This window comes from Cryptomeria japonica, chromosome 11 (assembly GCF_030272615.1).
Source record: "Cryptomeria japonica chromosome 11, Sugi_1.0, whole genome shotgun sequence".
NCBI classification, from domain to species: Eukaryota; Viridiplantae; Streptophyta; class Pinopsida; order Cupressales; family Cupressaceae; genus Cryptomeria; species Cryptomeria japonica.
This window is the reverse complement of record NC_081415.1, coordinates 197,764,254-197,901,699: the sequence shown is the minus strand read 5'-3', so window position 1 is coordinate 197,901,699 and position 137,446 is coordinate 197,764,254. Positions and strand designations below refer to the sequence as shown.

The 137,446-nt window shown below is 38.1% G+C and overlaps 2 protein-coding genes across 4 annotated transcripts; both read right to left on the bottom strand.

The window, feature by feature from the left end:
* Positions 1-20,584: 20,584 nt before the first annotated feature.
* On the bottom strand, positions 20,585-110,411 carry LOC131051792 (probable aldo-keto reductase 1). 3 transcript variants are annotated; one of them, XM_059214712.1, is made up of 7 exons: positions 110,173-110,404; positions 96,447-96,614; positions 96,079-96,354; positions 95,576-95,748; positions 30,717-30,813; positions 21,325-21,478; positions 20,585-21,246 (listed from the first exon to the last, which is right to left on the bottom strand). In XM_059214712.1, the coding sequence occupies exons 1-7, from the start codon at positions 110,227-110,229 to the stop codon at positions 21,071-21,073; spliced, it is 1,101 nt and encodes a 366-aa protein (XP_059070695.1). In that variant the 5' UTR covers positions 110,230-110,404; the 3' UTR covers positions 20,585-21,070. The 3 variants fall into 3 exon arrangements, with proteins under 3 accessions (XP_059070695.1, XP_057842379.2, XP_059070696.1); XM_057986396.2 differs by having other exon boundaries at positions 96,151-96,354; positions 110,173-110,402; XM_059214713.1 differs by lacking the exons at positions 20,585-21,246; positions 21,325-21,478 and adding an exon at positions 27,462-30,594 and having other exon boundaries at positions 30,721-30,813; positions 110,173-110,411.
* Positions 24,605-25,538, bottom strand: LOC131860315 (uncharacterized). Its single transcript, XM_059214715.1, has 2 exons — positions 25,133-25,538; positions 24,605-25,023 (listed from the first exon to the last, which is right to left on the bottom strand). Exons 1-2 carry the CDS (start codon positions 25,428-25,430, stop codon positions 25,004-25,006), a joined length of 318 nt encoding a protein of 105 aa, XP_059070698.1. The 5' UTR covers positions 25,431-25,538; the 3' UTR covers positions 24,605-25,003.
* Positions 110,412-137,446: the final 27,035 nt, after the last annotated feature.

Sequence of the window (137,446 nt, the reverse complement as noted above, 5' to 3'; positions counted from 1 at the left end):
GCAGGTGCTCTAACTCATCATGTTGCTTTGTTGAGACTATTTTCCACATCTACTCTGCTCATTAAAAACACATTCGAGAAGAATATTGCTGCAGGTTTCCATTTTTGTCATGGTAATACACCCGTGGTTCAATTTCAAACCCTATTCCTCCTATTCAATATACACACACAAATCCATCAGTCATCGACACTCCAAGCAAACAAACAACGAGGCTTCGCTAAGAAGAAAGTGTAAGAGCTTGACCTAACCCTAAGAGTACTGCCTAATTTCTAAAACATATGATGCTATTAAATTTGCAAGGTTATAAGACTGATCTTGATTGTGACTATAGGAATTACACACTTGATTTCTTTCATGGGTATGTACTGTTCCAAGCTGTTTGACAAGTGATGATCATCAATACTACCACTGCCATGCATATAACAAACTTTAATTTCTTTAGGTGACAGGCATTGTGTAACAACATGGGAACTCTCACATACCCACCACTATCATTCTACATGACATCATCTGTGTTACTCTCCCTCTTTCTCTTCCTACCTGTTGTTTCCTTCTGAAAAACATATTGCAGGTACTCTAACTCATCATGTTGCTTTGTTGACACTATTTTCCACATCTACTCTGCTCATTAAAAACACATTCGAGAAGAATATTGATGCAGATTTCCTTGTTTGTCACGGTAATACACTCGTGGTTCAATTTCAAACCCTATTCCTCCTATTCAATATACACACACAAATCCATCAGTCAATTTTCTTAGGAGAGCATACATGATAAAAATCAAAGAGGAAGTTGCAGACAAGAAATAAATTCACTTACTTCTATAGAAGTGCAGACACAGTTGCAGTGGGGTATGGAGGGAGGGAGGGAGAGAAGAAGAGAAAGTGGGATGGGGTATGGAGGAAGGGATAAGGCGAGAGAGAGAGAGGGATGGGGTATGGAGGAAGGGATAAGGGGAGAGAGGGAGGGATGGGGTATGGAGGAAGGGAGAAGGGGAGAGAGGGAGGGATGGGGTATGGAGGAAGGGAGAAGGGGAGAGAGGGAGGGAGAGAGAGAGGGATGGGGTATGGAAGAAGGGAGAGAGAGAGAGAGAGGCACCTTGTATGCATTTGAGAGGGGGAGACAATACACTTACATGTGTATATATATGTTTAATATATTATATATATACACATATATATATATATATATAAATATTATATATTATATATATACATATATATATATATATATAAATATTATATATTATATATATACATATATATATATATTATATATTATATGTATATACATATTATATATTAAATATCATATTATACACATATTTTATATATATATATATATTACTTATTTCATATATTATATGTATATACACATATTATATATAGAATACCATATTATACAATAGCACGTATGCACTGTTTATAGTAAAAAGAGCACGTACGCATTGTTTATAGGAAAACGAGCGCGTATGCGCTACTTACACCATAAGTACCCCCGTACGCGCTTTTTAAACTTGTAGTACCCCATACGCGCTTTTGACTTTTTAAGCTTGGAAATAGGCCTGGATGACAAAGCTACGGTTCAAAAGTTTGATTTTCCTCCATTTCTCTCATTTTTGACGTGTTTTATTTTATCAACCTGGTTTATCGACTTTGTCATCATCAGGTTTACACTTCATCAAGTGGGTATTTCTAAAATTGCCACCATATTTTCACCCATCTTCTGAGCTTTCTACCCATATAATTTTTTTTCAATTTGAACAACAATAACATATTATTATTGAATTTCTTTTACTAGTGTCTCCATAGTTCTCACAGACATAGGTGCACCATTTTTTGAATAACTTTTGATATACTTATCCAAATTTTAAGAACTTTATATATTATTGTAGTGCACTTGATTCTTTACAATTTTTAAAAAAAATGTATTTTCAATTTGTTTAGTGCAACTTATGCTTCGCACACGAACAGGTACCTAATTTTCAAGATGTGCTCGATTGAAAAAATCATAAAAAAAAAATACTCAACAAAAAATTACAAAAAAATACACATCTTATAGTGTTCACTCTTAACTATCTTTATGCCAAAGGATTTGTTGCAATACTAAATCTAACTATAACTTTTTTGATGCGCACGTTAGACACTATGTTATGTTTTTCAAAAAACATCAGGGTCAGTTTTTCGTGTGCAAAGGATTTGACCCCCCTTAATCTTATCCAATTTTGAAAAAGTTTAGTAGTTTGGAAACTAGATTCAGAGTACTACAATATTTGTTCTTTGATTATCTTCATATCTTGAGTGGATGACTTTCAAATTTTGCCTCCAAGTTCAGGTTCACCTGATTTCAGAAAAAAAAAAAGTGTCCACTTATACCCCCCTTTTTGACCACCATCTTTGTGCACTTACCCGTATGGGTGTGGGAGCATATTGTGTGAATCAATAGGTGATTGAAGGGACTAGAGGAGTAGGCCTATCTTATGTCCAGATGTATATTGGTGTGTTGAATCATTGGTAACTTGGAGATTTTTCCTACTAGAGGCAAGCATTTGATGATTTTGATGCAGTGGTGATAGTGTGATGTTTGGACTAATGATGCTAAGTATTTCGTTTATTGCTAGTAGCCACAATATTTTATTGGATGTGCAATTCACATGATTGAGAGATATATGCCAAAGTGGGTGCAATGATAGTTTGGTTAGGTGTAGGGAAAACCTATAGGGGATGCCATATTTTATCAAACACAATGAGAGATTGTAGATTCACGTCCAAAAGTGTCATTTGATATGACCATTATAGATTTTAAGGCCCTAGGATCAATAAAATGGGATATTAAGGTTTATATAGTAGTTTCTAGTACCACACCAAAGTATGATGCATGGTAGGTGACACATATACCTATGAGGTTGATTGGCCTAGGAGGCATTAGGGTTAGATGACAAAGAGGAAGACTTGGAGGTGGAGGAGACTAAATAGTGAGATAAAGGGTGGGGGTGATGATGGGGATGGTGATGGAGATGGAGGTGATGGAAAGGGAGGTGGTGATGAGGAGGCAATAGACCAGAAGGGGGAAACCTTGAACCAACCAATCTCTAAGGCATACAAACTCAACTGGTACTCCCTAATTCCAAAGATCCTTACACAATACCAAGTCAGGCAATGGTTCAATAACACCAAACCACACCTTGGAAAACCCAAAGGCTCCACTATGTCCACTTACAAACAACTAACACTTCTCAAGTTCTTGTGTGACTACCCACACCCTTGCATACATGAGTGGGCTACTACTAGGCTTTAGGGTTTGAATGACCCACTTGACCAATTCATTACAACGACCCTTGGAGGGGTGTCATCACATCATCTTAACATAAATGAAACATGATTTCATGGTTTAGACCCACTGGAACATCAATTTTGACTCACTCGCCCACAAACTGAACCAATTGCTATTAGGCCTCCATTTGAAAGAATCGAGTGATAACTTTTGACACTTCAAGGATCTAAGCAAAAAAATATATTTTCAGATACCCTTTTTGGGATTTCTCAACAATATCTCAGTTTCCGGTATTGGTCCAACTTGTAGATATTCCAACCAATGCTGCACTAACAGACCTAATAGGGCTTTTAGACCTATTTGACTGAACACATTTCACAAACTGGTTTGGTTGTCCTAATGAGTGACCATCATTGACCATGAAATGTTATGTAAACCTCCAAAGTACTCTTCTACCACATTCAAACCCTTTTCCAGTGCTCTACCACTTAATTCTCACGCACTGCACTCATCAAACCGGTCTGTCACATAGAGATGCCAGACCTAGGGTTAGTTCTCCATCCTCTTCGCCATGTTGTATCCTCTTAATGGATTTTGGAACTAACATATGATACAATGGCCTATCATCCCCTATAATGAAAGAGTGTACAGTTAAGGATTGATAGGCCAACACCCATTATTGCAGTCACACCCTAGGGGTTTAAGGGTTTTAGGCTACCGGTAGAGATTTGCTTGTAGAATGGGGCAACGATCGCTTCAAGACTTCACACTGAAAGCAAAACAAAGGTAAAACGATGTAATTATAGAAACTATTCCATGAACATTCTTGCCAATCCACCTTCAGTATGCAATTAACATAAATTAGACGGTTTTCTAAGTTTCCAACAGTTCTTGATGCTTTGATTTCCTTTCCAGATCAATCAACATACATCCTTCAGTGTTTGGGGCCTTTAAAGATATCTCCCAAATGACCACAACTTCCTCAAACTGTTTTTCAAACTGACCGACCGTTGGATAATCACAACTTACAAAAAGTGCAAAATTGTCATGAGAACAAATTGACAATATGACAACTTTTGCATAATTCACCCAACTTAGACTCTAGACTATCATAGTCCCCCAAAATGATTACATTTGATTCTAAAACATCAAAAATGACTCAAATAGACTTGTGGTCACTTGATCCCTCAATTTAGACCATGGTGACCCTTATTGACTCAATTTGCACTACCAGACCCTAGATGACAATTTGACCCAAACATGGACAAACTTGTCACACTCCTAGGACATTGAATTATAGAAAAGGACCCATAGGGTCTCATTGTGTGTGTGAAAAGTGGATAGGTATCTGCAAGTTGTAAGACACAACACTTCAATTAAGTCATTGCATGCATGGTTAGATAGATATAATCATGAATATAAAAACCATAACAAATCGACCTATTGCCTTCTAAAAGATGCGAGTATAGAATTGCTCTCAGAATTGTATAAGCAATACCAGTGACTAGACTACACCAAGACGAAGGATTTAATCTATATGAGCACAAGAATAAGCTAATTGTATGCAAGATTAAGCTAGATGGATGAATATTAAGCTACATGAATGAATATTAAGCTATATGAATTCAAGCAATCATAATTAAACTAAATATGCAAAAAGCTAAACTGAGATGCAATAATCTCAAAGCACAATATCTTCAATGACTCTAGAGAAAAAACCGCATAATAACAATAAATCTCCAGGGTGTTTTGATTGAGAGATGAAGGCTAAATTTATAGACTCAAAAGAGAGACCAGTGGTCAAGATCAATTAGCAATGAGCGGTTGAGATTATTCAAAAAAAAGCATATTTCAGGATAATTGAAATAATTGAGAGATCAGATTCAGTTAATCTTGAGATAGATTCCAATTAATATTTTGATTGAATGCATTCAGATTATAAGTCTAAGTTTGTATTGGAGATTAAATTTAGTTGATTCCATGCACTTGAGATAAAAATAGTCGATTACATGCACGTTTCTTTAATTTGCTCAAGATTTTTATTTAGAAAAAGGCTTTTCAATGCAACTGAACTTCTTTCCTCAAAAGCTTTGAGTTTTAATTTTAGAGAAAATGATTAATTCAATTTAATTGTTTTTCTAATTTTTCAAGTCATATCAATTTTAGAAAAAAGAAATATCTTAAGTTTGATTTCTTTTCTCAATTTAATTGTTTTGTTTTGTTTTCAATTCCTCTTTTTTGTGATAAATCTCTCTCTGTAAATTAATTCATTTTTTTATGATTAAATGGCAAATTTATTTATTAATTCAATATGCTAGGATATTTAATTAAATAAATAGGATAATTGATCAAAATGATTTACTTGGAATGATTTAATTAATTAAATAGATATTTAATTAATATTGAGTGATTAACTTGCCATCTAACATTAATGATCGAAGAATTAATTAATTAGGTGTTCAAGGTTGATTTAATTGCCTTTGGTTAGGACCTTGGTGATGTTATCGAGATTAGGGGCCCATGGTTTAGGTGACCATTTTTAGGGTATTACATTTGCCCCTCTTTGAATTAATGTGCGAGTAGCGCGTTGGTTCAAAGAATAGTTGATGTCAAATAGATATTAGTTCTGAACTTGATGGATCACAAACCGATGAAGAGCGAGATGTTCAACTTGATTTGAAGCGATGAAACTGAACAGAGTTGATTAAAGCGATATCGATCCTGAACTTGATTGAACAAGAATCGACAAAAATGAGATATCGTTCTTGAACTTGATTGATCAAGAAACGAGAATTGATCTAGAACTTGATCAAACTAGATTGAGTGAGAGACGCAACCGATTCCGAACTTGATTGAACAAGAACCGATTAGCAAGAGAAAATGTCCATCTTAATTTGATGTGATGAAACTAAACATCGATTTGAGGATTGATTCAAATAAGGACAGAGATTGATATGCCCTTAGAAATTGCTTTATTTGACATCGAAGAATCTCAACTTGATACGACGTGATTTAGTTAAGATGCCCCTAGCAACAAGGTTTAATTGGTTTTCTTTGTTTGAAAAGAATTTTGCTCGACTTTAGATGAAGATGATTTGAAAATTTTCTCTACTTTTGATGATGATAATCATTGAAAAGATGTTATGAGTATGCCCCCTCGAGAGCGAAATCCAAATATATCGAGGGTACAATGATTTTAGGCAATTTTTAGCGATGATAATTATTTGAGCACAAAGATTGATGTTGAAGATTAAAATCAGAGTTGAATTGAGCACAAAATGATTCGAAAAGTGACTTGAGGATGAAAGTGCTAAGTGGTCAACGTCATGAAATTTTGACTAGAGAATTGATGTCAGATTTTGATTTCAATCTCGAAAATGTACTCAGGACAGTTGATTTAGCTTAGGGTACAAGTTTTATGTTGACCGGAGCAAGTTGAAAATTAGGGTCTGGGCTATATAAGGGTATCAATGTGTCACACTCAATTCATTGTTACCCCTCAAAGTTTGAAATTTGAAAAACCCTCCTGCGAAGAAAAATGGCCATTCTGATTTAGGAGCATCGATTCGAGCGCCAGAGATGACATAATCGACCGCGAAACTATGACCCAACGATAAGTGATCAATCTTTAGCCTGTGCATTTCTAATTTTTTGATTTTTTGTTAAATTTTTGCAATTTATTTTTCGTTCAAAGTTGTTTTCATCATTTTGTCGTGCGGTTGAACACTGTTTCTTGTACGACAATCTATCCTTCTGTTTTGTCATTTGGGCAAGTAAGATTTGTCGTCCGGTATCCTCCCATGAATCGTACGAGAGTGTTCTTGATAGTCCATTTTATCGTGCGAGGAGATATCTTTTGTCGTATGGGAATATTTAATCGTGCGGGATGTAATGTTTGCTCATACGAGTCTCTACTTGTCTGTGGAAACTCGTATAAAAAACAACAAGCATTTTTGAGAATTTAAACAACAAGTTTTAATTTTTAATTTTGTATATTTGGATTTGTGAGCATGTTTAACATATTTTTAGCGCAAATTGGATCACGTGCTGACAATTTATATGTTCGATTTTGCAGATTCGGTTGCCGGATATTCAGTTTCGGTGTACATTTCCGCTGATGATGAGGCTAGTTTGCGAGTTATCAGATGCAAAGAGAGCTCATATTGGTTTGTGTGGATTCAGATACCTTTTACAGATGCCTGATATCCGTGTGAATCACGGTATGTTGACTTCTTTAGTCAAGTGTTTTCATTTGGAGCATAATACCTTTCATCTACCAGTTGGAGAGATGACTATCACGCCAGAGGATATATAGGATTTTGATAATTCCTTTCGTTGGAGATAAGGTTGATTATTATTCTACGCAACAACTAGGTGTTTTGGCATTGAGACGTATATTCCATGACGAGACTATTCTTGAACGCACTATCACGTGGGATGATTTGATGAGAAGATATGGCGAGCAGTACCCTCTAGCATGCGTTTTAGCAGGTATGATTGGTTGTTTTGTGATGCCGAATAGAAGACATCAGGGATTTTTATGTGGTTGGGACAGAATGTTGGAGAGGCTGCTGACTCATCTCGTGAGATTAGGGTGGGGATCATGCTTACTTGCTCACATATATCATGAGATGCACGAGATTGTGTATCGGGAGGGGAAGAGCATGGTAACAGGTGTTTTGGTTTTACAGATATGGGCATGGGAGCACATCCCGATATGCTAACCTATTTTAGATGATTCGCGGGAGGCACACTAGCCTATTGTATGTCATTATTCAGGTTATGTTACTCAGCCCCACCTGGGCAACATTGACTATTGGAGGAGGTTGTTGGATGATCTGATTGTTGTAGTATGGAGATCGTATAGGGGTCTAGAGCTATGGGATGATTGGAGAGCTCAGAGGAAGGATATGTTCATGACTCGACCTCTCATTGGAAGATTAGTGTCTATCATTGAGTGATTTGTATTATCTAGGTTGATGAGGCAGTCTGGGAGACCGCAGAGTATATCCCAGGAGTTCATAGCCTATGCCCGATATGGAGAGGAGGAGAGATGAGGACGGGCACCAAGACTATCATAAATGCTAAGCATGCAGGAGTTAGTGGGTTTATAGCCATAGAGATGGGATTATCTAGAGGATGTTGTAGATGCGAGAGCATTGCCCCAGTACAGAGATTGGTTTCAAAGATATCCATTTCCTCGGTTTACAGATCTCGGAGAGCATGCACCTCTTATAGAGGAGGTTGAGGATGATGCACTAGAACCATTATCGTTGTTTTCATTGGATACCCGAAAGGAATAAATGACGTAACCTTTTCGTTCCCATTTGCAGTGTCTGGGGATTGTCAAATCAGATTCACCCCAACTTGTACATGGCGCTGGCTATGCAGGGGAAAATTTGCACCGCACGGCCAGTGCCTTCCTCTATGCATTGCACGGCCTGTCAGCAGTTTGCGGCGCCTTTAAATGAAAACGCCCACTTGCACCCACCGAAACTTCCAACTGCTCTTTGCCGCTGAATTTTAACTTAGCCAATTGCAACCTAAAACAATAAACAACAGCCTATTACAATTATTTGAGTAAAATCCAAAAATTTTAAGTTTTTTTTCGGTTTTCTCTTTTGCGAAGTAAACCTAAATTGTAGTCATCAATGGAGGTTTTGTTAGGAAGACAAATGCTCTAGAAGCGAACAAACATTCACCAACTTATTCAATTGCAACCTAAAACGATAAACAACAACCTATTACAATTATTTGAGTAAAATCCACAAATTTTAAGTTTTTTTTCGATTTTCTCTTTTGCGAAATAAACCTAAATTGTAGTCATCAATGGAGGTTTTGCCGGGAAGACAAATGCTCTAGAAAGCCCAAAATGGCAGTTCCAAAGGAAAACAACATTTACTCGTTTAAAGCCCGAATAGCCGGAATAGCGGACTGCTTGTAGCGTTTCTAGTGACATAGCTACCGAGCGCAGTATTTTTTGTATAGTTATTTGTATGTCCTGTTTCCACCTATAGGCTTTTGAATCTCAAAGGCTTATTAGCATGACTATATTTACTTCATTATTCATACTGATTTGCATGCTCCAACAATCGGAGCAAATATATTGCAGTCATGAATTTATCCTAAACCCTGATAAAGCAAACACCGAATCATTTTAAACATTTTAAGTCAGAGAATAGACATTTTACAAAGATTTTTGACAATTCATACTCAGAAAGGTATTTTTTGTGTTAGTATTTACAATAAATATTACACTACAGTCATATAGTAGAAACAACGGCTTTAGCCATTTCTGCTCCTCTTATGCAATCTTTCAACAAAACATTGCATTATAAACGAATAGAAAAATGATGATTATGCATCTTTATAAGCACAAACAGCGAAGAGCAAAGTGATGATTAAGCATCTTACAAGTTTAGAGGAAGTTTCAATCACTTACCCAGAAAAACTGTGATGATTATGCATCTTACAGGTTTAGAGGAAGTTTCAATCACTTACCCAAACAAGCTTTTCACTGGAGCTATAGATTTCATCAATCCACTGGCTGAATAAGGAATTCCTTTAACAGCAGAAAAACAATAAAACGACAACAGTGGAAATAAGGTAAATGAAGCTAACTAGCAATTGCACCTTGGTGTGCAATGGGTATGCCGAAGAGTTGTGGAAACTCAAGTAGGAAAATTTTTGGTCTATTTTTTGTATACAATTATGGTGTACATGAGGTCGCTTGGTAGACAAAGACATCGGGGTAGAGAGGGCTAGAGATAGAGGGTAGAGAGAGATGGAGAGATAATGGGATTGAGATAAAGGGAGAGATGGAGAAAGAAATATCGAGATATAGAGATTGAGAAGCAAAGATATATAGATATAGAGGTCTAGGAAGAAGGGGAGAGAGGGAGATATGTCTAGAAGAAAGGGAGAGAGGAAGACATAGGTAGAGATAAAGACAAAGCAAGATAGGATAAGGGAGACAAATATATAGAGAGATGCAAAGAGAGATAAAGAGATAGAGATAGGGAGATCAAGAGGGAGACATAGAAAGGAATAGATATAGAGGAAGAGGTAGAGGGATTGATAGAGAGGGATATATGGTCAGATAGAGTAATAGAGAGATAGAGATATATGAAATATAAAGAGAGGGGGAAAGGGAGAGAGAGACAAAGATAGAGAAATGTAGAGAGAGACAACAACAAAAATGAGATATATGCAAATAAAGAGAAGTAGAGATGAAAGATATAGGGGGAGATAGAGAGGAAGAGAGAGATATAAGGGAAGAAAACATGAGTGTGTTAGATATGAGGGCAAGGAGTGAGCATTCGAGAGAGAGATGGGGAGATATAGCTCAACAGTGGGGAGATTATTTCTAATCCTCTAGTGTTGATAGAATGATTTTTTTCAATCCACAAACACTTGAGATTCAACAACTTTCCATTTTGAATCAATACAACAACTTTTTTATCCTTTAAATCAAGAATCCTTGTATCGATTGGTCTTTCATCTTTCAATAAATATTTGACAACAAAATGTAGATATTAATTCAAGGAGGAGAAACATATATGTCAAAAGAAGAAATGCTTCTCATAGGTTGCCAGCCAATGACAATGCCTTCAAATGGAGATTGATATCAACTTGGATGCATTACAAGAGTGAAAAATAAGCTCAGTCACATCTCAAAATATCAATTGTGTATGTAAGTTATAATAGTACATACAATAGGATCCTCTTGAACCTAAGTCAATACAACATAACACATTTACAGACCTAGCAATGCATGTGTTTTGAATATATTTTACCATATTTTGTTACTAATTGTGTTGTTGCTTTCATTTATGTTTGATTTGATAATACTAAGAGAGTCTTCCATGGAGGTAATGGGGTTGCATATAATTTTGATAGTTCTGTAACCTATGGGAAAGTTGATCCAAGTTCTCTTAATGGTCAAGCAGAAACATCATGTGTAGATCCAAACAGGTACATAAATTGAAATGGTATTCATTTAAGAGGCCTTGAATGTTGTGATTGTCAATATGTTAATGCAATGATAATTCACCAAGCGTCCTTTTATTGCATTGTTATCTAAGAAAAAATGTTAATTGTAAGAGACATATTTGAGAATTTATAGTAAGATTAATAGTGAACTAGCGAAGTGAAGCATTTTCATTAAAAAGAGAGTTGTTTGTTTATAAAGTATTAGATTTTTTAATTTGATTATTTTATTCAAATATTATGAAATTATAAATGAGCTAAAATCAGTTAGGTTTTAACCCTTTAAGCAATTTTAAAGGGCTGATATTTTTTTATAGTTAATCCTAAGATGATTTCTAATTTTGAAATACTATACAATGTGTTTTTTTAAACAATTATATAATATATTCACATTCATAAAATAATGTAATCATGATGAGATAATTGGTTACAATTATTAAAGATGTATTATTTAAATGGATTAGTGAGAAAATTAAATAGAAGGCTTGATCATGATGATTTATATACATTTATTAAAGATATATATGCAAATTAATATCCAACAATTAAACATTAAGATAAATAAAATGCAAACACATTAAAAAAGTAATATAAATATAAGTGTTTATAATATAATAATTTTTAAAATATATATTTAATAATTTATATTATGTAAAATTAAATACAATGTATAATAATACATTGAAATTTTATTTTAATAACAGATTTAAGACTATTTAACAAACATAGTTAACAAATTTAAAACATAAAATTATTTTTAAAAAAATAAAAAATTAAATGATAAAAAAATATAATAAATTTATTAATAGAATAATATAGATGTAATTTATTTATTTAATATTAATAGATTTAAATATAATTAATAGGAAAGCAAATAAATAATCTTATTTAAATATGTAAAAATATTTAAACTATACAACTTGACACAAATTTTTAAAAATCTTCACAGCTGATTGGTCAGCTCAAAAAAATAAAGCATAAATATCATGCTTATGGGCAGCAACTAATAATAAAATAAATCTATTTGTATGTAGGGGAAAGGACCCATTAGTTGTATGATAAGTACCAATAATTGAATGAAATATACCATTTGTTGTGAAAAGTAACCAATCATGTGATGTCACATCAGCTGCACAAGTATTGGGGTCCTTTTGAAGCTATTCTGGCTCCAAAACAGACCGTTAGTACAGCGTGATAGCGACGTGTTAGTCAATCGCAGTCGTTTATTGCAAATTCGACGATGTAAAACGTGCGACTAACACGCGTGTTAGTCAATCCGTACTGTCGTTTTGGAACCAGAATAGATGCGTCCCTTTTGCACACCTATTGGTATCACTTTTTTTTTGGTCTGTTTTGGACACCTTGACAAAAAACATACTGATGTGGCATCATATTTGATGATGTGGCCCTGAAACCTTAGTTATAAGCAGGGGACTTGCAAAGTAAGCTGCTGTAAAAATTAAGATTTTGAGAAGGGCGAAGTTAGGGTGCACAACTATTGGGTCCTCTCCCCTAAGATTTGGCAGACTTCCTTGGTAAAATAAATACTTAGAATTAAGATAAATTTATTTATGTGCAAAAGTTGGCCACTCTCCTTGGTGAAATTAAATTGAAGTTATTTTTTTCATTTGAGACCAACTTCTTGTGTAAAAAGTCGTGATTGAGACATAAATAAAAGATGAAGTTGAGATAAAGACATCATGCAATTAACAAAATATCTTTCTAATATTCTCCATAGTAGATTTGTAGCAAACCTTTCAAGGAGATTATAACAGTCTTTGGAGGTAATTTATAGCAAATTTTGTGCAGATTTAAGGCAGAACATCAAGGTGATTTGAGGCAGATTTATAGTAGACTCTCAACGTGACTTAAAATAGATTCATAGCAGACTATTCGAAGAATTTTTCTAGTAGATTTATGAAGATAAATTACGGCAGATTTGAGCAGACTTACATAACAGATTTGAGCAAGATAATGAAAGACTTATGAGTATATTCATGAGAGGCTTCAAGACAGAATTGTGAAGAATATTTTAGTAGATTAGAGACAAGTCTTTGAGCAGATTAGAGAAGTGTTTTGAGCAGATTTGTGAAGAGCTCTTGATCAAAATTGAGAAGAGATTTTAGCAGATTTGTGAAGAGCTCTTGATCAAAATTGAGAAGAGATTTTAGCAGATTTGTGAAGAGGTTTAGAACAAAAGAAGTGATTGTCATCTCTTGTGCAATTATTGTTTAGTTGTGGGGATTGGTGTTCCTAGTGGGTTGGTGCTTACAAATCAGATAAGAGGGGATTGGGGTCTACTATGTACCTACAAAGTTTGTAAGGCAGTTTATATAAGCAAAATATTTTGCCACATTTTTTTCCTAGTAATGGTTTCCATGTAAATCACGTGTTCTTGTTGTGTTGCATAATTGTTAGATCTTATGTGTGAAGAGCACACAGTTATACTGAGAGGGGGCAGGGTGAATCAATATAACAACCAATTTAAACTTTTTCAACTCCAATCACAAGTATAAACTTATCACAATAACATATCCATTGCAATAGCAACATTCATATGTGATCTATCTAATATGAACACAAGTAGAACACAAGATATATACGTGGAAACCCTTACGGGAGAAAACCACGACAAATCAATGCTTTTATATATTTCTTCTTTTACAATATTTGTAGGCACCAACCCCTAAGTTTGTTTGTGAGCACCAACTCCCAAATCTAATTTTGTGAGCACCTACCCACTGGAAGCACCAACTCTCAAATCTGAATTTGTGAGCACCAACCCACTAAAAGCACCAACTCCCAAATCTGAATTTTGTGAGCACCAACCCACTGGAAACACCAACTCCCACTTTAGAATACGTGAGCACCAACCCACTTCACTTAAATATGAAATTCCACCTTGACAATGTTGCTACAACAACAGATGATGGACTCTATTCTTCTCAAATTTCTTTCTTCAAACTGCTACAATCTCCTCCTAATAATTCTGATAAACTGATCACACTTACCCAAAAATCCTTACAGCCCTTCATAAATCTGCCATAAATATTTTTACACGACTTTCTTTGATATGCTTCATAAAACCCCTCCAATCACTTTTTTATCTTTACATGAAATCTGTTGATTTTAGGCAATCAGATGTTAATCTAGTTACTTAAATTATAATCAGAATGAGAATAAGCAAAAATAATATTAAAAGCACACAACACAAGACACAAGTACCTTGGCAAAACCTCCCTATTGGAGGAAAAAACCAGCATCAAAGATTCAAATCGGTTCCTTATTTATAAGCATATTACATGAATCAGATTACTTATTTGATTGAGTGCCAATCTAGGGTAGACTGAACCTAGGATATGCAGATGTAGTATGTCTTCAGAGAGAGTGGAATATCGACACCACTTGAAGAGGGAGATCACTGAAGTATAGCGCACCACCTTGCCCAGCAAGTTGTCCAATGGATTCGCTCTCTAACATGTCAGATTCGCTGACTGTTCTTGCATAACGCTGATCGCACTTGATAAGGATGTGGTTGTGTAGACTGAGCCTTGTTTATATACAAGATTCATGCTCAAGTTTTCCCAAGTTGGCTTTTGCCAAATTCCCTTTATTTTAAATATTTAATTTGCACTTTTGGCACCCAAATTTGGGGCCTACATAACTTGCAAGTTGAGGCATGTTTCCTTTTAGGGCCCAACCCTATTAGACATAAATCACTTTAACCTTATTATAATAAGATAATATTTTAATTGCCACAAGACATCATTAAAATATGATCCGAACTAGCTAATCATTTCAACACTCCCTCTTAGCTAGAGAGGATTCTATCAAGTCTCAAAGTGACTACCACCATGGCTACTCCCATGGATAAAACAAATAATATGTTCACCATAGCTACTCCCAAAGGGTGGGTGAACTCATTATGGAATTTCTTCTATGATACCCACCATACCTACTCGCAGAGGGTGGGACCACCATGCCTACTCGTAGAGGGTGGACTTTCTTCCATGATACCCACCATACCTACTCGCAGAGGGTGGGCCCACCATGCCTACTCATAGAGGGTGGAATTTATTCAATGATGCCCATCATACCTACTCGCAAAGGGTGGGTCCACCATGCCTACTCGCAGAGGGTGGAACGAGGGTTTTCACCTCAAACTTCCCCCAGAGAAGAATGCATCACCACCATGCCTACTCGCAGAGGGTGGAACGAGGGTTTTCACCTCAAACTTCTCCCAGAGAAGAATGCATCGCCACCATGCATACTCGCAGAAGGTGGATCCACCATACCTACTCGCAGAGGGTGGAATGAAAACTATTACACAAAAGATGAGGCTTCCTCTGAAGCTGAAAGAAACTGGCTCCCTCTGAGCTTGACAAACTCCCTTTGAAGCTAACGATGTCAAGATCCCTCTAACATTTCCTCCTTTTAGAAAAGGAAGTCTTCATTTGACCTTTGCTCCTCCTGAGATGTCCCTATGCCAACTTCTGCAGAGGAAGCAAGAGGAGTGGACCTGAATTTGCAATCTCGAGCAAAATGACCATACTTGTCACACTTAAAGCACTGGATGTGAGATAAGTCCTTCTTCCTTTTCTTAGAGGCAACATCTGAATCTCTGTCTCTATCCCAGTTCCTTCCTTTGCCTTTAACCATATGCGAAGCAAGGACTTGATTGTCTACATCAAAGTGATCATGCTCAATTCCTCTTGCTATCAAGCGTGACTCTTCTTGAATGCAATTTGCTCTCAAACTATTGAACTTGGGAAGATCTGGTCTTGCACTAATTTCTTGAATGTAAGACTCCCAAGATGTCAGAAAACCATTGAGGGCAAGCATGGTCAAGTCACTGTCATCAACAACCTTCCCAATGGATGAGAGTTGATCTCTCAAATCACAAATCCTCATGAAGTATGCTATGATAGATTCATCTTTCATCATCTTGATGTGATAAAGTTGTTGCTTCAAGGCTAGGGCACAACTGGTGTTGTTGATTTCGTACATCTCTTCCAATGTCTTAAACATTTCGTTGGCAGTCTTCAGCTTGGAGATGATAGGTACAATATGATCCTTCACGGAGTCAACCAGCATTCTCTGAGCTTGAAAAATTTTCTTCCTCCATGAAATCTTTTCCTCTTCTACCTCAGGTTCAATGGAAGATCTCTCCACAAAGTCTGCAAGATCACTTCCATTTAATGCAAGCATGATTTGAAATCTCCATGACGTGAAGTTGAATGCACCATCCAATCTATCTTCAACCCTGAGACAGTTCAACATTTCGAATGAAGTAATAAGAGCAAAAATGGAAGGAGGAGAAACAACTACAATCAATTTGATTACCCCTAATTCGAACTTGGCTCTAATACCATGTTGATTTTAGGCAATCAATTGTTAATCTAGTTACTTAAATTATAATCAAACTGAGAATAAGCAGAAATAATAATAAAAGCACACAACACAAGACACAAGTACCCTGGGAAAACCTCCCTCTTGGAGGAAAAACCCAGCATCAAAGATTCAGATCAGTTCCTTATTTATAAGTAGATTACATGAATCAGATTACTTATCTGATTGAGTGCCAATCTAGGGCAAACTAAACCTAGAATATGCAGATGTAGTATGTCTTCAGAGAGAGTAGAATATTGACACCACTTGAAGAGGGAGATCACTGAAGTATAGTGCACCACCTTGCCCAGCAAGTTGTCCAATGGATTCACTCTCTAACATGTCAGATTCGCTGACTGTTCTTGCATAAGGCTGATCGCACTTGATAAGGATGTGGTTGTGTAGAATGAATCTTGTTTATATACAAGATTCATGCTCAAGTTTTCCCAAGTCGGCTTTTGCCAAATTCCCTTTATTTTACATATTTAATTTGCACTTTTGGCGCCCAAATTTGGGGCCTACATAACTTGCAAGTTGAGGCACGTTTCCTTTTAGGGCCCACCACTATTAGACATGAACCACATGTTACATTTGGGCCTAGCCCTATTAGACATAAATCAATTTAACCTTATTACAATAAGATAATATTTTAATTGCCACACAAAATCATTAAAATATGATCCAAACTAGCTAATCATTTCAACAAAATCTGCTCATAAGTCTGAAACTGGATCTTTCACAATCTTCTCATAACTTTGTACCTGATCTTTCTTTACACCTTCAACATTAAGCATTTATCATCTTTTTATGAATTCCCAATTTATTTCCATAGCATATACACAGATTTACTCTTTTTACAAATTATGTATCATCTTCTACGTCCCTGATTTTATCTTTTTAATAATTAAACCCGGAACACACCACACTCACTTTTATTATTCTTTATTTATACCACCGAATTCCAAGAGTCATCTCTGTTGGAAACAATCTTCTATTTGAATAGTCATGCCATTTCTTTATTAATTATTTTCTTTGATTTGTTTAGAATAGTATCCTTTCTACAAATTATTATTTGCAACCTTTGACAATTAAAAGGTCATCCCACTTCTTTGACAAGTATTTCTTTTGCAATTAATAAAACATTACCTTTAAATAAATCTCACCAAGCAAGTCGCATCTTGTCTTTGCTTGTTGACTTGTCTTATGAATAAGACAAACCAATCAAATTGCTCCTCCTTTATGTCCACTACTCAAAAACAAAATTTAAAGTCCATATGGTCAAATATGATGCCACATCAGCATGCATTTTTGTGAAGGTGTCCAAAATGGTCCCAAATTGTCATAAGATCCATAGGTGTGCACTAAAGTCATGTTTACTTGTGTGTAGATGTGGCATCACATCATTGGTTATTTTTTTAATTTTAGAGATACTTTTTTGGGGAAAAATATTGACATGACATTTTTAGAACACCATTATTGGTCTCATTTTATCTATGTACTATAACATGTATTGATACCCGCACACATATTGGCTCCTCTCCCCTATCACGTCTTCTTACATGATCAAGTGACATATATTCACACTACTTCATTACGTAGATATTTGTATTGCTTCACTCATCATTAATTATAGTTAACATTAATCAGCTTCCTTCATATTATTTTATTCAAATGAAATCACCGACAAAGTGTAATTGTTGTAAGTATTAACGGTTCCTCAAGGTTATTTTTTCTCATTTTAATAGCTGCACATAATCACTGTGACCGCATTCTTTGCATCTGAAGTTGTGTATCGACAATATATACTTTGTGTGAATGAATTCATGCCGGAAGTTTTATGTCGACCAAAACAAAATATGGCTAATGTCATATCATTTTCGACTTAAGGCATCATGTTATGATTGTTGTCTAACTTTCAAATGTAGAAAACACATAAATTTCTGCACCTTTTTTATTTCTGTCATACTCGGAATGTTAATCACTTGATCGGAATGAACAATTCCTTTGAAGAAATGAGAATACAAATTGACATAATCACAAAATGGAGTGTTGAGATTCGATTCCACTTAACAGTTGATCAACGTCCTCTGCAAGTTCTGTATGTAGATTAATCAATACACTGCAGATTGGGAATGTTATTTAACCTTCAGGAATTCGTTTCTTGTCCTCGTCGCTATTTTTCTGAGCATTATTAAATCTGCCAGCATAATAATAATAAGTCGCTGCAGTATTATATATGGAAGTTATCACTACGAATTTGGAATCTCACTGCCTTCGTTTGCCAAGATAATTTCTCCAAGTGAGAATACAATCAACCAGCATAATATGAAATGCACATACCTTTAATGTAATCTTTAGTAAACAGCGCTGCCTTCAAATTGATTTGATATAATCTCATCTCCTTCCATACTGTAATTGTTGTTCAAAACATCATTCATGTCTAATTGCTTGTAGTTGGTGTAGTCATGGTCGCTACTTGACCACCGTTGTTCTGTTCATGCAGTCAACTGTTCTCTGAGTTCTATTTGCCAATACTAATGGACTGTAATATGCCTTGTCAACAGTCTCCATCGTCTTTAATCATTTGCTTTCTTCATCCATGCTTCATTCAAACTCCTGTTCAAAATGGTAATCGCTTTCTCCATTATTAATTACTTCAGTCTTTAATCCGAAGTTGCACCTTTCTTGTCTCACATATACTCATATACATTGTGAATGACTTCATCTTCATAAAGTATTCTTTGATCAACCACAAGACCAATGATTGTCTAAATCTTTGATTTAGACAAAACAATAAACCTTTTCAATTATGATGATTGCTGAACATTATAGGACCATTTATCTTGATAGTGATAGAGGCATCAATGACAATTTTGTTTTTACTTCTTTGATATTAATGACAACATTTCCAACAATGTGAAAGTTATTGTGAAATTCATATGTTTATGATATGGATTTGACAAAGTAAAGAATTGTATCATATTGATTCATTCTCCTACCCCACCCCCTCTCAATATAATTGTGTGCTCATCAATTTTGGTTTAGGTTTAAACTTCAAGAGTATTTTTTGGAATGTTGCAATGATAAAAAGTTTCATTTATCAAAACTCGGCTTTCATTTCAAAAATCAAAGGCAATTAGTTTGTTTAATGTGATTATATTGCACAATTTCAAGGTTTTAGGGAAGAAGTCCACTGGCCCGGTAGAGAAAACTTGTAAAGGAAAATTAATTAAAATTTAATTATTTTCTCAATTTTGATGCCTAGATAAGTTTGAATGAGGAAAGTGACTTTTGGAATTATATTTTTTGTTATTCTTTCAATTCGAGTGCCTAAATGGCTCGAGAAAAGTTAGTATTTTTGTGAAAATAATTAAAGACTTCAGTTTTCAAATGAGAACGACTAAGTTTATGTTTTTATTTATTTTTCAAAGGCATCTATAGCAAAAAGGAATTGGATATGTTGCAACAATCTTGGGTGCCATGTTTAGAAGCATTTGATGATGAATTTCAAGGATATAGAGAGGAATTTCAAGACAATTGGAGGGAAATGAAAGAGAAAATTTGGGTGCCTCTTTTTGGTACCTCACAAGGGTTCTAGTATCTACAAACTACAACATTTAGTTAATTTAAAAGGGAATCAATCAATAGCAACAAGGTTGGAGAAAAAACTTGCAAGTTGCTCTAAGGGATTGCACAAGGAAGAGTGCAGAAAATCAGCTTCCAAGAGGAGAAGAATAGAAGAAGAGAAAAAGGCATTTGTTGGTACATTCAAGACACCCATGAGAGCTGTACAATGAAGAGAAAAATCAGATTCAAAAGATAAGTGAGGCTAAGTAGGTGTGAAGGCATCAGGATTTGAAGACTTGCAAGCATGAGATGTCTAGAAAACCTTATAAAAATTTTGAATTTTTTGTCTTAACAGTAAACAATTTTTGCACTATGATCTCATGTCAAATTTCTTAAAACATGTGTCAGAACAAAAATTCACTTCATCTTATTACATACAGGAATCCAAAGTTCCAGAGTCTAACAAAACCAATTTTATGTCAAGGTTTTGTTGTGACATAAATTCCAAATCTCTTGAACTTGAGCCATATCAATCAATCTTCAACATTCATTCATATATGTTCATTCATCCTGTCCAAAAACATATATTCTGATAAATGAGTGTCTATTTCAAAAACTCGAACCATCACCATCTGTCTCTCGTTCTCTTCTTTAAATCTAACCATGTGAAATGTATTAGAGTCACAAAAACAACTAGTAGATATGTCCAGATACACTTTAACAATATTTGAAACCATGAGTCAGATGATCGACGACTGTTGATGCCTCGAACATGTCAAGACCTATATGTTGGTCATGGAATAAATGTATTTTAACAGATGTACTTGTAATGGGCAATAAACTTCAAGCATGGTCATGCACATGGGGGTGTAAAGGCAAATTTCCATGAGTTTTTATCCTCCTCAGTACTTTTTAAACCTGCAATTTCATTTTCTGGGACTGCATTTGAAATTTCATCTTGATCCCTCTTTGAAAGCTTTATACTTAATGATGCAATATTGTCATCCAAATTCTTCATTTTAGTTGTTCCTGTACAAATACAACGCTTGTGAGTTTCCCATAGGGTACCCTAATTGTAATGACCTATTTCTTGTGAGTTTCATTTACCTGGAATGGGTACAACATCGTCTCCTTTATGGAGAACCCATGCTAAAGCTAGCTGAGCTGGTGTGCAATTATGCTTCTTTGCAGAATTAGAGACACGTTCAAATAAAATCTCATTCTTCTTCAGATTTTCTGGCTTAAACCTTGAGATTGAACTCTATAAACATAAAACAACATCTAATTAATGAAATTGTAAATTTTTATGTCACCAGAACAAGAAACAAATTAACCCTGCTAGCAAAATGTATTTTCCTTCATGTCTTAAATTGTAGTCCACTATTATTAATCCAAAAGGTTACGAAGAAATGTGAAGATTTCGCTCAACCTGAAGAATAGAAAAGAAAAAATATTGTATGGGTAAAAGGCAGAGCTCTTGAATCTTGAACTATATAGATCTGTGAAGTTGATATGCGGAATTTGGTTATACTATATATAAACATTAGGTTTAGAAACATGGTTTTTACCGTTGAGGACTTTTATTGCTGAGAGAACAAGAAACCTATTTGAATATTTTACATTTGTATGAACATCAATTTTTAACTTCAAGTTTGACCCTGTTGTTAAGCATAAGTTTTAGATGCATGTTTTTAACAATACAAGAAACATCATAGATGGCACAGTTTCCATAAAAGGAAAATGAAATTAAATTCAACGGTTATGTATTTTAAAATGTTTGATAAAATTGCCAAGTTATTGTCGAGTTTTTCCCTTAGTTTTTGTCAAGTCCCAAGTTGTTAAAATTTTTGGGCCTGTCGAGTTATTGCCGAGACCAAGTTTTTCACCTATGGTTAAAACAATCACTAACTATTGCAAAATACAATTAACAACAATGACCATAGCCATTATAACTCCAACAAGCAGGTTCAATATGCTTCATAAATCATGATTCAATTATAGAGTTCAGGCAAACCAATATAACTTGTACAACTTGAAATTCAGACAAAGACAGACAAGGGCATATATTGTACTATCTGAAGTTAAAATATTAAATTTATCAGATCCTGATGAAACGAATATGATGTTTTATCATCTACTAGATTTGAAACTCATGAGAAAATGACCTCAAACATATTTTAATACTGTTTGAAATTGGTCCTTGTTTTGGAGTTGCTGACTGTTTGGCCAAGTGGGCTTCTGATCATGTGCAGGGTTGGAATATTGTGTGGATAGGGAGCAATTATCTCCAGATTTGTCTCATTTGTTGGATAACTTAGTGGAAACTGACAGGGTCGTGTAATGCTCTTTTCTCTACTGGGCGCCCTTCTGACTTTGTATTTCTTTCTCTAATTGAATAAATTTTTACCCCTCTTTTAGTAAAAACAAATATTGATCTCTATTGTAGGATCAAAGTATAATGTTAAAATTCACATACAATCACAGCTTAAAATCTTGAGTCTGTGGCTGTGATAGTTGAAAAATCTAAGGCACAGAAAGGAAAACAAATTACATGATATAGCACTCGGGCATAAATAGTAGATAATGGAATTCCACTTAGCACCACATACTTAACTGTTATAGTGCATTATATTAATGAATTTGGTATGGGACAGGGGCTTCTAAAAAATTTAGACACCACAAAACTTTTATTTATTCTGAAAATTGACAAATCTTGAGTCTAAATATAATATGATTTTTGTCTCTCAAAATTTCTTGCTTACAAATTGAAAAAAAAAAACACATCTGATATAGAGCTGCACACTTCTAAAAATAATAGATGAACAAACAATTAAAACACTCCTAAATTAAATCACCTACATGCAGTCTTACAACTAGGTGATCGATTCTAAAACTAAGACTCAAAAACTGAGCAGATAAATTTGCAAATCTTGCCCATTAAATATAGCTCCTAAAAGCTCCACAAAATCCCACTCCAAAAGAGTAACTAAATTATAAATAACAAACTAAATTTAGCCTTCTAAAACTAACTTGAAACTGTTGGAAAAGTCACACCTAAAACAAAACCGCCTATCATTAATTACTCCCAAAATTCCAGCAAACTAAATGTCTTCAGCAGCAACTGTCTTTATCTTCATCAACTACTATCATCTTCAACAATAACTAACTGTCAGCTTCAACATAATCCATCTATCATCTTCATCAACAACTGCAATATCTTCAACAGAAACAGTTCAACTTCAGCAACATCAATAATTCAACTTCATCAGCTTCTCCTAACTACATCAACATTAGTTGACTTTGTCAGCTTTACTTCATCAACATTCTCCTATTTGACATCAGAATTTTCTACAATCTCTCCCTTGATTTCAAATCCCTGTATCTACAACTTTGTCTTCGAAATTGAATGTATTAACTTTACTAGCACTTTAGTCATTATATCTACCATCTATTCCCATGACTTGCAAAACTAACTTCATCTACAACTTTGTCTTCGAAATTGAATGTATTAACTTTACTAGCCCTTTAGTCATTATATCTACCATCCATTCCCGTGACTTGCAAAACTAACTTTCAACTTTCTTCTCTTATAATCTCTCACGTAATGGTGCTTCAATTTTGTTTTTTGCCCTCTATTGAAATACTCAGCTGTATTGCTCCACTATTCTCACAAAATAGCACTGTCAGATTTCTTTGTTCTTTTCCCAGATTTTCCAAAACTCTTCTCAACCAAACTGTTTGTGACATGTTGTTAGACTTGGAACAACATATTTTTCTTGTGTACTTGATAATGCAACTGTATTTTTCTTCCTTGAACTCCATGTTATTGATCCACTTCCTAGTGTCAAACAGTGTCCTGATGTGTTCCCGGTACAGGTTTGGGCACGGATATGGGTATCAGAACCTAGTACATGGGTACGGGCAAAAAAATCTTGCCCTTGGGTACATGGGTTTGGGTAAGTTCGTATATATATATATATATAGCACTGTCAAATTTCTTTGTTCTTTTCCCAGATTTTCCAAAACTCTTCTCAACCAAACTGTTTGTGACATGTCAGACTTAGAACAACATATTTTTCTTGTGGACTTGATAATGCAACTGTATTTTTTCTTCCTTGAACTCCATGTTATCGATCCGCTTCCTAGTGTCAAACAATGTCCTGATGTGTTCCCAGTACAGGTTTGGGCACGGATACGGGTATGAGAACCCGGTACATGGGTACAGGCAATATTTTTTGCCCTTGGGTACATGGGTTTGGGTAAGTCCGTATACACACACACACACAAGATTTAAGAAATATACAGAACTGTAAAACTAAATAAATTTGATAATATGATACTTCATCATTGATCAATGCCAAATGGCAATTGATAGTTTAGAATTTCAATATTATCATATTGTGTCATATGCCATATAATATATATCAATGTATCATATATGTCTAGGTTCACGATTCAAATGAAAATCATTATGATTACAAAATTGACAATAAAAAATAATAATCGTCTTCTATCTTCATCAATCATCAAAAGGATCTAGATCAATATAATCATCATTTGCTTTCAAGTTCAAAATCATTTGAACCCAAAGTAGTGCCACTCCCACTAGGTGCATCATGTGTAGGTATCTCATCATCATCACCCATAGTGACTCAAGCAAGATCATCAATAGTTGCATCCAAGTTGGTACGCTCAAGGGTTATATCCCAATGCTTCGTTGACCCATCCTTGAAGTGGTGTTCCTTATGTGATAGAAGATGCAAATTGGAATGTACTCCAATTTCGTTCAGCAAAAGAACTTGCAACCTGTTGAAATTGTTGAGAAAACCAAGAAAACTTACAGCATGAAAAATGCAAAATAAATTAAAGAATGTTGAGTACTAAAGTATACAATACAAATGTAAAAGAAACTTACTCGTGATAGAATCCTGATTGCAAGAGGCTGGAGGAACAAATAATCTTGACCTTAGACACCGCATTCGCCGAATTTCCGGTTTCAGGTTCGGAATTCGGCAAATGTATAAAAACTTAACAAAGTTAGGAAAAATTCGGCAGAAATTTGTGGCAAGCCCAGCCACCGCTGCTATTTCTGTGCCCTTGCCTAGCCGCAACTTCCCCTGGCCGCTTTTCCTGTGCCCTTGCCCAGCCACGATTTTCCTCTCTCGCAATGCACAGCCATCGGGTTTTTGCTTTTTTGTTTTTAGTAAAGACATTCTATAGTTACCAAATACTACTTTATTTTTATTAAAAGATGAACTGAAAAGCTTTTATTTTCGACCAAGATTAATGTTATTTTAATATAGATTTAGTTATCAATATTAAAGAGATGTAGATTTATTTATTGTTTGTAAATTTAATTTATATTAAATTTTTTAATTTATTATTATTTTAATTTGTTTATAATGCTTTTAAATCTATTTTGCAATCTTAAATATTTTGATAATTTATTAGACATATTAATTATATTTAAAAAATAATAATTATATAAGGCGAATTTAATGACGAATGTTTTTCCGAATTGTTTTGCCTTGACCGAATTTCATCCAAATTTTATGGTTGCCAAATTTGAATTCGAATTCGAACGCGGTGACTTAGATCTTGACCATGGAGGTACCACCTATTGATGTGTTTTTAATGACCTCATGCAACATAGAATAAATACCAAGTATTCTATCCTCTCTTGAACAAAGACCTCTCAAATGCTAAACTATGTGATCAAATGAGACGACTCCAAGGTTCCGATAGTTAGGTCTTGACTTTTATACGTAGATAGACTCAATGATTGTGATGTGATTTTCTTGGAATCACAAAGGGGACTTACGTTGAACATGAATGTTGCTAGAACATGAAGACTTACTTAACTTGAAAAACAAATAGCAAAAGGAATTGAGGGCTGATAAACTAATCTAATTCGAGATTAATGATAACAATGGATGATGTTTGAACATTCCTTAAACTAAGCTTTGCTTTGCAATGCTAGGAACAACTTCACAAACTAGTGCAATCTTTTAAGGATGATAAAGGTTTTCATATCATGAACATCCATTCAAATACCCAAATATGGCGCAGCTTGAACATATATCCACAATTGAACTTAGCACGATAACAAGGTTCAAGCTAACTTTGCACTACAGCTAACAATCAGCAAACTACAAAAAGTATGAACCAAGGAATTATCAACATCCACCCACGTCTCCATCATAATCAATGAACTTCAACTAAAAATTGAAAAGTAACAAGAAACCATGCAACATGTAGAAAGAACAACACATTCCACCATATCTTCAATGGAAAGGATGTTTATTCACAAGTCTTGGTGACAATTTCAAGTTTCTCCTCCTACTCTAACTGCTAATGATCTACTAACTATTCTCTACTACTCCTTATTGTCTGGCAACTATTAACCTTTACAAATGAGAGAAGTGAGCCTTATATAGAGGTCTCATTACATTTAATGGCCCAAATTGATTCACAATCAACGGCCAAGATTTTACAATAAAACCCTAATTAGGGTTTGCTACAACAAACTTCCTTCTAGCCAATGAAATAATTATAATAATTTGGACACATGTCCATCTTGAATTTCTCAACAATGAGAGATGAGGTTAGGTACATTGAACTTTGTGTCTCCATTAGGTGAGTTAGGTACATTGTATCTGGACATCCTTGACTTGGTACCCTTGGATTGGGTGAGTGATGATTGGGATGCCACCTTAACCTCGATCCACTAAATCTTTCGTCTTGAAGCTTTTCACCTTTGCGTACAAGCAATGATTCTAGGATTTCTGAAAGGAATGTAAAACATCCTTATATCTTCATGGAAGGGACTTGATTTTGTCTTTGTGTATGGTACAATGATGTTGAGTCAGTGTTCCACAGAGACGCACCCCCCACAAAAAAAACTCGCATCTCCTGTAGGGAGATGTTTCTGAGACTTGGGGACTTGGGGGAAACATCCCCCCACAGCACCACCACTTCTACCACCTTTGGCAGGGACGTCACTAGGTCACTTGCTATATGTCACATGTTGTTACATACTAATTGCAAGCTTTAACTTCATGAGAACTAGTTGGACTTTCATGGGACACTCACAAAGATGTTATATTGCAAAGTTTGCCTTGAAGATTTCAATTCATCTCTATTTTTTATATCAGCACCACCCCCCAGCCACTACTTTGTCGCCATCCCCCCACCGTCCCCACCGTCCCCTCGCCGTCCCCAAATTTAGGCCCTTGGTCCCCCTGTCCCTAAAACTCATCCGCCCGTCCCCAATCAAGAAACTCCGTTGAACATTGTGTTGAGTCCTTCCATGCTGCGAAGTGCCATCATCTTGCCTATTGTCCAACTCCACCTCATGCCTTTCAGGTTAGATTGCATAAGGCATATTAATTCCAAATGGCTCAAGACTCCCAGGACTTGTTTCTCAAGGTGGCCCAAGTTGTATCGATTTGATTTCATTAAAGAAGTCAGTAATACGATCACGCTTCTCAGTAGAATAATGGGATTGAAACACTCCAATGTATTTGAGATCTGGATGTACAAGTACATTGTAATCCTGAGGAAAGGGAAATCTCACATCTTCTAGGGTGAAGTCATCAGTGATAACCTCTGTGAGCAGCTGCCACAATTCCCAACCACCCTCACCTTCTACATGAATTTGTAGTTGGTGTACATAGCATTCACTACAGGAGGAAGTATGGAAGTATTATGAACAACTCACTTTGAGACCCAATAGGATTCACTACTAGAGGGTGCAAGATGCTTTCTTTGGCTATTTCATGTGCTTATTTGATAAAACACTCAAAAACAAAAGAGTGTTTGCGGCAGCCTAGAAGAAGGTGAAAGAGTATGGATGTTTGTTCCTACAATTCCCAACTTTCACCTATATGAGAGTTGGATGTTTTGAAGATCAGCCATACATGCTTTCGAGATATCCTTCTAACAAGATCATTCTGATGGAGTTGGCTAGGCAGTTGATGACAATTTATGGAGTCCAATTAGCCAATCATAAGCAAGGTATCAATATATCCTCTCACAATCCATTGTAAATTGGTCGTTATTCTTTGACAACCTCTGCTAGAGCCAAGCCAATGGAAATAGAACTTCAAGAAATCAAGTTGAAGAAGTTCAAGGCGAGGAAAGATTTTGATTATCGGGGAATGAAGGACAGAATCAAGAGAGCCTTCACTCATGTCCATCGCCTTGAGGATATATGGGTTGATCTTCACACAGAAGGGGATGTCAAGAGAATGGATTACAGCAGGCTTACCTTAGAGCAAATTGTGCATCTGGATCTAACCAAGATTCCAGAGGTAATGATAGATGATGGGAAAAATCTTGACTCAAAATATATAGAACAAAGGGTTGTTGAAGTTCCTCTTCCGTCTCCTCAATGGTCACAGAAGGAATGTACTTCCATCTTTGATAGATTTCAGCCTATCCTTGCTAACACCAATGCTTGGCTGAAGAATAATAATGTCAAAACCATCAAGATCAAGGTTGGAGCAGAGAGTGATTCAGCAAGACCAGTCAAGCGTAGGTCCAAAGTCAAGGTCAAATCCAAAGAGGGTGCTTCTTCCTTGGGTACAAGGATAAAGCTAAGGGTGAGTAGAGCCTTAGTCATTCAGCCTCAAGAGGTGTCACTAAAAGGAAAAGAGAAGCCTCGAGTGCAGATTCATGTCATTGACCCTGAAGGTGAAGCACATGAGAAGAGTACAGCAGGATCCTCTCCTACTATGGACTTAGATTCTCCTCACGCAGTCGTTCCCCAATTGTCATTAGATGTACTTGTGTCTCCAATTGACACGGATGTGGACTCTTTCTCTACAGTTCACATAGATCCTATTGTGCCAAGCACATCTGCCTATACCAACAAAAGGCTTTTAGAGTTTCCACTCATTCCTCATAAACTTAAGGAAAAAATATCACCATTGTGTAAATGTTAGTGGGTCTCTTTCCCTTCTAATATGAGATGTGTTCTCAAGATGAAATATTTCATTAGATTGTAAATAAAAAACAAAATAAGATAAACCCTTGGCGCTCAATCTCACATTCTAAAAGAGGCAGGGGGATCAAATCTGCCCAACTAACCAAATTGTCATATAATTATAAACCAATCCATTGCTTCCCAAGGCTATAGGACCACGTATCTCTGCACTTGTTGCCATTGGATGTGATGATTTGTTACCAAATTCTTCAAAAGGTGGGGAAATTCAACTCATCTAAAGTTTCAAAAATTGTCTCCATATTTGATGCCTTGGTCAAGCTTGATTTAGCTTAATCTTGCAACCCTCTATTACTCAATACCTCCATGATTAAATTGGTACATGTGTGATTTAACTAAACAACTAAGTGTTTAATTAAATGTTACAAGTGATGATGTAATGTAATTATGTAAAAGTACACTGCTATTAAAGTCTTAATTAAACACAATGATGTAATCTAACATAATACATAAAGAAGATTGAATGATAAGCTAGCATAACAAAATGTAAATTCCTAAGAAATTACACAATGAATTCAAGACAACCAAAACTAAAGATGTTTGTCAAGAACGAAACAGTACATATTAAATAACAATTAATAGCTTAATTCAAGTTTTTGGTAAGCTTTCTTGTTTCTTTCTATCTACAACTAGGTTTTCTCAAAAGTTCTGTTGAGACAAATCCATGTGTGTCTGGGTGATGTCTTAGGAACTTGGAGGAGACATTATTTCCCTATCCCTCATTTTATAAGCTTTGAGGGCATCCTATTTTTAGTCAATTTCAAAAAATAATTAAAACAAGGAAAACCCTAAAAGGGAAGCCCAACAAGGCCTCCCAACCCAAATAAACTTTTAAAAATCATGCCTATTGTTGTGTTGCAGTTACCAAAAGAGAAAATTCCAAGATATCAATTGGATAATAACTTGGATTTCTTAGCCTATTGCTCAATGAACCTAGTATCATGAACGTTGCAGTATTTCCTTATAAGGGATCTCTCAATAGTCAATATATATCATGCTTCATGTTACGTCTATGATGATCAGTGTATCAGATAGATTATATTAAAATTTCAGCTTCTTTTGATTTACTTATATTATTTCTAGACATTTTTTATTGATCTGTATTTATAAAATTTAATCATTAATTTTATATATTATTTTAATAGCCTTCCCACATTATCCCTGAAATTCATGGAAAAAAAATGTATCCCTCAAACTTGGAGAAATGCTGATTTTCTCAAAATTTAAGGGCAGATATTGTTCTTCTTTTAGAGTGCGTGGGATGAATTTCTCTTCTTCATTAAATCTCCCTTCCTAGATAAGTCTCCCCTTCATTCCTTTGTAAAAGGTAGGTCCTTTTGATGAATTCTTTTTTCACATTTAGATCTATAATACTGCAATATTTGATTTAAAGAAAATATTTATCCATCAGAAAACTTAGTCAAAATAAAAATATCCATCAGAAATGCAGTAAGAAAGGAAGCATCATAGAAAATAACAGGATAGTTGAACGTACCCACCGTGTGTTCTCGTAAGTCGTTGCTTTAAAAACCTTTCCAGAGAAAAAACCACGACCCAATGGACTATAGGGCACTATTCCAATGCCTAGTTCCCTAGTGAGAAAATGGAATAATTGATGTTGCTTCAGATTGCAATAATGTGATCTAAAATGTAACAGAAGTAAAATAAGCCCAGAAAATTCAAAGCTATTCTATGCCTCAATTATACAAGGTCAGAAAATTTATCTTTATTTGTTATAAGCAAAAGAACCTCATTACATGGCATCAACCCTTTTCCAACACAACTTAACATGTTCAATAACTAAGAATATCAACTGACAATAGTTATCGTTATACTTTTTATTATTTATATTAATGACTGTGAAAGTGAGGAATTTGGAAATAAATCCTATTAGCAAATGTGTTGAAGTGTCAATCCAATTAATGAGAAATATAAATATCCATCTGAATCAAGTTATTGCAACTTGTGAGGCTGTTAGGCTACAATTATAAATTATTGTAATAAATTGGTACATGTCTCTTCTCCTACTTAAAAGGACTTAAGATAGTCGTTTCAATAATGACGTCTATAATGCAGAACTTTCTGTGACAGGCGACTTAAAGGACAGGTAGATTCCTCTTCTAATATGAGAGAAGGTATGCAGACTAAAAGCTGTTGGGACAGCAGGTAAAGGAGAATGTGCTTACTAAACTCATCACTAGGGAAAAAGCTGGTACGAAGGATGAATTCAGAGGCTGATCGAGTTTGGAGCTCCATTATCCAGTAGAAATATATGAATGATATAAGTCCATCCTAAATCTGCACATTCAGGTTGCTGTGTCAGATATCCCACATTTGACACTTACATACAAATTTTCAGAAACTCGGTGAGAAAATACTTAAGGTGAGAGTTGAGAAATGAGACTGTAGAACATGTGGATGGAAAAAAGGCTAGTGTCTTTTATCCCTGGTCTACAATGGGATATTTTATTTTGTCTAGAATCTGGTGATACGAATTATTGGCAAACAATTGGAGATATGGAAGGCCAAATAGAGAATGGAGAGATGCTACAATGGAAGGGGTTTCTCAGGAGAAGGCAGGGTTGTTGAACAACATCCTCAGACAGAGAGATCCTGAGGGCAGTAAAAAAATTGGGTGTTACATGGTGAAATCACGATGACCTGTCACTTCCTTCTGCTATTCAACATTAAGTAGAAGCTTTTCAAATCTGCTGTGGAAAAGGTTTGCAAAACTATGATACGTTTACCTGGATGACAGCTCAAAAGAGGACCCTCACCCATCACGTGTCAAGAGGATGGGATGACAGAGCCCCATTTTTATATAATGTGAAATAAGTGTGAAGAAACAACTAACTACTTGCTAGTCATGGTGAAGTAGCATTGGTAATCTGCTACTAAATTTAACAGAAAATGGGAGAAGCAAGAGTCTGGCCGCAAGAATTCATCTCCGTGCTCTCTTAATTGGAAGAGGGAATAAAAGGATTCTTGAATTCATTGGTAAAGATTTTCCTAATCTGAATATGGAAGAAAACATAATCCACAAAACCTTTCAAGTTTCAAGAATGAGAGGAAGTCCTTGCAAATCTTTTACTAATATTGAAGGCACCTTATCTAAAGCAGAAAATGCAAGAAGGGGAACTGTTTAGCCAAATGGAATCTCTAGAGGGCATTTCATTGTGATTCCCTTCAATAAAGGGGGAAGTGACAATCCTAGGAGTATGCAAAATAATCAGCAAGGCCTTAAAGGGGAATTGTTGTCATTTTATGACACCCTCGGTCCATCAATGAGAACCAATCAGAGATATGTTCCATGGACCAGCTCTGCCCAGTTGATCAAGGAGAAAAGCAGTGAAATCATGGTTTGAAGTGTTGTCTTGTCGGAAGTTCCTTTCCTTGGCCCTCTCTTTCTCTAGCCCGAAACTTCGGAACCCTGAGGTTCCGGGTTTCTTTGCCTTAGCTTCTTTCTTTCCTGCTCCGGAACTCCGGAACACCAAGTTTCCGAAGTTCCCTTCCTTCCCTTAGCTTTTCTTCTGTCCTCTACCCCGGAACCCCCAGGTTCCGAAGTTCCCTAGTCTTCTACCCCGGAACTCCGAAACACCCAGGTTCCGAAGTTCCCTAGTCTTCTACCCTGCAACTACGGAGACCCCAGTCTCCAAAGTTCCTAGTCCAACTACGGAGACCCAGGTCTCTAAAGTTCCCCTTCTCTCTTTAACCCTTTCCCTCTCTATCTCGGAACTCCGGAATCCCGAGGTTCCGAAGTTCCTTTCCTATCCCTCCTTTCTCCTATCCCGGAACTCCGGAACCTCGAGGTTTAGAGGTTCCTTGCTCCTTCCCTTGTCTTCCTCACTTTGGGAGTCCGAACTTTTGAAGTCTCTAGGCTTCCTTCCGACTGGCGACACTTCCTAATGGCGTGATCGACACTCAAGGCTTTAAATGCTCCGACAGTTTTGGTGACTTATGCACTTTTTTTGTGGAGCCACAAGGGTGCATTAAATGTTTTGGCAGGGTTTCCATCAAGGAGGTATGGGGGCCATGCTGGGTGACTTATGTCATGTCTGACTTTGGAAGGTTTGTTTACCCACCTTCCTCAAGATTGCCTTTGGAGGTATGGCTAGGTTGCTTGTATGTACAAGCCAAGTGCATGCACTTCCCTGCACTTCCAGACTGACATGCAGGGGTCATGATCACCATCGTAACCCTTTTTTCTATATAATGGCTTTTAAGCCTCATTGTAAAGGGTTCTCTCCCTGTTGCCTGGAGTTTTCTTATGCTCTCCTCTTCTCTTGAAGACTTGTAATCTTTGCATTTCTGCAACTGTAAGATTGGCGTTTGGCCTTATGATTAATTGAAGAACACTATTCTTGCCTTCTTTCAACCTATGTGTGTTGTGTATGCTTTCTTACCTTCATCATAGGTGCATGTCGTGGCTCTTTCTCTTCATATATGTTGTGTTAATTGGTTTTCTGAGTGTGACTTGTGGGAATCCTTCTCCCCTCTTAACATTCAATGGATTCTAACTTTCATCTATGCATTGGGGTTACTCATACAACTGAAAGTTGTGCATCTTCAATGTGTTTCAGTTAATTACTTGTGTCATTTCGATAGGGAGAGGAACGATCTCTTCTTGGTGCATCACCTCCCTTTGTTTCAAGCAATTTCTCTCTTCTCTTTTCCTCTGCAAGTTGTTAGGGTAGGCTTAGGAATTAGCTTTGAAGTGTTGAGTTGGTTCAACACTTGCACCTGGAGTGAGAAGGAAGCCGGCCTTCTCCGGAGATTCAACCCCCTTGCGCAAGGTCCCACACTTCGGGGTTGTTTCCATGTTTCACAAGGTTGCTGAGTTGATAGCTCAGCAAGGGTGCAAGTTTTTGTGATAACAGTTTTTGGCACGCCCAGTGGGACCTATTCAATTCACATGCTAAGGATTTAGTGCTATTCTTAGTGTTTTGGCCTTTTGAGGCAGTCATCTCTCAAGCACTTGGCGACTCTGCTCAAGGACCAGTTCGTGCTCACACAAAGTTCATAACTCTGGGACCCCGGAACCCCCAGGTTCCCAAGCCATCGTAACTCTGCTTACTCCGAAACCTTGGAACCCCTAGGTTCTGAAGTCAGTAAAGCCATCTTACTCCGAAACCCCGGAACCCCTAGGTTCCGAAGTGCTTAGACCTGGAAACTTAGAACTCCCAGGTTCCGAACTCTTGAGCTTCCTCACTCCAGACATCCGAGCTCCCGAGGTGCCGAAGTGGTCACACTTCGCAACTCCGGACCTCCGAGCTCCCGAGGACGATTGCAGATTTCATGCCCAAAATTCATACAAGGGCATCTTCTAGGGGCAGTTTCCAATTCATAGAGCTTCCATCTGTAGGCTCTAGAAGGAGGAGAGGTAGACCTTCATTATCACCAGTCAGGGGTGACGAGGTTGTAAACACTCCATCTCCCAGGTCTCGTTCTACTCCTCCATTTACAAGACCTTTTCTATCAAGGGCTCCCACCACTCATATCAATAGACCATTGTTTCACATGGCAAGAAATCAAGTCTTTGTTACCTTCAATGGGGGGAATCCCCTTGTTTTGACTCAATGGAATGACATACCAGTGGCTGCGTTGAAGAGTATACCATACTTCACTGGTGAAACAGCTTACACCCATTGAGCACATTCAAGACATTGCATGTTTTGCCAATAAAGTGTAATTCAATGCATTGCAGAAATAATAGACATGACAGAATATAAAGAAACTCAGATCTTCATTGATTCATAATAATGTCAGTACAATGACAATGACCATACTAACCCTGTCTCCATGACCAAGGACTCGCTAATATATAAAGGTGACCGGTCAATTACCCGATGTCAACTGTCGACAACCGACGGGTTAACTGCCGTCATTAACTCTAATTACATTAAATGTCTTATTGCTTAATTACCCGACAACATCATCCCCCCCAAAAAGATATGTCATCTCCGGACAACAGACAACAAAATGGGAATGATATGCCTACAACAAATAACAACTACGAACCCCACAAAATAACAACTACACACAGACTACTGAGAGGGTAAGGGAGGCGTCCCTGATGGTGGAGGGGCTGGGGCTGCTACTGCCAACTGCTCCCGAAGCTGTACCACCTGGTCGGTCCAGTATCGGAGGTCCTACTCAGCCTGCAATTGTCGCTCCCGGGAACTCCTCACTCGAAACACTACCTCCATCAATTCCTGATGCTACGCCTCCAACTCGGTTGCCAGGGTAGCAACTCTCGATTCTGCTGAGGCTCTCTCATTTGATTGCACTGCCAACTCTGCCTTCACGGCACTCAATTCTCCTCTCACGGTGGCAAGGATCGCATTTGTACTCCTAGCATGGGTGCGCTGCTGCTCTAACTCTGTCTCCAATACAGGGATGCAAGTGGCCAACTCCTCCTGAGCCCTATCCGCCCTGAGCTGAGTCTCTCGAAGCTCGAGATACCTATCTCATACAGCCTGCTCAATCCGTCTGACCACAGACTGTGTCTGACTCCCTCCGGCCACCTACTGACTCTGCCACTCTGCTCGCATCTCTGGAAGATCAAGCGTCGACCATCCATGCTACTCAAAACACTGCTGAAATGCCACTGCTACTCCAGATGTAGCAAACGCAAGGAGTCTCCGCAAAGTGAGTTGTCCGACAGACTCCTCTACTGTCGAGGCAACCAGTAACTGAACCTCCTCCATCCTAGCTAAGAACTGCACCATGGCAGTAGGTCTCCCCTTTCCAATCCGTCCAACCTGATGCTGCTGTTGCGGTGATACTGCGCCCTCCTCTACCAGCGGTGTCTTTCTATCGCCCTGATTTCTAGTGCCACTATCCAAGTTGATAACCCCTGGAGGTGAAGGAATACAAGGGTAGGAAGGTGTGGGTGGTGCCTGCCTGCGTGGGGATGAAGGTAGAGTCGCATATCTGTCTAGCCATGAATCTACATTGTCCCCCGCCGGCCTCTCCTCGACCGTCCTCTGGGCCTCCTCTGTCCTAGGTTTCGTCGGGATGACGGGCATGCGTACTGGTACACTCATTGGTGTCGTCATCTTGGTTGTGACTGGCAATGGCTGGACTGGTGGAGGCCGAGGATGCATTTGACCAAACCCAAGTATGGGGATGGTAGAGATGGTACCCACTGTGACTCTAGATGATGCCAATGGTCCTCCCTCTCCTCCGACGGTCAGGAATGCTGGAGTAAATACCACCTGGTGGGTCCTGCCAGCTCCCCCTCCAGGCATTCCAGGATGGCCCCTCAGTACACTTGCCAACGATACTGTCTGAGTGGTGGGGGTCTCCTATGGCAGTACTGGCTGCTCGGTCTGTGAAAGCCTGAAGGTGCTATCTTCCTCTGAATCATCCGACCCCTCACTTTCCTCCTCACTAGTGCCATGTCGTCCTGAATCCGTGTCACTGGCCAACACCACTACGTGGACCTGTCTCCTCTTCCTGCTAGTCTATCCCTCAGCGGTAGTCAAAATATCCAGCTCTGACCAATAAAATATAGCTAGCTTAAGGGAGTCGATGCTATCCCGCGGCTGCCATCCTCTACAATGTGGTGGCACCTGTACCCGCACGGAATCTAAAAATAATCCGATAGCGTAATGTGACATATAAAATACTTTATGTTTCAGCATCATACAGTCGTGGGCTCTGTTTGACAGTAGATTGGCCCAATCATACACTGTGCCCTTTCTGAGTCCTGCCATCAATGCGATCATAGGTACTGCCGCGTCCGATGCTCTGATGGCGCCAGTCAGCCTGCTCTGTACTACGTCAAGTAAACATTGCCAGATGCCAGATTTTAAAAATGTCTTCTTCAGACCTCTTCCCTTCAGATCCAGGATGCGACTCCATTCTTCTGTAGTGAAGTTGTCCCTACACGTTTCTTTGAATAGCTGGGTTCTTCTTTCCTCGAACAACTTTGTTACCTTTTTGTCAATCTTTTTACCCTTGTCAGGAATGCCAAATACTCTCTCAAAATCATCAAAGTTAAATGAAACAATGGTGTCAGTGTGCTGGAAATTGAATGACGATGTGCGAAGTTCAGGATCATATGTTTTAATCATTTGTCGTAGGCAAGGTTCGAATTCCTTAATATTAAAAATGGGCATCTGAATAGCATCATGGACCCTAGCTTTTGTTAATTCAATTTTTACCTCAATATCTGACGGGCTCGTGGCATTTTCCCACCATTGCCTGCACACCGTTCCAGCCAAACCCTCGAATAGAATTGTATCTGCAGTGACCTACATAACTCTTCCCTTTCCTACATCCTGTGCAATTGCTTTGCCCTTGTCTTGGTCGCCCATTGCTACAACATGTTTCTTTCTGGCTTCCTTCTTGGTTTGCTCTTCTCTTTCTTGCAATTTCTTCCTCCAGTCTAGCTTTTTCAATCCCCTAGGTTCAGTCGCCATTAATCAGAATAAAATAAAAATTCCTTGTCTGGGGTTCGATTTGTAACTGTTTCGAGCCTTAACTATCTTTCGTTTTGTACGGTTTTGCCTTGCTAATGTGGTACGGCTGATTTGATTGTACGGCGGCTATCACCCGACAATTTTCTAACTGGCAAGTAGCTGATTTGTCCGTACGGACGTCTTTATAACCCAACAATTTTCTAACTTGGCAATTTCCTGAGTATTCATGCCATATAAAACACTTAATGACAAAAAAACAACTTTAACTTTTTTCTGTACGTCCCTTTTTTCTTTTTTTCATTTTTCTTTTTTTTTTAACTCAATTCCATACGTCCGTACGGCCTTTTCCGTATGACCGTACGGATTTTTATTTTATTTTATTTTTATTTTTTTCCGTTTTTTTTTCCTATGGCACCGTACGAGGTCGTACGGTCGTTTCCATACGACCGCACTTACCTGTCCGCCTGGGCGGACCTCGTCTCTTGCCTCCGTTGGTGATAGATTTTCAACTTGGAGCCATTTACAGCATCAAGCACCTCCATCCCATCCATCGTCCACAGCTTGATGGCTCCGTTCGCGCCAACTTCGCAAATCTTAAAGGGACCTAGCCATTTTACCCTGAACTTGCCTAGCTTAATTTCATTTCGACCATTAAACTTCAATACCAATTGCCCTAGGGTGAACTGCATCCTTCTTCAATGTTTGTTGTGCTAGGCTTTCTGTCCTTGCTGAGCTGTCTCCGTCGCCCACTATGCAATTGTCCATCTTTCATCCAACTTATTCAGGGCGTATAGTCTCTCCCGAAGGCTTTCCATGTCGCCTAACCTGTTGTCAATGGCAATTCTGAGACTTGGCACCATGAATTCCACTGGCACCACAGCCTCCTAGCCATACATTAATTGGAATGGTGTCTGCCCAGTGGTTACCTTGTAAGTTGTTCGGTACGCCCAAAGTACCGACGGTAGATGCTCCTCTCAGTCTTCCTTCTCAACCCCACAGGACTTATAAATTACTGACACCATCATTTTGTTGGTCGCCTTAGCCTGGCCGTTTGCCCGAGGATAGTACGGACTTGATAGAGAATGGAAAATTTTGAATTCGGTTGTCAACAGCTAGATAATGTGGTTTACGAAGTGCCCTCCTCTATCACTTGTCAACTGTATAGGTATTCCGTATCGGGTGATAATATGTTCATAAATGAATCTCGCCGTACTAACGACAGAGTTGTCTGCCAAGGCCCTCGCTTCGACCCATTTGGTCAAGTATTCGGTCGCCACGACAATGTATCTACATTGTCAGGCCCAGCTTGGTTTCAACGGACCAATGAAGTCTAACCCCCATCTTTCGAACAGCTCTTGAGCATTCGACGGGTTGAGTGGCATAAAATCCCTCTTTAACAGTCGTCCAGCGCATTGACATGTATCACAACTTGTCACCCATTCTCTGGCGTCATTATGCACTGTCGGCCACCATAAGCCTACTAGTAAGACTTTCCTTGCCGTCGTGTCCAGTCCCATGTGTCCTCCTGCGACCCCTTCATGTGCTTCTCTCAGGACTCCTGAGATTTCCTCTTCCAAGACGCATCGTCGTAGGATCTGGTCAGGTCCCATCTTGTAGAGAAGGCCATTTATAAGTTGGAACGTTCTGCTTCTTAGTACAAGTTTTCGTCTTTCGCCTGACGACATTTCCTTAGGAAATTTTGAAGTTGACAAGTATTCGCCCACACTCATGTACTAGGCAGGAAGGACGGCAATGCGGAAGAGATGGGCGTCCGAAAAATCCTCGTTAACACCTTCGGCCGGCTCTCCAGACTTGATCCGTGATAGCTGGTCGGCAATGACATGGCTCTTGCCAGGTCTGACAATGATGTTGAATGTAAATTCTTGTAACAGCAACAGCCATCGGCTAATCCGCCCCTGGATGATTGGCTTGTTCACTAGGTACATCAACGCCTAGTGATCCACATAAAATGTGAATGGTGTCGCCAATAGGTAATGTCGAAATTCCCCCCTTCGTGTCAGCATAACAAGTGGGTATGATACTTGGGCAAAGTTTTAATAAACCGCCTATAATACCCAATGTGTCCAAGAAATGACTTGACGCTAGTGACATCGTCAGGTGCCTCCATCTCCACAATGACCCGTACCTTGTCAGGTTCAGTCTTCAATCTGGCCTTACAGACGATGTGCCCTAGTAACTTTCCTTGAGGCACCATAAATCTGCATTTCTTGGGATTTAGGGCAAGGCGGGCTCGTCGACATCTTTCCATGCATTCGCCAAGTGCGGCGAGATGTGCCTCTTTCGTGCTGTAAATGGACCAGTCGTCCAAGAATGCTTTGAAGTTTCCTACAGACATTTTGTCGAAAATATGGAGGATTATCCATTGGAAGGTAGCTGGCGCGTTGCACAACCCGAGTGGCATCCGGTTGTATGCATAGACGCCATCTTCTACGACAAAGGTGGTCTTCAATTTGTCCTCCTCTGCAATGGAAATTTGATTATATCCAGAGAATCCATCCATAAATGAATAAATTTCATGGCCCGCTACTTCCTCGAGGATGGTGTTTGTGAATGGTATGGGGAATGGATCTTTAATTGTGACAGCATTCAAACACCTGAAGTCTACACAGATTCTTATCTGATCGGCCTCCTTTTTCAAGGATATCACAATGGGTGATACCCATTCGCTCGTCTGGACCTTGAAGATGATTCCTGCTTCGAGCATGCGGTCAATTTCGTCATTTACCCTAGCGGCATAATTTTTGTTCATCCTGTATGGCCACTTCTGTACAGGCACGGCTTCGAGAACCAGAGGGATCCGGTGTACACAAAGCTCTTGTGGTACCCGTTTGAGGTCTTTATTCGTCCAGGCGAACACATCCTTGTACTCTGTGAAAATTTTGAACGCCACCATCTTCAAGACCCGATTCCAGTCATCGCCGACCAGAATATTTTTCTGTTCTGAAGTTTCTCCAAGGTTTGTAATTTTAAGTGCGGATTCCTCATACCTTATGGGCTTACTCTTGTCGAACTGGTGCACTGGTGCGTCATCCACAGGGGCATCCCCTTCCTTGTATTGTTCGTACTCTGGCGGGAACTCGTTCTCGTCAGGTTCTTCTTCGATCTCCAGCACGTTGCACCCGTACAATAATTCATAGTCTTCCATTTTCCAATGGAAGAGCCCTCTCAAAGAATTCGTCTCGTCCTCAGAACAGGCTTGAATTCCTAAGATGCCTTCGTCATCTGGTTCCTTGCCATCCTTCCCTTCGTCCGTACCGTCGTCCCCATCGGACTCTGACTCTGATGCCAACTCTTCACTAACCAGTTGGGTTTTGAGGTCAATGATATATCTTCTGTCGGCCTTTTCCATGGACAAGGTGTTCTTTTTCCAATTGTGGTTTGCTTTTGCCGCCACCAGCCAGCCTCTGCCAAGGATGGCATCATATCCCTTCTTCTTCAATGGGATGACCACAAAGTTCAAGACGAATGGCTGTGTTCCAATCGTCACTGGCTGCGCCATGAGTGTGCCAAGCGGCTTGATGCCGTGTTGGTCTGCTCCCAATAAATTAAAGGTGGACGGCCAGAGAGTAGGTTTGCCCAATTTTTTCCATGTTTCCTCTGGCAAGACATTTACTCCCAACCCGCTGTCGACAATGGTGTCGGTCAAGATGGTGCCCAATATACCCATTTCCACCACTGCTGGGTGTCTACCATTGTTGATCATCAAGGCTAATGGGTCTACCGCCATCTCGCCAAGGTTGCCTTCCATGTGTTGGTCGCCTAACTGGGGTTATCAGTACGGATTGCAGAAGTGTCGTCCGCAAGTGTGGGCATACTTTCCAGGAGATCCTTCATTTTGACGGGTATCTCGACCTGTAGCAGTTGGTTTATAATATTTGTTTCTGCTTCAGAGCGAGAAGTACCTACAAGCCCGTGTGCGTCCTTGTTCGTCAACATCTCCTTCTCCAGTTCCGCTTGTGCCTCCAGTGCCTTTCATTTTTGCGTACGAGGATCTGGGTAAGTGGCCGCTTTCGTCTTGGATCTTGTTAGGGCGAGCACATCCTTCGTTTCTACATTCAACAAATTCACTCCAGATTTCGGACAATTGCCATCGTCATGGTCCCCTGAACCGCACCACTTGCAAAGTTTTTGTGGCACTTCCTCCACCGTACAGTCCCTAGCAAAATGCCCCCATTGGTTGCAAGCCCGACATTGCATCATCGGCCGCCCTTTAGCGTCATATTGGATTCGGCTTCTATTATTAGTATTATTATTATTGCCTCTTCCTCCTCGCCTGTTGTCCGATAGCCGCCAGACGACGCGTTGTTGATCGCAGGCTAGGACGTGTCGCTTAGCGCAGACGGTTCCGTAAAGAGAACCTATTGGTTACAGGTCCTCATATTGTACGGACACTCCTTGGTAAGGTGTCCAACAATCTGACAAATATCACAAAATGCTTTCTTCGGACAAGACCCCTTGGTGTGTCCGTCGCTGCGGCAATCCGTGCACCATAAATCCCCTTCGTCATCTCGGCTTGTGCTTCCTTTGGTCGCCTTCATCTCTCTCATCATTCACTCCATATCTTTCTGGAGAGCCCGTACCTTCCAATTAGACTCGTCATCACTGCTACTGCTTTTGTCAGAAGAGGAATCGTCGTCTGACGAGGATTTCTTTTTCTTTTTCTTGGACATCTTATGCTCGCTTTCTAAATCCATTGCCCTATTATAGGCGTCAATATATGAAGAGGGAGGTACGATCTTCATTTTCCGTCTAAGAGAAATCTTCAGACCTTCCACGAACCACCGTTTTTTCAGTCCGTTTGCGGGCTGGTTCTCCATTTTTCCTAGCAGCTCTTTGAGCCGCTGGCTGTAGGTTCGAACCGTCTCGTTCTTCCTCTATTTAATGCCATAAATTTCGGCTACGATCTCATTATCGTCTCTTAGGAGACGAAACTCCGCTTGAAATTCCTTCTTCAAGTCGGGCCATGTGCTAATTTTAGCCTTCTCCATATCGAAGAACCAGTCGATGGCCACGCCCCTTAGGGTTGCGGGAAACTGTGTTACCCACTCGTCCTGATCAGTAACACCATTCGCTCCCCAATTCTTTCCTATCCCCATGGAACTTTGGAAGTTTTTGTTTTTGCGCCATGCCTTGTCTTTTTACTACTAGTGGCTGCTGTCCTACTCCGGATGGGTTAGATCCTGTAAGAGGTGCTTGACCGTCGTGCCCTGGTGTCCCTCCGACACTCTTGGCAGCCCCGATGTCTTCTCCCTCCCTTGCCTCCTCCCCACTCCGTGGAGTTTTCCTAGCCTCTGGTGTGCGTGACAAGTCCCTCAAGTCCCTCAACTAAGTTTTAGTACACTCTATCCTGCGGCGGGTTTCCGCAAGTAACTCCTCCCGACTCCGTGGGTGGCCGTCGGCCTCACTGTCCCCTTCGGAGCGTTCCTCCTCCCTTCGCTTATACCTCCATCGCCTTTCCGCTTGCTGTTCAAGGATCAAGGCACGTTGGGCTACTGCACATTCATCTATATACTCTTCCTTATTTTTGTCTTTATTCAATGTATTGGGCATTAATTCCCGTACGGCTTTATATATAACAACGGCATATAAAAAGTAGAACACTTTTATTCATTCATCCTGTGGGATACAAGTCTATGTCAACAATATGACATAATTATTACAATGAGTGTTCTTTATTCCGCCCCGTATAGCTCAAGGTTCAAGTGTCCCGTCGCATGCCATCCTGTTGCGCTTCCCAACGACAGTTGTTTTCTTCATACTGTAGGAGGACCTGTTGGCGTCGTTCTTTGCAAGCAATTTCCTCCAAGCAAGCCCACTGTGCGAGTGAAGCCTGTGCGAGCAATCGGGGGAGGTGGTTCATCAACTGATTCACCACAGGGCTAACTTCCAGTGTGGTCCACACGACACTTGTTGGTACTTCCGCCTCCATGGCCTCTCTTCGAACGTAGGTTTCGATGGCCACCTGAAGCAGGATTGAAAATTCCCTCATTGTAGTATCTTCTCCGTCGTAGAGCTCTGTTCGTGCGTCTTCCGCCTCAGGGTTAATCTCGCTCACGAGTAGGCCCATCGTGTCCGTACGCCATCCGCTCCTTTTCCCGAGTCTGTCTAGGTAACAGCGCCAAATGTTTTGCCAATAAAGTGTAATTCAATGCATTGCAGAAATAATAGACATGACAGAATACAACATGATAGAATACAACATGACAGAATATAAAGAAACTCAGATCTTCATTGATTCATAATAATGTTAGTACAATGACAATGACCATACTAACCCTGTCTCCATGACCAAGGACTCGCTAATATATAAAGGTGACAGGTTAGTTACCCGGTGTCAACTGTCGACAACTGACGGGTTAACTGTCGTCATTAACTCTAATTACATTAAATGTCTTATTGCTTAATTACCCGACAACATTGCAAACATCTGCTCCGTCCATAACATCACTCAGGATGATGTTGCCGTTAGACTCTTGGCCACATCCTTGAAAGGCAAAGCCTTGCAATGGTATAGAGGATTGCCGTCTAGCTCCATCCACAATTGGGACGAATTGGGGGAGAAATTGTGCAACCATTTTGAAGACAAAAGTGATCACCTATCACTTGTGGAGCAGTTAATTACGATCAAGAGGGCACGCCACGAGTTCATGGGAGACTTTATTCCATAAGACATGGAATAGGATTCCTGCTCTAGTGAAGCCATCCCCAAATCATGCCTTCTTGTATTATCTGAGAGCTCTCAACATCGATAAAGCTGTCATGGTACAATCAATGGGTGGAGCCTCTCTACCGAGTGCATATGACATAGCCATAAGAGCAGAAAATTGTTTGATCCAAGCTGGGAAGATAGCTCCAAGGCCTCCAATGCCTCTCTTCCCAGAAGCTCCTACTCAACAACCAACCTTGGCCCCTATTCCCATGGCACCCGCAAGTCAACCATCCACGCCATCTACATCCTCTAATGAGCTCCATGAGGTCAAGGCTCTATTACAAAACTTTGGCAATGAATTGGTGGCACTGAAGAGGCAGCAAACTCAGTATAACAGACCTTACCAAGCACAAGGTCAGAATTATCAGCAAAACAGGCCACCCTTTCAAGGGCAAAACCAATGGAGCAATGCAAGGCCTTTGAATAGTGTGAACCCCACAAACGCAAGCAACTCAAAGGCGATAGTTCCAATGCAAAATAACCTTGCCCAAGAGCAAGATTGGTGTCAACCATGTGATCAGCCACACAACCAAGGTGTATACCAAAGTGGAGGGTTTGCCCAGACTTTAGTAGTGCAAGATGAGCCAACCACTTCTAGCCAGCAATATGACCCAAATCAGCCTATTGTGGGTCCCCAGGCTCACTTACAAGGGGATTCTACCTTTGTCAATTGGCAGGAGGCGGAATTTTGTGGTTTGAACCAAACAAATGGTGAGTCCATGCTGCACTATGCGAGGTCAAAGAAGAGAGCCATGGAGGCTACCTCACCTTCAACATCAGTCCAAGCTCCAACACCGAATGTAGCTGTCCATGATACAAGCCAAAGTACCATGCAAGGGAACAAGAGGCAGCAAGAGACCCAAGTCGTCCAAAGAACAAAAGCAGACCTTGTAGCCTCAAAGGGGCCTCTAAAGCCAGCAGGTGTCCCTTTCAACATAGTTCATCAAATAAAGAAGGCCAACCTCAACATCACTATGTGGGAGGCCCTTTCAATCCCATCTCAAAGGGATTTGCTTAAGGAGGCATTAAAGGATGTCAATCAGTCAGGTGGTGAGGCAGCAGTTAGCGAAAAGGCAGCCTCCACCAGCTTGGTGCAGCCCAAGGAGGAAGAAGATTCAAGCAAGATCCGCAAGCCTCCCCCTTTCTATCTCTCCTTAATCATAGGAGACAACTTGGTTCACAACTGCATGATAGATTCAGGAGCTAGTACCTTAGTCATGCCTAAGAAGGTAGCTGATCTTCTTGGCATAGAATATGAACCCGTGACCAAAGGGGTGGTCCAATTAGATGGCACTTCTATTAAGACAGTAGGGGTGGTAAAAAAATTGAAGTTGACCTTGCATGCATGCCCTGGTTGCACTATCTTGCAAGACATATCCATCATCGACCTCCCTGCCTTCTTTGCCATCTGCCTGTCTAGAGACTTCACAGCCAAGATAGGTGGGTACTTCTCTTCCGACTGGTCCCATATGCTATTTCGAACAAGGTATGGTACCAAGGTCACCATAAGGGCAGAGCCCATTGCCCAAAACCACATTGAGCCCTACACCCCTAGCCCTATAAACATGAATCGCACTTTGCATGAAGAGGGGGAGGAGTGTGTTGTCCGTGAGCCTGCTGCTCTCTTGCAAGAGGTTCCTGATTGCTTGCTGGACGAATGGGCCAATGCTTTTCAGTTTGATCCATTAGCTGAGACAGAAGAGACTGGGCTTGGCACCTATTGTATCCATGAAGAGGATACTCCTATCCCTAACCTCATCAAGACACAAGGAGATTCAAAGGGGTTATGGAGCATGTTTTTTGATGGTTCAAGAAACAAGAATGGTGCAAGTGCTGAGGTAATGCTTGTTTCTCCTGAGCAGGAGAAATATTTATTCTCTTTTAGGCTTCAATTTGGTTGCACTAACAATGTCGCCGAGTATGAAGCCTTGATCCAAGGTCTCCAACTTGCACAAAGCAGAAAGATCAGATCTCTGCAAGTATTTGGAGATAGTGAGTTGGTTGTTAATCACATCCGAGCCCAAAGTGTAGCAAAGAACAACCTACTCAAATCATACAAACACAGGGTTTGGGATTTGATTGAAGGATTTGAGGCCTTCAATATCCAAAGCATTCCTAGGGGTTAGAACAAGCATGCTGATAGGCTTGCAGCAGTTGGTGCTCAGTTCGACATACCAATGCATGTTGCACGAGAGGAAGAGCAACACATCAGACTTGTTGTGAGGCCTGCAGTCCCGGATAATCAAGTGAATTGGCAAGTGTTTGAAAGCGATCAACAGATCGTCAACTTCTTGCAAAATGAAGCAGAGTTTTCTGCTAAAAATCAATCCAAGCTGCAAGACCAATATGGAGATCAAATCATGCAGCTCAACTCCAACAAGTTGCCTAAAGGTCTAGTTACCTTGGAGGGCATTTTCAACTCAGATGATCAATTGAAGAAGAGGATGAGCTTGGCTGCAAAGAGGGGTTATTACAAGCCAGTTGTTGTTGCTGAAGGTAGGTCCTTGAACTTGGGCAAGGTGTGTTCCTCAATCGAGCGAGAGGCCTTCGTTGAGCTTTGCCAACAATATGATGACATAGTTGCTTGGACCTATGAAGACTTGAAGGGTTTTGATCCTAGCCTAGCCCAACATACCATAGAGCTAAACCTAGATGCAAAGCCAATAAGACAGAAACAAAGGCCAATAAACCCTAAGATTGAGCCACTAATGAGGAAGGAGTTGACCAAGCTAATAGAAGCCAATATCATCTTCCCTATCAAGCACTCCTCTTGGGTGGCCAACCTTGTCCCTGTAAGGAAGAAGAATGGGGAGATCACACTATGTGTAGACTTTAGGGATCTCAATAGAGCCTCCCTCAAGGATCACTATCCCCTTCCCTCTATGGAGCAGATTCTCCAGAAGGTCAGTGGATCAGAAAGATTTTCATTATTGGATGGGTATTCAGGCTACAATCAGATCTTGGTCCAGGAATCAGACCAATACAAGACTGCATTTACTACTAAGTGGGGCACCTATGCTTATTGTAAAATGCCCTTTGGGCTAACCAATGCAAGTGCCACGTTCCAAAGAGCCATGGACATAGCCTTCAAGGGTGTATTAGCAAGGTTTGTGCTTGTATAACTTGATGACATAACTGTTTATTCGAAGCATGCAGCTGACCATCTTGGTCATCTTGAGCAAGTGTTCATGAAATTCAAGGAGTATGGTGTGTCCTTGAACCCTAGCAAGTGTGTATTTGCTACTGATCAAGGAAGATTGCTAGGACACATCGTATCCAAGGAGGGTTTGACCATTGATCCAGAGCGAGTGGAGGCGATTCTTTCTCTTCCACTCCCCAGTCACAAGAAAGGATTGCAAAGTTTCGTTGGTAGGATCAACTTTGTGAGGAGGTTCATTCCCAACCTTGCCACCATGGTAAAACCCCTCACTTCCATGTTGAAGAAAAACTTGGTTTTCAATTGAACCAAGGAAGGGCGGGCCGGTTTCGAAGAGATCAAACAAGCAATTGCTCAGGCCCCTACCCTCGTCAATCCTAATTATGAAAGGGATTTTATCCTCTATACCCTTGGAGGAGAATCCAGCATTTCAGCTGTCCTAACACAGCTGAACGATGACAAGTTGGAGCAACCTATTGCTTTCTTTAGTGAGGGGCTAAAGGACTATGAACTTAAATATAGCTATGTAGAGAAGCAAGTCCTCACTGTTGTAAGGGCATTAAAAAAGTTCAGACACATCTTGTCCAACAACAGGATCCAACTCTTAGTTCCGCATGCAAGTGTCAAGGATTTCCTTCTAAACAAGGATATCAGTGAGAAGAGGGCTGGGTGGATAACCAAGGTCATGGAGTATGACATCAACATCAAGATCACCAAGCTTGTAAGAGGCAGGGGCCTATATGAACAACTTGTCTCGTCTTCTGAGACTACTTCAGAGGTCGCCCTTGTGTTACAAGAGGATCAACCAACTGACAACAACACTCAATTCAGTTGGGTAAGTGACATGACCACCTTAATGGGAGGTAGATACCCCCAAGGTCTGGACTGGACCAAAAGAAGGCATTTCAGGTTGCAGTCCATTCCCTATGTCTTAGTGAATGGCAATCTTTTTCGAAAAGACTCCAATGGAGTCTTACTAAGATGTATCGAGCAAAACCAAGTCAGCAGATTGTTAGAGGAATTTCATGATGGCTCTTCAGGGGGCCACTTCTCTGCAAGGACTACGGCTATCAAAATAATGAGGGCTGGTTATTACTGGCCATTCTTATTCAGTGACTCACATAGATGGGTGAAGAATTGCAAGAAATGTGCTCTCTTCTCTAGGAAGCGAAGACTAGCTGCCCTACCCATTCATCCCATCCAAGAAGATCAACCATTCGCCCAATGGGGTTTAGACTTCATTGGCATGATAAACCCACCTTCTAGTGTTGGCCATAAGTGGATCTTGGCCGCAACAGATTACTTCACTAGGTGGACAGAGGCAGTTGCATTGAGGGATGCTACTGAGGCCTCGATGTTAGAATTCCTTGAGGGAATTGTGACAAGATTCGGTGTCCCCTCCACCATCATATCAGACAATGCCAGGGCATTTGTTGGAACCCAAATTAGTTCTTGGGCAATTAAGCATGGTGTATACTTGAAGACATCATCCAACTATTACCCTCAAGGTAATGGCTTAGCTGAATCTTCCAACAAGAACCTCATCAGGATAATCAAAAGGACAATTGAAGACAATCAGAGGGCATCGCACACTAAGTTGAGGACAGCCTTATGGGCTGACAAGATCACACCCAAGCGGGCGATTGGTAACTCCCCTTTCATACTAGTATATGGGAAGGAAGCAAGACTCCCAACTTCCCTAGAGTTACCCTCTCTTGAACTAGCGCATTAGCTGGAATTAATAGAGAATGATGCCATGACAGTAAGACTAGCTGAGCTGATGGAGCTAGAAGAGGCTAGAAGTCAGTCTATGCATACACTTAAGACTCATCAAGAACAAGTTAAGAAGGTTTTTGACAAAAAGGCTACTAATAGGGTTTTCAAAGAGGCAGATCTAGTTCTCAAGTGGGATGCAGACAGAGCCAAAGCTGGGCGACACTCCAAATTTGATGCTATCTGGAGTGGTCCATATGTCATTACTAGCTGCAAGGAGGCCAATGCATTTCATCTCTCCAAGCTTGATGGCGAAGTTCTTCCAATTCCAGTGAATGGGATTCATCTAAAGCCTTGCTTCTAAGGAGGGTGTTGATGACTATGTAAATATAAGACTAGAGGTTGTTTTGTTTCCATAAGTGCTTATGCATGCGCCGCATTCTCCTTAAGACGGTGTATGCTCTAGTTTTCAGTTTTCCTCCAAGTGATGGCACACATGTTTGGGTCTTCCATGACTCAGTGCCCAATGGATGCTTAAGGCTTCTGGACTTCATGCTTAGCAGACAAGCATCTCGCAGAAATTGCCAAAACTGTTATCATTTTATGACACCCTCGGTCCATCAATGAGAACCGATCAGAGATATGTTCCATGGACCAGCGCTGCCCAGTTGATCAAGGAGAAAAGCACTGAAATCATGGTTTGAAGTGTTGTCTTGTCGGAAGTTCCTTTCCTTGGCCCTCTCTTTCTCTAGCCCGGAACTTCGGAACCCCAAGGTTTCGGGTTTCTTTGCCTTAGCTTCTTTCTTTCCTGCTTCGGAACTCCGGAACTCCAAGTTTCCGAAGTTCCCTTCCTTCCCTTAGCTTTTCTTCTGTCCTCTACCCCGGAACTTCGGAACCCCCAGGTTCCGAAGTTCCCTAGTCTTCTACCCCGCAACTACGGAGACCCCAGTCTCCGAAGTTCCTAGTCCAACTACGGAGACCTAGGTCTCCGAAGTTCCCCTTCTCTCTTTAACCCTTTCCCTCTCTATCCCGGAACTCCGGAACCCCGAGGTTCCGAAGTTCCTTCCCCTTTTGCCTTCTCTCCCTAGTTCCTCCGGAACTCCAGAACCCCGAGGTTCCGAAGTTCCTTTCCTATCCCTCCTTTCTCCTATCTCGAAAGTCCGAAACCTCAAGGTTCCGACGTTCCTTGCTCCTTCCCTTGTCTTCCTCACTTCGGGAGTCCGAACTTCCAAAGTCTCTGGGCTTCCTTCCGACTGGCGACACTTCCTAATGGCGTGATCGACACTCAAGGCTTTAAATGTTCCGACAGTTTTGGTGACTTATGCACTTTTTTTGTGGAGCCACAAGGGTGCATTAAATGTTTTGGCAGGGTTTCCATCAAGGAGGTACGGGGGCCATGCTGGGTGACTTATGTCATGTCTGACTTTGGAAGGTTTGTTAACCCACCTTCCTCAAGATTGCCTTTGGAGGTATGGCTAGGTTGCTTGTATGTATAATCCAAGTGCATGCACTTCCCTGCACTTCCAGACTGACATGCAGGGGTCGTGATCACCATCGTAACCCTTTTTTCTATATAATGGCTTTTAAGCCTCATTGTAAAGGGTTCTCTACCTGTTGCCTGGAGTTTTCTTATACTCTCCTCTTCTCTTGAAGACTTGTAATCTTTGCATTTCTGCAACTATAAGATTGGCGTTTGGCCTTATGATTAATTGAAGAACACTATTCTTGCCTTCTTTCAACCTATGTGTGTTGTGTATGCTTTCTTACCTTCATCATAGGTGCATGTCGTGGCTCTTTCTCTTCATATATGTTGTGTTAATTGGTTTTCTGAGTGTGACTTGTGGGAATCCTTCTCCCCTCTTAACATTCAGTGGATTCTAACTTTCATCTATGCATTGGGGTTACTCATACAACTGAAAGTTGTGCATCTTCAGGGTGTTTCAGTTAATTACTTGTGTCATTTCAATAGGGAGAGGAACAATCTCTTCTTGGTGCATCACCTCCCTTTGTTTCAAGCAATTTCTCTCTTCTCTTTTCATCTGCAAGTTGTTAGGGTAGGCTTAGGAATTAGCTTTGAAGTGTTGAGTTGGTTCAACACTTGCACCTGGAGTGAGAAGGAAGCCGGCCTTCTCCGGAGATTCAACCCCTTTGCGCAAGGTCCCACACTTCGAGGTTGTTTCCATGTTTCACAAGGTTGTTGAGTTGATAGCTCAGCAAGGGTGCAAGCTTTTGTGATAACAGGAACCTTGCCATGGCAGCTGCTAGCTGTCTCATGAGGGTCAGAAAGAAGTATTGTTGGAAACCTTCTTATTGAACATTCGTATGAGGACTAATAATGATGCAGAGGCCTAAGTGCTTGTGCAGGATATTAATCTTTCATCATACTTACAACGAATTGCACAATGCAACAGATCTTTAATTGAAATGTTGATGCAGCCTAATTTTGGTGGCAACTGAAACAAAGATACACAGATTCAGTGTATACAAGCCATCATTTTCTGCTATCTAAAACCTAGCAAAGGCTATCTAGTAGTATGTGCATGGGCATACTTCCCCTTCATTCCCTACTAATCATTTAAGGGAAGGTCATAGATTACAAGTTAATAATTAAGATGAACCTTTTTCCATCATAATTGAAATATGGAGACCCAAAATGATAACTTGTTTAAGAAGTTAAAATTCAAAGAAGATGGGTTTGAAACTGGATTTTTCATGGGTTTGAAACTGGATTTTTCATTAAAAATGAAGCAAAAAAACAAGTTTTGGATGTTTAGATACCCTTCCCGTAAGCTCTCTACCACCTGATCAAATGATTGTTGTACAAAGGAAAGTTCATTTAGTATCAATTTTATAATAAATATCAAATTTCCAATTGAATCCAAGTTATTCAAATGCCAATACCGAAATGAAGAACAACAAATTTACTGGGAAATGCTGTCAAAGGATCCTGAAAAAGCCATTTAAAAGGAAAGAAGGTTATGAAATAAAGGGTGATCCAAGTAATCGAACTAATAGTATACTGGACAGCTTGAAGATTACTACTTTCAAAAGAGAGCTGGGAATTGGAAGTCGTAGAAAACTTTGATGAGGTACCTCTTAAATGTAATGTCCTGGCCCCGGGCCAAACCAATAATGCAGTTCTGATTCTTATCCTTCCACAAACACTTATTATTTTAATAACAACACTATCAGCCCTAGCATTCACTAAGATCGTAGATAACTCAGATTAAAAACTGTTATTTATGCATTAGCAATAATGATTACATTTTGAAAAGCAAATGACAGAAATAACTCTGATCTTATTATAATGAACAACAAAACAGATGTAAATTTTGATCTGTCTTATTTCAAGAATGATTGTATTACATTCAAAGAGGTCTCCAATATCATCAACTACAATCAGCAATTCATACCAACAGCAATGAGAAATCAGAACAACACATTGCGGCTGGATGTCCACATCCAATAAAGTTAAAATATGAACTTTTTAAGAAATCGTCCTCTCAAATAACTAGATTTTTTATCCGAGGATTCCCACACTCAAACACAAGTGCTCAAAACAGATTCCCAAAGGAGTTGATTAAGTGTAGATGATGAACCAGAATGAAAACAACTGCTCTTTTATATCCTTCACAAATAGAACAAGTTGGCCACCAAGAACACCCACGACTCCAAATTTGGACAATGTTCATGGGTGGGAAAGATTACAGTTTGTAAGTGATGGCTTCAAAAATAGACTACTAGAACCAAAACAACACATAGGGGACCAGGAACATGGAAAGCAATATCAAGCATTGAGGATTGGCTATACACAAGACTCAAGTTGTAGGACAAGGCATTGGGGGTCAAGTGGTGGGGGTCAAGCGGTGGGCATGATGAGATGGAAAAGACCAACAAATACAATGGGTCAATAAACAGAAAACATGACAGGATGGAGAAGTCTGAAACTTTGACAGGGAGGAACAAAGAGCCAAGTTGGAAGGAAAAACATACTCAAGAAAGAAAAATACACAACAAACAGAAACAAGGAAGACACAAGTATAGGCATAATACGTACAAACTTTGATTGATTAGAAATAGGACATGACTTAAACAAAACTATAAAGTTAAGGGAAGAAAGAAATTATATTGATGTCCTTGGATAACCAAAAGTAAGTCAGCAGAATTTGAGAAGTACATTCAATTATAATAGAGAAGTTGTAAGTGTTGGTGTACGTTTTATCATATACCAAACTGTTAGAATAAAATATCCAAGGATACTCTATCCTCTCCTGAACAAAATCACTACTTGTGCCAAGATTGCGAGAAAGACCACAAGGCGACTCCAAGGTCTATATGTACGAACGAGCGACTTTATGTGGATAGCTTCTTGGGTAGTGTGTTGAAATACAAAGGGGGCTTATGCTTGACAACTAGTATCATTCACGAGCTGGACTTAGGCGAACTTATCAATAAATGCTCTTTGTTTTTTTGGATTTTCTGATTTGGAATTTCAAAAAAAAGATAAAAAGGATGAGGGCTTAGGAATTTTATGCTACTTCTAAGCTACTCCTATGAACTCAAGAGACGGTAAATATTGGGTGAAACTGGTAACGACACTTTGTTTTGCTACTCTTGGACAACTATGCAAAGCGGGTGCAATCTTCTAGGGTTGTGCTTAAGATTTTCACACTTATGAATAATACCAACAATTGAACAATATTACTCAAAGTAGAAGTTAAACATCCACATCAAAAGCTTAGGCTAACTTTACACATTGAATGAAAATCATCCATCCAACAAAAGAATGAGCAAAATTTCACCAATCTAAACTATCGATCCTTCATTCATCTAACAACTTCAAAACAAATCTATTCTAAGAGTTGAATAAAATATGCAACCATGCAACCACTTGATAACAAAAAAAACTTCAAAACAATACTAATTATGAACTTTTTATTATCCAAGTAGCTCTAAGCAACAATTTCATAAATCTCTCCACACTGAAATGAAATGAGAGAATGTGTTTATATAGAGTTTCTGAAAACAAATGAATGGCCGAGATCAATCTAAGATCAACAGTCGAGATTAAGACAACCTAACCCTAATTAGAGTTTCCCAAAATAAAATCAATATCCAGTGCATGTGAGACAAGTGGCACGAGGTGCTATTTTTTAGGCTTGCACCCCCTTCTCCTGTTGAGAAGCAGAAAATTCAATGAACTTGGACACAATCTAATCAACCTCTTCTATCGTGAAATGTGGCAACGCGCTGACTTTGAATTCTAATCCTTCCAAATCATCTACACATACAGCAAAAGTGATTTCCCAATCTAATTCCTGTTTTTGAAAAGCATCTTTGATGGACAGGAGGTTTGATGCCTTAGACAAATTCTACCTTAGGATTGGTTTAGTGAAGATTTTATGTGTCTTGGCTTTTATATTTTTTGACTTCATATCCTTTTCTCGAATAGTTTCTTTTTCAAGTACCTCTATAGCTACAAAACAAACCTTGTCTTGAATTTCTTTTATCTACCCTTCTGCTTTGTCAGCATCTGCGTTCAATTTCTCCAAGACTTCACTGCGTGCAACCAATGTCCAATGCCAACCGCTGAAATCATATGCCGCTCCTGCTTCAATTATACTTCCATCAACTAACTCTTTCTTTGACATTCCTTTCAACACTCTAAGGCAAGGAATGATTCTTTCTTGAATGTCCTAAAGTTCAGCCCATGCTTGCAATTCTGGAGAGTAGAGACGAAGTTTGTCCATATGTCAATGCTAACCTTTCAGCAAATGTGGCTGCCTCTTTACCTGCGCTTTCCATCCACGCCTTGGTCTCTTTGGTTGTTATTGCTTCTTCCTCAGAACTTCTAACTGTTTCCTGTGAATTCAAAAGTGGAGGAGCTTCTGGATTTGCTTGATCAAGTGGCTTAGTGAAATGTTGAATATAATCCCTTAGGCGCTCAACTTCTCTCTTATACTCGTTCTTCTTTCCTACTTCCAAATCCAATCTTGCCTTCATGGAAGCAACTGAATTGTCCAAATCTTCAACTTCCCGCTTCTTGGTAGTTGGTCCCAAATTGAATGTAGTAATTTCGTATTCATGAGAAGCAATATCTCCTTTTGCCTTATCTACTTTTGGTACAACAATCTATATTGTCCTACATCCTGTTTCATCTCTCTGGATGGTAGAAAATCTTTGGGCTGGCTTCTTTACTACAATTTGCTCTAACCTAGCCAAGAAATAAGCCATGTCATCTTCTTCTTATTCTTCTATTTCTTGTGTCTTTTCTCCCAATCTCTCCTTTAGCCAATCAAGAACAGTGGGCTGCTCAATGCCTTCCACTTCCTGATTGCCTTTTTCGCACATGATATCCAGAAGGGCAGAAATCATTCCTTCTTGAAATTCACGTTCCTCAACATCCATTTCATTGTCTGACTCCAATACTTCTGTGGCAGTAGGAGACGGAGGTTGCTCATCTTCTTGATGGATGTTTTCTTCATGAACTGGGGAAGGAATTTCCATCTCTGCCATTGACTTATCAATGGCCAATATATCTATGTTTGTTGATGCGACAGAATGAGATGGTTCCAACCTTTGCTTCTTCTGAGCAAGTCCTTCAATCACAATTGCCTTCCCTTTTGCTTTTATACTTTCAATTGGTTTGGCACTCTGGGATGATAAGGCATTTGGAGAACATTCTTTTGTCTTACCCATCAAGTCATATGTCAAGGTTAAGTTTATCCTTCTTAGCTTATGAACTTCTTGATCAACCCACCACTTGGAATATTTCACCACTGGCCGCATCAAGGTGGTCAAGTCTGCATGCTCTGGTTTTGTCCATTTGATAGGAGGAAGAGGTGCATCTTTGTCAAAGCGTGGTTGAGTGTATTCTTCATTTTCTTCCACTTGATCGAGCACAAGGAAAAGTTCAGTTATCCTGATCAAGCTTACTAGCAACCTAGAACATAACCTTTTCCTAACATCAAATTCATATGCAACACTAGCTCAAAAATCTTCTATGTCCACTCTATGTCTGAATCTTTCTCCATTCACTGATCCAATATTGTCGTGAGGGTCACAGTTAGCTCTGGACTGCTAGAATGTAAAGGGATACCACTGCATTTCTAGCTTGGCACTTTCTGCTACTTGTGTTGTTGGACAAGAATCCTCCATATTTCCATTAAAGAATGGAAAGGCAATTGCCATCTTCCGCCTTATTCTTTTGAAGCTCTGATATGTTTCAAGTTGCCTAAGAACTTCAAGAAGAAACATCCTATTGGTTGGGTAGATTGGAAATCAGTAAGGACGACCATCAAAACCTTGGACTCTTATTTATGTAAATTTCGGAAACTGGATAAACCAAGATCCATACTTGCTGATTAAACTTTTGTCTTCTACAAATAACCTCTAGTGAGTTCCTCCTTGTAATGTCTTTGTGATGCACATCAAGAATGCATCATGGGCTTGATAGCTCTTCTCCTTAAGTTGCAGTTATGGGTAACAATCATAAGATCTAAATTCACCTTCACCATTACCAACCATGCCTCTACAGATCAGTCTATAATATCTATAAATACTAGCCAACAGAAAGATAATGTAGGAGCTCATGTAGAATGACTTTGTCCTCTCCAAATTTATCAACCATTCATGAAGGTTGTTGTTGATTATGCGAGACCAATTGAATATCGGGACTCCCGAGGTAATTTCATCTATGAAGTAATACATCCATGTCTCAAATGGTGCACCCTTAGGGCTACCCATTACTCTATTCAGCAATAAGATAATGTCACCATATTCTTCCTTTAAGTATGGGCGTAGCAAGACCTTTGGCACTTTCCCTTGGGGTCTTTTCTTTTCCAACCATGATTTGTTAACATTTGTTGCACAAAGTTCAAACTGGGCATCATAAATCTTTTGGGTATTTTCTTTGGTCTTATAGAAGGTTTTATTATAGTTTGGAATTCCAAATGTTTCTAGAATGGACAACTCTGAAAGATTAGCTAAAACTCTCCCATCAGGTACAATGATCTCTCTTGACAATGCATTGTAGTGTCTATCACACTCGACCATTAGCTCAGCACATTGTTTAGCCAAAGGAAATCCAGCTGCTTGGATGATGCCATTTCTCATCATCCAGCAGGCCATGGGTATCGAAAGGTGTCCATCATAACCATACATTCTCTTTCTGAATTCTTCTAAATCCACATCAGGAATGCATCATGGGCTTGTGATGTACATCAAGAATTCATCATGGGCTTGATAGCTCTTCTCCTTAAGCTGCAGTTATGGGTAACAATCATAAGATCTAAATTCACCTTCACCATTACCAACCACGCCTCTACAGATCAGTCTAGAATATCTATAAGTACTAGCCAACAGGTAGATAATGTAGGAGCTCATGTAGAATGACTTTGTCCTCTCCAAATTTATCAACTATTCATGAAGGTTGTTGGTGATTATGCGGGACCAATTGAATATCCGGACTCCAAAGGTAATTTCATCTATGAAGTAATACATCCATGTCTCAAATGGCACACCCTTAGGGCTGCTCATTACTCTATTCAGCAATAAGATAATGTCATCATATTCTTCCTTGAAGTATGGGCGTAGCAGGACCTTTGGCACTTTCCCTTGGGGTCTTTTCTTTTCCAACCATGATTTGTTAACATTTGCTGCACAGAGTTCAGACTGGGCATCATAAATCTTTTGGGTATTTTCTTTGGTCTTATAGAAGGTTTTATTGTAGTTTGGAATTCCAAACGTTTCACACATCGCCCCATTACAAATGGGGACCCCTACTTTTTGCTTTCTAGGGTAGTTTAGTTTGCTTGTTTGCCTAGTCTTGTCTATTAGCCTTTGCATTTTGAGAGTTGTCAGAGGGATCATTAAGATAGCAGGCTCTACTTGAGCTAGGGTGAGTCAGTAGATGGTCCAGGTCAGGGTTTCTTTGAAAGTCTTACCCAGGTCAAGTTTTGCTCTTATTTCTAGGTGTGACTAGTCTGAGTTTGAAGAGGTCAGGTCAATTGAGTGATTAGGGGTAATTTAGATCATTCCTAGGGTGTTTTTTGTGTACTATCTAGTTGCACTTCAAGTTGCTAAATCAAACCTTGGTTGAATGCATAATGTCCTCCTAGGTCCCATCCCTTACATCAAGGGCAGAGCAAATTCGCCTTGAGAAGTCTGGAATGTCATCCTGGTCTTCAAATGTCCTGAAATTTGGCTAAGTCTGAAATGTCATCTTGATCCTGAAATTTGACTGTGTCTAGAAAATTGAAGAATCCTCCAAAAACTAGATTTTGCATTATAACTCCTGGAGGTCCGAAACCACTCTCAAACATCCTAACAATATATATGGAATATAACTTAAAGTATAAGAATGAAGAAAGATATAAGGAAATGTCACTTATACTTAAATGTTATACTCCATATATGAATCCTGGCGGAGAGGCTAAAATGTCAAATTTCGCTCCTGACCCTTCCAAAGGGTCCAAGCGAAATTTCCCAAAGGACCTAAGATTTCACCTAAGTCAGTGAGTGGTTGAGCGAATTTGCAAAGTTATGAAAGGAAATGCATCAAAGGGTTGATTCTAAGGCAAAGTCAAGTCGAATCCAAGGTGAATTGAATCTAGAATAGGAATTTCACTCCTGACCCTTCCAAAGGGTCCAGAGCGAATTCCTTTATAGGACACTCTACATTGATTAAAACTATGAACTAATCCATGTCCCGGGTATTATTGAAGGCAATTCACTTGTTTGGATGAAGAAATATGAAAATGAAGTCAGGATTTGAGCCAAAGGGTGAATTTCGCTCCTGACCCTTCCAAAGGGTCCAAAGCGAAATTCTTGTATGACCCTATTTCTTCACAAAACCTTGAACTAAATGCCAACTTGAGGAGCAAATTCACTTGATCATGATGGAAGCAGGCTTGAGAAGTTATGTCCAAGGCATGGGAAGGAGAAAGGAAGTGATAAATTAGCTCAAAATATGAATTTCGCTCCTAACCCTTCCAAAGGGTCCAGAGCGAAATCCTCAATTTGACCCCCTATTTGGCCTAAGGCATTGAAAAGTGAGGATTTTGAGCTAAGTAGATGGCGAATAGACTTGATGGTGGTAAGGAGAGGTGAGTGTGATCAAGTTTGAAGGTGGATTGGATTAAAGAAGTATGAAATCAACCTAGAATGTGAATTTCGCTCCTGACCCTTCCAAAGGGTCCAGAGCGAAATTCTTAGAAGACACCTATTTTCTTCCTTGTTTACACTAAAAGCCTTGTTCCTTGGACATAGAGGGGGTAAATGGACATGTCTTTGCCTTTGAAGTGATGGAATGTGAAGGAGTGAAGGATTTTGTCCTAAATCATGAATTTCACTCCTGACCCTTACAAAGGGTCCAGAGCGAAATTCTTGAAAACACTTATTTTCCCTTTGGAGGAGGTCAAATCCTTGGTTTTTATGGCGTGGATGGAAGTGAAGTGATGTGTCCTTACCTTTTGAGGTAGTTTAGAGTTGAAAAAGGGAAGAAATGAGCTCAAGACATGAATTTCGCTCCTGACCCTTCCAAAGGGTCCAGAGCGAAATTCCCAAAATCTCCTTTTTCTCCCAATTTTGTGTCAAGCCAAGTGTGGATCAGGGTGAATAAAGATTGGAGATACCCCTAGGCATGCATTTGAATAGCTTGTGACCACCAAATGTGAAGGAATTGAGCTAAAACTTGAATTTCGTTCCTGACCCTTCCAAAGGGTCCAAAGCGAAATTCTCTATAGGTCCTGTCCTTGGCCATGGTTTTTAGCAAAATTCTCCTTTCAGGACTTTTTGAGGTCAAACAAGTGTTGCCTTCGTGAAAGGGGGATCCAAAAGGGAGAGTCAAAGGAAATTAAGGTATGAAGAATGAAACTAGGTGAAGGAAAACAAGCAAATCAAGAATTTCGCTCCTGACCCTTCCAAAAGGTCCAGAGCGAAATTCCCCAAATCACTTAGTTTGCCCATGATTGAGATTAAGAGATGGATTCACAAGCCTTGGTGGACAGAGAGCTAGCATGTGCTTGTCTTGGGAGGCATTTTGGAGTAGAGAAATGTTAGAATTTGAGCCTAAGGAAGAATTTCACTCCTGACCCTTCCAAAGGGTCCAGAGCGAAATCCTTAAAACCTCTTTTTTGCTCCAATTTTGCATCAAGCCTAGTATTTATTGAGATTAGAAACATCCTTAGGCATGCATTTGAGCAAGTTGTCGTCACAAAATGTGAAGAGTTTGAGCCAAGAATGCAAATTTCACTCTTGACCCTTCCAAAGGGTCCAGAGCGAAATTCCTTATAGGTCCTGTCCTTGGCCAAGGTCCAAAGCGAATCCTCTTTTTTGGTCTTTTTGGGGGTCAAATCAATGATATCTTCAAGAGAAAGTGATTCAAAGGTCAAGAGAAGTTCAAGGCAAGGATATGATGAAATTTGAGCTAAAATGCAAATTTCACTCCTGACCCTTCCAAAGGGTCCAGATCGAAATTCCTAGGTCTAATATTTTGCCTAGGTCTTTAAGAAAAACCTATTCCTAGACAATTTTGGAGGCGAAGGCTAGGCCTAAGATTATGAAATGATGAAATGAGGTCTAAATTGAGCAAAATAGCAAGTTTCGCTCCTGACCCTTCCAAAGGGTCCAGAGCGAAATTCTTATAGGGCCTGTCCCTGGGGAGGATCTTGAGCGAACTTCATTTTAATGCAGTGTTCCACGGGCATTGGGGACGGGGGGACGCGTTTCTGGGACAGGGGGACCAAGGGCCTAAATTTGGGGACGGCGGGGGGACGACGGCGGGACGGTGGCGGGGTGGTGGTGCTCATATACTTATACATATACATATAGTACTTGAAAAACTAGTTTTGAAAAGATTTATAACAGTATAACAGTATAAGAATTAGATTTCAAATGGAACTATAGGAAATACCAAGATTACTTAGATTAGTAATGCTAATTGCGAAATGCTAAATAAAATTTGACAAATGAAATTGTCAAATTGGAGATTTCTCATTTCTATCATATGAATATCGAAAAAGGAAAATGAAAATACGAATATCTGATGCCATTGCAAAGTCTATAATAATAAAGATGATTACATGATTCATCATTACAATGAGTAGCCAAATAAAAATATGTGTAGCAATAGCATTACAAAAGAGACTAGACTCAAAGACAAAATGACAAAACTCAAAATGTAGCTAATGGAGGCCTCTAATCATCTGCGAACTCCTCCTCACTGGAACTGTTGGACTCCTGAAGATCAAGGTCCCTCAAGCTCACACCAACTAGCCTTGCATCTAAAGTGGTAGGATCATCCTCATCAATCTGTGAAGGCTCCTCTGGCTCTACATCCCATCGTGCCGCTGGACTCTCCTTGTACACGACTGTCTTGCGGTCCATGAGACGCAAAGCACTGTGTACAGCCACAAGCTTCTCTACTCTCTTAGAGGTAAGTCTGTTCCTCTTAAGAGATTGGATGAAGCTATATGTAGACCAGTTCCTCTCAGCAGCTGAAGAACTGGAAACCTGGGATAGCAGACGGATGGCTAGAGTGGTGGTCAAAGATTTCGGGCCATGACAATTCCACCATAAAAGTGGGTCCTCCTGTGCCATAGTGTCTATATCCATCTTTGCCGCATCTGAATAACCTCTAAGAGTGGCAAATCTTCCCCACTCAGTGCGCATTGTGCCGGTATCTCTGGAATCAAACATTTTCTCTATGCACCTAAAGAAACCCGCCTTCACCTCATCATCCTGAATCGGTGTCAGTCTACCCGATCTAGCCTTGTACCACTTAGGATTCAAGGCAAAGGCAGCCATATGCAAAGGAGTGTTCAACTTGTCCCATCTACGCTGAATGATAGGCTGGATTTGCTCATTGTAGAATGCTAAAGAGGGGTCCTTCACTCGCACAGCAGCCCTCATCTGGTCAAGCATAGAGTCAATGCACTCATACACCTCTCCAAGGTTAGGTGCATCCCCATCCCCATATCTGATCACCTGGAATACTGGAGAAATGATGGAGACAATGTATTTCGCATCAGTCCAAAACACATCACTCTTCACTATCTCCTTCACGCTTCTCCCCTGCTCTATCTTGGCCTCAGCCCACCTATTCCACTCATTAGTCATAACCATGAGTTGCAATGCCTCTTGCAACTCAATCATTCTCTCCAAGAGAATGAAATAGGATGCATATCTAGTCTCAACTGGTTTCAAGAACTCCTTCTTCGCGAAGGTCCTGAAGAGTGCATGTGAAGTGTGGTGGTTGAAGATAAACATCTGCACATCTCTCGCATCGGTGACCACTCCTCTAATCCAGTCTATCTTCCCCATGTCCTTGAGTGCATTGTTCATGGCATGCACACAACATGGGGTCCACCAAATGTGTCTATAGGCTGCCTCAATGAGTCTCCCTGCTGCTCTACACACATGGGCTGCATTTGTCACTACTTGGACCACATTTTGTGGCCCAACCTCCTCAATAGCCTCCCTGAGGACCTGAAACTGGAAATCAGAATCTTTACGATTCCCTGTACAATCAACTGCTCTAAGGAAGTATGGGCCCTCTGCACATGTGACCATGACATTGATGAGTGGACGATGGCTAATGTCCGTCCACCCATCCATAACTATGCTGCACCCCGATGCCACCCAACATGCCTTCATCTTCTCCATCAAAATATTGATCTTGGAATAGCATTTATCCAAGATCGAGGTCCTCATTTTCGTCTCCCCTGGTGGCACATAAGATGGTCCTCCCCTGGCCACCATAGCCATCATCTCCTTATAATAAGGAGACCATGTAACATGAAATGGAATGCCATTGGCAAAGAACTTGCCAATGGATTCATCTATCTCATCTCTCAGCTGCACATTAAACATATCAGCAATGGGGTTGCTCTATGGTGTCTGCAACCTACGTTTCCCAGCCCTGGCGGCAGTAGAAGTGGAAGTGGATGGAGATCCAAACATCATTCCTCCCATCTGCGAAGCATGAGAAGTATGTGGCACATTCTGGTTGCCCTGAAGTGCTGCCCTAGCAGACAAAGTAGTAGGCATTGAAATATTTGTGTCATCTGGAACCCCCCAAAGCCTGTTAAACTCAATTTTGTACTGTATATTTTTTGCTTCCTCCAAAAACTTACAATGTTTCACGCCTTTTCCTCTCCAAAACAGAAAGTGTGCATTCACCCTACTAATGCTACCGAACCATTCCATGTCACAAATATTGCACTTCCACTTCCTTGTTCCCCCAATTGAATGTGATGTGCCTTGTACTGATATTCGTGAAGCAAACTGTTTTAGACAAGACTTAGGATCAAAATGACCCCTAGCATATGGTGCCAACAACTCTGAAGGGCAACCTGTACTAGCTGGTGCACTCGCCATAGAACTAGATTGGGCCCCAGGATCAGCCCCATGGTCACCCCCCTCATTTTCAGGTTCATATTCTGAATCATTCTCACTATGAGAATAGATTTCCATGTCATCTTCACTCATGCCTTGGGAGCTCATTGTGAAATTGACACTGCATTTCACAAAATAAAAATAAAAATAAAATCAGCCTAGTTTAACAATATATTTTTAAATTTTTTTCCTATTCATCTCAAAATGAGATTTGATGTTGAATCTTGAGGGCCCTCAAGATTCAACATCAAATCTCATTTTGAGTCTTGAGATGAATAGGGAAAAAAAATCCAAAAATGACATAGAACAATGAAAATCAAAAAATAAAACAAACAAAAAAACAAGAAAAAGTTGGAAAACCCTACCTTGTGCTTGAAAAATCTCTCCAAAATGTAGAAGAATTTTCTTCTTCCTATTCTTCTTGCTTCTTCTAGCTCCTATCATGCTTGCAATCAGTTTTCTCGCCCCTTCAATCAATCTTCTTCAAGTTTTTCCTCCTCTTCAGCTTGCTGGAAAAAAAATCAGTTTTCCAAAATGAGAGTGAAATCTAAAAGAAACATTCTTTTGTGTTGTTTTGGGGGGTAGTGTGGGGCCCACGTCCAATTAGGGTTACCCCTTAACCCCACCCAAAAGGCACATGTTTTTTAAAAATTGCTTTTTTCGGTTTGCAAAACATGGGAACGCGGGAGACGCCCAGACGTCTCCCAAGGAGACGCTCAGACATCTCCTAGGAGACGTCTCCACGTCTCCCTGGGAGACGCGGAGACGTCTCCACGTCCCGGCGGCGTTTGGGTGGCGGTGGCGGGACGGCAGGGGACGTCGCATCCCCGAGACGTTTCTAACGAGGGGACGCGCCCAAAAAGGGGGGGACACGTCCCCATGGAACACTGTTTTAATGTCTTCTTGTTAATGATTTAAGGTAAAAGTGCTATGACCGGGATAAATATATCATGTGTGCTTAATCATCTTTTGGATTGTTTTGCAGATGGAAAAAAATCAAGCCAGGACAAGGACGACCTATTCTAAGCCCATCATCATCAAGGACGTTCCGAAGCCATGGAGGAGGACTCAAGATGCTTTTGAAGCGTTGGAAGACTACAAGTGTTCGAAGAGTTCCAGGCTACCCTCAAAAGACTCCATTCTACCACACAAAAGACCCACATGATGACAGAGAAGAATGACCTTACCAACACTTCAAGGTGAAGTATGCTACCGGAGAAAGAAGAACTTGATAGTAAGGAAGCCTCATCAAGCACATAGAGAATCAAGGAGTGCATCATTCATCGCATCAAGGATAGAGGAGGATCAACCAAGATACAAAAGTCAGACAAGGTGGCATCCCAGTCACTTTTCCTCCAGTCGGATTGGTCCACCTCAGCATGTCTAGATTCAATGTACCTAATTTATCGGGGACGGCACTAACTTCGGTGTACCTACCCCTGCTTCCTATTGGTCCTCACTCCTGGAATGTAATTTTCTCATTGGCTAAGGAAGTTTGTTATAACAAACCCTAATTAGGGTTTCTATCTTGTAATCCTAGCCATTGATTCTAGGTCAATCAGAGCCATCAATTTGTAAAGGGGTTCTCTATATAAAGCCTTGGCTCTTCATTTGTAAAGGCTAATAGTCAGAGAATAGTTAGGAGTTAGCAAAAGAGAGATAGTCAATAATTAGTAGCTCAATAGTAGATAGCATTTTAGAGTAGAGTAGAAAGAGAAGGCAAAGATTGTTGCCAAGAGATTATTGCAAAAGACATGTAAACTTCATTGAAGGAATGGTGAATTCTATGTGTTGATTCTACAATTTGCATGGTCTCTATACTTTTCAAATTTAATTTCATGTTATTAGATGAATGGAAGAAATTTGTATGATCAATGGTGAAATTTGTAAATCCATACTACGAGCGGTTTGTTGATTGCAAACTTGCCTTGCGTAGTCAACTGGAATCATTCAACTTATGCTTAACTTCAATTATCGCTTCTTCATTGATATGCATCAACCTAACAATGTCTATGCTTGTAGCGTGATCTGAACATCATAAAGCTATCTTTAGAAGATCGCACTAACCTTGTGGAGATGATCATAGCATGTCAAAGCAAGACTTACTTAGAGTTTCATCAAAGGTCATCCATTGCTCCTACATTCTTAGTGTTAGAATTAGATTCCTCTGCAACCCTTATCCTTTTTCCCTTTTTTGAAAATCAAGGATCAGTAAAGACCCACGTTCCAGTGATATCCAAAGTAAATCAGACGCTCAGATCATCGAATGTAAGTCCCCTTGTGATTCCAGCAAAATCACATCATACCGCAAGAGCTTATCCATATAGAGAACCTACAATAAGAACCTTGGAGCTACTTCGATTGATCCTTTTGCGAGATCTTCAGCATTCGGGGAAGCTTTATTCAAGAGAGGATAAGGTACCTTTAGGTATTTTATTCTGTGTTTGGTCGTATACAAAAGACACATCAACAAGTATCTTCTTTGGTCTTATAGAAGGTTTTATTGTAGTTTGGAATTCAAAATGTTTCTAGAATGGACAACTCTGAAAGATTAGCTAAAACTCTCCCATCAGGTGCAATGATCTCTCTTGACTGTGCATTCTAGTGTCTAGCACACTCGACCATTATCTCAGCACATTGTTTAGCCAGAGGAAATCCAGCTGCTTGGACGATGCCATTTCTCATCATCCGGCAAGCAATGGATGTCGGCAGGTGTCCATCATGACCACACATTCTCTTTCTGAATTCTTCTAAATCCACATCAGGAATGCATCATGGGCTTGTGATGTACATCAAGAATGCATCATGGGCTTGATAGCTCTTCTCCTTAAGCTGCAGTTATGGGTAAAAATCATAAGATCTAAATTCACCTTCACCATTGCCAACCACGCCTCTACAGAACAGTCTAGAATATCTATAAGTACTAGCCAATAGGTAGATAATGTAGGAGCTCATGTAGAATGACTGTCCTCTCCAAATTTATCAACTGTTCATGAAGGTTGTTGGTGATTATGTGGGACCAATTGAATATCCGGACTCCCAAGGTAATTTCATCTATGAAGTAATACATCCATGTCTCAAATGGCGCACCCTTAGAGCTGCCCATTACTCTATTCAGCAATAAGATAATGTCACCATATTCTTCCTTGAAGTATGGGCGTAGCAGGACCTTTGGCACTTTCCCTTGGGGTCTTTTCTTTTCCAACCATGATTTGTTAACATTTGCTACACAGAGTTCAGACTATGCATCATAAATCTTTTGGGTATCTTCTTTGGTCTTATAGGAGGTTTTATTGTAGGTTGGAATTCCAAATGTTTTTAGAATGGACAACTTTGAAAGATTAGCTAAAACTCTCCCATCAGGTGCAATGATCTCTCTTGACTATGCATTGTAGTGCCTAGCACACTTGACCATTAGCTCAGCACATTTTTTAGCCAGAGGAAATCCGGCTGCTTGGACGATGCCATTTCTCATCATCCAGCAGGCAATGGGTGTCGACAGGTGTCCATCGTGACCATACATTCTCTTTCTGAATTCTTCTAAATCCACATCAGGAATGCATCATGGGCTTGTGATGTACATCAAGAATGCATCATGGGCTTGATAGCTCTTCTCCTTAAGCTGCAGTTATGGGTAACAATCATAAGATCTAAATTCACCTTCACCATTACCAACCACGCCTCTACAGATTAGTCTAGAATATCTATAAGTACTAGCCAACAAGTAGATAATGTAGGAGCTCATGTAGAATGACTATCCTCTCCAAATTTATCAACTGTTCATGAAGGTTGTTGGTGACCAATTGAATATCCGGACTCCCAAGGTAATTTCGTCTATGAAGTAATACATCCATGTCTCAAATGGCGCACCCTTAGGGCTGCCATTACTCTATTCAGCAATAAGATAATGTCACCATATTCTTCCTTTAAGTATGGGCGTAGCAGGACCTTTGGCACTTTCCCTTGGGGTCTTTCTTTTCCAACCATAATTTGTTAACATTTGCTGCATAGAGTTCAAACTGGGCATCATAAATCCTTTGGGTATCTTCTTTGGTCTTATAGGAGGTTTTATTGTAGTTTGGAATTCCAAACGTTTCTAGAATGGACAACTCTGAAAGATTAGCTAAAACTCTCCCATCATGTGCAATGATCTCTCTTAACTATGCATTGTAGTGTCTAGCACACTCGACCATTAGCTCAACACATGTTTAGCCAGAGGAAATCCATCTGCTTGGACGATGCCATTTCTCATCATCCGGCAGGCAATGGGTGTCGGTAGGTGTTCATCATGACCATACATTCTCTTTCTGAATTCCTCTAAATCCACATATCCAAGGTCAGTGTCTGTGATATTCTTCCATTTAGATTTGATCTTGGATTCTTGTTGAACTCTTTTACTGGCAAACTTCATTGGTGCTCTTTTGGAAGTTGTTGTCTTGGGGGTCATCAACTTGGAAAACACATGAAAACTTAATATAACTTTCAAGATTTTAAGTCTGATTTATACCCTTTTATCTGAAAATTTCACTCTTAGCTTGTTTAACGGTTAAACTTCCACGAAAAAGCAAACTGAAAGTGAAGGATTTGGCCAAGAAATTGATAAAATTGAGAGAATTAAGATAGAATAATAGAAGTATTCAGTCAAAAATTGGATTTTGAGTCTTGAAAATTGATCTTTGTGACTAAAATTCACCTTCAATTCTGAGAATCTGTTTTGAAATCAGAAAACAGCACTTAATTTCTTGACTTCCAACACTTGAAAAATTTTACTTCTTCAAAATTTCTCTTCAAGAAATCAATTTTCACAAAATTTGAGAGAAAGCTTCTTCTCAATTGCTCTCCAAATTCTCAACCTGAATGATGAATTGTGAAAGTGACTTGATTGAAAATATATAGAGTCTAGGAATTTTAAACTTCAAAGTTTTATTGTGTTTTTTTGTTTTTTCTAATTTTTTATTATTTTTTTTGTGTTTTTATGTTTTAAATCTTTCCAAAATGGAAAGTTTTATTTTCTCTCAAAATTTCATCCTTAGCTAAGAATCTTCTAGAACTTTCTTTCAATTTCTAAAATTCTTGAATTTTTCGAAAATATTTCGAAGTGTTGAAAAATAATCCTTGAAAAATAATCTTAATTTTGGAAGATAATTGAAAAATTATTTCATGTGTCAAAATTATTTTCCAACTTGTGTGCTTGATTTCATGTGCGATTTATCAAAATTTGTCTTCTTTGGTATGGCAAATTGATTGTCTTCATGTTTGATCAATGCGTAAATTTTATGTTCCTGGTCAGGCATCTTCACATATTCCATTTATGCCTGGATAAATCAATTTGTATCCATGTTTGATCGAACTTTTTCATGTCTTGATCATGGATATGTCTTGGGTTTTATTTGCCAATTCATGTTTAGGATCGAAGTTGGAAGGTGTTTGGACATCTTTCTTTATGTCTTGGCGGGGTTGGAAGGAGTTTGGACAAGTTTGTTTCAATCCTTATGCCTTGCTTTGTTTATCATATCAAGTCTTGAAGAGGGTGAACTTTATGTCCTTCAATCTTTGATTTATTTGTTTTGCTTCCTTGGACAAGGCTTTGGCTTGAGAGGGTGGAGTTGGAAGACTCTTTGCCATCTTTGTTTTTGCTTGCAACTTTCATGCCTTGTTGAATTCGTGTGTGCTTAGAGGCTGCTTGCTTTATACTCTCTTTGGAAAGCTTGGCTCTAATCTTTGCTGCTGACTTAAACCCTAGGTGGGAATTTGACTAACCCATGCCACCTTCATTAACTGCAGATCGGAGTTTATCAGTGTTTGGACAATCCTTGACATGGCTTAGGCAGAGTTTTAAGTTTGATTGCCTTCCTTGATCTAGCATAGGCAGACTTGGAATGTGGTTTACCATCCTTTCTCAAAGCTTGGCAGACTTGAAAGACTATGTGCCATGCTTTGGCTTTCATCTTAAGCGAATTTGGATTGCCTTCCTCTTTGAACCTTCAATCTGCCATCTTCTAACTTGCTTTGATTACTGTTTGCTCTATATCCTCACATGTTTGCTTGCTCGATTTATCTCTTCTTTATCTCCTTGTATCTTTGGCGAACTTTGGCATGCTTTATGCCAACTTAATTTAGGCGAAGTTGGAAACTAAGTTGCTTTATTTCTTTGTTTGCTTTATTAGCCTTCTTCTAGAATGCGAACTTTAGGAAAGCTTTGCCTTGGCTTTAGCTTTATTTGCTTACTTCTAGAAGGCGAACTTTAGGATTCTCTTTCATTTTGAGCAGATTTAGAAGGTTTCCAAACATGTGCTTTCTTTTTTTTGAAAAAATCGCAAGGGGCGCCGGATTCCCCTATAGTCAGGGAAAAAATCGTTGACTTAGGTCAATGATTTTTTGCTGGTTAAATCGCTAATAATCGCGTTAAAAATCACGATTCAAACCAGCTTAAAAAATCATTATTTTAATTTGCTGCAAAATCGCTAAAAGAAAACCCTAAAAACGGCAATAAAACGTCTTAAAACTCATTCTCCCGCCATAGACCAGGCACCATAGTCGCGGGAACGAGCTTGCACAGTCGAGGTTTGGCGTGAGGATTTCTTCAAGTCTCGGCTGTGACACAATTTAATAAATTTGAAGCCAAAATTTATATTTCTTTTGCTAATGTATTTACATTAATACATTGTTTTAATAATTTGATTTAGAACAAATGTATTTACAAATAGAAAAAATTTATTCAATCAAAATAAATCATAATAAGAAATTTAAGACTACTGTTTTTTTAAATAATTTTTTTTGAGCAAATGTTTTTACAAAATGCAAAATACTTATTGGATCAAAATAAATTGTTAAAAAAAATTCAATACTATTGTTTCTTTAATTTTATTTAATTAGGAAAACTAATTAGAATATATTATTGAATGCAGAAAAAATTAATTTTTTTATAGAATTAAATAAATTAATAATTATTTAATAATATACTGAATATATTTACTGTAATCATTTAATGATTTAGGAAAATATATTTAATATTTTTTTTAATTTATTGTAATTATTTAAGAATATATTAATATACTGTAATTTTAAATGATTTAGTATAATTATGAAATTATTATTTAATAAATATTATATTTATTTAGTAATTTTTAAAACTTTATTATAACTATTTAATTATTTATGATATATTAAAATACTATAATTTAGTAATTTTTTATAATTAAATGTAATTATATAATAATTATTTAATAATTTTTAATATACAATTGATTTGTTTAATATAGATTATTTAAAACCAATAATGTATTTATAATACAAAGAAACATTATATGTCATTGAAAGAATTAAATGCATAAGCAAAAATGTTAGTGGTATGTTTTGTGCAATTTTATCAGCAATATGAATATAAACAACAAAAAATTATTCTCTACAATTCATATGTTGAAGTTTCTATTTTATTTACTTACAATATCTCTATGCTATGGAAATGCCCTTAAATATTAAAAAAAAAGTAGTTTTGATTGTTTTTCTTCAATTTTTTACATTCTTTTGTAAATCCGATTTTTTCCCGGTTTTTTCAAAAAATCTTATACTTTTAGTTTGCCGATTAATTCCCCAAACGATTAATGCTTCTCTGCTTGTGAGTGTCATGTCACCAACTTGCTTTACTTGCTTGGGCGAACTTTGTTCTCTTTCAAATGCCATGTCATGTCATTGCCAACTTGGCAATTCTCGTGTCATCTTTACCTTATGTCATGCTTTAATGCTAACCTTTGTTAGGGGGACTTGGATGAGCCTTAGACAAGGCGGAGTTAGCATGACTCTTGCCATGTTTGCAAAGGCTTCACCATGTCTTTATGTCTTGACGCCTTGAACTTGGACAATTATCTTCCAAACTTGTTTTGATCTTAAATTCCATGCCTTAGCTTATTTTTGTCCTTCCAACATGGTCTAACCTCAAGTAGGAGTTTGACTAACTCTTGCCATGAGTTAGTTAACCAATGGTAGGAGTTTACCATTCATTTGGCAACTTTGCTTGATCATGAAGCGGACTTGAGAGGTATCCTGCCATGTATGCTTGGGCGGACTTCATGCTTTGTCTGCCATCTTCCAAGCTTCTAGACATTCTTTCTCTACCATTCTTCTCTTGGGCGAATTTTATTTGAACGGCCATTTTTTTCACACTTATTCAAATTGGCATATCCATCACTGACTTGCCATGTCCATTTTTGACCTACCATGTTCATCTGGAACAAAAACACTAATTAGGGTTTTCATCTTGCGTTTTGCACTTAGAGACATGATTTTTCAAATCTGAGGACATGGGTACTAATCATATGGTTGTTCTTCTGGAACAAACCCCTAATTAGGGTTTGCATTTCGCTTTTTACCCTTAAAGACATAATTTTTCAATTCTGAGAACATGGGTAGCAATAATATGGCCTGAAGATCAAAACCCTAATTCCTAGAAAAAAGTAAGAAAAACAAAGCCCTGCTTTTTGTACTTAGGGACAAGATTTTCACATTCTGACAACATAGGCAGTGACCATATGGTTGATCTTCTGGAACGAAACCCAAGTTCCACTTTCAAAAAAGCAAAAAAAGCCAAAAAGTTGCTTCTCGAAATGCGCCCGAAGTGTTAAAAAAATCAAACTTTCTATTTTTAGAAAAAAAAAAGAGCTAAAAAAAAGAAATTCCTAAAAATAGAAAGTTGTCAAAAATGACTCAAAGCAATTGCGATCCTCATCCTTCAGACCTTCTAAGCACTTTGACAACGTCCAAACATGATTTTGGGCATGATTTCTCTACTTGGCTGGAGATGACTTCAGAAACTCTAACTCAAAACTCTCAAATAAAATGGATTTATGAAACCGCAGAGCTAGGACAAAACCCTAAAAAGCGAAAACAAGGGGGTCCCCATCTACGATGGAGCGATGTGTGAAATAGGTCACAGCAGTAAGGTAAAAGAAAATGAGGTTATAAAAATTGAAACGTAATTAACACTAAGGTAAAAAAGTGTAAATATAAAATCAAAGGAATACCTAAACTGGTTAGAACTCAAAACATAAGAATTAAGTACAAATAGCTTTGTGCGAGAAGGATCACTAAGTGCAGCATGGATCTCTTCAATAATAGAGTGGGAGGCAACAATGAGAGGCTAAGAATGTCACATTCTTATATCAAGGTTGTAGCCTCAAGAATATTTGACATTATCATAAATAACCGCAAATGCGCTAGCACAGGATCTAGGAATGTTCATTGGGAATGTTCAAGGCTGATGGGCCCATGTTGTACAATCCTACAAAGAAATTAGGTACTTCCCCTAGAATCTCATCTAATACCTGCAAGTCTGCAACTAATGAACCTTTGGTGGTAGAGAAAAATTACTAATGCATGCCTATTTATATGATCCTAGGGAAAGATCTCAACAACAAATCCATTCCACCTGTGATGAAATTGAGTGGGATCAAACACCTTGGGAGTAATATGGAAACACAAAGATTGTCTCGACTCTCAATAATCTTTCCCTTTTTGTGAGTGAATCTCTTGTATCCAACAAACAGTTACTAGCTTTAGCATTTGCAGTGGTAAAAAAATTAAGAACTCTAACCAATTCATAGGTCCACTATAATATCTACAACTAAGAACGAAGGCATCCTAAAGAAAAACCCCAAACTACTCTGATTTGGATACCAAACAAAAGTGGATAAAGAACTAATTTTTTTATATAAACATTTGTATCTTCCCTTGTTTGCTCCTAAATAGGACAGCTCAAAATATACTATCTTCAACTCCATCCCTAAGAAGGTTAAGCACACAAAATAAGGTGGTAGGTCTCAACATGTAACTAGTAAGAGAACACCCTTGGTTGGTTAAGGGCAATCCTCAAACCATGAAACCAATGATGTTGGAGATAGTAATGTTGAATAAAGACACTATCTACAATATATAAGAAATGTTGTGCATAATTTGGGGATGAGAAATTGTGGAGACATCCTAGATACATCAATATACTATCAAAATATATTGTTTTCTACAACCTACATGATGACCTTCATCGACGGAAGAAGGAAACTAAGGTGATCTAAGTACTTGAATGGATGACATCGATCAACAAAACTGCCAATACTAGTTGATTGAAGGGGCCTTGGTTTCAAGACACGTGAGACCAGTTGTCACAAAAGTTTACACCCCTGTTGAGCTATCAACTCAGCAAGCTTGTGAAACATGGAAACAACCCCGAAGTGTAGGACCTTGTGCAAAGGGGTTGAATCTCCAGAGAAGGCCGGCTTCCTTCTCAAGCCAGCTGTAGGTGTTGAACCAACTCAACACTCCAAATTCTACTTCTAAACCTATCTTAACAGCTTGCAAAGGAAAAGGGAAGAAGGAAATGCTAAAATGAAAGGAGGTGATGCACCAAGATAAGAGATGTTCCTCTCCCCAACCCAAAATGACACAAGAATCAATCGAAATACCCTGGAGATGCACAAACTTCAGTTGCATGAATGACCCCAAATCCATGTATGGAGGTTAGAATTTGTTGAATGTCAAAGGGGAGAAGGTTTCCCACAAGTCACACTCAGAAACAAGTTAACACAGCATATACATGAGAGAAAGCCACAAAACATACTTATAATGAAGGTAATGAAACATACACAACATGCATAAGTTGAAGTGAGGCAAGAATGATGATTTCAATTCATTTTCAGGCCAATGGCCAAGCTTTCGGTTGCAGAATTCCAAGAGAATATACAAATGTTCAAAATAAGTGAAAGAGCATAAAGTAGCTCAAGCCAACAGGGAGAGAACTTTTTACAATGAGGCTTAATAGCCTATATATAGCAAACTGGTCGCAAAGAAGAGACCAATGGTCAAAGAGGGGAAGCCTTGACCCTGGCATACGCAGGGGAATGTCAGTTTGGGAAGGTAGGAAAGTGCACGGATCTGACATGGTTGTGCATGCAAGAAACCCATCCATACACTGACAAAGGCATCCCAAGAAGCAAAGTACTTCTAGAAGGTAGATGTCATGACATTCCAAAGTTAGAGTGTACAAACCTGACATGAAGATCATTAAGTAACCATAAATAAGCACAGCCTTGGACTCCACTTGATGGCAATCCTGCAAAAAACATTAAATGCACCCTTGTAGCTCCATGAATGAAAGTAGACAAGCCGCAAGAGTTGGTGGAGCATTAAGAACCTTGAGTGTTGATCACGCCATCTAGAAGTGTTGTAGTCACCAAAGAACGGGCATCGAGACTTCGGGAAAACGTTACAAAGGGAGAGGAAGGGGGAACCCCAGAGTCCAAAGGGAGGAGAGGAAGGAGGTAGGAGGACCCCGGATTTTGGGGTTCAAGGAGATAGTATACCTCTTCCCAAAAGGGAAGAGGTAGACTGGTTCCCCCCATTCCATAATCCAGAAGGATAGGGAAGTCCGAGGAGATGGCATACCTCTTCCCAAAAAGGGAAGGGGTAGACCAATTCCCCACATTCTGTAATCCGGAAGGAAAGGGAAGTCCTGGTTACGAAGTCCAAGAAGACAGCATACATCTTCCCAAAGAGGGAAGGGGTAGACCAGTTCCCCACATTCTGTAATTCGAAACGAAAGGGAAGTCCGAGTTACAGAGTTCGAGGAGGCAACATACCTCTTCCCAAAGAGGGAAGGGGGTAAACTGGTTCCCCGCATTCTATAATCCAAAAGGAAAGGGAAGTTAGGATTATGGAGTTCAAGACGGCATACCTCTTCCCAAAGAGGGAAGGGGTAGACCAATTCCCCACATTCCGTAATCCGGAAGGAAAGGGAAGTCCGGGTTATGGAGTCTAGGGAGATGGCATAACTCTTCCCAAAGAGGGAAGGGGTAGATCGGTGTCCAAGCTAAGATAAACTCCGCCTTTAATTGTCCAAAAGTTCACCAAGTCCATCAAGGCTAAATTGAAGATGGCACAAGACACTTGAAGTCTGCCCTAGGTAGATGTGAAGGTTGGCTTGCCATTGATGAAGTCCACCCAACCTTGGCTCGAGAACTATGAACTTCGCCCAAGCAAGTCCGCCTAAGCATGGCCTAAGATATGAAGTCGGCCTAAGCATGGCCTAAAGAAGGCAAAGATTGCCTTGACACTTGGAAAAACGTCCAAGTAATCATGAAGTCCACCCAAGTTTGGCTAGCCAATGTTGAAGACTGCCCAGCTAGCAAAGACAATGTCCAAGGCAAGATGAACTTCGCCTTGACACCAGCCAAAGCTAAACTCCGCCCAACTTGAAGAGCAATTTGGCCTAACAATGTTGAAGTCCACCATGCTTTGAAGAAAGATAGCCAAACAATGATGAAGTCCGCCATGCCATGTACAGCAAATGGCTTGGATGATGATGTCTGCCCTCCATTTGCCAAGGAAACATGAAAGTCCACCTAGGGGAGCTTGAGCTTGGTTTGCTGGAGACAAAGTTCCCCTAGCATAGTATAAGGTTATTCAAAGTTCGCCATGGTTAGAAGTTTGACTAAGTTCGGAAGTCAAAAGGAAAATTCATCCAACACTTAAGAGAGAATTACAAAATGCACTCAACACATAGAATATTTTTTAAAAATTCAACAATTAGAAAATTTTGAACTCGAGAGGAATCTAGAAGATTCCATGCCAACTCATTCAAAGAGAAGATATTTTGGCTAAGTGAAAGATGGCGCCCAAAACAAGAATTTAAACTTTCTAAGTCATACATGGATGAGGTTGAAGTGGTGCCAAGTAAAACATAGAAGCTTTCTTTCGAACTCTTTTGTGGAGATTAAGTTGCCATTTTAAAGGAAATAAAAGAGTCTAAGTTCAACGAATCTAAGAAAAAAACATGAAATTGCCAAAAGGATCGATTTTCTCCAGCCTTACATCAATTCGACTTGTCATTTTCATTTCATTCTTCAAGTTCAAAATTGAAGAGCTCTCTCTCTCTCATGGTTAAGGAAGATAGATTTTTGAAGGAGGATTTTCAAAAGATAAAGTAAATTTTCTGAGTAAGGAAGAAATTTACCAAGGATTTCCAGAAGTGAAGGCAGATTTACATTAAGAAATCCAATCAAAAGTATAATTTCAAAGATTCAAAGTCTGAATTTGACTGATTTCTTTCATCCTTCTTCTATCGTAATCACTTATTCTCACAAAATTTGCTAAGTGTTGGGCCAAATTCTTCCATTTTTCAGTCTTATTTTTCACAAAAATTTAGCTTTTTGACAGGCTGAAGGTCAGATTTTAAGCAAAAAGGTCCAAAATCAGGGTTAAAGCCTTAACTTTTCTTGAAAGTAATATTAAATTTGTATGCTTCTTGCAGGTTGATGACCACTAAAGGAGCACTTTCAAGAAAAGTCCAGATGAAGTTTGCTAACAAAGGGTTGCTTCCAAAGTCAAAGATTAATTCCAAGTGGAAAAATGTTAGAAACACCAACCTTGGGCACGTAGACTTCAAAGATTTTAAAAGGAGAATGTACGGGTACGATGGCTACTTGCCAACACCTATTGCTCACCAAATGATGAGGAATGGCATTGTCCAGGCAGCTAGATTTCCACCAGCTGTGGAATGCTCTGAGTTGATGATTGAATGTGCTATACATTATAATGCCCAAGAGAGAAAAATTATTGCATCGAACGGGAGAGTATTGGCTCATCTCGGGGAGTTGGCCATTCAGGAAGCATTTGAGATCCCGAGTTACAACCGACTTCATATAAAACTAAGGAAGAACCCAAAAGACTTTATGAGGACCATCTTGAGCTTTGAGCAACAAATATCAATAAGTTGTGGCTAGAGAAGCCAAGGCCCACCTTCAAGAAAGTGCCAAGAAATTTCTTCGCACTGACTTCGACGAGGACTATGGTGATATCATTTTACTGCTGAATAGAGTAATGGGCAGCCTTCAAGGTGCGCCATTTGAAATGTGGATGTACTACTTTATTGACGAGATCACCTCTAGAGTCAAAATGTTCAATTGGTCCAGGATAATCAACGACAACCTAGATGAGCAGCTAAGAAATTTGGAAAGGACAAAGTCCTTTTACATGAGCTCCTACATTATCTACCTACTGGAAGAAACTACAAATACACAGGGCTGATTTGCAAGGGTATGGTAGGGGTAATAACGAGAATGAATTTAAGTCCTATGACTGTTATCCACAGCTACAGCTTAGCGAGAAGGCCCACTTCAAACAGGTGAATGATGCATTTTTTATGTACATCACCAGGACATTGTAGAGAGGAACTCATCAAAGGCTCACTCAGGAGGCCAAGAGCTTGATAAGAAAGTATGGATCTTGGTTTATCCAATATCCAAGATTCACATACATAATAGTCCAAGGATTTACCAGATGTCCTTATCAACTTCCGATCTATCCCACTAATAGAATGATTTTGCTTGAAGTCCTTAGACAATTGGAAACATATCAAGGCTTCCAAAGAACAAAGCAAAAGGTGGACATTTCCTTTCCATTTTTCATTGGAAATATGATGGAGTCTTGCCCAATGACACAGACAGTTGAGGGTGCCGGGTTGGAGATGCAGTGGTATCCATTCACGTTTTATCGATCCAGGGCTGATTTCGATCCTCAAAACCAGTTTGGATCGGTGAATGGAGAGAAGTACAGGCATAGGGTTGATCTGGAGGATTTTTGGGCAAATCTCACGGACGAGTTTGATATCAGGAAAAGACTATGGTCTAGATTGCCAATAAGCTTGATCAGAACAACTAAGCTTTTCTATGTGCCTGATCAATTAGAGGATGATGGAGAGTACACTCAACGACGCTTTGACAAGAATATGCCTCTTCCTCCTATGAGACGGTCAGAACCGGAACTCGCAGATTTAACCACCTTGATGCGGCCAGTTGTTAAGTATTCACAGTGGTGGGTTGATCAGCAGGTTCATGGGCTAAGGCGAAAGAATTTGACTCTCACTTATAACTTGATGGGTGTCATGGAATCATACTCTTCAAATGAAGGAGCATCTCAAAGTGTTGGGCAGACTAAAAGCATTAATTCTAGAAAAAGGAAGGAGGCAGTTGAAGGCTCTTCAACGTCAAAGGGGAAGAAAGTTGTGAATGAGGAACTTGCTCAGAAGAAGCAGAGATCAAAGCCATCCCATTCTACCGCGTCCAAGTATGTGAACGATGTATTAACTATTAAGGATGAGTCATTGGCTGAAATGAAAATTCCTTCTCCAATCCATGAGGGAAATGTGGAATCAATCCAACAGGAAGATGAACCCCCATATCCTATAGGCACAGGGATACTCGAATCAGAAAATGAGATGGATATTCTGGGCGAGGAATTTCAAGAGGGAATGATTTCTGCTCTTCAAGGAGTTCGGGATATTCCATGCGAAGGTAATCAGGAAGAGGAAGGCATTGAATAGCCTACAATTCCTGATTGGTTGAAAGAAAGGTTGAAGATAAAAGCCCCTATGGACCAGGAAGATGACATGGCCGATTTCTTGGCCAGACTAGGAAGGGTGGTAGTAAAGAAGCCGGCCAAGAGGTTTTCCACAATGCAGAGGGATGAAATGAGTTGTCGTACAATTCAGATTGTTGTGCCTAAAGTGGACAAGGCGAAGGAGGATATTACTCCTCAGGAATATGAAATTATCACTATCGACTTGGGACCAACTACAAACGGTCAAGAGGTTGAGGACTTAGACAATTTGGTCACTTCCATGAAAGCGAGATTGGAAAAAGAGATAGGAAAGAAAAGAGAATACAAGAAAGAAATTGAGCGCTTGAAGGAATATATTCAGCACTTGACCAAGCCTCTTAATCAGGGTAATACAATGGCTCCTCCACTTTTAAATCCTTCACAAGAAGCAATTGGAGATTTTGAATGAGAAAAAGTGACAGCCAGAGAGGCCAAGGAGTGGATAGCGAGCAAAAGTGAAGAAGCAACCACATTTGTAGAAAAATTAATGTTGGCATATGGACAGACTTCCTTTTTGCTTTCCATAATTGCGAGCATGGTAGAAGCATGGGACAACCTTCATGATGTTCAGGACAAAATTATCCCGTGCCTTAGGGTGTTGAAAGGAATTCCTAAATAGGAATTGATTGATGGAAAGGTAATTGCAGCAGGGGCTGCATATGATTTCAACACATGGTACTAGGCATTGGTTGCACGAAATGAAGTTCTAGAAAAAGTGAAGCTTGATAGTATTAAAGCTGAGGAGCAGATTAGAGAAATTCAAAACTAGATTTTCCTTGTAACTGTTGATCTACTTGAGAAGGAGGCCATCCGAGAAAATAATAAGTAGGTGGAAAATCTAAAGCTTAGAACTCAGGAGATTTTCTTCGCCATCATTGGACCAATCCTAAAACAGAATTTGACTAAGGCATCAAATTTCTTGTCCATCTGGGATGCCTTCCAAAAACAAGAGTTGGAAAGGAAGATTGCTTTTGCCATGTGTGCAGATGATTTAGAAGGATTGGAATTCAAGGTGAATATGCTGCCACATGTCACGATGGAGGACGTCAGCCCAATCGTGTCCAAGTTCATTGAACATACTGCCACTCAAGAGGATAAGGATGCACCTTCCTAGAAAATAGCTCCTTGCGCCACTTGTCCTTCATGCATTTGTCCTTGATGTTACTTTGGGAAACCCTAATTGGGGTTGTTATGTTTTAATCTCGACTGTTGATCTTAGATTGATCTCGGCCTTTCATTTGTTTTTCGAAACTCTATATAAGCTCTTATTCTATCATTGTATTGTGTGGAGAGATTTATGGAATTATTGCTAAGAGCTACTTTGGTAATATAAGTTCATTTGCAGTTTGCTTTGAAGCCTTATTGTTATCACGTGGTTGCATGGTTGCATATTTTCTTCAACACGGAATAGATTTGCTTTAAAAAAAATTTCAAAGTTGTTAGATGAATGAAGGATTTGATAGTATACATTGGTGAAACAATTGCTCATACTTTCTTTGAATAAATGATTTTTGTTCAATGTGTAAAGCTAGCATGAGCTTATATTGTGGATGCTTTAACTTCTACTTTGAATAAATATTGTTCGTTGGATGGTATTATTCCTAGTATAAAAATCTTGAGCACAACCCTAGAAGATTGCACTCACTTTGTGTAGTTGTCCTTGGTGTGGCGAAGCAATGTATTGCTATTGGTTTCAGCTAATCTTTATTGTCTCTTGAGTTCTTAGGAGTAGCATAAAACTTCTAAAACCCTTATCTTTTTTATCCTTGTTTTTTGAAATCCAAAATTGAAAATTAAAAAAAAAAGAGAACATTTACTGTCAAATTCATCTAAGTCCTAAATTGTGAATGATATTAGTTGAGCGTAAGTCCCCTTTGTATTTCAGCATACATAACCAAGGAAGCTATCCAACATAAAGTCGCCCATTCACACATATAAACCTTGGAGTCGCCATATGGTCTTATGCAATCTTGGCACACGTAGTGATTTTGTTCAAGAGAGGGTAGAGTGTCCTTGACATTTTATTCTAATGTTTGGTGAATGATAAAATGTACACCAGCACACCGCTTCCCGATTTGACTAAGGGAGCATTTGTGTGGTTTGATTCAACACACAAGTGTTTTGAGCACTTCAAACAGGTGATGTCTACGTCCTGTATTAGCAATACCAGACTTCTCCAAACCTTTTGAGTTGGAGTGCAATGCTTCAAGTCAAAGGATAGGAGCAGCGTTGATGCAAGATAAACACCCCATCACATTTGAGAGTAGGAAGTTAAAAGGTGTGGAGAGGAGCTATTCAGTTTATGATAGGGAGATGTTGGCCATCATGCACAACTTGACCAAATTCAAACCACACTTGGTTGGGGGCAAATTTATTATCAAGATAGATCATAACAGTATTAAATACTTCATGAATCCGAAGGACCTCAATGACAGGCAACGGAAGTGGGTCAATAGATTGCAAGCATATTACTTTGACATTGTTTATGTCAAGGGGAAGAAGAATATAGTTGCTAATGCCCTTTCTAGAAGACCTCATATATGTTCTCTTGTGTTGATTTCTGCTTATTGGAGAGAATTAATTGCAGCTGAATATGCCAAAGATTCATGGGCAGCAGGGATTATGGAGGGCACAACACATGATGACGGGTATACCGTGGTTAATGAGTTGATCATGTATAAGGACAGAATTTATTTGATGCCTTCTCCACAATTTAAGAGGAAGATTTAGAGGAATTTTCATAATACACCCATGGCTGGCCACTCAGGTTTCCTTAAGACTTACAAGCAAATTTGTGGAAGATTCACTTGGAAAGGGCTTAAGAATGAAGTCCATAAGTACATTAGAGAGTGTTCAGTCTGCCAACAAAATAAGAATGAGCATACATTTCCAGCTAGTCTACTTCAACCATTGCCCATTCCTAATCAAAAATGGGAGTGCATTTCAATGGATTTCACTACGGGACTGCCTAAGGTTCAAAGCAAAAATAGTATTTATGTGGTGGTTGACCAATTGTCATGCCCCCTGGTTGCAACAATTCAAAAACCCTAGTCACAAGAGTCTTAAACCCTCATCACAGCTAGTCGCACATTTATATAATTAAGTATGAATGATTAAACAAATGCAAGGGGCCGACCCATGATAAATGTAATAAATATTTGGGGTGATCAATTATAAAGAGGGTCAACTCAAATCAAGATGAATAAAATTAGACTTATGGCCGACCTTTTTGTGTTTTAAACTAGATTATATTTATATTGCTTTAAGGCCGATCCCCTCCTTTGGAATAATGACAAGGACGTGTATTTAAGCAATAGAAAGTTGCGATTACCTAGAAGGTAGATATCATTGGTAGGAAATGGTATAAAGCAGCAATTAGTAAACAAAGAAGGCAGCAATTGGTTTTGTTTAGGAAGAGGCATGATTACGAAAGGTTGTGGCCATCTTCTAAAGGACAGAAACCTCCAATAGTTGTCTCCTTCAAAGAGACAGAGAGATATAAAGGTAGGAAACTTTGATTGACGGTAGGATTTTATACTCACTTATCCATGCACAAGGTTTATTTGCACTTGGAAAATCCTTGACCACGTGATGATTGCGCCCTCTAGTCCGGAACTACCTTCAAGATGCGCTCACTCTAGTCTGTAACTGCCTTCAAAATGCACCTTATTTGTCCTTGGAAAGGCGAAAATCCCACCCTAGTTGTCCTTGCACACCTCTATTTTGTGCCCTAGTTTTCGTTGCACACCTTTATTTTTCACCCTAGTTGTCCTTACAAATATGTTAATCCCGCTAGGGAAGAGTTTAGGCAAAGATGAAGCTGGCCGACTCCGATAAGATGAAAGAAATTTAAAATTTTAAAGGAAAACATGAACTCAAGGCCTCGCCAACTTGATATGAAGTAATACACATTTGAGATGCAAACAAAACCTTGTCTACGTCAGCCCTTAGTGGCAAATAGTAATAACTAATAGGGGCACCTATACATGCTCGATCAAAGAACTTCATTTTCACATCATTCAAAAACAAAATCAAGTGAATTAAGAGCAGATAAGTGTGAACTCCAGAAAATTATAGGCGATTTTCATCAAGTGAAATCAGATTTAGTGCAAATTTACATCAGGTTGGAGGTGATTTTCATGAAGAGGAGAGAGGTTAAAGCAAATTTCATAGGAGCAAATTTCAAACAAAGAGGGGTGCAGAAAATCAGACTTAAGGCAGAGATCTGCTTTTAATCCATGAGCAAAGTGGTATCTGTTTGGAAATGAAGAGATCACCCTATACTTATATGCATTCAAGACAACATAAAATCAAATCAAGCCTAGCTGACTTGAGGAGAAAAACAAGTCTTTTCCCTTCCAAAATTCGATTTTGAATGTGCAAAGACAAGGCCAACCTGATATGGAGTCAATTCAAATGAAAAAACAAGCAAGATGCAAAAGAGGTCAGCCTTTATCAAGGGAGAGGGAATTATGATATGAGCACCTATATATGTAAGGTGGAGGGAGATCGTTCTCAATTCAATTCAAATCAATTTCAGGAAGAATTAAGAGTGTAATGCAACAACAGCAGCAAGGTGTGAGTTTGAGTCAGAAAATTTGATTCAAAGTTAGGTGTTGAATAAGGAGGAAAGGTGCAAATGTTGTCAAGGAACAATTCAGTCAAAAACAATTCATGAGCAGATGTAACGTCCCCTTTTCAAATTAGGATTTAATAATAAACAATAATAATAAAATTATAAATATAAAAGAATAAAATTAAACATAACCATAGCTAAAATTTAGTTAAGTTTAATGAATAATCAAAAGGCATAAGATGAAAAGTTGACTCCCTCAAACATGAGATATAAAAGGGAGAAGAGAACTTCATTTGAAAGAAAGGATACTTTGGGGAATCACAAGTGAAGATCTGATTTAAGTAAGAGGTGCAGATCTGATTGTGAAAGGTTGTGTCCCTTTCAAAGGGCAGAAGTAATGAAGAGTTGCACTCTTTCAAAGGGTGCTAATGGTGAAAGGTTGTGTCTCTTGCCAAGGGCATCCATAATGAAGAGGTGTGACCTCTCCCTCACATTGAGAGATATAAAGGAAAGGAATTAAAAGCATCCCGTGACGTGACCATCGATCAGATCGGATCAGAATTGTTATTAAGTTACAGGAGTCAGCAGCCTCCTAGTAGGGGACATTACAGAAGATGCAAGCAAATTCAGATCAGAACCAAGCGAAATCAATAGCAAATTACGAGCGAATTCACATCAGATCAAGGGTGAATTCAGTGCAAAAGAGTCAGGTTTCCAAGTCTAGTGTTGAACAATTAGAAAGAAGGAACTGATCAAGTGTGGAATTAAGATCAAATCAGACCTGAAATCATGCATTTATAGACCTGAAACTTCATTTTCCAAGTGAAAAGTACCATTTCCAGATTGTAAGAAGGGTTTTGTGAAACAAATTTTCATGAGTTGTTGAGGATGTCAAGGGCATTGTTTCATAGAACTTCAATATGAATTAGAAATGCAAGAACAATGACCTTTCAGTTTTTTATCATAATCTTCTTGCATTCCATTTACTTACAGTTTCATTTTTAAATTATGATTTAAGGTATTTTTTTCGTCTTTTCAAGTTTGATGCAAGGAATGATGATGGAATGGATATGCAAAAGATGAAGAGGACTAGCTCAAGTTCTTCAAGTTCAAAGTTATTAAAGTAATTATTTATTAGTTAATGGTCATTTATGTAATTTGGGTAGCTTTAGAATCTTTCCGTTTGTTTCAGTTCACAATTGTTTCTCTTATAGAAACATCATTTCTGAATTGTTATTTGAGGAGATCAAATCTCCTTGTTAATTAATTAATACCATACAATTTCATGGTATCAGAGCCAGTCAAAAATTTTAGGCAATATTTAAAAATAAAATTGTGTTTTCCTAAAGGTCTGTTTATCTGGAAAAAAACATGGGTATTTTTTCAAGGGTTTTTCTGCTCCATTTTTCTTCTAGAAAACTCTAGGGTTTTAAGAGATCGCAAGACATGAGTTTTCGTGTGGATTTGTGATATTGAAAAATTGCACGAAGTGCGCGAGGTAAGCGGATAAGGCAACTTGAAAGACAACAATGTGAGGAATGACAAGTTTCACACTTCAAGAAGGAATTCAAAATGATGACAAAGAGGGAGCTTTTCAAGGATGAAATCCAAGATCAAGGTGAAGGACTCAACAAGATTAATGGAAAATCAACATCCAAGATATCAACATGGAGAATTCATGAACATCAAGGACATCCAAGGAGAAGAATTTCAAAGATGAAGTATTCAAAGAAGTTGATTGCAAAATGAAGAAGGTTAGAAGGCAAGATGATATCAAGGTCAAGAACAATGTAAAGGATTTCGAGATTATGCAATTTGGGGATATGAACCATCACAATCAGTCAAAAGACCGGATAATGTTGAGTATCAAGAGATATTGATAGAGATGCAAAGACTTCTTTGTGATGAAGGAGAAGAAAGTTTACAAGATACGCAAGCTGATGTAGCACCCACTCATCTTCAACCGATCAAATAATGACAAGTCAACATATCCAAATTCATCAAACCTAACTCATCAACAAGTGGACATGTGGATACATTGAATGAAGTGTCATCATCTACTCCTTATAAATTGTGCCCTTGACACTATATGTTAATTATCATTGGTCCTTTTCCTCAAAAGGATATGTATTCAAAGCTTGTAACTTTCTCATTGGATACCATTAAATGTATGAAGGTGTTTGTTATAACTACCTCGCTTTAGGGTTTCCTTGAATTATCTTGGCCATTGATTTAGAATCAATCCAGGCCCTTCATTTGGAATTGAGAAGTCTATATAAGGCTCGGCCTTTTTCATTTGTAAAGGTTAATAATAATAGCTAATAGTTAGAAGAAGGAATAGAAGTTAGATGTAGTATTAGGATGAGGAGATCAAAAATTGTTGCCAAGACTATGTTGGAATAAATACATAATTTTCATTGAAGATATGGTGGATCTTTGCGTGTTGTTTCAACATTTTGCATGGTTTCTACTTCTCCAGTGTTATTATAATATTGCTATCAGGATTCAATTGTGATGGTTTCTACTTCTCAAGTTTTAGTTAAAGTTCATTAATTGTGATGGAGGAATGTGAAGATATTTGATGAATTCCTCGATTCATACCATTTTTAGTTTGTTGATTGCAAATTGCAGAGTATGGTTAGTTTGAACCTAATTTAGCATTAGTTAGATTGTGGATGTTCATTTGGATTGCGCTAGTATTGGGTATTTGGATGAATGCTTTACAATATGAAAATCCTTCATTACCTTTTGAGATTGCATCAGTTTTGTGTAGTTGTTTCCTCATGGCAAAGTTGTAGAATACAGATTTACAACTGAGCCGGGGAGAGGGGAGGTGAATCAGTAGTAAATGAATCTTAAAACTTTAATCCAATTAACCTCTTTTGTTAATTTTCTTTTAACCTGAAAACTGAAATAAAAACACCAACTTAAAATCTGAAAGAAACACCACACCAAAAAGACAATGCACAAGTGAATACGTGGAAACCCAAGATGGGAAATACCACGGTGAGAAATGCTGCTAGGATCTACTGTCCTAATCCAGCCTCACAATTAGAATGAGTACAATGCTTTTTACGGCACCTACCCTAAGAATCACCAAACCCCTTTTGCTTAAGAACACCAGCCCAACACTTCTACAATATGACAAATGTGCAAATCAATTTATACAAATTTGTACAGCTTTTGAAAGTAAAAACATTTAAAATCTGCAAAGAACTTCTGAATTCTGAAAACAACTCCTGATCATAGTATTAGAGATCTGCATATGAATCTTGTCAAACAAAAGAATCTTCAAAAACGAATCTGTTTGTATAAACTTATCAATAATCTGATGTTTTACTGTTAAAATAGACTTTTCTACAGATCAATCTTTGAAACAACTGTTATTGAAAAAACTTGTCAATCCTCAGATCTATCTATCCAACATGCTCTTACCGAACACATAGCAGGCTGTTATCAATGTAGCATCACTTCAGACTTCTGATTATAGAAATTATAACGGCTCTCACACTTCCATCTAGATGCTACTGCAATTAATATCTATGATAGACTTTTCAATCAAAACATAAAGTTCATTGTAATGTTACCAATTTCGATGCTTCTCAACAATCTCACTTAAAAAACCTTTCTTCCTATCACACAGGAAGCATATAAATAAACTTCTCAAACTTTCAATTTGGTATGATTAGTTATGAGGAAGTTATGCTTCTAAGGTAACAAAACGTTCTTCATTCGATGTAAACAACAACCTCACATTCACGCCTTTCACAAAACACATGTAGGTCAATGAAGAAGAAGTTATAACTGACTCTAACCACTCCCTTTAATTGCAACCAACTTAAACTAATAATTTTACGTCTTTTACCATTCCATAAGGTAATGATATGCTTACAATAAAGAATTTCTTTAGACATTGTTTCAACAACCATTACAGATCGGGCAATACTTCCATAAAAATAAGTTGTGGCACAAAATAGATTGAAAAACCATCTTCTGAAGTCTGAATTGTTTTCAAACTGTGACAGCACGAAATTGGAATGATATCTGGTAAGATTTCAAATGACAAAATAATACAATCATTTGTATATTTTTAAAGCAAAAATATATACTGCCTTGCCACGTATCTGACACCAAAGTGTAGACTATATAACAAGCTGTTCATATTTGGAAATATAGACCATCATAGCAGACCTGCAGATCAATGCAAATCTTTCCCAAACTGACATATGTACCTTCTGTGACTATATTGCTGAAACAATTGACATCAATGACAAATAATGATGCCAACAAAAGCAAAGCTTGATTTATGGAATCCATCTATCTAAGCACTATCGATTATCATCATTGTTCTTAGGATTTTAGATCAGATTTCATTTACCCTTATCCCCTTTTGTCTTTTATTTGAAGTTCGAATCAGTTTAGTAATCCAGTTCCAGTTAAGCATAAGTCCCTTTGTGATATCAGCAAATCACAGATTTTCACTAAGTATATCTATTGTAAAGTCGCATTAATCGCATTGTAAATCTTGGGGTTGCCTTATTTGATCACATTTCTTAGCATGTGAGGTTTCCTTTTTCAAGAGAGGATAGTCATAGAATACTTGGTATTTTATTCTGTGTTAGTGGGTATCACAAAACACACATCAACACAACCTATCATGCTCCCTCATTCAAACCTATTGTGATTGAATACTAAAAATGAATATAGATGTAACATGGTTTATCTAATGAATTATGATGATTATACATATCGGTACTCATATGTGTGATTACTAACCCTAGTAGAAATAATTGCACTTATGAACTATATATACATATACAATATCATCTAAGATGATTGCAGGATCTAAATCAGGAGTTATCCTGTTAAAAGGCATTTTAATTGGTAAAGCTATATCTCTAACTATCTTACAATTCTTATTTTAATGGAATTTGTCATTCTAGGGAAAACTTAGGGCAATCCAAAAAAAGGGACATTACACCGATTCACTAAATTTGCTCACTTTTTTTCTATCTCAGCTACATATACAACCACACAAGTAGCTAATTTGTTTTTCAAAGAGATCTTCAAACTGCATGGGCTGCCCAAGAGCATTGTGAGCGATAGAGACAGCAAATTTTTTGAGTATCTTTTGGCAAGAGCTCTTCAGGTTGAGTGGGATTGAGATCACCCCTAGTACGAACTACAACCCACAAATAGATGGACAAACAGAAATAGTTAATAAATGGGTGGAAGGGTACCCCAAGAACTATATTTCTAAACAGCAGAGAGCTTGGATTAAGTGGCTGCACTTAGATGAGTATTGTTACAATACCACCTACCACGTCTATCAAGATGACACCCTTTAGGGCTTGTATGGATATGAGGCTCCCAACTTCATGGATCTTCATTTTGGGGACAGCAGAGTGCCTAATGCAAAAGACTTGTTAGGAAAGTCAAGACACCATGAAAACATTGAAGGAAAACCTGCAACAAGCACAGAATCAGCAGAACCTGTATGCTGATCGGCAACAGATAGAGTGCAATTTTGAGGTTGGAGACATGGTATATGTAAGATTGCAGCCACACAGACAGTCTACACTCAAGAAGAGTGGAGCAAAGAAGCCCACGCCAAGATTTTATGGATCTTTCAAAATTACCAGGAGGGTTTGGGAGGTTGCCTATGAGCTTGAGGCTTGAGCTACCAACTAACAGCAAGTACATAATGTTTTCCATGTATCCAAGCTCAAGAAGGCACTTGGGCACAATGTGGTGACCTCATTTGTGCTACCACCATTGAATGAGGAGAGGAAGTTGATCTTAATACCTGAGGCTATTATTGACTTCAATTTTCATAGAGCGAATTCTACAAAAGCGGGTCTTCTTAGAGTATTTGATCAAATGGAAGGATTTGTTAGTAGAGGATGTGCAACGTAGAGTGAACAAATTTTATAGCATCCAGAGCTGAAATTGCTTGAGGGCAAGCAATTTTGGGAAGGGTAACTGTAATATCCCCTTCCTAACTAGTTGACAGGGTGAACCCTTAGCCTATTCAGTCAAGTTCTCATAGGCTAATGGATAAGAGAATAGGGAACTCTGTTGGCGATCTATCCAAGTTTGGACATAATTCTATATTTTATGTGGTCCAAGACTTTATTTCTAAATAACATAAGGTTTTAAGTGAAAATTAAAATATTTCGCTTATTTAAATATTATGAAGTTAAGTTATTTGAGGGTTCCATCAACATAAAGTTTTTTTTAAAAAGGGGACTCCAAGGAGTAGGCACCCAACTCAAGGAGTCATAAGGTTTTTTTAATAAATAAAAATAAAGAAAGCCAAAAGCGATGTCCAACCTGGGGAGGTATAAGGGTTTCTAATAAATTAAAAAAAAAAGGTTATTTCCTCATTATGGGCATGGGAATCAGGGATGAAGGCGGCGCCCTATTTGAAGCAAATTGGAGCTTTGATAATTCATTAAGGTATTGAATATTTGGAGTTTAGTTGTGGCTTCTCTAAGAGGCTTTTTTCTGGGTTGGTGAAGACGAAATCCCTTGTTGACGACATCTTCTATGCTGTTGAAAGATACAGTTTGGGAGATATGAGGTGTTTTTCATACAGACAATGTGTGCGCTTATCAGAATAATTGAATCTTTCAATACCAGGGCTGTTGCAGATTTGTTGGAGCTGTTTGGACAAAATTAGGAGAGTTTGATTGGGCCTATTTGTGGCAATTAGGGGCAGAAGACATTCCTCCATCAATTCCTTGGCATTTGGCACTCAAAGTTGGAGGTGTGGTGCCGAGATCTGGGAGTTTGCAAGTTTGATTTCATTACAGCAGTGAGTTCAACTTGTTCATGAAATGCAATGAATTTTATTAAAGAATTAAGATGTACATATAGCATTCATGAAGACAATGTTTCTATTACAAAACAATCGTAAACTTAAGAAAAATAGAAACTACCTACTATGTGCAATAGTTTACATAATTGACCATTAAATAATAATTCAAGATATTATTCTAATACCCTCCCTTAATGGTCAATCTATCAACCACACCAAGTTGCCCCCTAAATTTTACAAACTTGTCCGAGCTCAGAGACTTGGTGAGGATATCTAATGTCTAATTAGCCGTCGGAACATACAGCAACCGAACTAATCTATCTTCAACCAGCTTCCGAATGAAATGACAATACAGTTCAACATGCTTGGTTCTCTCATGGAAGATCGGATTCTTGGCTAGTTTGAGCACCCTCTGATTATCACAATAAAGGGGAGTAGGACCTACTTGAGACATTTGGACATCTAAAAGCATCCGTCGAAGCCAAACTGCCTGACAAGTTGCCTTAACTGTTCCTCGATACTCAACTTCTATCGAGGAAAGAGCCACTGCCTGCTACTTCTTGCTAGTCCATGTGACTGCACCAGATCCCAAACTGAAAATATACCCATATGTTGATTTTTTGTCATCAACGCAACCTGCCCAATCTGAGTCTGAGTAACCAAAGAGTTTAGGATCATGGCTCTTGATGTACACAAGTCCAAAATCAGAATTTCCCTTCACATAACGTAGCACACGCTTCTTTGCTACCCAATGATCAGCCTTGGGGGTTGTCATGAAGTAATGTTGAGAGTTTCTATGAAGTGCTCATAGGATTTAGGTAGACTTTCAAGGTTATAACTACCATATCCTCTTCCTCTATTTTCCTGCCTATTGCTTCGAGCTGATCTCGAATGTCCTTAATCTTTGTCAGATGTTCTTGTAAGGACATACACTCATTCATCATGATAGAAAATAGTTGGTTCTTCAGGAAGAACGCACGGCTCTTATCTGATGTCTCATGGAGATCTTTCAGAATGGTCCAAATCTCTGCAGCTATCTTGTTGGATGGCACTTGCGGCAGCTAATCATCAATAACTGAAAGCTTGATAAGCATGACTACTTCCAGGTTGCGCTCATCAAACTTATCCTGATCTTGTCCAACTGTGGTAGGATGAGTCTCTTTACCCAAAACAAAATCAACGCGGCGATATTCAAAAATTGTCACCATCTGCTGCTTCTATGTGTTATAATTTTTGTCATCGAATCATTGACTGCCCTCCAACATGATGTTGATTAATGACACCATTGTGCACGCTTTCCAAGGCACATAAAATGAGAAATTGTGAAAAGGCGAAAAGCTGAAGACAGAATCTGAGGCACGGATCCCAATGCAAAAACAAAGGCAAAATCAAGTAGACTTCGAAAAGGACAAAGTATGGCTGGCACGAATCTCGAGGTAAAAAATTTTACATACCCACAAAATTTTGTCAAAGACCCAAAAAAAATGTGGGAAAAACCCACAAGGAATCTGCAATTAAAAATCAATTCCGGCAAAAAATGAAGGTTTACTATAAAACCCTAGCCAAAATACACAGAAATTCGTCACAGGTCGATAGAAGCACAAACCCACGAACCAGTGCCACAAAATGAAAAGAAGCCGAAAGAAAAACAAAATCTGCAGACAAAACGCGAAATCGCGTCGCAGAAATTTGTCAAAGCGGGTCGCAAGAAATAACAAAGTCGTCGGGAAAAGAAAACAGGTCGCAGGCGGAAAAATAAAATCACGAAAATCACACGAGTCTGCTAAATAATCAAGTTGCAGAACAAACACAGAGAGCCCACCATGGAATAAAAACTAGAAGCCGTCGCGGAAACCCACGTCCAATGCAACATAGAAAGGGCAGAGAAGTGGTGAATCGGGCGGAAAAGAAAAATGTCGCCAGTAAAAAACACGATGCGATTTCAAATCATGCAAAGAGTCTGCACGAGGTCATGTGGGAGGTCGCAGCAAACATAAAAAATTTCCGCTGAAGAAAACCCGCAAAAGATCGCGAATTTGAAAGTCGTGCGGGGCACAGAAAAAATCATGGGTAACCCAAGTTGCAACAGAAAAAGAACGACCACCACAACAAAAAGGTCCCGCCAAAAACTTGTAGAGAAAATATTTTCGAAAATCTGTGCTAGGAAAACGTTTTTCAAAACTTAAAAAATTTCTTGAAAGAAATTTTTAGAAAAACGGATTTTTTAATATATGTGGCTCCGATACCATGTTCATGAAATGCAATGAATTTTATTAATAGAATTAAGATGTACATATAGCATTCATGAAGACAATGTTTCTATTACAAAACACCGTAAACTGAAGAAAAATAGAAACTACCTACTATGTACAATAGTTTATATAATTGACCATTAAATAATAATTAAAGATATTATTCTAATACAACTCAACATTTTTTCTAGGTATGTTTGATTGTGATATGTAGGGGTATTTAATAACTAGATGGCTGTTGTATTGGTGAAAAAACCATTATTTTGATCAGCATCTAAATTTGGAATTTTCTGCCCTAATATTGCATGATATTTACATTATTTCAGAAATTTGTTATTGTTTCATGCTGAACCATCAATATTACAAATAAAAGAATAACAAACCCCTTCTGCACCTTATAGCTAGTCTAAAGGATCACACAAAAAAATATAGTATTTTTAATTAAAAGGAACAACAGGGCAGCATATTACAGTTGTGGTGAAGACAAAACATCTGTAACTACAACTATGCCACCAAGGGGTCCTACTGCTAGTTAGAACTTTCTAAGAGCCATGACTTCATACTTTTCCATCTAATTCAAGGGCAGCATATCTTAAGGGGAAACGTGGAATGACCAGTGCAAAAATAGTGGTAGAGTTATCTAATGTCGTTCAAAATAAGGATGAGGTAGATAATGCCATTGGCAATTCTTCTTGCCAATGGCATTTCATTCCATGTAGCTCACTCTCATCATCATAAGGAGTTTGTGGCAAAGATAAAGACCATCTAATGTGAGCAAGGGAGACAAAATTGAGGACAACAATCTTAGAAAAGAATTACTCCATAATTAATATTATAATGAAGAAATGAAGGTTGCCTAAGTCACTAGTATATGCGATGTAGTCATGGATGGGTGGATGAACATTAGGCATCATCCACTCATCAAAATCATGGCCACATGTATAAAGAGCCCTTACTTCCCTAAGATTGTTGATTGTTCAAGGCATTGCAACAATGGGGATTATCAATTCCAAATCTATAGAAACGCTATTGAGGAGGTCAAGCTAGAGAATGTGGTGCAAGCAGTGACAAATATAGCCCGTGTGTGTGCAGAGTTGTAGGGAGGTTGACTGAGGCAGCTGACAAAAATATTTGGACTCCTTGTTGCATGTATTAAACAAGTTGCTAATGATGCTAGAAACATGTAGATATTTATTTGCAAGCACCACACTTCACATAAACTATTTGGGACCTTCTCCAAGAAGAAATTGATACACATTGAGACTAGGTGTGAATTGTGATTTATTCTTTGGAGAGAAGGCTTGAGTTGCAAGAGGCTTTGTAATTAATGCTCATTACATAAAAGTGGAATTGGTGGCCCAATTCTAAGTTAGAATAGTGGAAGAGAGAGAATAAGATGGTAAAGAGTGACATTTTTTTACTAATGCAAAATATGTTGTCTCTATCATTGCTCCAATCATCAAATATGGGGATGCTAATGCACCTAGCCTTGGAGAGATGTATGAAGGCATTAACAATATGCTTGGCCAAATGGAAGCCATTCTACAAGAGAACGACCCCACATTGCAGTTCTACCATAAACATATTCAGAAAATCATTTAGCAGATGTGGGAGAAGCTCAATGCTCCCTCGCAAATGGCTGCCTATACATTGAAAATAAAGTGGTATAGGCAAATCCCTAGTAGAGCTACCCATATGGAGGATGATGAAGTGAAGACGGGGTCCATCAAAGCTATTCAAAAGATGTACAGTGTTGAGGATGCCATCACCATTCATACTGAGAGGACAATATCTTCTGCTTCTAGGGGATATCAAAAAGAGACCAAGATAGATAGGGAGACTATGGTATGACAGGATCCAATTGTATGGTGGACTATACATGGGCCCTATTTTACACTATCCATTCATCTGTTTTTTAGGTTTCTAATATTTCTGCTATGAGAAGAATTGGCTTACTTATACCTTCATCTACTTTATTAAGAGGAACAAACTTGCATCTAGGAGGGCAAAGAAACTTGTAGGTGTACATAGCACCTTATATGTCTCATTGAACAAAACACTCTTACATATAGAGAGAGTCCAATGACTTGATGGAATGTAGAGCTAGAGGAGCAAACACAAGTTGATGATGATGTGGCAGAAACAAAGTTGGTTGGCATTAATTTGGAGGAGCTTAACCTCAAAGAGTCTAACAATTCAAATCATGAGGGATTTGGCATGGACTTTGGGGTAATTAGAGCATTCGACTATAGGCCAAATGTATTTGAATTTTGAATGTAATCATCAATTTTGAATACAATAGATTGATATTTTGTATTCAGTATTTTCATTGTTCAGTGCAATGTATTTAGTATTACAAAGTTTCATTTGTTATTCCTGAATCCTTGTACATTTTTTATAGCTAATTTTCCAAGTACTCTATTTATTGAAACCATCCATGCCCTTGCTGTCCCCAAATGTAGGACCTTGGTTGCCCCATCCCTGAATCCCATCCCTCCATTCTGAGACTCTATGGAAATATGTCATTTATAGCAAAAAACAATATATGTGGTCATAGGAAGAGATGACCTTCGTGATGTTTTACAAGATTTTAAAAATGCTAAGGGAGGAAATAAATGGTTGCATTCAGTTTAAAAGATAGATCGTTGACCTGCTAACCATAAATTTTGGCAGCTTTCCATATATTTTGTTCTGAGTGGGGGACCAAAATATATGGAGTGGAGCAAATCATTCAAATTGTACTCTCCACCCTGATTCAACTAACAAAATTGACAGAAATTATTATGAATGCATAGGAGTAATTGATTGTAGTTTACAGTTTCTCAGACAGATTAGAATTCATATAAAGCAGTTGTAGTACCTGCATGCAGGAATTATTTCTTCTTCAATCTCCCGAGACCATAAGGACCATTCATACTGTACTGCAGTAATAGGATGCACTGCATAAGCTCTTCTTATCGTATCTACACTGGCCTCACAGAGTCCAATATACTTTATTTTGCCTTCCTGGACAAGCTTCTTCATTTCCCCTACCTATTAATCAATTGCAAGTTAAGAATTTATTAGGCTCTCAAAAGGGAAGCAATGATACTTGGAAAATAAAGGAATAGCATATGAAATTATAATCAACACTTCTTTCTCACTGATTAGTTTTATATTGCATGTGATCACAAGAGCTTATCCAGGTATAAGAATAGGATAAAGGAAACTCAACAAGCTGAGCTACCAAGGCAATTTAGATCCTGGTCTTTTAGATCAGAAGATATCTATGCTGCAGGCGTTGACACATAAATGATGACATGGACTGAAGTAAAATTACTTTCCTAAAATTAAACTAGAAAAAAAATAGTTAACAGATGTAACTTGAAAGTAAAGCCACCAGATAAATGCTGCCTGCTTTAGTTCAAACATCGAGGGAGCAAAAATAGGAGTTACAGTTTCCTCTATTGGAACTTGTGTGTCTACACGGTGCTGGTAGTATAAGTCAATGTACTCCATGCCCAAACGCTGGAGGCTAGCTTCACAAGCCTGTCTAACGTGCTCTGGAGTGCCCTTTACTCCATATTTTCCATCACCATCAAAATAGCAACCAAATTTTGTTGCAATCTGAATACTCTCTCTAGGTAAACATTTTAGTGCCTGTAACCCAATAATCATAAAGTCGGTTTCAACCATTTCCTGCATAGTGGAAAAAGAAAGCATATGGGCATAAATCAAACAAGACAGTTCACCTTCCCAACTAATATTTCATTTGTAAATTTGCCATAGATATCTGCAGTGTCAAAAAACGTGACCCCCTTGTTGAAAGCATGTTGGAATAGAACAGTTGCATCTTCCTCTGAAGCATAGTCACCATATGTACCTGAAAGTTCTGAACACCCTAGGCCTAGTGCTGAGACCTTCAATGTCACAAACCAACACAAAATAATTATGCATCAAGAGAGAAAAATAGAGGTAGAAACTCAACAAGAGCTTCAATTGACATGGTCAAAGACTCAAAACAAATAATAATTGTACATGAATGAAGGAAGGAAGTGGTCAACCTGAATAGACATGCAAAAATCTTCCATTGAGTTTCATATGGGATATGAAATGCATCCACTTAGGACATTAATGAATTATGTTGTATACAAGGTTGAAGAGAGAAAGATAGAATGAAGAAATCATATTAATGTCCATTATTGACTAAAGTAGTTCAAGGGGTCTCAAGAGTACGGCAAACTGCAATAAAAAATTAGAAGTGCTAAAGATACTACAACGATGTAAAAGAAAATCTACAGCTAAAACTAATTTTAAAAAGTGAGAGGTAACCCAAATAGGCAACCTCCACACACATGATAAATCCAAAATCCAACGTCATGTAATACAAAACAGTTCATTCTGAGAAAATTATGTTCTGAGAAAGTTATGTCATCTACTAAATAGAGAGCCCATTTAAGAGATGGAAGCAGGGGAGACCATGGGATGTAATCCAAAACAGTTCAATTCTGAAAAAGTTATGTCATGTACTAAACAGAGAGCCCTTGTAAGAGATAAGATAGAGGAGAGCACGGGCCATCAGATTACATTAATAGCTTATATAAATTAAGCAAGCAAATAATACAACATAAGTTTTTACTCATGTCACATGGATAACCAAATCCTAAAATAACCTAGTTTTGTTTATGCTAATTTCAAGATTTTATCAAAAATTTATTTTTCTCTTGGATAATATCTAATATATAACACTAAACACATTTTAGTCTAGTTGAAACAAACTAACAACAAACCAATATTAATAATATCCTAAATTCAGGATTCTACCGTAAATTTATTCACTCTTGAATAATGTCTAACATATCTAACACCAACCACAGGAAACGAACTGTCTCATCCAAGACAAAGTGGTGATTAAAAATTTAAAGGCGTACCTTTAGGAATTCCAAACTTTTGGAGTATATTTTGGGGCATGCATACTCTTGGTGTGCGGTAAATGTTCTAAGATGCTTCAAAGGCTTCTAAAGTCAGTGTACATGGTAGGGACATGCAATTTCAGTGAGCAGCAAACTGTTCTAAGACACTTAAAAGTTTGAAAACATCAAGCATTAGATATTCAATAGATTGATACAATTATATTCCTGTCATATATATCATGGCCACATCTCTCCACCCATCTCATAAGCACACCAAATTACTGATCAGTCTCCAATCAACCACTACTATTTCATTCCCGGAGTGAACTTTTGGAAAGAAACGGTTTTGTTTTGTTCAAAAAGGAGGCAAAATATTGCTGTTTAATCTATAATTACAATCAATAAAGTATTTTGAGATTAGCTATCCCAATATGATGATACAAGATATATAATTTGTTGTCAATATTAGCTATGTTGAAAAACAAGTGAAAAAACCAATATTCAAGACAAATCAATATATATTGCACTTGGAAATTGCAACTAAGTGAACTTTGCATTTGACACCACTTTCTATTTAACTTGGTGATTGCAATGGCATATTACTCATGTACTCTATTGAGATGGAATGGTGACCATGAGGACACTTTGTAATATTTGTTGAATTGGTGTCAAAATTACACATTGATTAAGTTTATGTCGTTATCAGACTCTTGTGTTGAAGATGAAATGCCAATAGCCTTTTCCCTCCAATTCTTCTGGCTGTTCGGCTTTCTTTCTGAGTTGTATTGGAGTCATTATATATATCTGCTGCTGTGTATTCTATGTAATCTGAACTGAGAATAATAAGAGAATTCCCCTGATTAAAAGTGGACATAGCCAATTTGGGTGAACCACTATAAATCCATGTGTTCTGTTTATTGTGTCTTTTACTTTACTTTATTCTTTCCTTTCTGTTCTTTCTGCACTTCATCAATTCACTTTCATAATCAAACAATTGGTATCAGAGCTTCTTCATAATGTATACCTTATTGGATGTGGAAGCCATCTCATACATGGAAGAAAGTTTATCCTACAATTCTTTCGAAGTCTTCTGCGATGAAACATTGAACTGTACATTGCTGGACAGCGAAAGAAAGATAGTCGCTCTTGCCTTCTTGTCCAATTTTCCCAATCTTCATCTGATAATTGTCCTTGCCCTTTTGCTTTTCCTTCCAAAGCCAATGCGAGATCCTGCTTAATCAGCAGTGACTCCATCTGCACCTTCCAAAGACCGAAATTCTGACCCGCAAATTTTTCGATCTTCCGCTTATCTGCCTCTTCCATAATTCTGGAAATTTCAGACCGAATTTCCAACCAGCGCTTCACTACCGAGCTCTGATACATTATGAAGAAGCTCTATAATCTGAAAATGAAGGAAGGTGGAATTATGTCAAACCACCTGAATGAATTCAAAACCTTAGTAAACCAATTGATTTCGGTTGGCATCACTTTAGATGGTGAAATTAAGGCAATTCTGTTATTATGTTCACTACCTAATAGTTGGAAAGGCGTTGTAATGGCTGTCAGCACTTCGGTGGCAGCCCAAAGCAAGTTAAAGTTTGATGATGTAGCAAGTACTCTTCTCTGCGAAGATATGAGAAGAAAGAATCAAGAGCCTTCATTCGGCGAAGCCTTGACGGTAGTAAGTACAAAAAGGCCTCAAGAAAGAGGTAAAACTAATAACAGAAGGAGGTCCAAATCTGCAAAGAGATTGAAATCTAGAGGTCGCAATGGTGAGTGTTGGTTTTGTGGTAAGGCTGGCCACACAAAAAGGAATTGTCGGTCTTACAAGAAAGCACAAGAAAAAGTGCGGGACAGCGAAGCTAATACAGCTTGTGGGTGCTTGACAAAGACGATGGTGTTTTAGTCCTCTCCACCACCGACACCACTTCAGATTTGTGGGTGCTTGATTCCAAAGCTTCTTTTCATGCCATTTCTTGTACGGAAGCCTTCACTAACTATGAAGAAGGGCAGTTTGGAACAGTGTATTTGGCTGACAATAAAGCATGTGAAATTATTGGGAAAGGTGATGTTTTGTTGCAGCTAGAAGATGGAAGCAAATGGCATTTGAAGGATGTTCGCCATGTTCCTAAACTTAAGAGGAACTTAATTTCCATAAGTCAGCTCTACAATCAAGGTTGCCATGTTTTCTTTACTTCTGATTCTTGGAAAGTAACCAAAGGGGCTTTGGTGGTAGCAAAGGGAAATAAAGTTGGCAATCTGTATGTTTTTAACAATTATGATCAAGTGGGAGCTGCAATGACGGTTAAGGACAGCGGTACCGAGCTTTGGCACAAAAGACTCAGTCACATGAGCAAAAAGGGACTTACCATTATGCTTGAAAGAGAGCAACTACCAGGTCTGAAATCAGTTGACTTGGGATTTTGCCAACATTGCCTTTATGGCAAGCAGAAGCGGGTCAGCTTCTTAAGGACCAGTCATGAGAAGAATAGCATGCCTTTGGAACTAGTTCATTCCGATGTCTTCGGACTCACTGAGGTAACCTCCATTGGAGGAGCTAATTATTTTGTCACTTTCCTTGATGATTGTACAAGGAAAGTTTGGATTTACATGCTGTCAAGAAAATCAAAAGTGTTTGCTAAATTCAAATTATTTAAGGCTTTCACTGAAAATCAAAGTGGGCACAAAATTAAGTGCTTGCAAATAGATAATGGAGGAGAGTTTTGCTCCTCGGAATTCGATAATTTTTGTGCAGACAATGGTATTCGTCGGATTAAGGTTGTTCCCTTTACTCCTCAAGAAAACGGTGCAGCTAAAAGGCTCAATCGCACAATTCTTGAGAGAGAGAGTTGTATGCTCTCGAACGCTGGATTGGGTAAGGAATTTTGGGCAAAAGCCTGCAATACAGCGGTATATTTGATCAATCGAGCGCCCTCATCTCGATTGAACTTCGACATTCCAGAGGAGACTTGGCTGGGTAAGCAAATCTCTTACCATTATCTTCGAATTTTCGGTTGTGAAGCATTTGCTCTCATTCCAAAGGAGAAGCGGTCTAAACTTGATCCCAAATCAAAGCGTTGCATTTTTATTGGTTATGGTGAGGACCAATATCGTTTCCAGTTATGGGATCCGCTTGAAAGAAAAATAATTAGGAGTCGGGATGTGGTGTTCAATGAACACTGTTTTCCATCTCTGCAGACACAACCAGTTGACACCACAGAATATGTGCCTTTATCTACATTTGAAAATAATGTGTCACAAGGGTCCTTGAGGTTGCCTTCTACATCAACCGCTTCCCCAACCTTTGTTTTAAATCTTGGCCCTATTTCTTCATCTAATGTTTCTAGTCAATATGATGCAGAGCTTGGGATTGACAGCTCCCAGTCTGATGAAGTATCTTCACATGAGCAGTTTCATCTTTCACAACTTATGATTCACCCCTTAAAAGGGGATTTGAATCCTTGTTGCAGGGACAACATTCTTCTGATGCCTTGTTGCAACAAAGTTTATCATTGTTTGCCACATACGAGTAAACGATTAAATGCAGAAAGTAAATGCACAGAACATAATGGAAACATATTAAAGAACCAGTTTTTGTATAAATTCAACAGTCCATGTACATCAAGTGCTTATAACATTACACCCAAATACGACTATCATGATGCCACTACGAAGGGAAGGTATGCAATATATAATACCCGAAGGGGGTGCGACCAACCATCGCATCCAACTGCCCTTCGGGACGACTAACTAACTGACTGTCGTAACTCATTATTACCACCAACAACACAAACATAATATGACAACATAACATAATGATTATTCCCGGCAACATCATCCCCCCCAAGAAAAGAAGTCTCCGGACGACTTAATACAAAATAGAGATGACAATAAATAGAACCAAGGTAGAGAACTGCAGGAACTGCTAACGCCAGGCAAGCTCGGAACTCATACACGTGCTACGTCCTCGCCTGAAAACCCTTTGCTGCTACCATCCGATGCTCAAGTGTGGTTGTCACCAGTATTGCTTCTACAAGGAGTTCTTTTTTCCTTGACATCACAGTCCTCCTATGCCTAAACCAAACTTGTCTGCAAAAAACGCTTTTTAGTCTCAGCCTCCACCAACTGCTGCTCAAATGATACTATCTCCCTAGCCAATTTGTCTTCGATAGCCACCCGTGCTGCCCTCTCGGCATCCAACTCTTGGGTACGCTGAGCTAAGTCTCACGCTACTACTGCCTCCAACCTGGTGGTCGGTTCCTCCCGAGCCCTCTGTGCATCCACCAAGGCAACCTCAAGTCCAGTCGAGACATACTCCAAGTTCCTCAAAGCGTACCATTCATGCCTGGAAGTGGCCACAACCTTCTAGCACAAAGGCTAGGAGACACCTCAAATCCTCCATCACACTCCCCAAAGGCTGATAACTAAACTGAATAACTCTCTGGTGTTGTACGACTTCGCATTCTTGCAATGCCTTCCCTCAAACTCTATTTGTTCGCAACCTCCAAATCCGTCTCCCTCTACGGCTTATGGCTTCCCCGCCAATGCTTAGCTTCAGACTTCTTTCTCACAATACGAAACAACCCCAACACTTATCGTGACTTCTCTGATGCCTTCACCTAACTCAAAAGTGTATTGTAGCTCAAAAATAAACCGCTGCCGCCGTCGCCATGCTCCTTCAGGCGTCCCGAGCCCGTACAGAGGTTATCTGTATGGTGGAGTGGTCTGTCGGACGGTGGAGTGAACCCGTACGGTGGCTGAGCCATACGGCGACTGGGGGTCACCCGAAAGCTTGGTGTCCTACGTTGGCTAGGAAGGTCGTACGATGGATGAATACCCGTCGAGTTCCACCCTAGACCAATGACCTTCGTCATCGGTGGTGCACCGCACGGGGTCCCACCGCACGGTGGTGCACCGTACGGTGTCCCACCACACGGTGGTCGACCGTAGTGGTTCCACCACACAGTGGACTCCCGTGGTGGTTCCACCGTACGGTGGGCCCCAATGGTGGTTCCGCCATGGCCACCGATTTTTATTTTATTTTTTTTTGTACTTTTCAAATTTTTTTTATTTTTTTTTTTTCCAAATTTCTTAATCTAATTGTCTACAGAGTCTTTGGCTCGAGTCCCGTGTCTCTGGGATCGCCCTTCATCCTTCTCAGTTTGCCTCGCCCGAAAGTCTCCCACTTTGGTCCCGTGCCTCTCGAGTCACCTGCTCGGCCTTTCAAGTCCCCTTCCATCCTCTCGGGTCCCCCTCCAGACTCTCGGGTGTCCTTCCGGCCTCTCGGATCCCCTGCACGCTTCTCGTGGTAGGGTTTCCATTTGGACCCGTTGATGGCAAGTCTATTTTCAATGGCCATCCGAAGACCTAGAACCATAAATTCTACAGGAACCACGATCTCCTTCCCGTACATAAGAAGAAGAAGAATAATAAAGATTTTGAAGGCTACGGCCTTCCACACAGGGTTCCAATCGTTGCCGACACGAATGATCTTGGGATTATCTACGTCACCGAGGTTTGGGGCATCTCCCTTCCAATATTCTCTGTATTCCAACAGGTACACCTCCTTTGTTGCTTGCTCTGGTTCCTCTACTTCGAGCCTGTAGCTCTGGAACATTTCGTAATCCTCCATCTGCCAGTGGAAGAGCCCGTTCAATGACCCTGTCTCATCCTCAGAGCACTCTCCTAGTTTGAGAATCCCTTCGTCGTTGGGCTCCCTGCAGCTCCATCCTTCGTCCCTCAGGTCGCCTTCTCCTTCACCCTCTGATTCCAAAGATGATGCCAGGTCCTCACTAACCAACTGTGTCCCAAGGTCTATGATAAACTTCCTTCCTCCATTCTCCATAGACAGAGTGTTCTTCCAGTTGTGGGTGGCCTTGGCTGCCACCAGCCACCCTCTCCCTAAGATCGCATCATACCCTTTTTTCTTTAGTGGGATTACCACGAAGTCCAGTATGAAGGGTTGCGTCCCGATGGTAACTTGTTGGCCCATCAGTGTCCCGATGGGTTTGATTCCATGCTGATCTGCTCCCAACAGATTGAATGTAGAAGGCCACAGCGTCGGCTTCCCCAGCTTCCGCCAGGTTTCTTCTAGAAGAACATTCACTCCTGATCCACCATCAACGATAGTATCGGTTAGAATGGTGCCAAGGATACCCATCTCCACAATGGTCGGGTTCCTTCCAGTGTTAACTGCCAACAGCATGGGGTCTATTGCAAACCCACCAGGAACATCTGTGCGGTGGTTGGTATTGGTGCGTGGTTGGGAGAAATTATTCAGCAACGCCGTTCGTAATTGAGCCATCGTCTGGAGGAGGTCGTGTACCCTCACAAGCACCTCCAGTTTTAAAATTTGATTTAGTATAGCCTCCTCCGCCTCTGGTCAACTGGAAGTACCCTTCGCCTTCGCCCTTTCTCGTATCTCTTTCTCAATTTCTTCTTGTGCTTCTCGTACCCTTTGCTTCTCCGTCTCCAAGTCCAAGCACGTTGCTTGTCTGACTTGGGCGCGGGTTACGGTCAGCACTTCCTCTTCTTTGGTTTCCTCGATATTGAGCAAGTTGACATCGGACTTCGAGCAGGTGGCGTCTTCGTGGTCTCCTGGTCCGCGCCATTTGCACAAATATCGTGTGGCCTCTCCCTTGGAGCAGTCTCGAGCGAAGTGCCCCCACTGGCTGCACGCTCTTCATTGTATCATCGATCGGCCTTTGGAGTCGTATTGGATCCGGCTCCTTGTATTGTTATTGTTGTTATTGTTGTCTCGTCCTCCCCACCGGTTATCTCGGTAGCCTCCCGATGTTGCATTGTTGTTCGCCTGGGAGCTGCTGGTATCACCCGATGTAGTTAATGTTCCTGCGTAAGCAATACTTGTTGGTTTCGTGTTTTCATGTTGTAGGGGCATTCCCTAGTGCGATGCCCCATCAACTGGCATATATCACAATAGGCTTTCTTTGGGCAGGAGCCTTTCGTGTGGCCATCCATCTTACATTCCGTGCACCAAAGCTCCCCTTCGTCAGTCTTGCTCGGACCTCCCTTCATAGCCTTCAGCTCTTTCATCATCCTCAGCATGTCCTTCTGCAAGGCTTGCACCTTTTTGCCAGACTTGTTGTCGCTGCTGCTTCCCTCGGAAGAGTCATCATCCTCGGACGAGCTATCCTTCTTCTTTTTCTTCTTGGATGTCTTGGTCTCGCTCTCAAGATCCATCGCTCTATTATATGCATCTTCATACGAGGTTGGTGGAACAATTTTCATCTTCTTCCGGATGGAGTGTTTCAGTCCCTCCACGAACCATCTCTTTTTCAACCCATCCGCTGGTTGACTCTCCATTTTCCCCAACAGTTCCTTGAGCCGTCGACTATAGGCTCGAACAGTCTCGTTCTTGTTCTACTTTGTGCCATAGATTTCGGCTACCATTTCTTTGTCGTCTCTGAGGAGGCGAAACTCTATCTCGAACTCCTTCTTCAGGTTGGGCCATGTGCCGACTTTGGTCTTATCCGTATCGGAGTACCAGTCGATGGCCACTCCCCTTAAGGTTGTTGGAAATTGTGTTACCCATTTGCCCTGGTCGATAACATCGTTCGCTAACTATATGGTTTCACAAGTGCGGCAATGGCGAACGGGATCTTCCTTCTTGTCGCCATTGAACTTCGGCAACTTCTGCTTACTTGCCATCCCACCGTTGGGTCTCACTCCTCTGGTGCCTTGTGTGCTTGTACCTAGTGATCCTCTGCCTCCACCTCCTGCTCCTAACCCTCCACTCGTGGGTCCTCCGGAGAAGGTTGTTGACCCTGAACCAAACAAATTGCCTCCCGTACGGTACCCTTGTGCTCCCTCGGCACTGTCGGTCGTACCGTCACGTTCGGTTGTCTCACTCCAATTGTCCTCCGAAATGGACAAGTTCTTTAGAAGGTCTCTGGTAGCATCGATCAGGTTTAGACTTCGCCTTGTTTGTTCCACCAACTCTTCGCAACTTCTTACCCTACGGTGGTATTCTGGCAAACTATAGAGTTCTCCTTCGGCACCCTCCGTGACTCCTAGGTTCCCTTCGGGCAACCCTACGACAGTGTAGAGAGTGTAATTCTCTCCATCTATCTCTGCCTCCGCACCCTCTGTGACACCTCCTGGGTTCCCTTCGAGCAACCCCTCGGCCAGTTGTCCCTCGGCAAGCTGCCTTAGCCTACGCCTTCGTTCTATTTGTTGTCTAAGATTCAACGCTCTTTGTGCCACTTCCCATTCGTCACTTTGTATCTTTTTATTTTTGTCCTTATTTAGTATATTGGGCATAAATCACTTCCGTACATAGCAAGCATACACCATGTACACAAAAACACTTTATTATTTCCCTTTCGGCCACAATTTATGTCAATATTGCGTCGGGATTATTATAGGGTTCAATTTCCCCTTCGCCTCTTGCCATCGCACTTTGCGGGGCTCTACGTCCCAACGACGATGGCATCGCTCCTCACGGGCAATCTCCTCCAGGCGGGTTCGATGTGCCAGTGATGCCTGTGCAAGCAACCGAGGGAGGTGGTTCATCAACCGATTCATTGCAGGGCTAACTTCCAGTGCGGTCCACACGGCACTTGTTGGGACTTCAACCTCCGTGGCCTCTCTTTGGACGTAGGTCTCGATGGTCGCCTGAAGCAGGATTGAGAATTCCCTCGTTGCAGTGTCCTCTCCATCATAGAGTTCCGTTTGTGCGTCGTCGGCCTCTCGGTTAATCTCACCGACGGTTAGGCCCATCGTGTCCGCACGCCATCCACTCCTTCCTTTCCCGAGTATGTCCCCAGCAACGGCACCAAATGTTTGCCACATACGGGTAAACGATTAAATGCAGAAAGTAAATGCACAGAACATAATGGAAATATATTAAAGAACCAGTTTTTGTATAAATTCAACAGTCCATGTACATCAAGTGCTTATAACATTACACCCAGATACGACTATCATGATGCCACTATGAAGGGAAGGTATGCAATATATAATACCCGAAGGGGTGCGACCAACCGTCGCGTCCAACTGCCCTTCAGGACGACTAACTAACTAACTGTTGTAACTCATTATTACCGACGACAACACAAACATAATATGACAACATAACATAATGATTATTCCCGGCAACAATCATCAACGTCAAACGGTGATACTTTCTTTGTTCTTAACTCTCCTAAGCATCAACATCCTGTCAACGACTCCTCACAACAACTACGCATATTAACTGGTCAAAGCAACTTGACCTCGTAGCCAGAGAAGTTACAGCCTACCAACGCCTCTGTTTGTGGAAATACGTCCTCACGGCCCTTACATGATATCATAGAGGCCAGTCAACGAGCACAACATTCACAAGGAGATAGAAGCATTTTCCACAATGTTTATGATCTCCACCACAATGCGCACAGGGATTATGTCCTTCCACAAGGAGAGAGATCTCCAGATGTCTCCCCCTTACCTAGTCAAAACAAATCGAATTTGTTTAAACATCAGATGGTGGGGATAGGGGAAATGTCTAGTAACGATTCTTCACGCCTTCATATGAATGAGCCATGGCAAGGGGATCTTGTTCATTTAGATTTGCATCAGTCTCAGCATAAAATGGACCAGTCCTCACGGCTTGCATCATGCAACACAAGGTTTGTCAATTCTTTTCATGAAAAGAATTACCTACAGGGGTCACAGAGTATTGCCTTTCCAGAAACCATGGCAAGTGGATTTAGTAATGATGCAAGTGGTAATCCTTTTGATACTCAGAGAAATTCAACTGGGGGCCAAAATTTGTCCCAAAATTTAAATCATAAACAAACCACTGTCACTGGTTTGAGGAGGTCTACCAGACAGACAAGACTTCCAGACAAATTCAAAGATTATGAATTGTTACTAGCTGAGTATCCAGAGATATTACTCACTGATCAAACAAAGCCAATTACCTTCAAACAAGCTTGTAATGATCCTCAAAGTGAAAAATGGATGGAGGCAATGCGAGAGGAAATGGATTCCTTGAAGGCAAATCTCACTTGGGATTTGGTGGAACTTCCATCTAATAAACGAGTCTTGAAAAATCGATGGGTGTATTGGTTGAAAGAAGAAGAAGGCAGGAAATGCTACAAGGCCAGACTAGTTGTCAAAGGTTATGATCAGCAAAAAAATGTAGAATTTAATGAGATTTTCTCTCCGGTTGTGAGAATGACTTCCATTCATGCAGTTTTGGGTTTAGTAGCAGCTAAAGATCTTGAGCTGGAACAACTTGATGTTAAAACCGCCTTTCTTCATGGAGATATTGAAGAGGAACTCTATATGCAGCAGCCCGAGGGCTTTGTCAAAAAGGGTCAGGAACATTTATGTTGTAGGCTGAAACGAAGTTTGTATGGGCTTAAACAAGCCCCAAGACAGTGGTATCTCAAGTTTCATCGTTTCATGATTGAGCATCACTTTATCCGCTGTGAGGCTGATCCATGTGTCTACTACAAGAAACTTGATTCCAGTGAGTTTGTTTTACTACTACTTTATGTTGATGACATGCTAGTCACCGGTTCTAGCATGAAAAATATTTCTGACTTGAAGCAACTTTTAGCTCAAAATTTTGCTATGAAAGATTTAGGGGCTGCAAAACGAATACTTGGAATGCATATAATACGGGACAGGCAAAACAAATCAGATTGTCTCAAGAAAAGTATATTACTGAAGTTTTAGAAAGATATGGTATGATACTATGAAGGATCTTAAGCCTATTGTGACTCCTCTACCTGATCACTTTCGTCTATCCTTCGAGATGTGTCCCAAGACACAAGACAAAGACATTATGAAACATATTCCATATTCATCAGCAGTTGGCAGCCTTATGTAAGCCATGATTTGTACTCGACCTGATATCTCTCATGCAGTGGGAGTTGTTAGCAGATTTATGAGCAATCCAGGCAAGGCTCATTGGGATGCTGTTAAGTGTATTTTGAGGTACTTGAAAGGTACTTCCAATTATACTTTATGTTTTGGTGGAGGTAAGCTTCAGCTACAGGGTTATACTGATTCCAATTTGGGTGGTGATTTGGACAAACGCCGCTCTACATCCGCATATGTCTTCACATTTGCCTGGGCAGCATTCAGTTGGGCTTCCAGATTGCAATGATCAGTTGCTCAATCTTCCGCCGACGCTGAGTATATGGCTCTATCTGAAGGGGCCAAAGAGATGATTTGGTTGCAGTGGCTATTGAGTGAGCTGGGGTGTAAACAAAATGACTATGTTCTTTTTTGTGATAGTAGCAGTGCCATCTTTATGGCTGATTATCATTCATCTCATCGTCACTCTATGCACATTGATCTGCAACACCATTTCATTCATCATGTGGTTGAAGAAGGCAAGTTACAGGTTGCTAAGATTGATACAAAGATGAATCCGGCTGATGCTTTGACTAAGTCTGTGACAAGGGAGAAGTTCAAATTCTGTAGGACTTCTCTCGGCCTTGTCAAACTTTGATAGTGGGGCAAGTAGGGGAATCTCTGCAGCAGCGATTGGGTTTCAAGTGGGAGATTGTTGAAGATGAAATGCCAATAGCCTTTTCCCTCCAATTCTCCTAGCTGTTCGGCTTCCTTTCTGAGTTGTATTGGAGTCATTATATATATCTGCTGCTGTGTATTCTATGTAATCTGAACAGAGAATAATAAGAGAATTCCCCTGATTAAAAGTGGACGTAGCCAATTTGGGTGAACCACTATAAATCTGCGTGTTCTGTTTATTGTGTCTTTTACTTTATTCTTTCCTTATTGTTCTTTCTGCACTTCATCAATTCGCTTTCATAATCAAACATCTTGAAGCTTCTAATCAACACAAACTCACTATCTAATTTATCATTAAGGAGGGAAGTGTTAGATAAATCAAACATAATTCAAGAGTTACATATATATTATTGTTAGAATCTGAAATTTAGCATAATGTAAGTATAGACTTACTAGTTTGCATCAACTAGACTATTCTAAGATCTGGTTATTCGGATAATATGAGTAGAGTCTCATGTTGTACTATTTACCTATATTTATATAGACCATAGTAATCTAATCTCACAGCCATGATTTAATCTTCTATGGAAATCAAAGCACTATCTCCCAACATTGTTGGGAGTAGAAGTGGAACTAGTAGATGAAGGCTAGTTAAATTCAAAAGCATAACATGTCTTATCTGTAATCTTCAATCTATATAGAATTCCCATTCAAATACTGACTTAAAAATCACATCGAAAACACAAAGAATATTTCCACCAGGGCTTGGACCAAAATCATAACCATAGTTGGCACTATAACATGGCCATGGCAGGTTATACATTGGACTCTTAACTGCTATTAATTAGCTTGCATCTTAAATTGGGAATAGAAAGAACAAATATTTTATCCACTTGAAGAAAACCGAGATTATCCATATTAGATTGGTTGGAGTGTCTGCCAATCCATTGAATCTAAGTAATATCAAAAACAAACTTGCTAACCCACCCACAACTTTACTGGCAAAAGTTTACTTATAACTAATCATTCTCTGATTTTAAGAGATTACGATTACGGAACCCGTAAGATTTTTTAAAATTACCTGGAAGCCTTGGGCGCCAAGTTTTCGAGGAGGAACAGCAAGCAAAGAAGCCTCCATTGCTGTAAACAAGGGTGTCCGACGATATCTTTCGTGGAATTATTGGGTCATGTGTCGATCTACAGCGGCTCACAGAAACCAAGGATTTAAGAGCCAACATTCTGATTTTCATTCCGTTTTTTCTGGTCTTGAATTTTTTGGGGCCCAATAATGCTCGGTTATTTTTACCATATAAAGAACACGTCTTCAGCATCTAAAATCATTGTGGTCGTTGCCAATTATAATTGTAAATTGTATATTCTATTTTAAATTTCGTATTTAAACATGCGCATAATTTTTGTATACATTTGGGTTTTTTAATTTAAATATGCCATTAATGCTGGCTCTTGGTCCTTAGATCATGTTGTCTTGTGAACATTATTAAAATCATTCAATTCAATTCAAGGTTGAAATTTTATGTAGTTTCATAATTTATATAATGTATAATTTGAAATCTTTTTCAATAATAATGAAACAATTTTGGAAGTTTAATTTGAATTAAGGCATAATGGGAACCTACTATTAGTTTTTATTCTTTATCTTTATCTTCTTTTCAATTTCACAATTGTTGAAGAATAACAATTGAAATGAAAACATGATATTTTCTAGGCATACGGTTTGTAAAAAACAAGTCACACCTTGCAATTAATGGGATTTAAGTAAACTTAGAAACTAAAGTAGTTGAAATTGATTAATGTAAATAAAGATATGAGTAATTGAAATGGAGATGCAAATAACATGTTGAGAAGAAAATAGACTTATCTAAAATGCAATATGTTGTTGGTATTGACCTCTTTGACCCATTGAAATGTTATAACAAAAAACTCAACATAAGAAATCTGAACTTGATCAATGATCAAATGCTTGAGGTGGAGTTACTCAAAAGTTGATGCTTGTGAGTAGGTTGCAACACTCATCATCTAGAAATGGGACACTTTGACCCATGCACTTCTATCCACTTGTGAATTTCACCTTCAAGATTTGTAAAAAACCAATCACATGTGCTTGTACCTAGAAATGACCAAAATTGCATGGGTCAATATGGTATTTTGATGCTAACTTTGTCTATCTCATGACCCATGTGGCATCAAATATCTCTTCTCAAGAATTTCCAACTTGATGATAGCCTTTTTGTTTTTCAAGTGTCCTTCCTAGCCTTCTACACCTTTCATATCCATTTGCTTGATTGCAAAGTCTTCACACCCTTTAGAAACACTTTTGTAAGCCTGTAGTTGTAGGGTTGCTTTAAAGACCCTATAATCATCTAAGTGACCTACCCTAGTACAAAGGGCAACTCAAGACCACAAAATGTGTAACCCTCTCATGTTTGGAGGATGCATAATTACTTCAAAAAATTGATGATTTTTCCACCTTACATGTTCTTATAATTGTTGGTCGATTTAGGTTGTGATTGAACCTCTTCCTCCCCTATCTAAATATACTCTCCTCTTACTCACAGTCGCCTATCTTATTATTTGTCAATCATTCCCCCATAATTTTGAGGCTTCTTCACCTAATTATACACCTCTTGTGATTAACAGAGGGGTGGCATTTTTTCTACATTGTTGGCCATTATTTTTAAAACCTCTCATTTCTCCCTCTATCAAGTGAATTGTGAGTCACCTTTAGAATTTGCAGGCTACCTTTGATTTAGTGCAACCCCCACAATATATATATGCTTAGTAAATGACATAAAGCATCTTTTCCCAACTTTTTACATATAAGCTTCAAATCTTCTAAACACGATCAAAATACTCTTTCAGTCATCCCAAGTATAGGTCTTCTCCATCTTCCAATTTCCATCAAATAGGAGCACATCATTGTTGGAAGAGAAGATATAGGAGTAAATTGCTTAGGGAGATATGCCAATAAAGAGCTTCTTTGAAGTTTCATCGTATTTATAGGTTATTTTATTTTAAGTAGTAGTTTAATCGGTAATTAGATGACCATTGTTGTTAAGGAGAAATAACTTTTTCTTATGTTTTCTTAGATTATAGTATATTTATAAGTTTTATTTGTTTACGTAGAATTGGATTTAAAATTATTGTTTTTATTTGAGAGAAAACATTATAATAGAATTGCAAACAAATTAGAAAATTGGGAGATCTTGGGATACTCATCACATTTTAATGTAAACAAATTGAGAGATTCTTTCACTCTCATAAAATACACAAAAATAATAATATCAAAATTGCATTAAAATTTCATATGATCAAGTTTTCATCTTGAAAAAGTACAACAAAATATAAAAAAATGAATTTACTACACATTCATAATAATTAGATACTCTAGAAGTTTATTTGCAAGAAAAGAACAAAATGGTTTAAACTTTCATTTGTATTTTGTTGTATAGTAGTTGTATTATATTTGCATCCATAAGAAATAGAATAAACAAATAGGTTTTAAACCTTGTTCAATTAAGTGATCAAAATGTAAAATCAAGAAAGTAAATCATATTCCTCAATATCAGCTCATTTATAAATCCCCTTATTGCTCTTCACTAGGAATATAGTGTCATAAGATTAAGTTCAGTTTGTATTGAGTGAAATCAGGGCCAATCAACTAACCCACCAGGCTATATACTATGCCCAAATTTTAAGAGAAAAATTGAGTTTTCAAAGATATGCAATGAAGCAATATAAACAAAATAAAAGTTTGTGTAACAAGGATCATCCAAATACAAGGTCAAAGTATCAATCACTATCTCACATTAACTCATTATTGATTAAACGTCATCTAAGAAACCACAATTGCAAACCATAATCTACTACAAGAGCTAACTATAATTTTGCATTTTCCATACTCAATTCGTTATGTATCCATATCCATTTTCTCTCGCATCCATTTTATTATTTTGTGGTGCCTTTGGTACCCCCTACAATATGTTCAAATTAGATAGAGCTTAGGGGCAAGTCCTCTCTAATGAGTATCTTACCCCATGTTTGATAGATATCTTCTACTAGACCTAATGATACCAGTCTCTAATCATTACAATTATGAGGATACTAACTTAAATGGTAGGTGACTAGTACCACACAACTTTATAACTTTCAATAACCTATCCTAGAGTTGAGATATTTTTCACTAAAAAAATACAGATTAGTAAAGTATGTTAAGTACTTTCTCAATCAGAAATTCATGAATAGAACCATCCCATCACAAATTACCAAGACATAGTCACCCATATTGACAACTAGGTCGATAATTTAGAAATAAACTTACAAGATTCTTAAGCTATTAGATATATCTTCTATATAGCCCATCATTAATGAATGGGTTGTAGCACATGAAGTGTCACTAGAAAAAACTTCTTTAAAATGGAACCAATGGAACTATCCAACCCTATTTCAAGATAACTCGTCTCAAGGTATTAAATAAAAAGAACAAGAACATAGGGTGGAAGGAGTGAAACCTAAATATCTTGTAACTACTCTAGTATAATAAATAAAGATGCTCAAGGATAGAGGTTCTCAACAACCTCTCTAAAACATAATTAATGAAATACCCGGATTTCCAAAGTACCAACCACATGTTGATTCATTCAACACTACTACAAATGACTCTAGAGTTAGGAAGCAACTCAAGAATCCCTACCTTAGGATTTACTTTGTATAAATCCATTAATGAGGTGATTGTGCCTCTTAACAAAAAACATATAAGTTTCAATCTAGTGGGATATCCAAAACTACGTAATGTCACCAAGGATACAACTATTAAATACACACAAAATTTTTATCTCACCAATACCTATATCAAATTAATGGACCCTTTCCAAACCTAAACTACCCAATAAGTCCCTCCCATTAGGATTATGTTTGGAGGAATAGTTTTTTCCACTAAAAACAATTTCTTAGAGACATATCTTGAGTACTTGAAAGAGTCCTTAAACATTAATATGTGCAATGCCATGTTGTCATGTCCTTTCATTTATCAGCTATAATTCAAGGAGGAAGGAAATCCAAACTATCATACTAAAGTACACACAATTATTGTAAGGGAGCTTCTCCCCTTGTAAGGAGTGTCTTTGCTAGAATCTTTTCTAATAACTAGAAAAGATTACTTTGGAAATTGGTGATATTACCTTGTTGGCAAGAGACATTGCATGCATATTCAGTTGTTGTCATTTATGGAAATTAATGTCAAATATTCCATCCACGATTCATGCTATGATCATTCTAGAAGATTGATTGAGGTCCGGTGAGGTCCAGTAAGAACGGGATATCCGGTAGAGTGTACAGTTTTGGTTGGCAAATTATTTTGGGTGTGTATTTTGCAGAAGGTTTGTGGATATGTAATATGTCTTATTCCTAGTTTGTGGCCTTCAGTGATGAGTTTGGTGTAAGTTGGAAGATTCGATAGATTGGTTATTGATAAGAACAGGGTATATCGGTGGTAACGTGTGGTAATTCATTTCACGGATTTTACGGATCAATTCTAGTGATGGTTATGTGTTCAAGGATGATGAGATAACATGTGGGAAGCGTGTGGACATTTTGTTTTGGTCCGCATATGCATTGGAGATGGATTTGAGCTGACTTATTTACACGTTTCATCTTTTGTAACATGTTCTTGAAGCCGACATGAAAGGGCTCTTAATCTGTTATGCGGATATATAAGAAAGGTTTATTTGATCATTTTAATGCATGATGATGATGTGAGAGATGGGTATGATGGATTGTGCACATTTTCACGTGTGCAAGTGTTAGAATTGTGCTCTGGATTGAAGTGAGATATCAGAACAGAGCAGTATTGCATAATTGAGTAAGATACAATATCTTGTGATTTACCAAAACTATATACAAGCATTTGTTGATGCTAATTCATAGTTCAAACTTCATTGTAATCTCTTACAAACATTTGTAAGGTAGTGAGCCTTCCAGAGTTGTTGCCCTTATTTGTAATTGAATAGCGTGCTCTAGGCAATGTGCCTGAATGCATGCGCATTCCCTTATATAATATTTGTATACTTCTAATAGAGTATAATGATATTGTGGGTTTGAATCCCACCGTTGTTTTTCCCTTAACTAGGTTTCCACGTAAAAATCTTGATGTTATGGTGTTGTTGATCTTTGTCTCATGTTTTTGTATTTTACTTTTCTTCATCTGCATTAAGTGGTTTAAAGAACTAGATAACAAAGTTAAGAGTTGCAAAACACTAATTCACCCCCTTGGTGATCATTGATTCCAACAATTGTTATCAAAGCCTAGTTCCTCAGAAGAAGCCTAATAGATTGAGGTAGATCCGGGAAAGTGAATCAATGGATTTTGGTAGTCTTAGGGAGCAGCTCCTTATTGCACTTGATGATCTTGATCAGTCTAAAGCTAAGGTCAAGCAATTAAAACAAAATCTGAAATGATCTAAAAGATGCTAAAAACTTCATTGAATCATTGAAAGATCAGTTGAATAAGTCAAGGGATAAGAGAAACAAGCATGTTGATAAGCTAAAAGAGAAAGAAAGTCAAAGCATTGATGAAGATGTCGTGAAAGAAAAGTCAGAAGAATGTGAGAGACTTGTTAGAGATAATACAATTCAGAAGAATGAGATGGAAGCTATTGTGATGAAATGGAAAAAAGAGATTGAAGAAATGAAGAAGAATGAGGAGAAGCTTGCTCAGTCCCTGAAAGAAAAATCGGAAGAATGTTACAGACTTGAGAATGAGAATGGACAGTTGAAGGATGACTTACAAGATGCTAGAGAACATGAGGAAGATCTTGGAAAGCAGGTCCTACTTTCCAAATTTGATCTTGATGCTACAAATGAGTATAAGGAAAAATTTAGAATCAATTCAGCCAAACTTGATGAGATGCTTGCAAGTCAGAAGAGTACTAATGACAATCAAGCACTTGGTTTTGAGAAAGGTGAAAGCTCCAAATCAGCTCAACAAAAGATCAACTCAAGAAGACCTCTGGTAAGACAACCTAATGCTCATAAATTCAATGGTAACTATTTTGTTTGCAATAAGTTTGGTCATATGGCTAGTCAATGTAGAAATAGGGTGATCAATAATAGTCCATCTTTCATTGATCAATGTTTCAAATCCAACAAATATGGTCATAAGTCAAATGAGCGCAAAAGTGTGATGAATAACCTTCAGAATAAAACAAATATTAGATGTTATGCATGTGGTATGTTTGGGCATGTTGCTAATAAATGCAAAATAAGAAGAAATCAGATGAATTTTAGGCTTATGCAAAGAAATGTTGTTTGCTATGCTTGCAACAAATCTGGTCATATTGCAGAGTATTGCAGAAGCAGAAACATGACTAGGAGAGTCTGGAAGACAAGAACAAAATTGTGAAGCCAGATGAGAAGGGTAAAGCAAAAGTTGAAGAAATCAGAGATCAAATGAAGAAGACTTTGGTGAAAAAGAGTAATTCAAAGGTAGGAAGTGGGTCCACACTTGATTCTAGTGTTGGAACTACATCTGATAACTAAACCTAGGCATCCGACCTTGGGGGAGTTATAATGCAAATCCTTCAAACCCCCTATTGATATATGTAGTTGGTTCCAACAGGTTGCATATGCTTATTTGATGTTCACTAACTTAGTGGAAGATTTTTTGGAAGAGTTTAATGATTCGTAGAAGATTTATTGAAGATCTGTCAGTATGTAGAGTATCTGAAAGTGTTAGGGTTAAGAGCATTTATTATACCTAAAAGTTAGGTATGTAGAGGATAAAAAAAAATCAAGCTTTTATTTCTCACCTTGTATTCGAAGTGAGAGAGCAGTAGAATGAAGATGAGTAGAGTTTCGAGAGATTCAAAGTGAATAGAAGATGTGTCGTCTGATTGTGCATCCAATTGAGAGGTATTTATTGTTTGACACTTTTTCAATTTGAAGCCTGAATTTTTGAATATGGCATCCTCTGGTATTGCGACCCCATTGGTGGTGGATGCCACTGAAAGAGATAGACCTAACTTGAAAAAGCATCCATATAAGTCAATGGAAGATGATTCAAATGGTGCTTTTTCATTCGTCCTGTATGGAGTATTGCATGTGGAAGATATTAGGGCTTACATCCATTGTAGCATTGAAGAGCTCAGGAGTGCCCAAATGTTGAATCTATACACAAAGCACATGATTGATGAAATGGGTAACTTGAAACCTGAATTCAAATCAATTGAGGAGAAGGGTTTCACGTAGTTTGTTAATTTTCTGGTGTTCGATGAGCCAAAATGGGTTCGGTACATTCTGAGAAGAATGCATTATGAATTTATGTGGCTTGACAAACCTTACAAGATAACCTAAGGTACAATTAAGGTAGTAAATTGTTTAAGCTCAGTCAATGAGGTGTCTGCTTTAGGTAATGTTAAGAATCAAATGGTAACAGAGGCAACCAAATCCCCGTTTGGTAGTAGGTTGATGGAAATCCATGATATTGTTGAATATGACGTCTGCTTTGCATCAATTATGATGGGTTATAAATTATATCAATCAAATCGAGACAATTCAGTATCCGGTATAACTATCTATGTGGCTTATCAGATGTTGAAAGAAGATAAAAAGTATGATTTGTGTGAAGTGCTCCGAAGAGAGTTGTTAAGAAATTTGATGAAAATCAAGCAAGACAAGAAGCATGTATTCAAATTTGGAACCTTGATTATGTGTTTATACTTCTATTTTACGAATAAGATTCCAGGAATTGGAAAAGTGTAGTGGACATATGACAAGTCGATGCCAATACAAATCAAAGAAACACTTTATGGTCTTGGAGATGTTACAATATGAAATGGCATCTTATGGGGATACTTCAAAACATTTCAAAACATGATGCAGAGCAGTGAGAGAATCCCTAAGGAGATAGTGGAAAAATATGAAGACACAATATGCTTTATGGTTGATATTGACCAATGTCTTATGGAAGTTGTACAGCCAAGGACTTCATGGAGCATGCCTATGGGGTACTATGTTGAAGGAGATATCCTTTATGCATATGCTCAACACTTACTAAGAAAACTGGAGGATACATCTAAGGAGAGGTTTGGAACCTACAAGGAGAAGAGCTTGGACTTACACTCTAAGTTCAAAAAGCCTGAGATTCAGAGAAAAGTTAGGAAGGAAGTAGACCAACTGGCAAAGAGTATGGGAATTACCAAAAAGGCGTTACGAAGAGCCCGAGAGAAAAACATTCTGAAAGAAGAAGATATGGTTAAGCCAAAGAAGGCTAAATTGGAAGCCCTTCCATCTAAGCCTAGGCAGCCAAAGGGTTCTGCACCCTCATCCAGTGGTCAGAAATCTGCTAGTTCACCTAAGCCTCCAGTCAAACCATCTGGTGAGAGCAAGAGGAAGCAAGGACAAACCAGAGTACTCATTCCTGATGATGAAGAAGAAACAAAATCAAATGATGTTGTCAAGGAAATAAAGAAAAGTGTTAAAATCGCTAGAGTTGTTAAAGGTAAATCATTAAGTGAGGAGCAGTCTAGCAAGAAGACCCAGTCAGATGACTCTGTTATGATTGTAAGAAAGGTTAAGGAAACCATCATTAAGGTAACCTCAACCTATTTTTAAATATTATGAGTTATTAGATGATGCTGGTAAAAGAACCTTAGAAGAAGCAACTATTGAATATTTGAATAAATACAATAGAGTTCTCATTAGGATAATGTCAGAGATTCCTTGGAATTTGTATGATATTCTAGACATGAGGAAAGAAACAACTAGAATAGAAGAAGAAAGGACAAGAGAGTATGTGCTAGTCCAACTCTGTCTGGTGATAGAAAAGATAGAAGTTGAAAGAATTCTTCAAGAAAACAAGGAAATTAAGAATAAAAGAATAAATAAAATAATTATTGGTAAGAGTGATGAGGTTAGAAAGGAAACTGAATAAATTTTGAGAGCAATCCTGTTGGAAAACCAATATGAGGTGAAACCTGAGAAAACTCAGGAAGATGTTGAGAAGTCTATTTTAGAAATCCTAGGAGATAAGGATAACACTGATGTAGACAAGTTTGATAACCCTCTGGTCAACGAGAAGAAAGCAGATAAGGATGATGACCTAGAGAAGTTGGAAGTTAAGGTTGAAACTGAGGCAAAAGACATTGAGAAATCTATGAAGGGGAAGCAAACCTATGAAGAGGATCCCGAATTCACTCAAGGTCCCATCAACCTAGCTTATTTGTCTCCTATCAAGGCACTCAAATTGGCTACATTTGCTCAAGCCAAAGCTAGTGAAGACTTGGTAAAATCATACATAAAGAACAGTGAGCTGGTCACTTTGGCATCTAGTGTCTTGGAAACACCCATGCCTTCATTTCAGAAGGACTCATCAGACACCCCATCCGGTCAACTGAAAAGCATAGTCAATTCTTTGGACAACCACTTTCAATCATTTGAGAAATCTGCTAAAGAGAATGTTAGTAATGAATTTTATGCTAGAAGATTTCAGACATTGAAGAAGATGGTTGTTAATGATAGAATCACTTTGGATATTGGTATAAAAATGAAAACAGGAAGCACTATCTGAGGCCAAAAACATTTATAAGTCATGTCTAATGCTATCCAAATTTACCCAGGACATTGAGAAAAAGGTCAAAGAGCATGAGGATCAACTTGTTCAATTATCTCAGTCATTTGATCCCTTATCAATCTCCCTAAGCAGTCACAAAAATTAAGTAACATCTTTACTTGAAAAAATCAGGAGTTTGAGTCAGGAAAGAGAGAAAATAATTGGCAGTTGGTGCACTTAGGATTCTTATTACTCCCAAGATGGATATTATGCATAGTGATTTGGAAGATGCTCAATCTGCCATGAAATCCTCGAAGCTGGTAAATCTCAAGTCAACGGAAACACTTGCATATTTTCTCAGTGGGCTCATAATTGTGATGGAGAGTCTCAAGAAGAGATGGGATAGTCATCTAAATTCCTTAAAGAATTCTTATGCATATATCTTTCAATTTTTATGAGCATAATACAACTCTATACATGTGTAAATAGCATTTTTGGTTTGAAATTTTTGGTTTCTAGAACTCTACCTTTGCCATTGATGTCAAAGGGGGAGAGTAGACAAGTGAAAAATATTGGTCTTAGGGTGAGTTATTGATTTTTGGAGTTCGGTAGTCATATTTTTGTTGCAGTGTATACATTTTGGTTTTGGTCAGACACTTAGTCATTTTTCACTAAGTGTTGCCATCAATGCCAAAGGGGGAGATTGTTGGCAATAGACACTGCATGCATATTCAAATGTTGTCATTGATGTCAACTAATGTCAAGTATTCCATCCGCAATTCATGCTATGATCATTCTGGAAGATTGATTGAAGTCCGATGAGGTTTGATAAGAACAGGATATCCGGTAGAGTGTACAGTTTTGGTTGGCGGATTATTTTGGTTGTGTATTTTGCCTTGCGGATTTCACATAAGGTTTGTGGATATGTAATATGCCTTATTCCTGGTTTGTGGCCTCTGGTGATGAGTTTGGTGTAAGTTGGAAGATTCAATAGATTGGTTATTGATAAGAACAGGGTATATCGGTGGTAACGTGTGGTAATTCATTTCGCGGATCTTGCAAATCGATTATGGTGATGGTTTATGTGTTTAGGGACGATGAGATGACATGTGGGAAGCATGTGGAAATTTTGTTTTAGTTTGCATATGCATTGGAGATGGATTTGAGCCGGCTTATTTACACATTTAATCTTTTGTGATGTGTTCTTGAAGCCGACATGAAAGGGTTCTTAATATGTGATGCAGATATATAAGAAAGGTCTATTTGATCATTTTAATGCATGATGATGATGTGAAATATGGGTATGACGGATTGTGCATAGTTTCACGTGTGCAAGTGTTAGAATTGTGCTTTGGATTGAAGCGGGATATCAGAACATAGCAGTATTGCAGAATTGAGTAAGATACAATATCTTGTGCTTAAACGAAACTATATACAAGCATTTGTTGATGCTAATTCATAGCTCAAACTTCATTGTAATCTCTTACAAATATTTGTATAGCAGTAAGCCTTCCAAGGTTGTTGCCCTTATTTGTAATTGAGTAGTGTGCTCTAGGCAGTGTGCATTCCCTTATGTAATATTTTTATACTTCTAACAAAGTATAATGATATTGTGGGTTTGAATCCCATCGTGGTTTTTCCCTTAACCGGGTTTCCACGTAAAAATCTTGGTGTTATGGTTGCTAATCTTTGTCTCGTGTTTCTGTATTTTACTTTTCTTCATCTGCATTAAGTGGTTTAAAGAACCAGATAACAAAGGTAAGAGTTGCAGAACACTAATTCAATCCCCCCCCTCTGAGTGTTCATTGATTCCAACATACCTCCCACGCATCAATGAGTTAATTGTGACCTTCAACGTGAATAGAAATCATCAAGAAAGAATATTGGAATTATGAAGCATTAAAAATGACAATAACAAATTAGTGGCACACTTTATCACACATTGGAGACTTGGTTCCTCTACTCATCAACATGTACACTAAAAATGGATCATAGGGAATTGCATGTGACATTTTCCTACACACCCTCAACAAGCACATGAGAAAGGAGATCCCTAAACAACCTTAGAAGTCTTATGAAGAGGCTCTATAAATTTCTCTAATAGTTGGCCAAGCTATCATTTATAGTGGAAGGAAGTCCTATTGAGTCAATGAAAGACTTTTTTATTCAAAATTTGATTTGTGCAACATAACAACAATGAAAATAATTTTTTTTCTCCAAAGATTCTAAAGAATAAAATAAATGTAGCAATAAACAAGGTCATAAACATTTGCCCACCCCCAAAAAATAAAAATGATAAGGGATACAATAACAAGATGGTAAGATCAATTATCCCAACCAAAACAATCAAAATGACAATGTTGTTTATCAAAGGGACAACAACAATAGGGGGATTATCAATTTGAGGCTGATGGGTCTAAAAGACATTGTCACCCTTATGGTTATGATAGATACTATTCATCATATAAACTAAGCGGGCACAACATAAAAGACATGTTGGGAGTACAATAGATACATCTCAAAGCTCCTTGAGGATTGAAACAATATTTGTTTATAAACATATTCTTTAACCATTGAGAACAACAAATAACAAAATTTATTCAACTCTCGAATAATGTCTAATATATTTAAAACTAATTATTGGAGGAAAATTGTCTCATCGAAGAAAAAGTGGTTATTAACGTTGTACCAAAGCTTTGGAGTATCTTTAAGGGGTATATACATATTCTTTGTGTGTGACAAAATATTAGGAAAATAACACATGTTGACAAAACCACTTCTTACGTAACCCCATGAGAGGAAAACATGCATACAAGATTACACAATAACCAAATGCAAGGATAAAAACATAGACAATATATACCTTTAGAAAACCCTCAAGAGGGAAAAATCCGGCCTCCAAAAACATCCACACTCAATGTATTATTTAACAATGAAAACATTAGAATATGCTTACAAAGTCTCCATGAATATTTATGAAACATCAATCTCCTCATGTTCATTCTCCATGTGACCAGTTATGTATCCACACATCCCATGTCATACTTCACATATGCACTCTTCAAAAGAAAGTTCAAATCAACATTTTGAACTAAATCTTCACTTTCTGACACCTATAGCCACTAAATCGTTACAAATACACTACCTATGTCAAATTATTCATCATCTCCTAAAACATGAGACTTGTGCTTGTGCCAACAACAATATAGAGATTAAATTTTAAAAATATACAGCTTTAGATTTATAACACCGTGGTATTGACATACTCTAGTTTTATGTTTCAAAGTGGATTCCATACAATAGACAAAGTCTATCATAAATAAGTAGTTTCCATCCACTTTCTATTATAACTTTGACTCCTCTTTTAGTGAATCTTAATAGTTACCATCTAACTAATCAATTTTGAATATAATTTTGACTCTTCTTCTATGAAAAAGTAATAGTTAAACATCCAAATTTTGAATGTATATTTTTTCTCTCTTTTCTTATTATAAAGTAGTACTTTCTAGTTTGAATGAAACTCAATTAAAAAAAAAGATTCAATTGATCCAAATACAACAATGACTTGATATCATATATGTTATAATTGAATAATTAAGTTTATAATTTTTAAAAACAATTAATCCAAATACAACAATGACTTCAATAACACATTTGTTTTAACAAAAACAAATAAGTAGGGCTCAAATCCACACTATCATCTTTCAGAAGTCTGACGGATGGAGTGAACTTTAACTCTCCTATTGCGTCTACTTTCCTCACTGCCCGCTCTTATCAAGATTGGTAGCATTACTGGTTTTTATTTATTTATTTGTAAGAAAGCACAAACAATGTGGGATCAAAATGCCAAAATGTGAGCTTTGTAACAGGGCGTAGATATTCCCCTTCTCCCCAAGATTTAAACTTTGTTGAATGAAATTGTGAATATCCTGAACTGAAACCAAAATAAATCTAACAACAAAATTGTACTGCTCTTTTATTTATCTCACTAACTGAAACAGAGATGCATATTTTCATAGGAAAGCCAACTAGGAGAGCCCTTCTAAAAGACTCTTCTTATATTTATTCATTAACCTCCAGCTGATCTCTTCCTAAATGTATTCCTGTATGTTTAATTTTCCCATGATATCTTGAATGCTTGTCATGACAATACAGATTTGACTGTCACACTTCAATACTGTTGTTTGTGTCTAAGCAAACAAGAAGCACAAACAAACCAGCTACTAGTGTGTAATGAGTTCGAGTCCCACCACCCTATTGTGCTATTTTTGTTCTTTACTCATCTTTATATCTGTCAAACGGTTTGTCTGTTTTGTCTCCAAATCAGCGACTGCCTGAAGAGTGAAGATGGGAATCTTGGCCTGCCTTCTTGCACTGCTTATTTTGGCGAAGAGTTTCTTTGAAGTTTCATCATATTTATAGGTTATTAGTACTTGTCGTTAGGCAATACTATTGTAATGAGTTTTTTGTTTTTCCAGCTAACTAGTTATTAAAAAAGTTAATGTGAACCAATCACAAACAAGTTTTAACTTTTAATTTATATTTGACATTATAAATAACATTAAAATTTTACGAAGAAAAAAAAAACTTTAATATTTATATTTTCATAATAATATAATAATACAAATTTATTATATTATCTTTTATGATATACTATCTTATATTATTTTTATTGTAAATTAATGTTCTTGTTTTTCTATTATAATAATTAAAAATGTTTAATTAAAAATATTAGGGTTAGAGTTAATAATAGAGTTCAATTAGGATTGGAGTTGGTGTTCCTAAGATTTAAAATAGGATTACAGGGTTGGGATTTAATTAGTATTAAGGTTATAGTTAATATTATGATTATATTTAATGTGGCTAAGACGTAATTACATATTTTATTGATCAACAAAACCTTCACATACCATAATTAAAATATAGTTATTAATGTGTTATTCACAAAATATTTTATAATTAGACATTTAAGACAACACAATTGTAGAAAGATAGAAAGGAAGCTAACAAAGTGGACTCCCCCCCGAAAGGGTTGGGCTAAGCTTAATTTCGATGGTGCCTCTCGTGGAAATCTTGGTATAGCAGGTATAGGGTGTGCAATTCACCAAGATAACGGTGTACTAATTGCTAGCATTAATAAGCCTATTGGCTGGGCCTCGAATAACATGGCTGAGTTCTCAGCGTTACGGGAGGGATTGATTTTAGCCAAATCACTTGGGTTAAAATATCTGGAAATTGAGGGGGATTCATCGTTAACTATAAATGCAGTCAGGACTAGGGTAGTGTCAAACTGGAAATTGCAAGCGGAACTAAAAAGTATTTTGGACTTGATCAAATACTTTGAGGAAACTTCGGTCAATCATATTTATAGGGAAGGCAACACTATTGCAGACAAGTTAGCCAATTTAGGGGCAGATGGTAATTCGTATGTCTTTAGAATGGTTTGCCCCATGGATATTTTAGGTGATGTCCGCAATACCCCTTCATATCACTCCTCTCCAAATCCTCTCCTTGTTCCTCATTTATAAACTCTAGGAAGGGTGGCCACAGTCTCCTTACTTCAACATTTTGGTATACTAAGATTCCGATATATATATATGTTCTCACATATATATATATATATATGTTCTCACATAGATATATATATATATGTGTGTATATATTCATAGACAGTCCCATTCTCATCGGATGGTTCTTATATTTATAAATATATACATATATATATATATATATATATATATGTCCATATATATAGATATGTGTATATATATACAATAGTATATATATACATATATATATTTCCTCATATATATATGTATATGTGTGTGTATGTGTGGGTGTAATTAGAAAACTTCATAATCACACACACGCATATATACATATATATATATACAGAATCTATATATATATGAGTATGTATATATATAAATATATATATATATAATTATATATATCTATATCTGAACCTTAATATATGCTTGATTTCTAATATCCGAGTCCTTGACTACCATTCGGTGGGTAGGTGCCAGGGGTGTTTCAGTCGTGTTAAGAGGTGATTGGTAAATGTCTGGTTTCTCTGTTCTGACTCCTGCAGGTTATTCCTCCAATGCATGTAAACAGTGATAAGTCTGCCCTGGACAGCGAAGGGATAGAATTCAATGCAAATTAAATCTCTTCTTGTAATGATAAGCTGGGTCTGCCAGGCGTTATGTCCTTGAGCCATGGTTACTGGTTTTTTAACACTTGGTTCTCTAGTTCCTACATATCGGTTAGAGCTGGTAACAACTCTAACTGAGGTTATCAACCTTGTTTTAAAGTGGGACAGTTAATGATGGTTTCTGTCTCGATGTTTGCATGTCAGTAGAGGTTGTTTCAGAATTGCTTAGCATCCAACATATCTTGATTTTGAGGTATCCTGGATCCTTCGTGTGGGGTTCTTTCGGGTTCTTTCAAATGATTGAGGTATGGTTGACAGATTTATGGTGAGGTTTTGAGGAGGGCAGTAGAGGTAATCCAAGATTTAGATATGGATTCAGATTTTTGTTGGTTTTATTTACAATAAATCTCTGGTCCATTTCTCGGTTCTTCTGTGGTTTCACTTCTTTTCCCAGGCCTATTTTTTTTTTCTATGTGCATCTGTATATTCTTAGGATCATGGCAGTTTCAATGATAGATTATTGTGCATATTGGCATTTAAAGACACAGACATATGCATAAGAAAATATTTATTTTTTATGATCAGGTTTTGGAGAACTGATTTTGCAGAATTTAATGTATTTAAGAATCTAATAGAAATTGATTCTTTCCAGCTGTAGGCAGAATTGTAGCCTGGATAATCTCTTAATTTGAAACCCAAAGGGGTAGGATGGTTTCAAGCTAAGGGGTATCCAGGCTATAATCCTCTTACATTATTTGAAAGATGTTATTATTCTTTGAATGATCGATGCAATTTATTAAGTTTACTATGCTACTAACAATCTGGCAAAGTATGTCGCTAAGATTTTGCAGATTCGGGAAACAGGACAAAGTTTATGATCAAAGCATTTGTGGATTAGCCATATATGAGAAGATGGATCCAGTCGGAAAGTGCTGAATGATATTATGTACAGATAGAATCTTAAATGTCTTATTATGTTTGCCTACATCCTCAGATGAGGATTTGTAAAAATGTACAGTTATTTATAATTTCTGATTCCAGAAGGGATCTGGGCGAGACCGGAGGTTTTCTTATCTCCATTCTTTCCTACCGGTGCCCACACTGAATGGAGATGTAATATTTTCATAAAAATAATAAAATGTTGGCTACGGTCTTTTATCGATCAAAAAAAAAAAAAAACACAATTGTAGAAAGATAAATAATATAAAACAAAATAAATTAAATTAAACAATATATTAGTTACAATTAATAAATTACCATTTCAACTACAAATTAACAAGAAAGATAAATAATATAAAATTAATTAAATTAAATTAAACAATATATTAATTAAAATTAATAAATTACTATTTCAACTACAAATTAACAAGGCAAGTACTGGCCACTATGTGGCACTTGTTTTATTTTGAATAAGTAGTAGTTTAATTAGTAACTATATTGCTAAGGAGAAATAACTTTCGCTTATGTTTTCTTAGATTACAGTAGATTTAGAAGTTTAATAGAATTGCAAATTTTTTAGAAAATTGGGAGATCTTGAGATGTACTAATCACATTTTAACAAACAAATTGAGAGATTCTTTTACTCTCATAAATTAAATTAAATTAAACAATATATTAATTAAAATAAATAAATTACTATTTCAACTACAAATTAACAAAGCAAGTACTGGCCACTATGTGGCACTTGTTTTATTTTGAGTAAGTAGTAGTTTAATTAGTAACTACATAACCACTATTGCTAAGGAGAAATAACTTTCGCTTATGTTTTCTTAGATTACAGTAGATTTAGAAGTTTAATAGAATTGCAAAATTTTTTAGAAAATTGGGAGATCTTGAGATGTACTAATTACATTTTAACAAACAAATTGAGAGATTCTTTTACTCTCATAAAAATACAAATATGATCATATCAAAATTGCATTAAAATTTCATATGGTCAACTTTTTATCTTGAAAAAGCACAGCAAAATATAAAAAGATGAATTTACTACACATTCATAATATTTAGATAATCTAGAAGTTTATTTGCAAGAAAGGAACAAAATGTTTTAAACTTGCATTTGTATTTTGTTGTTTAGTATTTTTATTATAATTGCATCCATAAGAATTAGAATAAATGAATAGGTTTTAAGCCTTGTTCAATAAAGTGATCAAAATGTAAAATCAAGAAAGTAAATCAAATTCCTCGATATTAACTCATTTATAAATCCCCTTATTGCTCTTCACTAGTAATATAGTGTCATAAAGTTCATCAAGATTAAGTTGAGTTTGTATTGACTGAAATTAGGGCCAATCAACTAACCCACAAGGCTATATACTAAGCCCAAAGTTTGAGAGAAAATTCTAGTCTTCAAAGATATGCAATGAAGCAATATAAACAGAATAAAAGTTTCTGCAACAAGGATCATCCAAATTCAGGGTCAAAGTATCAATCACTATCTCACATTAACTCATTATTGCTTAAACATCATCTAAGAAACCACAATTGCAAACCATAATCTACTACAAGAGCTAACTATAATTTTGCATTTTCCATTCTCAATTCGTTATGTATCCATATCCATTTTCTCTCACATCCATTTTATTATTTTTTGGTACCTTTGGTACCCCCTACAATATTTTCAAACTGGATAGAGATTAGGGGCAAGTCCTCTCTAATGAGTATCTCACCCCATGTTTGATAGATATCTTCTACTAGACCTAATGATACCAATCTCTAATCATTACATTTATGAGGATACTAACTCAAATGGTAGGTGACTAGTACCACAAAACTTTATAACTTTCTATAATCTACCCTAAAGTTGAAATTGTTTTCTCCAAAAAAATTCAGATCAGTAAAGTATGTTAAGTACTTTCCCAATCAAAAAATCATGAATAGAACCATCTCATCACAAACTACCAAGACATAGTCACCCATATTGACAACTAGGTCGATCATTTAGAAAGAAACTTACAAGATTCTTAAGATACTAGACAGATCTTCTACATAGCCTATCATTAATGAATGGGTTGTAGCACATGAAGTGCCACTAGAAAAAAAACTTCTTTAAAACATAACCAATGGAACTATCCAACCCCATTTCAAGATAACTCATCTCAAGGTATTAAAGAAAAAGAACAAGAACATAGGGCGGAAGGAGTGAAACATAAATATCTTGTAACTACTCTAGTATAATAAATTAAGATGCTCAAGGATAGAGGTTCTCAACAACCTCTCTAAAACATATTTAATGAAATACCTAGATCACCAAAGTAGCAATCCCATGTTGATTCATTCAACACTACTGCAAATGACTCTAGAGTTAGGAAGCAACTCAAGAATCCCCTTACCATAGGATTTACTTTGTATAATTTCACTAATGAGGTGGTTGTGCCTCCTAACAACAAACATATAAATTTCAATCTAGTGGGATACCCAAAACTACATAATGTCACCAAGGACACATCTATTAAATACACAAAAAAAGCTATCTCATCAATGCCTATATCAAATTAATGTTCCTTTCCAGACCTAACCTACCCAATAAGTCCCTCCCATTAGGACTATGTTTGAAGGAATATTGTTTTTCACTAAAAATAATTTCTTAGAGACATATCTTGAGTACTTAAAAGATTCCTTAAACCTCAACATGTGCAATGGCATGTTGTCATGTCCTTTCCTTTATCTTCTAAAATTTAAGGAGGAAGGAAAGCCAAACTATCTTTACTAAAGTACACCCAATTATTGTAAGGGAGCTCCCCACCTTGTAAGGAGTCTTTGCTAGAATCTTTTCTAATAACTAAGAAAAGATTAATTTGGATTGGTGATATTACCTCCCACACATCAGTGAGTTAATTGTGACCTTCAACATGAATATAACTTGTCAAGGAAGAATATTGGAATTATGAAGCATTAAATATGACAACAACAAATTAGTGGCACATTTTATCACACATTGGAGACTTGGATCCTCTACTCATCAACATATACACTAAATATGGATCATAGGGAATTGCATGTGACCTTTTCCTACACACCCTCAACAAGCACATGAGAAAGGAGATCCCAAAACAACCTTAGAGGTCTTATGAAGAGGCTCTATAAATTTCTCTAATAGTTGATCAAACTATCATTTTATTGGAAGGAAGTCCTATTGAGTCAATGGAAGACTTTTTTTTTTTCAAGATTTGATTTGTGCAAAATAACAACAATGAAAATAATGAAAACAATTTGTTTTCTCCAAAGATTCTAAAGAGTAAAATAAATGTAGGAATAAACAAGGTCATAAACATTTGCCCACCAAAAAAACAAAAAAAAAAATGATAAGAGATACAATAACAAGATGGTAAGATCAATTATCCCAACCAAAACAATCAAAATGACAATGTTGTGGATTATCCTCATAATAAGTATTTTTTTATCAAAGGGAAAACAACAATAGGGCAATTATCAATTTGAGGCAACTGGGTCAAAAATATATTGTCACCCTTATGGTTATGATAGATACTATTCATCATATTATAAACTAAGGGGGCACAACATAAAAGACATGTTGGGAGTACAGTAGTTACATCTCAAAGCTCCTTGAGGATTGAAACAATATTTGTTTATAAACATATTCTTTAGCCATTGAGAACAACAAATGACAAAATTTATTCAACTCTCGAATAATGTCTAATATATCTAACACTAAATGTTGAAGAAAAATTGTCTCATCCAAGAAAAAGTGGTTATTAATGTTGTACCTTTAGGAATACCAAAGTTTTGGAGTATCTTTAAGGGGTATATACATATTCTTTATGTGTGTCAAATACTAGGAAAATAACACATGTTGACAAAACCACTTCTTACATAACCCCATGAGAGGAAAACATGCATACAAGATTACACAATAACCAAATGCAAAGATAAAAGCATAGACAATATATACCTTTAAAAATCCCTCAAGAGGGGAAAAGTCAGCCTCCAAAAACATCCACATTCAATGTATTATTTAACAATGAAAATATTATAGTATGCTTACAAAGTCTCCACGAATACTTATGAAACATCAATCTCCTCATGCTCATTCTGCATGTGTCCAAGCATGTATCCACACATCCCATGTCATACTTAGAACACATATGAACTCTTCAGAAGAAAGTTCAAATCAACATTTTGAACTAAATTTTCACTTTCTAATTCTTTTGGTTGTTGTGTAGTGTTGTCCAAGGTTGTTTGAAAATTGGTTCAGAATGCATAGAACATGTGCAATATTAGATCTATTAAAAACCATCACAAACATTGGAACACATTTCTAATGAAAAAAATTTATATGTTTTTGTTGAAGTACTTATTGGCTTACAATCTTCCATCATAAAATTTTTTCTTAAATCTTTTTAATATACTTGTATTAAGATGGACTAGTCTTTTCTTTTTATCTTTTAAAATTTCAATGCTAAAAACAATAGTGAATCTCATCATAATTAATCATCTAAAATTCTAGAATTGGTATTTGAATGCCCAAAAGAATAGTGAATCTCACCATAATTGATCATCTAAAATTCTACATTTAGTTGAGACTTAAAAAAATAGATCATTGCTCATAATGTGTAAAGCTAAAAAATTTCATAGGTTAACTAAAATGTTTAACGCATACATTCAAATCAATATTGCAACTAATCCATGCTCTTGAGGACTTTTTAATCCATAAAATGTCTTAGCTTGTGCACCAATTACTCCTTTTCTTCTTGTAAGTAGCCTTTTGGTTGTTCCATATATACTTCTTCATTTTACAATCCTTAAAAAGATGTTTCTGTATCTAGCTAATGCATAGTAAGATCTAAGGCGGCTGGAATTACCAACAAAAATTTGATGGATGTTATCTTGACTACAAATAGGAACATGTAATGATTTTCAAAACTTGTAATCTATTTATTTATTTTTTCTAGGGAAATACAGGGACGCATCCGAACATTTTTCTTGTCGTTTTGGGGATAGGGATGTCTTCGGAACACATTTTGAACTAGATCTTCACTTTTGAGACCTATAGCCACTAAAACATTAAAAACTTGAATATGATGTAAACTATTGATTTGTGAAATTTTTGTCTTTAATTTTGAATTTTGAATTTTTTTTAATTGGAATTAGATTGTTATTTTTTTGTGGCTCCTTTGATAACTAGTATTTTTATATGTAAACAACATTTTTAAAAAGTGGTTTATATAATATAACACACAACCTTTTTCTACAAAGAATAAAATTTTATTTATTTTTCATAATGTTTTATTAATTTTTTTTTTTTATTATTATTATATAGATAAAGGGATAAGAGTTTACATAACCTGATTCAAAAGAGTATACCAGAAAGAAAGAACCAAAAAAAAACCTAAAACTAAAAAGTTACAACAAACCGGCTTAGCCAAGCTTAGAATAAATGAGAAAATGAATCCTCCCGGACAGTAGACCGGAAGCACATACAATAATATAGGAAACAGAGGATATCATGTTGCTACAATAGTCAACCGTACAACTTTATGAGATAGTAACCTTCAACCCATAAGCAACTTCCATGATCCCGACTTCTGTAACCAATTCCACACATTACTAGAAATCACAGCTTAGACAAAAGTTAGTATCCATTAGAGCCATATGATACGCCAAACCCATCTGCAAATCATCCATAACAACCTAAAACATGCTGAGAAAGAAAGCACATACTGTTCATTATAGCTATAACATATGTTCAATTACTTTCAAATCCGAAAAAAGGAAGGAGCTGAGCATTTCGAAAGTTCATACTATACCTTCTATTCTAATAACAATGGAACTCTGATAACCAAATCATACCAACATGAACTGAGGCCAGCAACTGCCTTGAAATTCAACTATCAAGGAAAAACAAAGAAACTAGCTGCAAATCCACTATAGAACAATTTAAATGTCACCATTAGAATCAAACCTCCCTTCTATCGGAACATAATATATAAGCTCTAAGTTTAATTTAACCATTCCTCCATAAGCAGGAAAGCAGGATAGGCAAATAATCTGAGCATAAACGGCCATACAGAGGTAAACCAAACAAAATCTAAGAGATGAGATGCAAACCAACATCAGAATGGAGAGAGACAAAGTTAGCCATACATCAATAGGAACTTATCAGCAGCGAGAAGACAATAAAAAGTATCTAACAGAGCAAGGAGAGTAACCAAAAGCGAAAGAAGAGAAAAGCTAGAGAACATAAAAAATTTAATGTATTGCAGAGTTTACAGAATATAACGAAATGATAAAATGTGTATCGACAAAAGAAGTCCAAGGTAATCTAGCTCGAGCCAAAAAGAGCTCCATAGTAGTTATACAAAGAACAACTTATAAGACCAAATAAACGTAACCAAGAGAAACCAGACCGGGATAGTAATAAGTCCCAAGGAAGGCATGAACAATTAGGGTCCCGGAAGTAAAGCATAACGTATGCATCAAGCCATACCTAGCTAGACCCCGAAGGACGGCACAAATATATATATATGTGTGTGAGAGAGAGAGAATATAAAGACAAGGGGAAGAGCCAAATCTATATGCATATTTATTAATGTATATATGGATGAGAGGAGAGGATGTGAGTATACATTAATATATATACGTATATATCAAAGAATGAAAAATATGAGAAAAAAGAACCTCAAAAGACAATGAAAAGACGAGGAAAAGGAAAAAGGAAATGACACTACCAATTGTAAATATAAACATACAGATAAGAATATAAATCGGTAGTTAAATATATTTTATAAATATAGGGAGACATATAAAACACAACTATCACACAAAGACAACATGCTTGAATCCAAAACCCCAAACTACAAGGACGACCTTACCCAATACCCACTTTTTTCCTGCCATAACCCATCAACACCAAGGTTAGCTAGAGTATTTGCTTTGTAATTTTCTTCCTTATAGATATGATTTATTGTGAATGATTTGAAGTACTTTAGTAACTCCATAGCTCTATTAACCAAATTGTCTAACTTCTAGTTTTGTGTTCTGCCTGACCTTACAGCATTTATGATCACAGGGGAGTCTCCCTCAACTTCCAGTTTCTTAATTCCTAAACATTTACTTAATAAGAGACCTTCTATTAGACCACTTATTTCTGCTACATTATTAGTTTCTTCCCCAATAGGTCTTGCCAATCTAGCAACCTCTGCTCCATCCCAAAGGTGGATAACACAACCTATCTTGAGCGGCTTGCCCTGGGTTGCCTCTAGAGGCCCCATCAAAACTGAGTTTATACCATCCTCTTTCCGGGGGATACCACCTGCTCTCCTCCCTTCTAGCTTTTGATGCTTGACCTCCTTTACCACTGAAAAAAGGTATTTTAAGCCCCACCCATTTCTTCCTGATCATCTCATTTCTGATCGAGAAGAAGTCTTTTGTATATTGAGATTTACTCAACTTACTATTAGTTATCTCAATAATTGAAGCTTCTATCTCATTTAAGAGGTTTTCCAAGGGTAATTGCTTCCCTTTGAATATCCTTGTATTTCTTTTCTTCCAAATTTCCTAGAGTAGAATAGAAGGTGTGATTACCCACAACATACCATAAAGAATTCGATTAAGGTAAATAGGTCATTCCTTCATGAGGCTTAGGAGATATTTGGGAAAGGTTGCATACTAGCCGAGTTTACCCACTAGCCACCTCCAATACTAACTTGTAAATCCGCAATTGAGTAGCAGATGATCCAAAGTTTCTTCATCTTTTTCACAAAGAGGACATCTGATAGGACCCTCGTATCCAAACTTTTTGAACCAATCCATGCTTAAGATTTTATTTTGCAATGTTGCCCACAGGAATAATCCTGCTTTGGGAAAGCACAACTTGTCCCAACATAGATCAATTAGTAGAGTTGTTTTGTGGCATTGTTGGCTATTATCAAGATAGTTATAACCATCCTTCACATTGTATTCCCCAGTCTTGGACTTATTCCATATCAGCCTATCATCACCACTGCCTAAAATAATTCTCCTTTGCTTTAATATATCCATAAGCATGTTAATGTCAATGTCTGGAAGATTAAACTTATTCAAAGGCTTCCATCTCCATCTAAGAGTCAGGTCATTATTGTCTAATAAGACATAGTCTTTGACATACTTTCCTATTTTAGTTTCCAAAGTCTCCTTCAAGATTGGGTTGTGTAGAAGGTTATGGATAGGAGGGCAACCTCCCCAATAGTCACTCCAAAATAGAGCTTTACTACCATCTGCTATATTCCAAGACAATTGTTCTGATATAATGCTTCTGCATTCCATTAGGAAATTCCAGATTCTGGATCCCTTACGGGGATTAGCAGTTCTAAAAATGTTGATTGGGTCATTTACATTTAGATATTTATGATTCGGGATTCTAACCCACTTCAAATGGGGTTCCTTATACATTTTCTAGATCAACTTAGCTCCTAAGGCTTTGTTTTGTTTTGACTGATTTCTTAAGCCTAGACCTCCTTCTACCTTCGGTTTGCACATTTTGTCCCATGTGATGAGAGAAAACTTTTTCTTTTCTGAAAGCCCCTGCCAATAGAAGGTCTTGATTTTTTTATTCAACTTGTCTCTAACCACTACAGTTAACGAGAGGTAGGACATCTAATATTGAGGTATTGCAGATAAAACTGACTTTAACATAATAACCCTCCCTGTTGCTGACAACGATTTCCCTTTCCATGACTAAAGTCTCTTATCTAATTTTGATAACACATTATCCTATAGCTTTGTGGATTTGATACCCTTTTCCAAGGGGAAACCTAGATACTTACAGGGAAGAGCCCCTCTACTGAACCCTAGAATGTTTTGAATCTTTTTCCTTCATCTTGTTTGTATGGAAGAAGAAATTTTTGACTTGGCCTTATTAACGGATTGCCTAGAAGCCCTTGAATACCAGTCTAAGATGAGCTTAAATTTTTTAGCTTCCTTCCTACTGCTTTCACCAAACAACAATGTGTCATCTGCAAACTACCGATGAGTAACAAGAGGGAGCTTACTGGTAATCTTGACACCTACAATATTTCCCAACCCCTATGATTTTGACATTATCTTGCCTAATGCTTCAACCATAATGATGAATAGGAAGGGGAAAATTGGGTCACCTTGTCTTAATACTCTGGAGATGCTAATAAAGCCTTCTGGGTTGCCATTTACTAAAATAGATATCCTTGGACTTAAGATGCATTCAAAAACTAGATTAATTCATTGTTTGAAAAATTTGAAGGCCTCTAAACATTTGCATAGAAATCTCCAATCCACCTTGTCGTAGTCCTTTTTGATACCAATCTTTACTAGCATATAGGACGTGAGATTTTGTTGAATAGAATGGATTGCTTCTTGGGCTATAATTACCCCATCGTAGATGAATCTACTAGGGACAAATCCTATCTGTTCTTCTGCTATAATGGAGGGAAGTAGCCCTTTCATTCTATTCACTAGAGCTTTAGCCAAAACCTTATATACTGTATTGCACAAGGAAATAGGTCTATACTCATCCCAGTTCATAGAATTTTCTATTTTGGGGATGAGTGAAATGAAGGTATTGTTAATTTCTCTCAAGAATATTCTTGAATTCCTTGCATTCTCTAGTACCTCCACTAGCTCATCTCCTAAGAAATGCCAACATGGTTGGAAGAAGCTTGCAAGAAAGCCATCTGGGCCCAGGGCCTTCTCCATACGGAGCTAATTTAGGAATGATTCTATTTCTTCTCTAGAAAATTTGCTTAGTAGTTTCTTGTTTTGATCTGTGGTCACCAGCTTGGGGATATTATTGAGTAGACTGGAATTGTGCTTCTAGGTCAGAAGCATCTTCGTTGTTCAGGATGCTTTGAAATAAGTCTACCGTAACTTTAGCAATGTCCTCTCGTTCTTCTAGAGTTCTCTCAGCAACATCCTTTAGTTTGGTAATCTTATTGACCTTCTTCTTAATCATATAATAACATGCATAATAAACACTTCCACTTTTTGTGGGAGTACCTTCTTTGTCAATAAATATCCCATCATTCCATCTCATGTTCTTTCACATCCACTCCACTTCCTTCCATTTCACATTTTCAACTAGTTTATTAATTCAGAATTGCAAGTACTTCCAACATGACCAGATTTTGTGCATAATTCACTCTCCAGGTATGTACTTAACAAATTGTGTATATTATTTCTTTCAGATGCATTTACTTCACTACAGTTTCATTAATAAATACTTCACATAGCACCTTCTTTTCCGTTCTCTTCTATGACATGTGTGGACACTCATCAAAATTTAGGTTGGGGGGGAGAAAGCCTGTTGGGTCATAATGTGTCACCCATGTCATAAAAACTTTCATCATAAAATCTTTTTGAAACATGTCATTTGTGGTAGTTTGTATTAAGTGACATGACCTCTCTTTTAAAGTTGCATTATTAAGCCTAGTTTTACTGATGCCACCAACATTTAGTCATAATGGCCTTCTCTAATGAGTTTTATTGTTATCATTATGTGATAAGCCGAGAAATATGAGTTAGAAGGGTTTTGTCTTGGCGGAAAGTCGTAAGTTGCAGGAAACATTTGAATTTTTTTAGAAATTACAGTATTTTCAAGAATTCAAAAGGATACAACTAAAGGTAAACAATGGGAGGGTCTCTTATCAGGAATGAACCTACAAC

Bases quoted from the DNA above. Each gene is read 5' to 3' on its own strand.
- LOC131860315 (XM_059214715.1), bottom strand. From the start codon at position 25,430: ATGTCTTTACTAAAAACAAAAAAGCAAAAACCCGATGGCTGTGCATTG. The intron at 25,024-25,132 runs GTAAGTTTCTTT...CAATTTCAACAG, and splicing joins CAATCAGGATTCTATCACGA to GTTGCAAGTTCTTTTGCTGA.
- LOC131051792 (XM_059214712.1), bottom strand. From the start codon at position 110,229: ATGGAGGCTTCTTTGCTTGCTGTTCCTCCTCGAAAACTTGGCGCCCAA. The intron at 21,479-30,716 runs GTACGTTCAACT...TTATGTTTATAG, and splicing joins CTTACGAGAACACACGGTGG to AGTTCAATCTCAAGGTTTAA. The intron at 21,247-21,324 runs GTAAATGAAACT...GTATTTGTACAG, and splicing joins CGATGTTGTACCCATTCCAG to GAACAACTAAAATGAAGAAT.